Source organism: Hoplias malabaricus, chromosome 6 (assembly GCF_029633855.1).
Source record: "Hoplias malabaricus isolate fHopMal1 chromosome 6, fHopMal1.hap1, whole genome shotgun sequence".
Lineage (NCBI taxonomy): Eukaryota > Metazoa > Chordata > Actinopteri > Characiformes > Erythrinidae > Hoplias > Hoplias malabaricus.
Genome location: NC_089805.1, coordinates 6,037,151 through 6,180,895, shown reverse-complemented (window position 1 = coordinate 6,180,895; position 143,745 = coordinate 6,037,151). Strand labels below are relative to the sequence as shown.

The window sequence follows — 143,745 nt, the reverse complement described above, 5'->3', positions numbered from 1 at the left end:
CTTTTAATCATCTGTTTGAATTTCAGTTTGAAAATTTTAAATGTAATGTATAAAACTGTGTTAAATCGTTTGGCCTACAACATGTTGCATGTACCTTTGACCAAGAATGAACATTAAAAGTTAGTACTAGCTTCGTGTCATCATGAACGTTTCTATCACTTGCACTATAAGTTTACATACGTTTATATGATGTTTTCTACTTTTTTTATTTTGTTTTAAACTCTTTTACTTCATCTTACATGTATCTCTTCAGAAATGGATATCTTTTATGAGAAATCTCACTGGAAATCAAATCATAAAACCTCATCCCTGAGTACTGCACAGTGCTATGGGTGCAGTGTACGAAATACACACTAACAATCAGAGGGCCCCTCTAATCTACTATATATAGGTTAAACACGTAAGTCTTATTTCTGTACTCTGAAATTCAAATACAAATAATGATTCATACAGCATACTCTGAGCATAATATATAGATAAAGAGCATATACCTATAAGCTACTCAAACTTCAAACAAACCACAACACTCTCTAAGGATCACACACAGGAACCACGGTCCATGAGGCATGTGCTATACTTGTGTTAACAGTAAAAGATTTGTGACATCATTTTTGAGAAGGTCTAGTGCAGCACAGAGTGAGAAATATCCTTGCTGTTTTCTCCAGCAGAGCAGTCCAATATTAGGAGCAAGATAGATGACCAATTCACTACAACACCAACCTACGACACAAAAAATAAAAGCAGAACTTTTCCATTTAAAGGGCAAACTTAGGATAAATATATATTTTTTCTGAATTCAAATTTAGGCATTTATTTTCTTTAAGGGGGTCCTGGAACCACAGGGTACCTTGCTAAATCATGGACAAACAACTGGTTAATAGTTTAGTTACAGAGAAGCACTGCAAAGATATATTCATAAGGAGCATAGGCTTGCTTGGATGAACAGGATCATTATATTCTGCATTTGATCAAGTTAATATTTAACCACAAATGGAGGGCTGTACCTACCACACACTGAGCAGAGAAACAGATGTTGAACTACAGTAGGATGGATCTGCAGTAGATAATAGATTAGCTGTGGGGTAACTGACAAAATGAGAAGCTGTAATACAAACTGTATAGAAAAGCCCCTCTCTCTGGGCTTTCACAAGCTTGGCTACATTGTGGGAAGACATCCTTGGTGTTTTTTAGTCTTCCCACTTGTGATAGCGGGCAGTATGGGTGGAGGCTTTTATTTTCTCAGCGATCGAGAGGCCAACGACATCGAGGACCAGTTCACACCAAAAAATGGCCCTGCCAAAACAGAGAGGATGTTTGTAAAAGAACATTTCCCAACGACGGAGGACTTTTCTCAGCTTCGAATGTACACAGACGGCACTTATGCATCACTGATCATCACAAGTCCAGCTACTAATATACTAACAGTGGACAACTTCCAGGAAATCATTGATCTGGATAGGAAAGTTAAAAATATCACTGCAGGGAATCATCTGTTGACCTATCAGAGACTTTGTGCCAAAACTGGCAAAACATGTGCTACCAATGCCATTTTAGACGTTATAAACTACAATGCCAGTGAAATTCAAGGCATTGCAATTACTTTCCCTTTCTACCATGGGGTCTTCTTAGGAGTCGAGGTTGGTGGAGTGACGCTGAAGTCTGGAAGCCAGGTCATTGAAAGTGCTGAAGCGATCAGGCTTTTTTATTTCCTTCAAGACAACATCCAAGACAAAACAGATGAATGGCTGCATGCATTTCTCCACAGTTTCTCAGATCAACCACATTCTAAAACAGTAAGTGTTATTTGTTCATAACATTTAATCTGAGAACTACTCTCAAAGGGATTGTATAACAAATACATAATCCATGAATAATTCGCCAATGAAATCTAGCTACTGCAACTACCTTTAGTGTTTCTGAAACATGTTTAGTGACATTATTCCTAATGGTCATCAGGGCCATTAGTTCAATATTATAATCCATCCATTCATTATCTGTAAGCGCTTATCCAATTCAGGGTCACGGAGGGTCCAGAGCCTACCTGGAATCATTGGGCGCAAGGCGGGAATACACCCTGGAGGGGGCGCCAGTCCTTCACAGGGCAACACACACATTCACTCACTCACACCTACAGACACATTTGAGTCGCCAATTCACCTACCAACATGTGTTTTTGGACCTTGGGAGGAAACCAGAGCACCCAGAGGAAACCCGCGCAGACACAGGGAGAACACACCACACTCCTCACAGACAGTCACCCGGAGGAAACCCACGCAGACACAGGGAGAGCACACCACACTCCTCACCGACAGTCACCCGGAGTGTGAATCGTACCCACAACCTCCAGGCCCCTGGAGCTGTGTGATTGCGACACCTACCTGCTGCAGCACCGTGCCGCCCCAAATATTATAATATTAACTGTAATTCACAAAGTATCTCATGCCAATATCTTGCCATTATTCAAAGATTTCATCTGAATGATGTCATTCTACAAAAAAGTTTCATTCAACAGAAACTTTTCATTCAACAGAAACAGTTGTTGGAATTTCCCTTTACACAGACCATTTCCTGATACTATACAGCACACAGCAATGCTAATTTTTGTTCCAGGTAAAAGGTTGTTTGTTTAGTAGAGATGGTTTATTTAGTAAGTCTGATTGATTGATCTGTCCTGTAAAGTCAAAGCAGGAAGTAAATGATTGGCCCTTATCTGGACATTTTTTTTCGGTTTACGACGCGACATAGGAACGGATCAACGTCGTACGTCGAGGACCCCCTGTATAGGATTTAGATTTAATATAGGATTTTGGTTACTTCCATGCCAGTTGGTATCAGTATAATAGTGGTTTTACAAGCCCCAAAAGTTTGGACACTTTCTAAAAATGTACTAAATGTACAAAAAATTCCTCTGTCCCCGTTTTTTTTTTAAGTATGTTGCTGGCATCAGCTCCTACATTTATTTATCTTTAACTAAATTAATTAAGTACGTCCTTGGAAGCATTGTTATTTGTTAAATAACGGTTCAAGCAACTTAACAAATTACACATTTCAGTTTTTATTTACTACATTTCAGTAAGTGTCCTAATGGTTCCAGAGATGGGGTTTGTATAAGGAGAAGACATTTTATTTTTGAGAAAATGACTAATTTCTAAAGAGAATTCCCTCACTATTGTTTGAGATATTCAGTAAAGTGGTTCAGTGTGAAATGGTTCAGTGTAGAGAAACCAACAGACTCCCAATTTGAACTAAGGTGGATGGACCATCAGGACGTTCCAGAAGTGTGCAGGACAGGCAAATGCATGCTTATGAAACCCCTTACATGAACCACTGAGAATCCCATGGTCTTAAGTGATGATGTCGGAAAGTGTAGGGAAACCTACACTCTCCCTTTTTTAGAGTACTGGTGATAGGAACAGGAACCAGAGATCTAAAGTGTTAAATATGGCCCCTTATTTACTATTCAAAACCACCAGTGAGCAGATTTTTGTCCTCTGTATTTTTATATATTATGTTAATAAGCTGTAAATCTGGTAAATTTCATTTAAACTGTCTGTCTGCACCTCAACACTCTTCATAGATAAAAGATATTTTTCCACAGTGTCACAGCTATCAGACAGCATAGTCATAAACATTGTGTAAGATCCTTCGTTTGTTTGTTCAGTTTCCAGTTTGCTCTTTTAATTATTTTCTCTCCCTTTTCTTGTGACAGTTGTCCGTCTCATATTTTACTTCAATATCCAGACAAGAGGAATTTAAGAAGAGCCCAAAAACAGTGCTCCCATTTTTCTCTGTGACTTATTTTCTGTCCATTGCCATCTCAATTTTATCATGCCTGAGGTAAGCATGAATGAATCGTATATGATTCTGTCACTAATGACACATACTCATTCATTCATTCATTATCTGTAAGCCTTATCCAGTTCAGGGTCGCGGTGGGTCCAGAGCCTACGCGGAATCATTGGGCGCAAAGCGGGAATACACCCTGGAGGGGGCGCCAGTCTTTCACAGGGCAACACACACATTCACTCACACACTCACACCTACGGACACTTTTGAGTCGCCAATCCACCTACCAACGTATGTTTTTGGACTGTGTGAGGAAACCGGAGCACCCGGAGGAAACCCATGCAGACACAGAGAGAACACACCACACTCCTTACAGACAGTCACCCGGAGGAAACCCACGCAGACACAGGGAGAACACACCACACTCCTCACAGACAGTCACCCGCAGGAAACCCACGCAGACACAGGGAGAACACACCACACTCCTCACAGACAGTCACCCGCAGGAAACCCACGCAGACACTGGGAGAACACAACAAACTCCTTACAGACAGTCACCCGGAGGAAAACCACGCAGACACAGGGAGAACACACCACACTCCTCACAGACAGTCACCCGGAGGAAACCCACGCAGACACAGGGAGAACACACCACACTCCTCACAGACAGTCACCCGGAGGAAACCCACGCAGACACAGGGAGAACACACCGCACTCCTCACAGACAGTCACCCAGAGCGGGAACCGAACCCACAACCTCCAGGTCCCTGGAGCTGTGTGACTGCGACACCCACCTGCTGCACCACCGTGCCGCCCAATGACACAAATATCCTATGTCATTTTTATTTGTATAAACAGTATTTGCATATAGTCTGGTGCACCACTTTTTTGTATGAAACTATAACTACATATCGCAGGTAAATATCACTCAGCAGGAATAATTTCTTGGAATCCAGTCATGCACAGCACGATGCTCAGTATGGAAATTTAAAAAAAATGTTGAAATTAAAATTTGAATAAAATTATAATCCCTCCTAACAGGCAAAAAGTTATTTAATTCACTTAACCTCTTTAGTGGTTATAACGTCCCAGAAACCCAGGCCAACATTCCTCATTACTGCTGCTAAATAATAACCCTGTCTTGTTATAGGCTTACTATAAAGTTTTATGTTTTCTCTTCTCCCTACACTGTGTAATCATAAACTGATGAGCTGAATCAGGTGCATTGTATAAGAGAGAAGGAAGTTTAAATGTAAATGTTAGGAACAGAGGGGAATCTACACTCTTTCAATATCAAAATATGTAAATATCATCATAGAACAACTTAAGTGAATTATTAACTTTGCATTATAAATATTATTAAATTATTCAGCCAAATAATCTGAATTGTTTAGCATTTGGGAAGGCTTTAGACTAGATACTGGATCATTAGTGAGGTCTGAAAATGATGTTACGTGATAAGTTCTCAATCACAGACACCACTCCAGTTCATTCAAAAGGTACTGGACAGAGATATATCTATCCAGAAAACACAGTTCCACTAGAGGGGTTTATAGCCCATTAGTTTTGCCATTGGGCATTGGGACCCTAGGCTCACATACAGCTGCCCACTTAGTTTCATGACTTCCTATAGAGCTTATGTAACATATATATTTATACATATAAATACATCTTAAAGTAATAGAATTGACTAATTATGGAGTTTTTGTACACCATTAGACATACAGGGTATTTAAAGATATTTGGATAAAGTGATATTATTAAAAGATATGAACACTCCTAGAGATAACACTGGGAGTGTGAGGTTTACCGTGGTGTAATAATCTAATAAATCTTGTGTGTTTAATTTTCTAGATTGGACTGTGTGAGAAACAAGGTGTGGGTGGCTACCTTTGGTGTACTGTCGGCTGGTCTGGCCGTGCTGTGCAGCTTTGGTTTAATTCTGCTCTGTGGGATGCCTTTTGCGATGACAGTTGCCACATCTCCTTTCCTGATTCTGGGTAAATAAATAAATATATATATATATTATAAATGATATACAAATACAGAAAGAGCTAATTCAGGTGATACAAACAATGCCAATAATGACCACAATGAATAAATAAACACAGCAACATTAATTCTTATTTTTAATTAAAAACATTTATCAACATTAATTAATGATTCTTTTTCATATATGAAATGGTACAATTGGTGGTCTGGAGATATTAAGGACTCTGTACTAAACCTATGTTAAACATGGCCATGTTACATGAGGACCCAATCTTTGGAGCCTAAACTTAATATTCATTCATTCATTCATTATCTGTAAGCGCTTATCCAGTTCAGGGTCGCGGTGGGTCCAGAGCCTTCCTGGAATCATTGGGCGCAAGGCGGGAATACACCCTGGAGGGGGCGCCAGTCCTTCACAGGGCAACACAGACACATACACACATTCACTCACACACTCACACCTACGGACACTTTGAGTCGCCAATTCACCTACCAACGTGTGTTTTTGGACTGTGGGAGGAAACCAGAGCACCTGAAGGAAACACACCAAACTCCTCACAGACAGTCACCCGGAGGAAACCCACGCAGACACGGGGAAAACACACCACACTCCTCACAGACAGTCACCCGGAGGAAACTCACGCGGACACGGGAAGAACACACCACACTCCTCACAGACAGTCACCCGGAGCGGGAATCGAACCCACAACCTCTAGGACCCTGGAGCTGTGTGACTGCGACACTACCTGCTGTGCCTAAACTTAATATTAAAAATGTAATAATAAATTATCACTGTAATAAATGATGTTTGCTCATTTTTGTGGTAAATTAGAATATTTATTAATTAATTTCTATAGTTCTCTAGCACCATCTGTAGATATAAATTTTGTATTTCTTTTCATCAGGAATTGGTGTTGACGACATGTTCATTATGATCTCCTGCTGGCAGAAAACTAGAGTTCATGATGAAGTTGAAGAACGTCTAGCAAAAACATATGAAGAGGCAGCAGTTTCCATTACCATCACCACATTGACGGATGTTCTTGCGTTCTACATTGGCCTCATGTCAACTTTCCCATCAGTCCAGTCCTTCTGTGTATATACAGGCACTGCCATTCTCTTCTGTTTCATATATAACATCACTTTCTTTGGTGCATTTCTGGCACTCAATGGGAGGAGAGAGAGGAGCAACAGACACTGGCTGACCTGCATGACGGTGGAACATCCAAAACCCAACACAGAAAAAAACATCTGCACTGTAGGGGGAGCTTACGATCCCATCACAGAAGCTGAAGAAGAAATGCCAATTAACTCCTTCTTCAAAACGCATTACGGTCCATTTTTGACCAAGAGTTGGACCAAAGTATTTGTGCTACTGATGTATGCTGCTTATCTAGCTGCTAGCATCTACGGTTGTATACAAATGAAAGAAGGCATTGACCTAAAAAACTTAGCCCCTGATAACTCATATGTGGGCAAATATTATGATGAGGAAGACAAGTACTTCTCCGAATTTGGTCCAAATGCTATGGTGATTATTACTGATGACACATTTCAGTACTGGAGTCAAAGTGCTCGTCAAGAGCTCAACAGCTGTATTGAAAACTTTCAGAAGCTAGAAATGGTTGCTAAAAACATGACAATATTTTGGCTTGACTACTATTTGGAGAACGTCCATCTAAATCTTTCAAACAAGGCAACATTCATGAGATCTTTGAAGCCGTTCCTCGTGGCTTCAGGGTTCAGTGAGGATGTCAATGTTAATTATACGGTAGAAAAGATCTATGCCTCTCGACTGTTTGTTCAGACAGTACACATCAGAACAGCAGTAGATGAAAAGAAAATGTTGAATGCGTTCAGACTGACTGCTGAAGAGTGTTCAGTTCCTTTACTGGTGTACCACCCAGCATTCATTTACTTTGATCAGTACACTGTCATTATCAACAATACCATCCAAAATGTGTTAGTAGCTACTCTGGTCATGCTGTGTATTTCTCTTCTTCTAATCCCAAATCCCCTGTGCTCTTTGTGGGTGACCTTTGCCATTGTCTCTGTAATTGTCGGTGTGGCTGGCTTCATGGCCATGTGGGGTGTTAATCTAGACTCCATTTCAATGATCAACCTAGTGATCTGCATTGGTTTCTCTGTAGACTTCTCAGCTCACGTTTCTTATGCCTGTGTTTCAAGTGATGCTCCAACCCCCAATGGTAAGGTTATAGATGCACTCTGTAATCTTGGATATCCAATAATACAAGGAGCTGTCTCCACAGTTGCTGGCGTGATTGTACTTGCTGCTGCCCAAAGCTACATCTTTCGAACGTTCTTTAAGATCATGTTCTTAGTCATCTTGTTTGGGGCACTGCATGGTCTTGTTTTCATTCCAGTGTTTCTCTCATTTTTTGGAATTTGCAGTAAACATTCTGATATCAGGAATGACAATGAACAAAGTGACGGACCATCAGGAAGTTCCAGAAGTGTTCAGGACAGACAAATGCAGGCTTATGAAAACTCTTACACGAATCACTGAGAACCCCGGGGTCTTGATGTTGGAAAAATTTTCAAGTGTCTTTCCACAGTGCACTGCCATTCTGCCTAGTTACCTCACTCAAACTGTTCAATTAGCCTAACCATTAGACTGTTTTCACTACTCCCTCCTGATGGCCTTGAATATGAAGTCTTTACCACAGAGATACATATTCATGTGACGTTGTAGTTGTATATTGGCCAAGCTAACATTTGTATATACAGTTATATGCTTAGTGTGTAAACTTTCTTTGTTAGTCAAATTACTTTTGGCAGTCAGTTTAAGTTAAGCTTCTAATATTTTATAACATGGGATGGTAAATGTCTTTGAAGCATTGTTTTGTTCATGGCTTCTTTTTGCCATAAATATAATAATGGAGAAATAAACACAATACTTCCTTTTATTTGAGCTTAATCATCTCTGAATACGTTAATTATATTAATCGCGTGTTTCGAACTATTCATACAATATACCTTCATATAAAAACTGCATAGGTTGAGGTTAATAACTACTACTGTATTTGTTGTAGATGCTAACTTCATTCGTTGCCTTGTACAGCGCTTGAACTGAGCACTGAAAAAGTGGGGGGGAAATAAATAAATAAATAATATAAAATATTTATATATATGTGTGTGTAAAGAACTAGTCACAAACTGCTCGAACACCGTCTTATCGAACAGTTATATTGAATTCAGCTGGATTCAGCTAATTTAGTGTTGATATTTATTTTAACTAGTACAACACCGCCATCTAGTGGTGATATTTATTTTAAATGGTACTGCACCGCCCCCTTGTGGACGCTGATGGTAAAACGTATTAAAACACGTTCCACAGAGCCCTCTAGTGGCGAAAGTTCGCTATTGGAAAAACAAATTTAAGTTTCGTTTCGTCGTTTCTTCGTCACTGTAATTTCCGCTGTGTTTGTGGTACGGAAGAACTGTCTCTAAGATACAGGCGGGAGATTTGTACGAATTTTAGGTTCAGTCACTTTCGCGCCTCAGACAACTCTGAGAAACTAAACAGAGCATAACGGAACACCTCGACGACTCTGACTGTAAACAAGGAACCAGAACAAGGCATAAAGTGGGTTTAAGTGTGCTACTACAGTGGTTTAAATGAACAGCTGTGGCCTATGAAGGGATTCTCTGAAATGTGCTCATTAGAGTAGTTATGTTGTCTTTTTAGGGTGTTCTGCACATTCCATTTTCATTGTACAGACTGGATGTATGACGTCAGTTTTGCTGCGTTGTTGGATATTCAGGTAAATGAATGGGAGAGAGACTCCAAATGGATCCGTTAGACTTTCTAACGAACGAAGAGCTGCTCCGTTTCTTTCACTGTAAGAAGACGGAGATGTCCTGCATGGTGGAGCCGCCGAATATTTTCCTGCACCAGCTCCGAGACAACAACATGGTCCCAGAGGAGCTCTATAAGGCAAGGAAAAAAAACAGGGAAATGTTATTACATATAAATGTTATATTGAAATCCAGTTGTGCACCTTGAAGGTACATTAGACAACACTAAAAAAATATGTAAATAAATAAATATAAAATAAGTTGGAATGCTAAATGCGAATTAATACAAAATGCAAGGATGTACAGATCATTTAAACCTTTTATTTTATGGAAAATATTAGAAACATTAAACTTAGAAATTGTTTACTGAATTATATTTGCCCGTAAATTCCAGAAACATTGTTTGGCTGCGAGAAAAGATTTGCCATTTTTTCATGGGTGCAACCCCCATACTCAGCTCCACTGCTCATCCCAGAAATCCATGTTCCTTACAAATGCCACACCATTGAAAAGGGAAATAAACAGGCTTTCCAGCGGTGTATGATTTATTGCCAAGAAGCATTGTTACAACAATGAAATAATCCACGAAACACAAATATCCTGACTTTTTGTGCTGTGTTTGTTTGTGTAGACCCCTCACATACTTCTCTACAGTAACACTGAAGCTTCCTTTGGGATCAATAAAGACGTGTATTATCTATTCTGGTCTTATCTAACTTTTGCTATTAGTGTCTTATCTTATGTTATCTTACATTATCTTGTCTCAAATACGAAATCAATGCAAATTTAAAAACATTAAATAAAGCTGAATATTAATAAAGGTACTGAAAAGTATTACTGAAGATCTGTGGTACGTTTCAGTGGCAGCAACAGGTACTAACTCAGTGGGGTGTACCCTGTAAACGTCAGACGCCATAAAAAAAAGAGGTGTCAGCAAGTTTCAGCTGACAAAAGGAAGTAGAGAGTGAGAAAAAAAATTTGCACTTCAAAGCTGATTGTGTTCTCAGAACTGTGAACTAGCTGCTTGCTCCTTAGTCCAGTTTTCAACAATTACTGAAATAAGCAGAATATTATTTTAGAATTGATCTAAGGTTGAAGTCTGCAGTTTTCTGAAATAAATGGCCACTGTATTTAAGTTTGAGGGTGGACACAAACACTTAAAGATTTTTATTTAAGAATTTGGTACCAGATTTCCAGCCATATTGGGAAAAAAAAACGTCCACTTGTTTTGTCCTTGTCAGTCATGTGTGCGTTTTGCCTGTGACATCACAAACCCAGCAGTCTGATGTTATTGTCACACTGAGCACAGGGTAGGACATTCGTTAATTTTATATTAAAGCTGCAGTGACAGCACAGAAGCTGGAGAAGCGATTTCACACAGAGACAAATTCTGCAAATACACCAGGGACTGATATTAGTTGTGAGGAGTGTGGTGTGTTCTCTCTGTGTCTGCGTGTGTTTCCTCTGGGTGACTGTCTGTGAGGAGTGTGGTGTGTTCTCTCTGTGTCTGTGTGGGTTTCCTCCGGGTGACTGTCTGTGAGGAGTGTGGTGTGTTCTCCCTGTGTCTGCGTGGGTTTCCTCTGGGTGACTGTCTGTGAGGAGTGTGGTGTGTTCTCTCTGTGTCTGTGTGGGTTTCCTCCGGGTGACTGTCTGTGAGGAGTGTGGTGTGTTCTCCCTGTGTCTGCGTGGGATTCCTCCGGGTGACTGTCTGTGAGGAGTGTGGTGTGTTCTCCCTGTGTCTGCGTGGGTTTCCTCCGGGTGACTGTCTGTGAGGAGTGTGGTGTGTTCTCCCTGTGTCTGCGTGGGTTTCCTCCGGGTGACTGTCTGTAAGGAGTGTGGTGTGTTCTCCCTGTGTCTGCGTGGGTTTCCTCCGGGTGACTGTCTGTGAGGAGTGTGGTGTGTTCTCCCTGTGTCTGCGTGGGTTTCCTCCGGGTGACTGTCTGTGAGGAGTGTGGTGTGTTCTCCCTGTGTCTGCGTGGGTTTCCTCTGGGTGACTGTCTGTGAGGAGTTTGGTGTGTTCTCCCTGTGTCTGCGTGGGTTTCCTCTGGGTGACTGTCTGTGAGGAGTGTGGTGTGTTCTCTATGTGTCCGCATGGATTTCCTCCGGGTGGGTGACTGTGAGTGTGTGTTGCCCTGTGAAGGACTGCCACCCCTTCCAGGGTGTATTCCTGCCTTGCGCCCAGTGATTCCAGGTAGGCTTTTGACCCACCGCGACCCTGAACTGGATAAGCAGTTACAGATAATGAATGAATGAATAAAATATTCCTCAGCAGTTATAAAGGAACTTACTCCAGCATTTCACACAATACAATCGTACCATTCCAGCAGCGAAAGGAAGTGAACCACAGAATACCTCAAAAATGGCAGCACCAGTGTTTTACATCATGTCTAAATGATCAGTTGCCAGTTTTCCTGAAAGTAACATGTCTATGTGGTGTTTTCTCTGCAGAAGGTGTTGAGAATGAAGAGTAAGGAGAAGAAAAAAGATGGTGTGTATCAGATTTTGGAATGGATTGAGAAGGAGAGGAGAAACTCCATAAAAATTTTTTGGAGGTGTATGTTCCAAGACCACATCCTGAAGCAGTACCCAGCAATCAGCCCGCTCCGAAACAGCCTCATGGATGGTCAGTTTTTACATTACATCAGGGTAAAGCTAGATCATATGACCACAATATGATGATGAATTACATCACAATATGTTTTATGTTCATAATTACATAACTAGTAAATTCAGCTACTTTAGGGCTAAGTGCGAGCAGAATATAAAGCTCACTAATATTGGGTTTTCTTTGGGAATGATTGAGTTTCATCCAATACCTTTGGGATTCGTAGTGTTTCCGAGCCTTTTTTTTTTTATTTCTGCCGAATTTAACCATCACCAATTCTTGTTTTTTTACTAGAACTTCAACAGTCAGAAAGTGCTAATAAGCTGGGAATGCAACCTGTTCTTTTCAAACTGCTGATAGCACATTACCACTAGCCTCAAGATGCTTGAAGTGCATACTTGCTTTATTAGACTCCTGGCTTTAGATGACTGAAGCACCACAAGCATCAAACTCACAGTCTTATCTAATGTGCTTCATACAGAGATGTACCTTGTAGCTCCAATTGGCTCCTCATTTTTTAAGTAGATTATTTTCCTATTGCCCGGATAAGCGGTGGATAATGGATGGATGGATGGATTTTCCTATTGTTCCAGGCTCCTTCAAGTTCTATGAGAATATCCCTATCTCTGATGATCGACCTGAAAGAGAGAATGAACCAGTTCAGAGCAAAGAAACCCTACCAAAGAAGAAAAAAGGAAAGAAGAGAACAAAAAATACTGCTGAGGCAGAGGATGATGCGGAGCCCGGTCCTTCCTCTCTCTCCACCCCCAGCCATAAAACAACACCCAAGAAACCCAAGTTTTGTGAGTGTTGTCAAATATATTTAAATATTTTATGTTAGCTAAATCTTTCATTTTTATTTCTCAAAAAGTCTGAGAAACTATAATCTATGTTTTCTCCAAGTACAGAAGTGTGAAGCTTTCATTCATTTCTGGCAACATTCGCCTTATAGCTCCAGTGCAAAACTAAAGGAACAAATTTCAGGCTCCAAACATCACTAATTTGACTTTGTGTTTTTTTTTTTTTGCATTTTACTTAGCATTTTTATATATGTTTTCCCACTTTCTGTGTTTCTTTCATTTTTTTCTGTCTTTGTGAATCTTTTACTCTCTCAGCTTCTCCAAAAAAGAGAGGAGAAATTCCGGACATATGGGATTGGCCCCTGTATAAAACTACACTGCCTGTCACCTGTGGACAAAAAAAAGGCACACTCCATCGAGACAAGCTGGCCAGAGGTACACTTCCAGTTACCAATAATTCATGGTTATGCTTCAGTAAATTTAGCACTCAATGGAAGATGTAAAAAGGTAGTTTCACTTCTCTTTTTCTCTATATTAGGGCTGTATTCTCTATATTAGCCCTTATTCAGTTATATTGCGATATTAGCTATTGCATACTTAAAGGCTAAGCACCAGCTCTATGAAAGTGTCAAACAAATAAATACAGTGGAATTTGAGTTCCTAACTTGTGTTTATTTATAGTAAGAAAACATGTTATTTCTTACTAATTCAAAGAAACCCCCCCCCCCCCCCAACGGGGTTCGGAAACTCTAATAGGCGTCTTGCCTGTGACGTAGATGGTGGACAACAACTCTAGAAATTGCACTTAATTTAATGCAAAGTGACGAAAAGGTGTGTTGTTTTTGGCTGCAATCATTCAATGTACAGTGGGACATCTGTGAACAAATGGCCCAAAGATCCCAAAATATCCAGAAAATGGACTAAATTTGTCAACTTTAAACGGGCACTTTGGAAAGGACCATCCGCTCACTCCGTTATCTGTAGCTCATTTCACTGGCGCTTTTCCAACAATATGGGCATGTAAGGACACCAACGAAAGGTGTTCAAGAGCCTCTGTAACATGGAGGTAAACAGGGTAAGGACACTCACTTCGCCTGTTTTAGTTGGTGTTAGTTAACGTTAGCTTGACTCGCTAAACTCGGTGGCTCAGATTATACTCGGCTACGTAGCTGCATTACGGAGGTTTATAGTGTCGGATGAATTCGAGTTCGACTTCGATCACATTTACAAGAATAACGGTACCTCTACATTTGAGTTTAGCTTATTGCTAGGCTATTGTCATGAATAATGTTGGTTATTTAGCTAGATACTGTCATAACAGTCAGTCATAACGGTGTTTTACCGCGGCGTTGTTCAGCTGTTGTCCACCAGTGACGTCACGGCTGCGTTCAAGAATTTCCGTAGCGAGCTCTGGTTTTTCCGTCAATTTAATAAAACTGTCAGTTTTAAAGCAAATTAAGCTGCTATTTTCATTTTAATTCATACTTATATATGTCAGTAACTAAAATAATGTGAAATGGAGGTCCATTAAGTGGTGCTTAGCCTTTAAAAGTCAAGACTGTAATTTGCAATGTAATTGTAATACTTCATGTTTAAATGGAATTTGTTGATTGATTTTGAAGGCCAGATCCAAGAATGCAGTATATTGTATTTTATAAACATATAGATAGAAATCCCTCCAGGAAAATACATGAAATGTACATGTTTGTATACAGATGTGTATGTACATGTTGTTGGTCTATGCACTGTGTAGGGGGTGCGTGTATTTTTTCCGAGGGACGTTGGTTCACCCCAGCAGGCTTTGAGAGGTGTGCAGGAAAGAGCAGAAACAAGAACTGGAAAAGTTCTATCCGCTGCCAAAACATTACACTGCAGAAAATAATAGAGGTAAACATTGTACTGAAGAGTCTACAAGTAAATGTAGTGCATAAAACCACTGAGGTTACTTTTTCTACCAACAAGTTTACAATCAGATGTCAGAAGCAGACACTCCTCTGTTGTGATAATTATGTGATGAAATACATCATGATTCATTGAAGTATATTGTGGGTATCAGAATTTCTAAAACACAGTGACTATGATACACTCTAAACAGTAAGGAGGGTATGGCAACTCTAATATGAAAAGTAACAGGAGCTGATTAGATATGTTTATCTCATTTTAATCATTGATTAACCAGACTGTACACCCTCTGAAAAGGTGCAGTACAATGTTCTTTTTTTGTAAAACAAAATAACATAATAAAAGTCCTGAGGATGAAATGGGGAGTATGAAATCAACAAAATGTAAAAATCTGCGGTTATTACTGAATATGGTATGAATGTGTCCCCTAATTAATGGCACTGATTTTAGATGGATCACAACTTCTAGATCTGGATCAAAAAAGCCACTTATCATAAAGTTACAGAAGGGTGCACCATTACTCTACAGCCAAATGGAAGCTTTATATCTCTGTAACTCATGCTTGGCTGATGGAGTGTGGTGATTTTAGGGCTTATGTGCAGAGCTGCTTCAGAGTGTCCCATTTCATTTTATTTGTATATATGTTTTTGTACATACTGCATGTTGAAATACACTCACTGGCCAGTGCCTCTAAGTACTGTGATGGTATATTTTTTTTACCATGTTATCCACTTTGCACTCAGTGTACTTGAAGTACTGATACAGAACATCAGTGTATTACACAGATGTGTATTAAACTCTTATTAACTATGACTTGTATAAAATGGGTAAACTCCCCTCAATTTTTCTTCATTTTTTAGGAAGGTCATCTGCAGTCTCCACGCGAAAAGAGACGCAGTGTTAAGCAGGTGCTGTTCCCTTTGTGATGATTTAACACTCAAATGATGTTGATTTGTGCAGATGAATAATGAAATGTTTTTGTCATTGCAGACGCAGAAAGGGCTGTTCCATGTCTCTTCCTCTGAAAGCTCCAGTCCTCGTCAGTAAACAGACACATGTCAAATATATATTGCCCTCTTTAATCCCTTCAAGTATAATTAGTTATTAATTGTAAACCCCTTTTGTGACTAACCAATTTAAAAAAATTTAATCAATACTGTGAGATTAAGGCGTTAAAGGGTTAAAGTTTTTTTTTACCTTCTGCTATTCCTCACGCACCAGGGGGGAAAGAGCGTTTTTTAACTCAAGCGAAAATATTCATTCATTCATTATCTGTATCCCTTATCCAGTTCAGGGTCGCGGTGGGTCCAGAGCCTACCTGGAATCATTGGGCGCAAGGCCGGAATACACCCAGTCCTTCACAGGGCAACACAGACACACACACACATTCACTCACGTCGCCAATCCACCTACCAACGTGTGTTTTTGGACTGTGGGAGGAAACTGGAGCACCCGGAGGAAACCCACGCGGACACGGGGGAACACACCAACTCCTCACAGACAGTCACCCGGAGCGGGAATCGAACCCACAACCTCCAGGCCCCTGGAGCTGTGTGACTGCAACACTACCTGCTGCGCATTTTTTTTACATTTTTTATTTGTGAACAGGATGAAATGGTTACAGAAAATGAAGGAATGAAGAACAAACCCAATCTGAAAATATTCCCGAATTGGCCATATTTTAAATAGTTTTATAGCAGGTAGTGTCGCAGTCACACATCTCCAGGGACCTGGAGGTGGTGGGTTTGATTCCCGCTCCGGGTGACTGTCTGTGAGGAGTGTGGTGTGTTCTCCCTGTGTCCGCGTGGGTTTCCTCCGGGTGCTCCGGTTTCCTCCCACAGTCCAAAAACACACGTTGGTAGGTGGATTGGCGACTCAAAAGTGTCCATAGGTGTGAGTGAATGTGTGTGTTGCTCTGTGAAGGACTGGCGCCTCCTCCAGGGTGTATTCCCGCCTTGCGCCCAATGATTCCAGGTAGGCTCTGGACCCCCCCATACTCAAATAGGGGCCTCCGGGCCTTTTTAGGCCCATTGGGCATCTATTTCTTGCCCGCGAGCTGTTTTGAAAAAAATATATTTTTTTTTATTATGATTTATTTTTTCAATCGCGCTGTCCGCTCTTATTTTGAAATCGCGCACCTAGATCTCAAGATGAGGCTGGGGATTGCCTCCATGGCAACAATAAACAGATAGCAGTAAAGCCTTCGGAAACGAGACAGTCACTCTCTCACTCAGCAGCAGCAACACGTTTACCGACCGGAGCAATAATGACATGCCCGAAATTTGCCCCAAAAAGAAAACTGGACAGCGAAAACTGCTAGTTCCAGCCAGAATGGACAGAAAGATTTGCATTCTTTCTACCACCGTCAAGTACTCACCCTATGTGCTTAATATGTTATATATAAATGTTATACGTTATATTGTTATGATACGTTATCATACACGGTCCCAATAAATGGCCCCTTGAGTCATTGAAAAAAAAAATTGTGGCCCCTCATCATTTCTATTTGAGTACCCCTGCTCTAGACCCACCGCGACCCTGAACTGGATAAGGCTTACAGATAATGAATGAATGAATGAATGATTGAGCGCAAGGCACCAATGTCTAATGTGTGTTAGTTTCAGAGTCCAGTGCAGAAATGGATGGGTCACGGGATAAAGACCTGGATGAGCAGAGCATAATGGAAGTGGAGGAGAGCAGTGAAGAGGAAGAAAATGAAGATGAAACAGAAGAAGATACAGTGCCACTGGATCCATCTGTGTTTATGTCTTCTACTTTACCAGTCAAGTGTGGTTGTATTAATGGAGTTTTATATAGAGGCAGATTCGCCACAGGTAAGTGTTTACTCTGCTTCTTCAGTATTTTTAATCTCTTTCATTTTTGACAGTTATATTTAGACATGAATTCTTTGTCAGTTTGTTTAAGATCATTCTGCAGGGTTAATGCTAACTGTATTATGAAACAAACTAATAAAAAGAAGAATATTAGAGCTGTACAACATTTTGGTCCTATGCCAATAGATGCTGGATGTATATGTCTCACTGTACTTGTAGTGTAGTTCTATGTACTCAGCGCTTAAGTATTTTTTTAACTGCAACATTCCTATTCAGTCAAGATACATTTATAAGAGTAATTTTAATCTACATTATCCACTATTGATTAACATCCAACCATCCATTATCTGTAACCGCTTATCCAATTTAGGGTCGCGGGGGGTCCAGAGCCTACCTGGAATCATCGGGTGCAAGGCGGGAATACACCCTGGAGGGGACGCCAGTCCTTCACAGGGCAACACAGACACACACACATTCACTCACACACTCACACCTACGGACACTTTTGAGTCGCCAATCCACCTACCAACGTGTGTTTTTGGACTGTGGGAGGAAACCGGAGCACCCAGAGGAAACCCACGCAGACACAGGGAGAACACATCGCACTCCTCACAGACAGTCACCCGGAGCGGGAACCGAACCCACAACCTCCAGGCCCCTGGAGCTGTGTGACTGCGACACCTACCTGCTGCGCCACCGTGCCGCCCATTGATTAACATTCTACAATTAATTAAAAGTGAACTACAAACGTAAACATTGTGCAAAGCATTTGCACATCAGCTTTTCTTTACATTCTGAAAATCTCAGCAGCAGAGTTGCCATTTTAGAGCTACATGGTTTGTATATTCACAAATGGGACACAATCTAGACACCTGAAGATCTGTGTTGGTTTCCTGCAGGGCTACGAGGTAAATGTATCCGCACAGAAGAGTGCTGGTACACTCCAGAGGAGTTTGTGAATAAGGCATTGAATATGACGGATAGCCACTGGAAAAAAGATATAATGTGTCATGACAAAACATTCCACTACCTGCTGAAGGTAAGAGAGAGATGGTAGAAAGCTAATATGCATCTATTCTTACTTATTAAAGACATTTATGAGACCTACCAGCATTAAAGTGCTAATAGGTTGTCGGTAAGGGTCCTGGTCCTGTATTTCAATTTGCCTTGTTTCTGTTCTGTGTCCTGTAGAAGAAGGTACTGACGCATCATTCTCTACTGTGTAAATGTAGACTGTGCAGTAATAAGGACCAAGATAAAGTGAGTGAACCCAACATTACATGTTAATATTTACCTAAAGAAACAAACATCCTCAGCAGAACATTGCTGCTAGGTTTCCAAATAATACATTTAATTTTTAAGGCCATTTAATATATGTATAATAGGATACACTTTATTCAGATTTGATTTTGATCATCTTTGTATTTCCCTGTAACCAGCGGGACCAGGACAATGATGACCTGTGCTTCATTTGTAACACTGAGGGTGATCTGGTGTGTTGTGATGAATGTCCAAGAGCTTTCCATCATCAGTGCCATTTACCACCTATAAAGGCTGAAATACTGGGGTGAGATTTTAAAACACTGCTCAGGAGAGGCTTTAGCAATACTGAATAAGTACAGTATGTAGCCTGTTCTGTAAGTAATCTCAGTACTAGTTTAGATGTGTTTCCATTGTGAAAATATACTACTATATTAAGTAAATATATTTTTAAATATTCTCTATCAAATTAGGAAATGATAAGATATCATATGGGGCGGCACGGTGGCGCAGCAGGTAGTGTCGCAGTCCCACAGCTCCAGGGACCTGGAGGTTGTGGGTTTGATTCCCGCTCCAGGTGACTGTGAGGAGTGTGGTGTGTTCTCTCTGTGTCTGCGTGGGTTTCCTCCGGGTGACTGTCTGTGAGGAGTGTGGTGTGTTCTCCCTGTGTCTGCATGGGTTTCCTCCGGGTGCTCCGGTTTCCTCCCACAGTCCAAAAACACACATTGGTAGGTGGATTGGCGACTCAAAAGTGTCCGTAGGTGTGAGTGAATGTGTTTGTGTTTGTCTGTGTTGCCCTGTGAAGGACTGGCGCCCCCTCCAGGGTGTATTCCCGCCTTGCGCCCAATGATTCCAGGAAGGCTCTGGACCCACCGCGACCCTGAACTGGATAAGCGGTTACAGATAATGAATGAACGAATGAATGAAATTCTGAATCAACAGGTTTATGTCTACGGTTGGACTTACAAAATCACAACAGAAAATAATGCACATACGTTCTTTCTTTTGTTGGGACAAGATTTTCCAAAGAATGGTCAAATTTTGAAAAATATGTGGAATTACACTTAAATGGTTAGTTATAATCTTTTATTAGACTCTTCTAATAACTAAATTAATTTTGCCATGTATTTCCTGTAGTTACTGGATAATGAATTTTAGGGTGTCATAAGCCTTGGATTAGATTAATTCATTCATTCATTCATTATCTGTAAGCGCTTATCCAGTTCAGGGTCGTGGTGGGTCCAGAGCCTACCTGGAATCATTGGGCGCAAGGTGGGAAAACACCCTGGAGGGGGCGCCAGTCCTTCACAGGGCAACACACACACTCACACATTCACTCACACCCACGGACACTTTTGAGTCGCCAATCCACCTACCAACGTGTGTTTTTGGACTGTGGGAGGAAACCGGAGCACTCGGAGGAAACCAACGCAAACACAGGGAGAACACTCCAAACTCCTCACAGACAGTCACCCGGAGGAAACCCACACAGACACAGAGAGAACACACCACACTCCTCACAGACAGTCACCCGGAGGAAACCCACGCGGACACAGGGAGAACACACCACACTCCTCACAGACAGTCATACGGAGCGGGAATCGAACCCACATCCTCCAGGTCCCTGGAGCGGTGTGACTGCAACTTGGATTAGATTAATTACACTAATTATGTCTTTTTAATCTGTGTGTGTGTGTGTGTGTGTAGAGAAACGTGGGTGTGCGGATTCTGTTTGCTGAAGAAATACCAGAGCTGGAGGCACACTGACCTCATGAGAGAAGAAGTTCTGACCAGCCCCATTTCTCAGTTTACTCTGGTACTACTTCAAAAAAAAAAAAACACACATATTAATGTACATGTTAAACACATTTATGCACTGTGTTGTTGATGCGGATTTGTGTGTTTCTTTGTCAGCATTGCGAGTATTTGCTGATGTGTTTGTATAAAGAGGACGAAGAGCATGTGTTTAAAGAAGACCCCAGAAAAACTGTAAGAATATCAACATTATGTATTTTTTTAATATCTCTAATATTCTATACTGTACCTATGCTATATATACACAGATTAATAACAAGGTTAAAACCACTGACTGGTGAAGTAAATAACATTGCTTATCTAAATACAATGGCACATGTCAGGCAGTGGCAGCAATAAGGGCCAAACTGTGTTTTCCAATGTTGAGAGTTAAGCTGTGCTTAGTGCTAACAAAAGGAGCGACAACAAGTGAACAGAAGACAGAATCATGGGCACCCAAAGCGATATATTCAAGGATTGAGGGCTAGCCTGTCTGCTCTGATCTCACCAAAGAGTTACAGATTACAGAAAATGTACAAGCAGATGAAGAAGCAATTTTAAAAAATGGCTTTGAGAATGGACTTGGTGGAAATTTGTTTGAAGTTTGGCTAAAATGTTTTGTCTTTTGTGGAACTTTTGCCAGACTGTTTCTATCTCTCCTTTTTCCAGGTGTCTGGCTACAACCGTGTTATTTCAAAACCCATGTGGCTGGACATTGTGAAGGAGAACCTTCTGAAACAAAAGTACAGGACACTGGACGAATTTGTGTCTGACGTCAGGCTCATATTTCAAAACTGCCTTAGCTTTAATAGGGTGAGCATATTTAACTACTTTTACATGTATCTATTTTTAAAAGCAGTTACAAAATGTATTGTTACCATTCAATGCATACTGTGTTAATTATAATAATAAGAATCAAATTCATTTGACGTTTTTGTTTTGTTTTTCTGTTTGTCTTTTTCTCTCTCTGTCTTTCTCCATAGGATAATCAAGTGTTTTACAGTCTGGGATCCAGACTGAGTGAGATGTTTGAGAGTGAGTTCCAAACCATCTTTAACATCTAGTAACATCTCCATTAAATCAGAATCTTCATTTGTTTGGACACATTTTAATTATAAAACACAAAAGACTGTCACGCCCTTGTCCTGTCGTATCTGTTTTCCCTGCCATGTGCTCTTTCAGCACATGGCTCTGTTTGTTATTGTCCATGTCTCCGCCCATGTCCCACCTTTGTTCCGCCTCCTTGTTATCTGTCTCAAGTGTGTTTTGTCTTTGTCATGTATTTAAGTTCCCTTGTCTCACTTCTTGTTTGTCGGTCATTCGTTTCATTCCTCTAGTCATGTTTCTCTTCCAATGTTGCTGTGTCATGTTACCCAGTCTGGTCTGTCTGTCTCAGTCGTTTCCTGTGTTATGTTATTAAGTCTGTCTGTCTGTCTTGTTTGCTCTAGCCCTCTGTGTTCAGTTTCTGATTTAGCACTGTGTTTATGTTTAGCGTTAGCTATCTGTGTTTATTTAGCTTTCTAGGGCTTAGTAAAGTATCTCTGTCTAGGTCTTTAGTCTGTCTGTCTTTCCTGTTTGCTATAGTTCTCCATTTTAGGTTTAGTCTGTCCAGCTCTTTGTATTTTAGTTTAGTCTGCTTAGCTCCCTTTGTCTGTCTTTGTTAGCCCCCTGTGTGTTGCCTTTCTGTTAGTCTCTTTGTTTTGTTATAGTCTTTTGTTAATAAAGTATGTGTTTTAGCGTGTGCGTCTGCCTCTGTCAGTCCACCCTCCGTGATTCCTGACAAAGACAAAACATCAGTGTGATTACATGCCCACGTTTTAAGTCATGTTTTCTTATGTACATTGGGTACACTTACTGAGCTACTGAGCTATTAATGAATCAAGGTCTCTACAGGTACATTTGTATGATCAGAAAATCATTGTGATGCTTCACTGAATACCAAAAAAATACCAAATCCTTTAACCCTTTAATGCCTATCATCGAATAACAGAATACATTGCATGAACATGTTTAAGTATGTTATTAGTGAACTGATATAAATCACTCTTACTCTTTAACCATTTAATAACTACTGTGTTTAGGAGTTATATTACATGCTGCTGTATTAATAAAAATTAATATGGCCTGTTTGTCCAAACTTTACATAAGACCAAAAACACACTGACAATACCTTGTTTACATAATTCTTTATTTAAAACCTGTTTAGTCAAATGTTTTGTGATAAGTAAATACACACTGTATGTTTTTGCTATGTTTTCACACATTCGAACAATAGCGTTGTTTTTAGTACCAAATCATTTATAGTTATTTTATTATTTTTGTGAATTATGCTTCACAGTGAAACCACATACAGGGGTTGGACAATGAAACACCTGGTTTTAGACCACAATAATTTATTAGTGTGGTGTAGGGCCTCCTTTTGTGGCCAATACAGCGTCAGTTTGTCTTGGGAATGACATACACAAGTCCTGCACAGTGGTCAGAGGGATTTGAAGCCATTCTTCTTGCAGGATAGTGGCCAGGTCTCTACGTGATGCTGGTGGAGGAAAACGTTTCCTGACTCGCTCCTCCAAAACACCCCAAAGTGTCTCAATAATATTTAGATCTGGTGACTGTGCAGGCCATGGGAGATGTTCAACTTCACTTTCATGTTCATCAAACCAATCTTTCACCAGTCTTGCTGTGTGTATTGGCGCATTGTCGTTCTGATACACGGCACCGCCTTCAGGACACAATGTTTGAACCATTGGATGCACATGGTCTTACTGGTGCAATGTGCAGTTAATGAAGATTGGCCACCAGGCTGCTCCAGTTTAGCCATGAAACCTCCCACACTACAGTGACAGGTGTTTCAGTTTCATTGTCTAACCCTTGTACATCCAGAGGTGTATATATCTGTTTCTAAATCTGATTCTAATTCTAAGGAGAGAGTGTGAAAGAGAATACTAAGTGTTATTAAGAATACTAGTGTTAAAAAGACAGAAATCACCCTTTCAGGATCACCATTATTCAGTTTAGTAATTTTTTAATTTTAGTTTTTCCTTTCAGTAATAGGGGGAAAAAACTGAAACACACACATACATGTGTGTTTGTGTGAACATATGCACTTTGTAGTTCTAAAGTTACAGACTGTAGTCCATCTATTGCTCTGCATATGTTGTTAGCTCCCTGTCGCATTGTTATTCATTGGTCCAGACCTCCACAGGACCAGCACAGAGCAGATATGATTTGGGTGGTGAATCATTCTCAGTACTGTAGTGACATTGACATGGGTGATGGGATGTTAGTGTGTGTTGAGCTGGTATGAGTGGATATTACATAACAGTGCTGCTAGAGTTTTTAAAGCCTTCAGTGTTACTCCTGGACTGAGAATAGTCCACCAACCAAAAGTATGCAGCCGACAGTGTCCTGTGGGTGGCATCCGGGGTCCACTGATTACAAACTGTGCAGTAACAGATGAGCTACTGTCTCTGACTTTACATCTACAACGTAGGTGTGTCTAATAGAGCGGACCGTGACTGTGGACACTGTTTACATGACCCTAGGAATCCAAAACACATTCAGTGATGGTGATGTCTGGGATCTGGGGTATTCAGTCTGTTGTTCTGAGTGCACCCTTCTTTGTTTTGTTTGTACATTTTCTTTTTTGTTTTTCAAGAATATGGGGAAAAAAGGGGGGGTTAAACTTGTTACTTGTAAGTAACTGTTGGTTACTTTTTAACTGTTTATTGTTTGATGTGAGATTTCGTCATCAAATGCCCAAGAAGAAGCCAAAGAAAAGCTGTTATTTCACTGACATTCACCTTTGAAAGATCCTTTACTTTCATTTCATTTCATTTCACATGAATTTGACTTGTAATTTTTCTGTGACTTTATATTAATTCTTGCTTTACTACTATATCTAATCACATATTTATGGAATGTGTAAACGATCTGCATTAATTGAATTGTACTCAAGTTTTAACCGACATTGATTGTATTAACGTAACGCCTTGACATATTTGCATCTGCCCTTCCAACTTTCTTCTATTTGTATCAAATGTTTCCACAAAACAAAACGGTAAACAATAACTTTGCATCAGATCCAAAACATAATAAATATGTCTTCTGTTTACAAAGCCAAATAAAGTTTTGTCTCATGTTTTGACGTATTAAACAGAGCTAAAAAAGAGCTACAGGTGATTAACCGTTATATTACTTTAGAGATTTAATGTAGAGATTGGTCTAATCATTGGGAGATTGCCAGTTCAATCTGTGAAAAAGCCTCAGCATCTGAGGCTGAGAGTCCAAGGCAGTACAACCGAGCTCATTCTCTGGGTAGGATGGTTGGCTCTCCCTTCTTCAAGTGTGTGGCGCTGCTCAAATAAACTCTTATTGGCACTCCACCAACAAGTGGTTGCTTGCTTCACGTGACAATTCTTCATATAAATTCTTACTGAGCTGAGCTTTACATAAACAGGGAATTGAACTCCTGTCATCAGTTCTTAATGCATTATGACTCTTTTCTTCGTAACATACAGAAAGAAAGCTGATGTCTCAGGAGGTAGATAGTTAATTTCCAGTTCTACATTAGTTCTAGTGCCTGCCGTTCCAGCAATATTTAATGTGGAACTAGAAGGTTAAAAATAAAGCTTTTATCAAAAGAAGTTCCATATCACATAGTAGTGTGTGTGTGTGTATATACTCTGTATTTATGTAAGTGATATTCTGTGTGTGAATGTGTTGGTTTAAATGTTTCCAAATCTCTCTTTGTGGCAGTTCATATTATTTGAGGTTATCATCAAATACCTAGTTTTACTGGTTAATAAAGAATGATAAATAAAGTGTGCTGTTGATTTAACAAAGTCATGCAATCAAGGAGAATCTGAACAAAGTTTTGTTCTTCAAACTCACTCACACCTACTTTATAGAGGAAAAAAAGCTTATATTTCTTATTTGTTTCATATACTTTTTTTTGCATTTACTATGATGTAAATGTATGACTAATCTATGATATTATAGAAATGAATAATTATGCAGTGATAACTAAGAAACTGATATTGTTTATGGTTAAATACAACTCCTTACCCTGCTATTACAATATTATTACCCACTTTTACTTTTATTTAAAAATGGTCTGTGTTCAAATATTTTGAAAAAGAAAATCAACAAAACATAACCTGGAGAGTCATAATTTTTGCTGATGATTGTATTCACATGTATGGCAAAAAACGACAGAAAATTCTCTGTTTATTCTCTGTTCTAGCATTAGCACATCACATCCTAAATAGCTTGAGGCAAACATTAAACCACTCAATCAACACAGACTTATACACTTGTGTAATATGCTAATATACTTCAACAAAACACACACACACACACACACTTAAAGATCTGTGACTCAAGCTGAAACTGCATGGGTTTTGTTCATTCCTGCTTTAGGCTTGTTTTTGATATTTATGATAGTTAATGAAACCTACTGCTGACAACAGAAATGAATATGATGCCCCTCCCTGCTTTTTTCCCCTGAATTGCCTCTGATGGTGTGTTAATCAGAACTCAGGACTGTTTACGTCTTAGGCATAAAGAAAATCAGAAAATTATCACTAAAAATAATTATGACGTATCATATACCAGTGAAAAATAACTTATTAAAATTTTATTTAAAAATATATATATTTTAATTAAAAAATATGAAATAGTACAGCAGTATAAAACAGAAAATGAGTCAGTACACAGCAAACTTGCTGCCTGTCTCAGAGTCTTTTTTGAAAGCCCCAGTAGATGAATTGTTTTCAGGTATCTAGCTTTTGGTTACTCAGAAAGGTTACTTTAGGTTACTCAGCTGAAACCAATTCAAAGAAAAACAAAGAGAAATGTTGCCGGATGTTGTCATCTGAGTGTACAGTTTGGACAAAAGAGGATCAGAGAAGGGGAGGAGTGTCAGACTGACAAATGTCTTTAGATAAGATGAGCGTAGCTGAGAGAGAGACTGGATCGTGGTTTACAAGGTGAGCAAATGTTTTTACTTACAATAGTTCCATGTTGCGGCCTAAATCTCTTTGTTTGCTCTCAGTTCTTGGTTTGTTTGTTTTATCTTCAGCCACAGATAAGGTTTAGAACCCAAAAAATGTAAGTTTCACTTCTCAGTCCGTGCAGGAAAGATTACACCATAGCTTTAAAGTGAAAGAATGCAACAGTTCTAAACAGCATTTACCTACGGTTTATGGTCAAAAATGTTAATGTAAGTTGGTAAGTTACAATGCTACAGTAGCGTAATCCAGTGAGTGGAATGAGATCAAACACATCCAGAGTGGGGGTGAAATGATTCAATTTAGAGGAATGAATTTACAGACTAGCTATATCCTGCAGCAACAGTGGTGATAGGAACAATGTTTCATAAATGAAAAGTTAGGTGTGCAACAACATAGTTATTTAGCTGTAATATCAGGTAACGTATTAATGACCATTCTTAAAAATAACTTTAACGTAACTTTTAGAGGCATAGCTCTTTCCAGATGTCTACTTTGTAACTCAGTCTCAAAGAGCAAGATGGCGCTTGAAAACAATGGTAGGTGTGAAAATACGAAATGGGATCGTTCACTGTCACCATCTGATAAACGGTACTTAAAACTCTCCTGTTGCATGCAGTCTAAATTGATCATTTTTAAAAAATTAGAAAAACTTTGAAGGTGTGGAAAATGTTATTTTTGGAAAGTGAGGGCTTTACAAAACGAATAAATCCAGTGTAGCACTTGGTGCTTTGCATAAGTTATTTAAATATTTTTCCCGGTGTAAATAAATGGTATTAAATACTCATTTTTACTAGAAATTCACATTAAATTGTAATTTCTGCTACTATTTTTGCACATTAATAATATAAATTATATATTATAAATGGAGGGGACGCCAGTCCTTCACAGGGCAACACAGACACACACACATTCACTCACACACTCACACCTACGGACTAAATATATTATGATAATCATAATAAGAAAACATTAACATATTATTATTAACTTTAAAGTTCAGGTTGAAACAGTTGAATGATTTTAGATTTACCTTTCAGGATTTTGCTTATTACCATCACAAAATGTAAGACTCAGCACTACAGACAATGACTGGGACATATTCTGACCGGCTGAGTGAAGAGGAGGAAATGAACATGAGTAATGGTGGGAGTAGCAGGACTAATAATCATCTGAGTTTGTCGCCTGTCCACACTTCAGATGAGGAGACATCAATCACGAGGCCTGCAAGCAGTAAGTCAGCATTCACCAGAAAATACAGGACAAATTTGTTTCATTTGCCAAGACCAGAGGTGGCCTGAGGCACATGTACTAAAGTCTTTTTGATTTTGTTGTGTCAAGTCAGACTGAACTTTAAATGATTAGAACCCACACCACTTATTAAGTGAATATATAAAGATATAGTGCTTCGAAAACTTAGAAAAGCATTTTTACCATGGCATGGAGTCATTATTTAGCACAATATCTTTACTTCAAGACTCATAACTGAAGTAAATAACAGTTCATACAAGTTGATATTTGTTGACTAAAGGATTAAGAGTAAAACACTAACACAAATACTATAAATCCATTGCAATTCCAAATTAATTTGTTCATTCATTCACTGTTTGGAACTGCTTATCCTGTTCAGGGTGGTGCTGGGTCAGAAGCCTGCAGGGAATCAAGGCCGGGGTGCACTTTTTTGTTTTTAAAGTAAATGCTACTGATGCATAACTCAAGAACTTGGATGCTTTAGCCATCCAAGGGCAGGTGTCTTAGAGACACCATGCATTCCTTTTCTGAAGTCCTACATGACATATAATTACTCAGTATGATGCTAGCCAACAGGGGCCCCTGTTGGCTAGTAATCCGTCCAATACGGCATAATGTTAGTAGCAGTTAGTTAGGGGTTTTTTAGGGGTCCAAGCAACATAAAGCCTACAGACTTGATTTTGGGCAACTGGTAGAAAATCTTCCTGCTACTCAGCCGTAAACAACCCGATTGGCCTGATGGTGGCTCTATAGTGAAGCAGAACACTTTGAAATCTGTATCTCCTCCCCCGTGTGATGTAGAGATGAAATTCTTTTTTTCCCTGGTTCCTCAGGTCAGACTCTACAAAAAAGCCTCAAGAACCCATAAGCTCCCCCCACTTAGATTTTGAGCTAATTTGCATGATATGCAAAATTACAAACATTTGAGCACGAACTACACCCTGGAATTGTACACAATTTAGACATATGTGGTATCAGCAGAATCCTAAGAACCTAAATAAAAAAAAAAAACATGGCCGCCATTAGCCAATCAGATTTCAGCAGCTATTTGACAATCTTCACAAAGTCCAATCATCATGACACTTGAATGGTATGTCCATGGCAGCACTTCCTAAGCACATAAAAAAATTCATAGTGATAGACACTCGGGTGCAATTTAAATTTTTAATTTGGAAATATGGAATATCTCAGCAAACATTAAGCATATCGACAATAAATGTTTTTTGCAGAATACTCTGCAGTGTCTGACAACTTTGTAATTACAACTATTTTCAAAAAATGCATAGTTTATCCACAATGGTCAGGTACGTGAAAATGGAGCTTTTCGAACTAGTCCCTGAAATTTTGTCTTGTCAATTAACAACTGGTATTTTTGGAATCTGTATATCCAGAAGGTAAATAATTATCAAGAAAAATTGAATTTTGGACACGCTCCATTTATTCAACAAATATGCATGGGTGAAACTCTGTGCTCTCTTTGAACTATAACTCAAACAAAATTAGCCCAAATCAAACAAAACATGGTACACATGTGTGTCATTACTCTGAAGTAGTGTGCCAAATGTGATCAAAATGCCCAGAAATGGGGTGCTACAATTGGACAGCAAATGGTTGCACAGATTTTTTGATTACACTGCCATGTAATGGAGTATGATTTCTGTGCTGGAATTTTAAACACCTCAGCATCACTGGACTAAGAATAGTCCTCCAGCTGACACTGTCTGATGTCTACTAATGAAGGACAAGAGGACAATCAGCACAATTTTTAATGCAGCAGATGAGGTACTGTCTCTGCCTTTATATCTATATGTTGGACCAACAAGGTAGGTGTGTCTAACAGTGTGGACAGTGAGTTGATATCATCACATTGTCAGTGTCACTGCAGTGCTGAGAATGATCAACCACTTAATTCATATCTGCTTTGTGGGGGTCAGAACACCAAGTGTTTCTATCTCAAGAAAGGTCATATGATGCATATGTCCATCTTCCAGCGAATACTTGCTTTGACCCCGTAAATTGCCGCTTGCAGCTATATTTAATTAATTCATTGGTTGATTTATTGATTAATTGATAATAAATAAATAAGAAGTGGCTGTTTCCAAATGTTTTATTGGAGGTAGCACTGTAATTGAAGGAGAGCTACTGAGTCCAGCCGGCAATAACTAAATATTGGGCTAAATATATGGTAAAAATAGAAGAATGCCACTAATCCAGTGTTTTGTTTCAGACTCCCGAGTGAGCCAGTGGCTGAGTGAAAAGCTCAACAAACCTGTGATTTCAGTCACATGTGGAAATAAAAAAGGCAAGCTGTACAAAGAGAAGTTCAATAACAGTAAGTATTTTTGATTTTACATATTTAAATGATTTTATTTATATTTGGGTTTGAGTTTATTAAATGAGAGGTTATTTGAAAAAAAAACAAGATTGCAGAACAGTTGGAACTGCTAAAAGTAAACAGCAGTGGCACTCATTTTTATATTAAAACGGAATTCACAGAAGATGAAGTTGCAATGTGTTAGCCAAAAATTCTGTATGAAATATAATGTTTTCATAATGAGTACATATCATGTCTGCTTGGTATTAGTAACATAGAAAACAATGAACAGATAAGATTTACACATACACAGAATCATATCTGAGTACAGCTGGGTGATTGCAGTCTAGCACTGAATGTTCTGGAGTTTGGAGAGTGGAAGTCCAGAGGTTTCTTCACGTGCACATGCACAGAGCTTGGTCATCAGTTTGTCACCAGTTGAGTCTATAACCATTATGCACCCAGTCCAGTCCAGTCTCTGGCTGCTGCCACTCTGTCCTCAGTCCAGCCTTTTCCCAATCCAGTCTAACACCAAATATTTTAGGAGGGCTTTATATACATATTTGGGGAGAACTGGGGGGAAGAGTAGGAGGAATGGTTAGAGGTGGAGAGGTAAAGGTGATGAAGAAAGAGGAGATAAAGATAGAGGGGAAAGGGAGAAGAAGGAGAGGAGGGGTAGGTGTGATGATCAAAGAAAGAGGGACATAAAGATTGAGTGGGAAGATAGGGGAAGAGACAGGATGGAGAGGGAAGGTAGAAGAGAGGGGAAACAAAGAGGAAAGAGGGTTATATGTGACAACCAAAGATTGAGGGGGAAGAAGTAAAGATTAAGGGTGAAAGACACCACAAATTACAATTATATTTTATACAAAAACTTTTTTGTACATCAAAAAAAAAGTCCCACTATGGGACTTAGGGACCAAATAAAGGGAAGAAACTTGGTGCATTTAGACCAACCTAGGCCTACCTCCTGAGCTACACGTGGCTCATAGTGTTGTGTCACCTTCTAGTGGACAAAACCCCTTCTGGACTTTCACATTCAAGCTTTTCAATAATCCTGTTTGTTACTCTACACAGTGATGTTTGCTGCAACCATGGATACATTTGAATTGACTACAATAACTTCTCTACTTTCTCTACAGGTGAACCCTGCATCCTCTCAGAAAAACAGTGGTTCACCCCCTCAGAGTTTGAGAAGTTTGGGGGGAAAGAGAGAAGCAAAAAATGGAAAATTAGCATCTTTAGCTACCAGAAGAGTTTAGAAGCACTCATACAAGTAAGAGCTTAGACTGCATTTCATATATTTACATCAATGACCAAAATTTTAACAGCTTTCATATTTTCCCCCCAAAATTTGTAATGTTCATTACATAAAAAGAAAATGTGCACTAAAATTGAAAAGCATTTTTAGTAGCATTGCTCACTTAAAGACTTATTTGTTAATTTATTGGTTCATAAATGTCTTGGTTTATTGGAAAAACTAAAGAGTTAACTCTCCCTTCTAACATCTTCTATGTAGGATGGCATTCTTTCATCTCCATCATTTAAAAAAAGGAGGAGGCAGGATAAACAGGTACTTGGTTTTTCAGTTATTTATATGATGATATTGACAGTATAAGACAAGGGTTCGGCTTGTTGCCGTTTTATGCTTATTTTTAGGTCCTTCACACCTTTATTTGCTACACAAAACATGGGAAACTCTTTTTTAATTCATCCGAGAACTTACATTTACATTTCGGCATAGCTGCTCGAGATGAGGGGGGGTACATGAGCTTTGCCTGACGTAAACAAGGACTACTGACGTGCCGACTGACCAATTAAATGTTTACAGAGAAGGTTATCGACCAATAACGGTAGCTCTACAGTCAGACCGTCCAATCAGAAGATTTTAGGCTACTTCACCACGCCCCCTTCTCACTCAAGCGAACCAAACGGAGTAGGGGAGGGCGGGACTAGTTTTTGAAAAGAAACGCTTCTCGAAGTTCTATGTAAGCTCCAGAAAAACAAAATCCTGGACGTTTGTGAAATTCCATTTTTTTTAAGTCTAAAAAAGAGGACATGTCCGGGTAAAAGAGGGCATCTGGTCACCCCATAGTACATTAAACAATTATTATGAAAAAAGTGTAATACATTTACTAGATCTAATAAAATAAATCAAATTCTTTGTTTTGACCATTTGACCATCTTTGTTCCTAATTCTCTGATTGTTCTGTGTATATAACTGTATTGGTCAAAACAAAGAATTAGATTTATTTTATTAGATCTAATAAATGAATTACACTTATTATATAAGATTAGTATAGATTTAACTGCCTGTAAAAATCACTGTGAGGTCACCATCACTAAACATTCCTTTGTTTTAAGTCTGAAATATCTATTAAGCTGTGCATCATTTCTGCCACAGAACCAAAGAGCACAGCGTCCATCTGCCGGTAAAACCAGACATGTTACAAGTGAGTATTAGTATTTATATTTTTTAAATAATTCAATCACCAACGAGTACTCATTATACAAATTTGAAATATAATCAAATTTAGAATTTGATGTCTGCATCTCATTCCAAAAAAAGCTGGGACAGAGTGAAAAGAAAACAGGAAAGAAAAGTTATAAGGAAAAGAATATTCAAGGATTGTTACGAATTGAGGGAATTATCACTGGGTTAAAAGGCGCTTCCAATGGTTTTAGCTCCCCACTATGGGCCAAACGGTTAAAAACAACACTTGAAATGTTCAGTGTAAAATTTCAGTATACAGGGGGTCCTCGACTTACGACGTTGATCCGTTCCTACGACTCGTTGTAAACCGATTTTCGGTGTAAGTCGGAACCAGTGGCGATTGCTCTAAGACTGCAAGGAGAGCACAGCTTCCCCTAAAATGTCAAAAATAAGTGATCAAATATATACTGTTGTGTGTACATGTCATTGAATAAATATGCACTACAACGCGCTTAACTTTTGTTCAGAATCAGCTTCTTATCACTGGTAAAGACGTGGCTTTCCTCTCAATCATTCGCGCAGCTTCACAGTGCTTTAAACAGTGAGGACACTGAGCGTACACAGAGTTCAATGGAGAAGCAGCGAAGTGCCGCGAAACGAGACGAGTCATTGGATAAATGCTGCGCTTTGTCCCGCCCATCGGACGCTCAGCGTCTCTGGGGGTCTATGGGGCAGTGGGCTGGCCTCGGCTGGCCCGGACGCTCAGCTTCTGCATGATGATTGGATGATCTGTCTGAGGCTGAATCCCTTTTTGATTGACAGCGAAATGAGCGAATCAGCGATCCTTTGGTGTAAAGATCCGAGGGAGCATTACATTTTCATTCTGTTCTGAGTTGAACCAGAGACTTTCTTAATCCTCTTAGCGGAATTTTCTTTGTTAAAAACGACTAGCAACAAATCGAGCTTCTATTTCTGGTGGGTTTTTTGTAGCTGCTTGTGTTTGGAGACTGACTTCTATCACTCTTTCTGACTTCTATCGCAGTTTCTGCCCAGTGAGTGCTGCTGAGCCCCTCCACCGTCACAAAGCACTCACAGGCGGACACACTTCACATGGGCCAAGGCCGTTTATGCAGCCTAGCTCTGCTGGCCATTGAGAGGACACTAGTCAAGTCACTGGAAAAGACGCCTTGTTGGTACGACAGGGTCACAGAGCATTTTGTTGAAAAGGAACGGAGGGTAGAATTTACGTATAAATAAACCGACACATTTTATGATGTAGGGCGAAATTGAGCTTCCCCTCCTTAAAAGACCAGCATCCGCCACTGGTCGGAACATATGTACATACTGTACGTAAAGTTCAGTTCACGTTACGACGTTTATGACGCAAAACCACTTAAGTCGAAAACAAGGCTTTAAACAGTAAATGGGAGATGTGTCGTAACCACGAAACATCGTAACTCGGGACTGACGTAACCCGAGGACCTCCTGTATTCAGCATCCATTGTATATGATATTGTAAAAAGATCTAGAGAATCTAGAAAAATCTCTGTCTGTGTAGAGCAACACTGTTGAGGTGCATGACCTTTGAGACCTCAGACAGTGTGACATGAGAAACTGTCAAGCTGCAGTAATAAAAACAGTCAAATGCGCTTGGGAAAACACTTGTCACATAACAGAGTCCACCACTGCATCAAAAAATGCAACCTTATCTTATGGCATGGAGTTTGCATCAGTGACCACGGCATGGATATGGGGCAGGATTTGCAAATGCATTTGTAATTTGTATGATTTGTATAAATGTGATTGTAAATCAGTAAAATGTAATTACCTAGGAGCACCCAAATGTTTGCATTTGACTAATTATTTAACAGAAGAGAGGGAGAAAATATTTTCTTGTAGTCACTGTTTGCTTGTGCAGATGGGTCCAGCCTGCACTATGAGACCAGCAGTGAGGATGAAGATGATGATGATGATAATGCTAAAGATGTAGAAGATGCATCAGTGATACAGTTCCAAGGCGACTCATTTCCAGTCACCTGTGGTGAAGGGAGAGGGAATCTAAAAATAAGTCGCTTTGCTACAGGTACACGCTGGTCTTACAGCATCAATTTTAAACACTTCCTTTAATACAACATAAAATGTGGCCAGTTTTAATTTCATTATTTGAATCCATACAGATACAGACCTACATTTTTAATATTGGTTGGAGAGTGCCTTTAACTAAGATCTGACTGGATGGTGCATAGAAAGTAAACTACTGAACTGTGCAGTGCTCAGTTTTTTACTTTTAATTCTTCTGTCTCAGGTAACCGTGGTATGTGCATCAGAACAGAAGATTCCTGGCTGACCCCGGAGAAGTTCCTCTGTCAGAACATGAGGCAAGGAAGCTGGAGAAGAGACATCAAAACCAACGAGACACCTCTAGGGTTTCTCATAATGGTAGAGATAAGTTTGAGTGTTTTGTTATTTAACCAGGACAGCAACTAAAGACCTTTTTTATTTTAAAGTAGTTGTCAAACCACTTCACATTTGATTATATATTATTCATAAGTTGTTGTTTTTTTAAAGTACAGCTGAAGAATCAAAATTGCTTTTCAGACCTTGTGGTTTCAGACCTATGCTTGCTTTGTAGTCCCCAACATGGCAGCAGCCTTAGTACATGGTCTCTGATACAGCAAGGCCAGTAGGTGTCGCTGTAATTAATTTCTCATAACATGAAGAAGAGCTTTTGAGGAAACCACTAATTGCCCCTTTAGATGTACACAAACATGTCCAGGTTAATGACAAGTTAAATGCTTATTATAAACGTAAATGTTTGGATAAGCAATATATTTTTAGTTAATTCATTTGGATGGGTATGTCTAATTAATTTGCTTTCTTTCTAGAAAAGGGTGTTAGATCTTCATATGGTCAACTGTCCATGTCCCAGTTGCAGAAAGGAGAATCTGGTAGGTCCCAACCAGCCTCATCGTCATGACACCAGGCTTGGCTTTTAGCTGCTCTGTGCATGTATCCTTGTATACACTGTTAGAAATGAGAGCCACACACACTTCTTCTGTACTGTGACGTGTTACAGAGTGAAATGTAGTGTCTGGGTCAGGGTCTCTGGGTTAGCTAGGGGAGTGTTTTAGAGAGAGTTACGATTTCAAAAAATATATATGACATCACTACACTTCAAGGTCAAAAGTAATACTGTCTTTTAAACCAGCGGTTCTCAGACTGGTGTATGTACATCTGGTGGTACGTGAAGCATCCTGAGGTGGTATGCCAGATAACATCTAAATATGACTACATTCAGTGAAAAAGTTTTGCATGGGCGGCACGGTGGCACAGCAGGTAGTGTCACAGTCACACAGCTTCAGGGTTTGATTCCCACTCCGGGTGTCTGTGAGGAGTTGGTGTGTTCTCCCTGTGTCCGCGTGGGTTTCCTCTGGGTGACTGTCTGTGAGGAGTTGGTGTGTTCTCCCTGTGTCCGCGTGGGTTTTCTCCGGGTGACTGTCTGTGAGGAGTTGGTGTGTTCTCCCTGTGTCCGCGTGGGTTTTCTCCGGGTGACTGTCTGTGAGGAGTTGGTGTGTTCTCCCTGTGTCCGCGTGGGTTTTCTCCGGGTGACTGTCTGTGAGGAGTTGGTGTGTTCTCCCCGTGTCTGCATGGGTTTCCTCCAGGTGCTTCGGTTTCCTCCCACAGTCCAAAAACACACGTTGGTAGGTGGATTGGTGACTCAAAAGTGTCCGTAGGTGTGAATGTGTGAGTGTGTGTGTTGCCCTGTGAAGGACTGAAGGACTTTTTCACATTTACCATTAATGTATTCACTAAAGTTTCCTCCACAGTAATAAAAACACTTAATGAAAATGTTTTTTAATGCATCTCTGTGTTTGTGTGTGTTTTCATAACCTCAGCTGGATGAGAAAAACGATGACATGTGCTTCATTTGTAAATCTGATGGTGATCTGGTGTGTTGCGATGGATGTCCTAAATCTTTCCATAATTCATGTCATGATCCACCCCTACAGGACAACATTCAGGGGTAAGAGAGAGAGGAACACTTTAAAAGGGCTGTGTCTTAAAAACTTTATTTACTAATTACTTTTTTCAACTGTAATGATTTTATAAATTATTGCCTGTAACATGTACTTTCGGTAAGTTGATATACACTGAATTAATCACTTTCTCCAATTATTGTTTTATGAACCCTATTTACTTGGATGTATCAGTGATTTAAACACTGTGCTTTATGAAGTATAATCTTGTTCTTTCACATTATAACATTCATATCACATTTAAACATCCATCCATTATCTGTAACCGCTTATCCAATTTAGGGTCGCGGGGGGTCCAGAGCCTACCTGGAATCATCGGGCGCAAGGCGGGAATACACCCTGGAGGGGACGCCAGTCCTTCACAGGGCAACACAGACACACACACATTCACACCTACGGACACTTTCAAGTCGCCAATCCACCTGCAACGTGTGTTTTTGGACTGTGGGAGGAAACCGGAGCACCCGGAGGAAACCCATGCGGACACGGGGAGAACACACCAACTCCTCACAGACAGTCACCCAGAGCGGGAATCGAACCCACAACCTCCAGGCCCCTGGAGCTGTGTGACTGCGACACCTACCTGCTGCGCCACCGTGCCGCCCACATTTAAACATATAAAAATAAATAAAATAGCAATTTCACAATCTACATCAAAATTAACTATTATTTGAAGTCACACAATCACTAGAAATCATAGGGGTTGGTTCAGGAAGTTGGCTGCTTTGTTAGAGAAAAAATGTGGACTTGCAGGGGATGACAGTACAGGTTTAAAAGTAGGTGTACAGGGTTGTGATAATCATCTGTGGTTCATATGTGTTTTAAGTAGTGTAACAGTGAATTAATGTTGTCCACGTAAAATTTACTCTATTCAGCTACCTGTAGCTTTTAACCCAGTCACTGCCAAGCACTGTCATTTTATTCATCCTTATGCTTTCTTATTCATTCATGTTTTCTGTGTGTGTGTACAGTGATCAATGGATCTGCTCCTTTTGCTTGGCAGCAAGGAATCAAAACACATAAACCATCAGAAATGTCTTGTGCTGATATTCACATCTGTTCTACTGTATATCATTGCTGTCACAACAAAACCTTTTATATATAACACAATAAAACTCATAAAACCTCAAATGACCATTTATTACCTTGTTAAAGTGTGTTTATATAAAAAATGACATGCTGATTTGAGCTATTTTTGTTGGTTTTATTGTTGTTATTACAATTATTATTATGTTATTTTTGAACTTGTCCACTGCTTCATTCCTCTGTACATTTTACAGCAATATAAAGGTGAACTGGTATTATAAAATACTTTTTAATAAAAAACGGAATGGAATTATGTAGTGGCGGAACGGTGGTGCAGCAGGTAGTGTTGCAGTAACACAGCTCCAGGGGCTTGGAGGTTGTGGGTTCGAGTCCCGCTCCGGGTGACTGTCTATGAGGAATGTGGTGTGTTCTCTCTGTGTCTGCGTGGGTTTCCTCCAGGTTACTGTCTGTGAGGAGTGTTGTGTGTTCTCCCTGTGTCTGTGTGGGTTTCCTCCAGGTGACTGTATGTGAGGAGTGTGGTGTGTTCTCCATGTGTCTGTGTGGGTTTCCTACGGGTGACTGTGTGAGGAGTGTGGCGTGTTCTCTCTGTGTCTGCGTGGGTTTCCTCCTGTCTGTGAGGAGTGTGGTGTGTTCTCCCTGTGTCTGCGTGGGTTTCCTACGGGTGACTGTGTGAGGAGTGTGGCGTGTTCTCTCTGTGTCTGCGTGGGTTTCCTCCGGGTGTACAGATAATAAATGAATGGAATTATGTACCCTTATTTTAAAGTGTTAACCTATAATTAATTACAGCTCCATTCACAATCAAAATACAACTGAAAGGCAATTTTTTCTTTAAACCTCTAGAATAACATCATATTAGTTACATTTGGAACAAATCCAACCATATGAAGATGGAGTTAAATGGAAGATGGAAGATAAATTTCTACAGTACACATATCTACCCATCAGCCCATAGCTGTTTGGCAAGCACTCCCAGTTTAAGTTATGTGTAACTCAAAGACAAAAGGAAAGTGAAACGTACCAGTATGTTGCAGGTGAAGCTAGAGTTTCGACAGCTGAGAGAATTAGTGGGAGTCCACTCAGCTGGGACTTGTATAAGGTACAAATCTGTTTAGGTGAGTGACTAAGAAAAGAACTGGACATTTTGCAAGGTGAGCAAATCTTTCACATAATATCATAATCCTCTCATTTGAAAACCTTATTTTTTTGCTCGGTTTTCAAATAAAACTCCTGCTGTAATACTGTTGGCTTTTACATTTATCACATTTCTTTACTCAGACTGCTTCCACCGTGACCCGGACCCGGATAAGCGGTGGACAATAGACGGATAGATTTATGACAGTAGTTTATGTGATATTTCTGTATTCAATGCGAAAAGGATGAGCCAAAGTAATTTAAAAAAGGGTTTAAAGCCACTGAAATTCATATTTGCTTTTCTGAAATATATTTCACTTCCATTTCAGTGTTGTGTAAAAGATAGATAAAACATATTGAAAGATGACGTGTCACTTTAGGATGTGTAAAATAATTTTGACAAAGAAAATCAACCACATTTGACATGGAATGTCGAAAAATATCCCAATGTGTTCACATATATAGCAAAAACACTTCCAGCCCAAAAAAATCAGTCAGGAAAATAAATCCCTTAAAACATGTATGTTTTTAAAGATGACATAACCTGCAGAGACTGTATATAAATCCTGCCAGTTTTGATTTATTAGCAGAAAGCACTCCCTGTAATGGAATGTGAAATGTACCAGGATGTTGTTTGGCAAGTGTAGAGGTTGGACAATGCGAGGATTAGTGAGTGTCACTGTCAACGGCTCGAGGCAAGTGGGCGGGGAACGGCTCGCTGATAGCAGTAACTAACTACAGTGTAGTTTACAGTGTAGTTAGTTTAGTTCATTAAGCCAGAAACGCAGCCGATTATCGCTGGTTTCACCCCTGCGCCCAGCTCCAGCGTTAGGGACCGTCGCACAATTACTAGAATAACGGTATAGTGTTTAATGTTAATATACAAATATTAATCCCTTTCCAGCCCTGTGAAGGACTGGCGCCCCCTCCAGGGTGTGTTCCCGCCTTGCGCCCAATGATTCCAGGTAGGCTCTGGACCCACCATGACCCTGAATTGGATAAGGGTTACAGATAATGAATGAATAATCCCTTTCCAAATATTAATCTCTTTCCTCTTTACTTTTGTTTCTGGCTTAATCTCAGCAAGGACAGTTTAGTAAATAAAGGTTATGGATGTCATATTTGGTTTTCTTTGTTACATTAGGAATCTGCAACTGTACCGATGAATATACGTTTGGTAACTGGCGAAAAAAAGCGTGAAACCAAATTTACCGCAGTCTCTCTCTGTAGCTCCACTCCTAACATTTATTGAAGCTAATTTCGTGTTCTCTCTCTCTCTCTCTCTCTCTCTCTCTCTCTCCTCCACTCATACTATGGAATCAGATTTGTGGCAAAAAGAATCGCACAAAATTTTTTTTCTCAAACGTAAAATGTATATCTTGCAAACAAAATATCCAGCTCTGACCTTTGTGCTCCATGACTTTTGTGCGTGACGTCTGAGTTCTGCGCGTGCTCTCTGAGTTTTGTGCACCAGCTGCACGAGCTCTGTGCGTGTGCTCTGAGTTCTGTGCGCCTGATCCCTAAGTTTTGCAGCAGTTTTGGCACAAAGCTCTCGCGTGGGCGGGACTTCTCAGGGGTGCTTTCCAATTGGCTAATGAGTGTAACGTTGTTCACGACTCTGAGTGCAGCAAGCGTGTGTATTCAGCTTTGGGACTCCGCGTTTGCAGAATAAAACGCATATGAACATTTACGTTGCTGAATAGCTCTGATATTTAATTAATTTCCTCTTTCATAATGTTTAAACAGATAGTTCTTTTTGCTTGAACTGTATAGTGTTAGAACATTTTGACTTCTTGATTATCAATATTAGTATTAATAATCATCGTTATTATTAATAATTCATTCATTATCTGTAACCGCTTATCCAATTCAGGGTCGCGGTGGGTCCAGAGCCTACCTGGAATCATTGGGCGCAAGGCGGGGATACACCCTGGAGGGGGCGCCATTCCTTCACAGGGCAACAGAGACACACACACACACACACATTCACTTACACACTCACACCTACGGACACTTTGGAGTCACCAATCCACCTACCAACGTGTGTTTTTGGACTGTGGGAGGACCCGGAGGAAACCCACGTGGACACAGGGAGAACACACTGGAGCTGTGTGACTGCGACACTACCTGCTGTGCCACCTGCCCTATTAATAATTCATTATTGTTAATAATGATTAATGATTTATTAATCATTCACATTTCCTCTCAAAATCCAAAAATGACTTTGCAGAAGTTTGATACTACTTTATTAAATTTGTATTCATTAAAGAACTCAGAGCTCACTCACAAAAGTCATGGAGCACAAAGGTCAGAGCTGGATATTTAGTTTGCAAGTTATAAGCTTTACGTTTGAGATAAATTTTTTTGTGCGATTCTTTTTGGCACAAATCTGATTCCATACACTCCTAACATTTATTGAAGCTAAATTTGTGTTCATTTTAGCCAGGTCTGCACCGCCAACGACTCCCAAGTTCACAACAAAACAATTCATCAACGGATTTGCGTACAGGAGGGTCAAAAGACTTTTTGAGGCAAAGGGTGTACGTGGAGAAATTAAAAAACACAAAGCGCTTACATTTTTTCTGAAGTTGATAGAGGACCTGTGGACTGCGCATGCGTAGAACTAATTTATCAGTGGGCCTTGCGCCCAATGATTCCAGGTAGGCTCTGGACCCACCGCGACCTTGAACTGGATAAGGGTTACAGATAATGAATGAATGAATGAAAGGAAATGCATTATATTGAAAAACATTGACCATTCAAAATAAAAAAATAAGTGAATAATAACATTTTAAATATGGTTTGGAAATGTTAATGGGAAACAATGAAAATCTTGTTTTTACACTATTAAACAAAACAATTGTGGCAAGCTATGAGTAACAAAATGGGAAATAAAACTAAAATGTACCAGCACGTTGACAAGTCAGGGTGAAGGCTGGAGACAAAGGGAGGAGAAACAGAACAAAACTCTGTCTCTGCTGAATGTCAATGGGACTCTACAGAAGGCATCCTATAATCTGCCATTCACCTCTCCCTTACCCACCTGGGTAGAAAGGACAAATATATGAGACAGGCTGTAATTCAGCATTCAACCCATCTGTCTTACTGCAGTGTATTGGGAAGCTGAGCATACTAGGCCTGAAAATCTCTCCCTCTCTCTCTCGCTCTAAGATGGCAAAAAAAGACAGATGTTGGCTGATTCAGACTCTGATTTAACCGATGTGTATGACCTTTATTTAGTGTGACCAGACGTCCCCTTTTACCCGGACATGTCCTCTTATTTAGACTTAAAAAATGTCCGGGCGGAATTTCACAACCGTCCGGGATTTTGTTTTTCTAGAGCTTACATAGAACTTCGAGAAGTTTCGTTCACAAACTAGTCCCGCCCTCCCCTACTCCGATTGGTTCGCTTGAGTGAGAAGGGGGCGTGGTGAAGTAGCCTAAAATCTTCTGATTGGACGGTCTGACTGTAGAGCTACCGTTATTGGTCGATAACCTTCTCTGTAAACATTTAATTGGTCAGTCTGCACATTAGTAGTCCTTGTTTACGTCAGGCAATGCTCATGTACCCCCCCTCATCTCGAGCGGCTATGCCGAAACGTAAATGTAAGCTCTCGGATGAATTAAAAAAGAAATTCCCATATTTTGTGTAGCAAATAAAGGTTTAAAGGACATAAAGGCATAAACCGGCAACGAGGGGCGAGAGCTCATCACACCGGAGGCGTGGCCACTTTTTCACCATCTCAGATCTGGTCACCCTACCTTTATTACATGTTTACCTAAAACTTTATTCATATCATTATTACTTAATATTATTCGGGTGGAAATGCAACATATCTACACTGAAGATCTAATCTAATTTTTCAGGGAACTGATTATGATGGATTCAGAATCAGACACAGATGAAAACAGTGATTCTGACTGGGTGCCTGAACAGAATCAAATGAAGTCAAGAAAAAGAAGGAGGATGATGAAGATGGTTGAGACAGATACAGATTCTGACTCACTGAGTGAAAAGGATCAAAGGATTACGAGAAGTCATGCTAAGAGAAAGGAAGTAAAGAGGAGCACAATAAAGAATAATGAGCTTAGCCCTTCCCAAATTCCCATTGAGGAGACAGCCACAATGTTATCTTCAAGCAGTAAGTCAGATTTCACCTGGAATACAGGCCAATCACAATTCAATACCTTCAGTACAATTCATACTTCTCTGAGAGAAAAAAAATCATAATATATAAATAAATTATGGAAGATACACTGACAACATGCAATTTGGCATAAGCTTGTCCACCACTAATGGAAGCTTTCATTTCAGATTCCTCAGAGAGACAGAGTCTGGGGGAAAATTCCAAAAGGAAATCTATGATTTCAGTCACATGTGGACATAAAAAAGGCATGCTGTGCAAGGAGAAGTTTGATAAAAGTAAGTTTTAACTTAAGCAGGTAGCATCGCTTTCACACAGCTCCAGGGTCCTGGGGTTGTGGGTTCGAGTCCTGCTCCGGGTGACTGGCTGTGAGGAGTTTAGTGTGTTCTCCCCATGTTCACCCCGATTTCCTCCCACAGTCCTAAAACACACATTGGTAGATTGGTGGATTGGTGACTCAAAAGTGTCCATATGTGTGAGTGTGTGTCATCTTGCGAAGGACTGGTGCCCCCTCCAGGGTGTGTTCCTGCCTTGCACCAAGTGATTCCTTGTAGGCTCCAGACCCACCATGACCCTGAATTGGATGTGCTCCACTATGGCACAATATGACCACATTTATCTGCTAAAGTGAAGGATTTGGGATGGCCCATTTTGTTGTGTTGTGCTCTGCTGGTCATTTAAAAACTACACTTTTATACATTCACAATTATTAAACTTTATTTAATAGGTGTAAAGAATGCACATTTTTCATTGTGAATCACAAGCACATCTGCATTAACTACAATAACTGACCCCTTCTATGCAGGTGAACCATGTATCCTCTCAGGTGAAGAATGGTTCACTCCCCCAGAGTTTGAGAAGCTGGGGGGAAGAGAGAGATGCAAAAAATGGAAAACAAGCATTCTTGGCAAAATTAATTTACAAACACTCATAAAGGTAAAAGTTTTATACTCAGTCAATAAACACACACACACACAGTCCCCATTTCTTGAAACAAAAAAAAAACAAGAATCTGTGATTTGTCCATGCTTTTTAAAATATTTTGTAAATATTAAAACCTTTTAAGTTTGATGCCTGAATTTTTACTGTCCCTTCTAACTTCTTTGTGTAGGTGGGCTTACTTCCTTCATCATCATTTAAACAAAGAAAGACAACGGATGGAGAGGTACTTGTGTGATTTTTTTCTTTAAATTTTTGAAAGGAGGATACAACCAATATATACATTGGTGTTTCTGGTTAAATACATTTTTTGCGGCTTTTCAAAGTGAAAATAAGTATAGTGTATGTGCAATATATTATATTATATTAAAAATGAAATTCAATCTAAATGTCTGAAAAAATAATCACGATATGATCACCATCCCTATGCATTCATTTATATTAAGTCTGATACAACATTTAAATTTTTCTTGGTTTAGCCAGAGTGCAGGAGCGCACTGCTTCCATCCAGCTGTGTTCCAAGTGAGTATCTTAATAATATACTTCAGCAAAGAGTCAACAAGACAATCACTAACTAGTTCTCTTTACACAGGGAACTGTTGACACTGTTTGAGCAACGAGCCTTCAAGGCTAAGCACCACTTAATGGACCTCCATGAATATTTCACATTATTGTAGTTACTGACATATATAAGTGTGAATTAAAATGAAAATAGCAGCTTAATTTGCTTTAAAACGGACAATTTTATTAAATTGACGGAAAAACCCGAGCTCGCTACGGAAATTCTTGAACGCAACCGTGACGTCACTGGTGGACAACAGCTGAACAACGCCGCGGAAAAACACCATTATGACTGACTGTTATGACAGTATCTAGCTAAATAACCAACATTATTCATGACAATAGCCTAGCAATAAGCTAAACTCAAATGTAGAGGTACCGTTATTCTTGTAAATGTGATCGAAGTCGAACTCGAATTCATCCGACACTATAAACCTCCGTAATGCAGCTACGTAGCCGAGTACTGGGGGGGGGGGACGACCAACGGTCGTTTAAACCTTATTCCTTGAATTAGTAAGAAATAACGTTTTCTGACTATCAATAAACACAAGTTAGGAACTCAAATTCCACTGTATTTATTTGGTTGACACTTTTATAGAGCTGGTGCTTAGCCTTTAATATTTTTCATAAAAATATGTTTTTTTATGGTACTCTACTAATTTGCTAACATTTTGCCTCTCCTCACTATTTTACTGTACAGTTTAATACAGTTTAATATTATGAGGAAAAACATAACAAAAATCTTTGCACAAGCCTCATTTTGTTTTCTTTGTGTGTGTGTTTTTTTTGTGTGGTTTTTTCCAAATATAGACTTAACAAATAAGCAATGAATGATCAATGCGTTTAAAAATGAACAGAAATGTTATTACTTTAGAGCTTTAGAGAATGTGTTTGTTTTACTGTGAAAATCTATTAAATATCATTTGAGCAAGGCACCCACAATAGAGCACATTTATTTATTAGAAAAGTGGAAAAACATCAGTGTCTTCCTTCATGTGCAGTTGGTTCCAGCTCGCACAGTGTGACCAGAATTAAAGTTGAGGAAGATCGTAATGATGAAGATGGCTCTTTTCCAGTCACTTGTTGTAAAGGGCAAGGAACTCTATACAAACATCTCTTTGCAACAGGTATATGCTGGTGTTTTTGTGTCTAATGTTAAACGCCTGCTTTAATATCAATCCAATATCAAACATAGTATAGCATTTTTAAAATTTTACTTTTTTAATTATCTATTGTTTAAATTATATATTTTGACATTCATCTTGTATCATCCTGCTGTCCTGTACAGGGTATAGTTTTATGCTAAACATTTTGTTTTATTGTTATTGGGAATAATTAAAACATAAAATATGGCATGTGCAAACAGTATTACTACATTTTTTTTATTTTAGACCTAATATTTTAAATAAACAGAAACTGTAAACCCACAGTGAACAGATGAGGTCTGTCTGAGCCATGCAAAGGATGGAAATTATTGTGCAGTGCAGCGTTGTGGGTCTTTTAACTAATGCTTGCATCACAGGCAGTTGGGGTCACTGCATCAGAACAGAAGATTCCTGGTTGACCCCTCAGCAGTTCCTCAGTCAGAACAAAGAGCATGGAAACTGGAAACAAGACATTTACAGCCATGGAAAACCACTACAAGCTCTCATGGAGGTGAAGAGCAGTTATAGTGTTCTGTGATTTCGCTTGGGTTGCAGCTATGCTTGTTAAAATTGTTGAACTAATTATGCCTTTAGGGTGGCCCGGTGGCTCAGCAGGTAGTGTCACAGTCACACAGCTCCAGGGACCTGGAGGTTGTGGGTTCGATTCCCACTCCGGGTGACTGTGAGAAGTGTGGTGTGTTTTCCCTGTGTCTGCGTGGGTTTCCTCCGGGTGACTGTCTGTGAGGAGTGTGGTGTGTTCTCCCTGTATCTTTGTGGGTTTCCTCCGGGTGACTGTCTGTGAGGAGTGTGGTGGGTTCTCCTTGTATCTTTGTGGGTTTCCTCCGGGTGACCGTCTGTGAGGAGTGTGGTGGGTTCTCCTTGTATCTTTGTGGGTTTCCTCCGGGTGACCGTCTGTGAGGAGTGTGGTGGGTTCTCCCTGTATCTTTGTGGGTTTCCTCCGGGTGACTGTCTGTGAGGAGTGTGGTGTGTTCTCCCTGTATCTTTGTGGGTTTCCTCCGGGTGACTGTCTGTGAGGAGTGTGGTGGGTTCTCCTTGTATCTTTGTTGGTTTCCTCCGGGTGACTGTCTGTGAGGAGTGTGGTGGGTTCTCCCTGTATCTTTGTGGGTTTCCTCCGGGTGACCGTCTGTGAGGAGTGTGGTGTGTTCACCCTGTATCTTTGTGGGTTTCCTCCGGGTGACTGTCTGTGAGGAGTGTGGTGGGTTCTCCTTGTATCTTTGTGGGTTTCCTCCGGGTGACCGTCTGTGAGAAGTGTGGTGTGTTCACCCTGTGTCCGCGTGGGTTTCCTCCAGGTGACTGTCTGTGAGGAGTGTGGTGTGTTCTCCCTGTATCTTTGTGGGTTTCCTCCGGGTGACCGTCTGTGAGGAGTGTGGTGGGTTCTCCCTGTATCTTTGTGGGTTTCCTCCGGGTGACCGTCTGTGAGAAGTGTGGTGTGTTCACCCTGTGTCCGCGTGGGTTTCCTCCGGGTGACTGTCTGTGAGGAGTGTGGTGTGTTCTCCCTGTATCTTTGTGGGTTTCCTCCGGGTGACTGTCTGTGAGGAGTGTGGTGTGTTCTCCTTGTATCTTTGTTGGTTTCCTCCGGGTGACTGTCTGTGAGGAGTGTGGTGGGTTCTCCCTGTATCTTTGTGGGTTTCCTCCGGGTGACCGTCTGTGAGGAGTGTGGTGTGTTCACCCTGTATCTTTGTGGGTTTCCTCCGGGTGACTGTCTGTGAGGAGTGTGGTGGGTTCTCCTTGTATCTTTGTGGGTTTCCTCCGGGTGACCGTCTGTGAGAAGTGTGGTGTGTTCACCCTGTGTCCGCGTGGGTTTCCTCCAGGTGACTGTCTGTGAGGAGTGTGGTGTGTTCTCCCTGTATCTTTGTGGGTTTCCTCCGGGTGACTGTCTGTGAGGAGTGTGGTGGGTTCTCCTTGTATCTTTGTTGGTTTCCTCCGGGTGACTGTCTGTGAGGAGTGTGGTGGGTTCTCCCTGTATCTTTGTGGGTTTCCTCCGGGTGACTGTTTGTGAGGAGTGTGGTGGGTTCTCCCTGTATCTTTGTGGGTTTCCTCCGGGTGACCGTCTGTGAGGAGTGTGGTGTGTTCACCCTGTGTCCGCGTGGGTTTCCTCCGGGTGCTTCGGTTTGGACCGTGCTCCCACGGTCCAAAAACACACGTTGGTAGGTGGATTGGTGACTCAAAAGTGTCCGTAGGTGTGAGTGAATGTGTGTGTGTGTCTGTGTTGCCCTGTGAAGGACTGGCGCCCACTCCAGGGTGTATTCCCGCCCTGCGCCCAATGATTCCAGGTAGGCTCTGGACCCACCGCGACCCTGAATTGGATAAGCGCTTACAGAGAATGAATGAATGAATGAATAATTATGCCATTACACGTTTATTATGCCCTCATTGTACCACCAAGAAATAGTAAACATTATTAGCATTATTATTATTATTATTATTATAACAATTTATTTAAACATTTTTCTAAAAATGTAACTCACATGTGGAAGTTTTATACAGTCTAATTGATTTGTACTCCCTGAATCAACCAGTTTATTTTCCAAATACTGGGTTCCCAACATGGGAATGGCCATATTCAAAATGGGTTTGGCACAAATTTCACTGTTACTCCTTTAAGTGGAAACTAACGTGACTTATTTCCAAATATATCTTTAATGCATAACTAATCATAACAAACCCAAATGTGTGGATATTTATTGTATTTTTCTGGAACTGTAGATTCAGATGATTAATTTGGATCAGATATGTGTCATTACATGTTTTCTTTCTTTCCAGGAGGGGGTCTTAATAAATCAAAAAGATAAATATTCAGACTACAGAGAAGAAAACCTGGTATGTCCAGCATATGTCTGTTCATCAGAGCAAGTACACTGTCACACAAAGTTCTAAATAAGAAATTTAATGATTTTATTTTTTGTACTGCAACCTGTAAGTGTAACCACTTTCTGTAAGTGTAAAATATGTCACAAATAATTGGATTTCAATTTCCCATTATTGGAAACTTTTATGTTTACATATATCTGTGTGTGTGTGTGTGTGTGTGTGTGCATGTGTGTCTGTGTTTCTTCTTAACCTCAGCAGAACGAGAATAATGATGATGTGTGCTTCAAGTCTCACTCCGGTGATAAACTGCTGGGTTGTGATGAATTTCCTCAAGTTTTCCGTTTTCTCTGCCATAATCCTCCCTTGCAGGAAAACACTCTGGGGTGTGAGAGAGAGAGAGAAGACAAGACAGCTTTATGTTGAACATACAGAAAAACAGCAATTGCCATCCTAAGTGCTTCACAATATAAAGAAAATAAAAGCAATAAGAAGAATCCGATTGAGTGAGTGAGCAGTGAGAGAGATTCTCAAATGTTTCCTACTCAAAAAGTGTAATTAATAAATACAATTATAATGAGTTGGGAGCAAGGTAATAGAAGGGTAATAGAAAAAAGATGGTTTTTATTATTTTTTAGTGTAACAGCAATGCATCATCATTCTAACATATATACTCTCACTCCAGCCAGCTGACAATCTCATTTCAGTCACTTCATTATATTTGGCATATTATATTTGGCAACCTTCTCAGTACAGTTTCTGTGTATTTATTCAGTCATGTGTTTTTTGCTATTTTTTAATTCATTAATGTCTTCTTTGGGTTTATACAGTGATCAGCAGTGGTTCTGCTCATTTTGCCTAGCAGCAAGAAATCTGAGCACATGTGACACAAGTGCCTCTGCTTCATTTGGGGATAAGAACTACAACTCCCAGAAACTTTTGAGAAGTCATAAGACTCAGAGAGACTCTCCGAAGTATTGATTTGTTTCACCTGTTTCACTTATTTCTCAAGCAGTTTAATTTTTATGTTTCATCTCCATTTTCAGGTTTATCCCTTTCACTTTTTTACTGTTTTTTGAGGTTTGTTCAGCACTCGTCTGCCTTGTGTTCTTGTGTCAACATGTACCATCAAAAAATGTCTTGAATTGATGTTCTTTTCTGTATCTGTTGAATATCATTGTTGTCACAACAAAACACACAAGAATCTCATAAAATCAAAAGAAAAACATTCCCACTTTTAAGAAAATGAATATATGTATTATACAACTTGTACAAATGTGTTCTCCCTGTGTCTGCGTGGGTTTCCTCCCACAGTCCAAAAACACACGTTGGTAGGTGGATTGGCGACTCAAAAGTGTTCGTAGGTGTGAGTGTGTGAGTGAATGTGTGAGTGTGTGTTGCCCTGTGAAGGACTCGCGCCCCCTCCAGGGTGTATTCCTGCCTTGCGCCCAATGATTCCAGGTAGGCTCTGGACCCACCGCGACCCTGAACTGGATAAGGGTTACAGATAATGGATGGATGGAACTTGTACAAATAACTTGTACATTAATATCAAAATGAGAATATATATATATAAAACAATTGTTTTTTGGATATTGTGTATTTCAGTTTTACCTTTTAGTTTTTTTATTTAACCATAAATTTGGTGAAATGTTTACTGTGAATAGGTTTACCATGAATTGAACATTTACTGTTTGTTCCTATTGATCTAAATCACAAGACTATTAATAAATCCTGTGTGAACAAAAACATCAACAGATTTCAGTTACTGACTCTGATTTTACAAGCTTCAAAAAGATTTATAATTTCATTTTTTTATTAGTGAAATGACAATTTCTCAGACTTCACCATTTAATATGATTTTGTGTTTAGTTTAAACATTTTTCAAATGCATTCATCTTCAACTTCAATTATTGTCAAGGGTTTAGGACACAAAACAGAATATCGCTTCATCTACACGGTGGTGTGGTGTCTAGGAGTTAGTGTTCTTAGTGATGACACATGTTTTATCAAGATTGGTTGATATAGTCTTCCCTGACCACCCAAAAAATGCTCAGAATAAGATTCAATAAACACAGAAATCAGAGTCATCTGTTCATAAAGCAACTTTTGTCTTACAAAAGGGCAATCCAACTATGCCTGGACTATATCTGCACACCTGGAAGGTGAGAATATGGATCTCAAACGACAAGGATTTGGAAGAAGGGTACAGGCACCAAAAAGCGTAAAGTGGGAAGAACATTATCGCTTCAAACTGATTAATGAAATATCACTAACCTCGCATTGCCAGACTATTCTGAGAGTCTGGTGTCTTTCACCATTCAGTGTGGACAAGATCTACCTACTACTGCAGGATAAGGAAATTGACTAACAATAGGACCAATCACGTCTGCCATTTTGGTATGAAATGTGAAGGTGGCAGAATGCAACTGGCATAATCCTGACAGTCAGACTTTGGCTGAGACTAACCTATCTTAGGCACAAAGTAAGACAACTGAAGTTATGTCATATGGGTTCTACAGCCAGTCAGGCTTTCAAATCCCCTATTCAATATGTGTGATATATATACACCTGGATTTGGGTGTATAGCCATGGCATATAGCACAAATATTACTCTAGCATGTTTGAGTGCCACTCACAAGTACACTTTTGTGCTCTGCCAGGAGAACAACAAAAGATGACACACCCATTTCAGTTTCAATAGCCAAGAAAACGGTTCCGTCTTGTTCTGATCGTAATGGAAATTAATGATGGGAACAAGGCGAGAGAATGGTTTGGGAAGTCAACCTTCAGAAAATTGAAAACATTGTGTTAAACACTGGAAGACATAAATAGTCAAGACCTTAGGTTGACTATCCAAGCTTTAGAAGAACATGAAAACATTCCTAAAGCCATGCAGTCACTCACCCCACAAATCCAGGCAAGTCTTGCAAAGATAGCAAAGTTTTAGTAGTGTAATGAATTAAGGAAATCAATGGTGCATTTTGTGCCAAAATACAATTTATTTTTGTATAGGACAATTGGCAGTGTTGAAATTGTTAAAATCTTGGCTTAGGTTCCTACAGGCTACTAAAAATAAATAACATTGAATCTTTCGACAATTGAACTTTTCACCACTTCGGAATATTTATAAAATATATATTTAAAATAAGTAACAAAGACAAGGAATTTAAAGCTTTCCTTTTTCAACAATTTAGATTACAATACATTAATCATTTGTTTAGATCCCATGTCACTTTTCATTCTATTTTCCCAGATAAACCATAAAATATATATGGAAACAATGAACTAAAAGCAGAACTGACTCTCTGACATCGAATCAGAAAATATTAACATTGAACTAATTGTAAATGCAGCTGTGAATCTTACCCATTAAAGCATGTGCAACTACATCGACTGGGTTTGGCATTTTCCCTGGTTTAAACCCAGTTGAAGTTCCATTCCATTCGTTAAAAGGCATACAAAATAAAATTGCAACTGCTATGTATATTCAGCTAGAATATAGACATTTCCAAAGCTGAATCATATATGAGAGCATTGCTGTGAGCTGCAGCTGTCTCTATAGTTGCCTATTATTGTTGCAATAGGTCAGATAATGTATGTGAGCATGTATGTGAGTCGGTGTGTGCTAAAAGTAAGTGCTGGGGTCAGCCAAGTGCAGATACTCTGGAAGACCATCACTACTGTGCCTTTGGCTCCTGCGGAGACGTGTGGAGAGTGTCTTTCTCTTCTCATTTCCTCGTTTAACCAATGTGGACACTATCATATCAGCCAGGTCCTGCTGCAGCCGCTGGAAATTCTCACTGAAGAACAGGGCACATTAATACGATGAAAAGGCAGAAAATGCAGTGAAATGTATGCAACAGGCCTCATTAATTATTTATCATAATGTTCCATTACATTCCAAAGGTTGCCTATGTGTGTATTCTATTAATTGCTCCTTATGATTGTAATTATCATTATGCTTGAACATCAGCTCAACAAGGATAGGAGTATTGCATAAATAGATAAGTTAATGACGTTCATAGTACACGCAGTCTAGCATAGTAGATAACGTTTAATATAAATAGACATGTTTAAGAATGAGTGAATGATTCAATAAAAAAGTAAGTCAATAAAAAACTGTGCTTTTCTTACGCTGTTGGTGGAGTCGGCAGGTTGTATTTCCTTCCTGTTACGCCTTTTAGCCAGTATGTCACCTCTTTCCCTTTACCCTTAAAAAAGATACACACATAACCATTTAGACATAAAAATATACACTTCAAGTACTTTGTAATTCAATTGTAGCATTGCAGTATTTAAATAAGAATATTTTATGCTAAAATATTAATATAATAATTCATAGATAGACCCATTTTAACATTTGCCCACTGTTTTGACCATTTTGCAACAACAAAAAAGTAAACACTAAACATGGGCAATTGAGGACTGAGAGAAAACAGTTCTATTACATGTTATTCATTGCTTGTTTTGCATTTAAAGTGATATATTCTCACCTTCAGATAGGTCTCTCCTCTTCTTTCAAACTCAAACTGGCATTCAGTTCTCTCTAGGATGCTAATGGTGGACTGGCTCACATGGATCCTCAGAGCTATGTGGACAAAATGTGATGGAGAAACTGAGCAAACATCAAGATTATGCTGAGCAGTTAACCAGTTAACATGTTAACATTTCAAGTCTCATTGTGTTCCTCAGGGTTCGCTCCTCTGCCTGCTATTTTTTTCATAATTTACATGGTTATGCTTTGTGTGTGTGTTCAACTCTCTTACGCAGTCCTGTAGACTCCATTCGTGAGGCAGTGTTGACTGTGTCCCCAAACAGGCAGTACCGAGGCATTTTATTTCCCACCACACCTGCAGCGCAAGGTCCTATAGACACATTTTAATGAAACATGCAAATGCAGTTTTCACAACGCTGTTGCATAAACCTGCATTAAATGTGTGTGGCTGTGTCATAATACCTGAGTGTACACCCATGCGAATCCAGAGTGGTATTCCTGGTAGGTGTCTGAGCTGAAAGGTACCCATAAATTCCAGAATATCAAGAGCCATCAGAGAAATATCCACGGCATGCCTGTTCCCATTCCGCCTGGGCAAACCAGATGCAACCATATATGCATCACCTATAGTCTCCACCTTGAGAGAGAGAGAGAGAGAGAGAGAGAGAGAGAGAGAGAGAGAGAGAGAGAGAGAGAGAGAGAGAGAGAGAGAGAGAGAGAGAGAGAGAGAGACAGTAATGGCCGTGTCATTTCAATTCAGGCCCTAACTTATATTTTAAATTGGTGTTTTACAAATTTAACGAGTTTAGACATTATAAAAATAACATTCCTAATATCATTATCTTATTAAAATAGAATAATCTTTTGTTATTACTTGGTTACCTGGAGGATAAAGGGACTGTGTGTTTACCTTATAGACGTCATGATTGTCAAGGATGCTGTCAAAGTTTTTGTACATATCATTCAGCATGTCCACCACTTCCATGGGTGTGCTGTGATGGCATATTGTAGTGAAACCCACAATGTCACTGAAGTAGATGGTGACTTCATCAAACAATTCGGGCTCCACGCAACCAGTCTCTTTCAGTGAACGTACCACTGGACTGTGTAAAATGTTTTGAAAAGAAATTGTACATAACTACAACTAAAAATAAAGCAGTTTAAAATGTATCAATGCTCAAGCACTGGTATCGCATAATGTAATGTTACTAAAATAAAAGAGTTTATAAGTGCTTCTAAAAAACAACAACATTTTGCAATATAAACAAATAATGTCAGTCATTATTTTATAAAACTAAACTGATTAATACTGTCACCCTACTGTAAATATATTCTTACAAGAGACTATACCAGCCTATGTTATTTCCAGTCTAACCTAACAAAGCAACGAAAATAAATGAGTAACCCTCAAGGGTCTGTGAAAGCACCCGTGCATAAAATTTGATGTTTTAATATATTTCTTTGTTGACACGGCAAAGAAATTTAGTTCAAATTTCCCAGAATCTGTAGTGATTATACTTCCATTGCATCATGAGACTGTATGTGGTTCCTCACGCTATGAAAAACAGTTTAGATACACAAAATAAAGCTTGTCTGCTTCTCACTGTATCTAAATTGTGGATTTGTGTGTCTGGCTACATTTTATGTGAAACTGACCAATGGAGTAACAGTCTCTTTTTTTTTTTTCAAAAGATATATGAACAGTTGTAATAAACAACATGACATTACTATTTTCGTAAGTGTGTTAACTCACCCTGGCAGCAGCATAAAATTGAGCTGGTCTGCTCTGTCTCTTTCTGCCTTGTACAGAGCAGTTCTCTCTTCCACCAGATGCTCCAGGTTACGAGAGTACATCTGCAACCGGCGTATCAGGTTATCCATGTAGCTAGCATTTGCCTGGTTATTCAGGTTACTAAACAAACCAACAAAGAAGGCATTCAACATTCAGTAGCACTAAGCTGAAACATACAGTATTACAGACAAATACATTAAAAAAAGAAACTTTGATAAGACCTGTCAGCACTCAATTATTCATTCATTCATTATCTGTAAGCGCTTATCCAGTTCAGGGTCACAGTGGGTCCAGAGCCTACCTGGAATCATTGGGCGCAAGGTGGGAATACACCCTGGGGGGGGCGCCAGTCCTTCACAGGGCAACACACACACACTCACACATTCACTCACACACATTATGGACACTTTTGAGTCGCCAATCCACCTACCAATGTGTGTTTTTGGACTGTGGGAGGAAACTGGAGCACCCGGAGGAAACCCACGCAGACACAGGGAGAACACACCACACTCCTCACAGTCAGTCACCCGGAGGAAACCCACACAGACACAGGGAGAACACACCAAACTCCTCACAGACAGTCACCCGGAGAAAACCCACGCGGACACAGGGAGAACACACCACACTCCTCACAGACAGTCACCCGGAGCGGGAATCGAACCCATAACCTCCAGGCCCCTGGAGCTGTGTGACTGCGACACTACCTGCTGCACCACTAAATTATATTTATATAATTAATAATAAATATAAATGTATTATATATAATATATAATATATTATATTAATAAAAGCAGAGGTATCATTTCTTGCATTTCAGTGTGCAGGCATGTCCTCCTAACTGAAAAAAACAAAAAACAAACAAACCTGAAGATCTTCCCCAATGTGTTTTCAACCTTTTTAAAGTCTGGCCTTTTCTCTGGATCCTCGTCCCAACAGTTCTTGATCAGCACATAAAGCTTTGTATGAACAAACAAGCAATTAATTTCAAGTCCCATGAAACCAAATTAGGATTTTATGAACTACTAAATAGTCATTCAAATGTTATTTTAAAGTATAAAAATGGAACTTTCATTTTAAAGGAGGCATATTATGAAAAACAAATTTTCAATGCATTAACACATTAATTTCCAGCAACAAAAAGAGTGCTGTATTTTCTCATTCTTGTTATGTTTTGACCCAAGCATTTCAGAGACATTTTATTAAGCCCCTGGGTGTCACAGCTGGGCAGGACAGACAAGGGAGGTGGATGTACACCCAAGGAATTTTATTAACAATGACAGAATCAAAATAAACACGGGTAATACACAAAGAATGAAGAAAAGACTAAACTAAACCAAATTAAACAAGGACAGACAGGAAACAACCGTGAACTGGGGTAGATACATGTAAACAGGAAGACAGAAAAAACACATCTACGCACACAACACCAGACAAAGGAGCACTTAAACTACAGGGGTATATAAGGACAAGACAAACGAGGAACACCTGGGGACAATTTGACAGAGGCAGGACTAGGGCGGAGACAGGGACAACAACAAACAGAGCCATGTGCTATTTGAGCACATGGTGAGGAAAACAGACAGAACAGGGCCAGGGTGTGACACGGGGGAACTGTGTCAACTTGTGAAATTGGGAATAACATGATACAAATATCAAACACCTTCCATCTTTATGCATGTGTACCATATTGTATATACATTTTTGTGCAGGCACTAGGTGAGTAGACATAAATATAATAAAAAAATAAAAATAAAACGTAGCATTAAGAAAAGTTTGGCAGCTAGCTGTGTTAGATATCTTACCTCTACTTCTCTCTCTCCGGCAGTCTCAAAGTTAAGATCAGGTCTGAAGATGTTAGGGCCAGTTGGATACTGAACCCTGTACAACTTTTCTAGAGGAAAAAAATAGAATTTACAATTTGTACATACTGTTTCTTGTGAAACTTGTGCACGAGTGTTTTAGTCTGTAACACAAGGTGTCCTAAAAGTAAGGAAAGATAAATGTAAGTAAATAAAAAACAACGATGGCAATGTTTCCCACTCCCCCCTCCCTTAGAGCTTGTGTCTAAAATTGGATCACCATCTTTCATATGGGTGTTTCCTTACTTTAATCTTTCCCTACTTTTGAGACACTTTGCATACAGTTCTACTAAAAATGTAAAGCCAGACTGAATAAATATCCATCCTGATTTCTCATTATAAATATTAAATTAACTGTTATGAATGCTGCAAAGCAACCTGACAAACAAACATAAAAACTGTTTAATTACTTATCAATGAATGCATTGGTTTAAATCAGTATGTTGGGCTTTACCAGCTACATCAGAGCAGCTCTCAGAGTAAAAAGGACACTTTCTTAATATGATCTCCTGAGCGATGATGGCAAAACTGTAAATATCACCCTTCTGAGAGAAGCCCTCAACACGCAAGTGTTCTGGAGCTGTCCACAAATCTGAGATAGACAGAGAGACAGAGCGAGATAGAGTGATTGAGAGAGAGAGAGAGAGAGAGAGAGAGAGAGAGAGAGAGAGAGAAAATAACCTCTAAAGTCAAGTAAATTGTTTATTCTTTCCAGTGCATGTATGTTACCTGCACAGATAAATGGTTATTTTTAAAATGTAGAAAAGACGAACCTTTTCCTGGTGTGAGGATTGTGTTGCAGCCAAAGTCTGTGATTTTCACCACCATGCGGTTGTCCACCACACAGTTAGTGGACTTGAGCCTCCCATGTGTCTCTAGGTTACTGGAGTGCAGGTAAGACATACCCTGATATCACCATAAGGAGGAGACAAAAAAGCCCATATTCAATTTTTTTCTCTGGTTTAAACATGGTATAAGATACTGTACTATCAATGATGTCACACCAAGACCGCTACCAAAAATATTTGAAATAATCTGATTGAATTGGTGTAAATTAGAAAATAATATTTTGTTCTTTTTATAATGTTACTGTTATATTTTTGATATTTTGATTATGCCTCTTGGGCGGCACGGTGGCGCAGCAGGTAGTGTCGCAGTCACACAGCTCCAGGGACCTGGAGGTTGTGGGTTCGATTCCCGCTCCGGGTGACTGTCTGTGAGGAGTTGGTGTGTTCTCCCCGCGTGGGTTTCCTCCGGGTGCTCCGGTTTCCTCCCACAGTCAAAAAAAAACACACGTTGCAGGTGGATTGGCGACTCAAAAGTGTCCGTGGGTGTGAGTGTGTGAGTGAATGTGTGTGTGTCTGTGTTGCCCTGTGAAGGACTGGCGTCCCCTCCAGGGTGTATTCCCGCCTTGCGCCCGATGATTCCAGGTGGGCTCTGGACCCCCCGCGACCCTAAATTGGATAAGCGGTTACAGATAATGGATGGATGGATGGATTATGCCTCTTGTGAATGAAACCTCTTTTCTAGACTAGTATACCTACCTTTGCTATGTCATACATGACAGAGATTTTAAACTCCAGGTCCATAAAGCTCTCCTCTGGATATGAGACTTTATCATTGAGGACATACTGACATAAAAAGCAACACAGAAACACACTGTTAATATATTCCAGTAATTAAGGGCTCAATTCTAGTAAATGTGTACAGCAGCTGTTACGCTTGAATGTCAAACTCATTCTGTGCAATGTTACAGATTTCCTAGAAGTCTACTCTAAGAGGCCCCAAGCCATTTACGTTTAAGCATAAGATTTAAAATGGTAAAGAGACATTTAACCATTTTCATACACTGGTGTGAGGATTGTCTGTGGTTTGTTAAAACGTTTCAAGCAAATGAGTAGGAAAGAGTAAATGAGTACATCTTTCTGAGTGTATGTATATATGTATTCGTGCGTGTGTGTGTTTTACCCTAAGAGAACCTCTCTCGCAAAATTCAAACACTCCAAACACTCCATATTCATATTTCACTGTGCCATAAAACTTCGTCAGGTTATAGTAGTCAATTCGAAGAAGCTGGAAGAGAGAGAGAGACAGAAACACCTTTAAGACAAGAATTTCCCTCTTTACTTCATTAAAATATTTACATAATGGACAATTGTTACATTTTTCAGCTTTGTGCAACCACATAGATAGTGCTTCCTGTCTTGTGTTTGTGTAGTCAGGCTTCTTAATGGCATGTTTCTGATTTCTCTGTCTCCATCCAAAGCTAGTCCATCTGTCCCTTGTTTACTTTCAACTGTTCTAAGTATACTTGCCTTTTCCAATGAACTGATTGTTTTTATATGTATTTGTTCATATGGGCTATACTTTTTTATTTCTTATGGTAGTCTTTCTTTTATATATTCTTACGGTATTCCATTTATGTTTCGATATTTTGTTTGCCATATTTTTAAAACACTTTGAATTACCCTCATGTATAAAAGGGGCTATATACAAAATATTATAGTTTATATTATTTACACCGCTAATATAATTATAATTGTATTGTGTTCATCTTACGATAATACATTTATTTATTTATTTTATTTTTAAAGACAGAACGTAAGAAGGAGAGGGTTTTTTTTTACTTACTGAATTGAGTTCAATGCGCTGCTCTTCTGAGAAATTTCCATCTGTGTACCTCAGCTCTTTAAGGATCACTGGCTAAAGAGCGAGAAAGAGTGGTGATGCAAAATGAGGAAGAGAAAGAAAGAAATAGTCTATTAAGGGGTATTGAGAATTGAGCTAAGTGTTTCTACACATAAAAATGTATAAATATATTTGTTTAAACTCTTTTCCAAATATTTTATTTGCTTCAAATTTCACCACAAACTATTTAGATTATTTTGATACAAATAAGAATTTCCAAGCTGCAAGCTGTTTACACAGAAGAGACACAGATACAGTAAAAACAATAATCAAAACTTATTTAAGTTTATTTTATATTTATTTTGTATGAATGAGTAAATATAGCACCGTGTAGTACTATAGTACTCTCATACAGGATCTGAACTCAAAAACCGAGGCCACACATGAATGTCTATTCCGCATAGGTTATGTATACAAATATTCGTTTTCAAGATTCAGCTCACTCATTTTCCTTTTAAACAACCAAAAACGTTATACAGATATTAAAACAAAATGTTGAACCTTTTTGTCATAGCGAGCCCTCTGAAATTGATAGGTGCTGTCTCTTCTCTGATCTTCTTCTATCTGATAAACACAGGTAAAAATATAAATGACCAATTATTCACAGCTGAGAGTACTAGAGGAAATCTAGCTCTGTATGTGTTGCTTACAGTTATAATTGTACAATTATTCCAATTATAAATCATACAAATGTGATACGTGTGACTCAGCCACAACCAGAAAATATGAAGAAAATAATTTCATAATGAAATCTGCTTTAGGCTCAAAATTCTGTAAAGAAATCCAGGAAGAAAACCAGGAAGAGCAGGTACTGTGAGTTAATTTGCCTTTAAATATTTATTCTTATCTAAATTCCACACACATTTTGTTTCAGATGAAAATCAGTGCAGTCACTTTATTGTGGGTTATAATGAAAACTGCTCTGTTATATGAAAAAAAACTCATATTTACATTGATTCATATTCCACTGCTTGACAGTTTTGTGACTGATCATGATCATGTTCTGCCCTGCATGAGTTTTCTCCTCACTCAATCACACCCACTTCAACTTTGGAAGGTTTTGTTAATTAGCTCATTATTAGCAACAGGTGTGCTTTGAGAAGAAGAATCTCTAAAATGGGCAGGGCAGTGGCCCACCAGGACCAGGATTGGGAACAACCATTCTAAAGATTGTATCACGTGAACCAGTATAATTGTAAAAGTGAAGTTACTTTGAGAGAGATGATATTAGTCTCTCTGTAGTCTATTGACTTGATGAGGTCTGGGTCTATATGAGACCATTTCTTCTGATTGTAGCGCTGCTTCCTGTTCTGTCTGTATACACACACACACACACACACACACACACACAATCCCTGTTTATTTTTTATAAATTAAGAAAATGATTATAATGTATATTTTATTATGTAATATATTGATTAAAAATATTTCAAGTCTACAAGAGAGACTTGAAATAGAGATTTAATGACGTTATGCTACATACATGTATTTATGTAAATACACAATGTTACAGATGTGTTATATAACATTACTTAGCATTCCTCTATGTGAAAATATATTCCAATACATTAATAACTTAATATATTTATAACGCCCCATTATATGTTCTTACCTATAGAAGAGTAAAGCAAGTCCAGTTACAATTACAACACTGATGGCAAGCACAATCACAATAATATCATGTGTCTGAAGGCCTGCAATATACATCACAAAGACACACGAGAAAGAAATAAGGCACACATCAAAAATTCACCAGATGGAAACAACATTGTGTTACCCAAGTATATGGAATTCATTCATTCATTATCTGTAAGCGCTTATCCAGTTCAGGGTCGCGGTGGGTCCAGAGCCTACCTGGAATCATTGGGCCCAAGGCGGGAATACACCCTTTGGGGGGGCGCCAGGGCACAGGGCAACACACACAGTCACACATTCATTCACACACTCACACCTACGGACACTTTGGAGTCGCCAATCCACCTACCAACGTGTGTTTTTGGACCGTGGGAGGAAACCGGAGCACCCGGAGGAAACCCATGCGGACACAGGGAGAACACACCACACTCCTTACAGACAGTCACCCATAGGAAAGCCATGCGGACACAGGGAGAACACACCAAACTCCTCACAGTCACCCGGAGCGGGAATTGAACCCACAACCTCCAGGTACCTGGAGCTGTGTGACTGCGACACTACCTGCTGCACCACCGTGCCACCCTAGTATATGGAATATTTATATATATATTTTACAACAGTAAATGAAAATATTATTATAAAAAATGAATATTACCATATGCCGGTCTATCATCAGGCAGACGAGAGCCAAGCCAAGGCAGGTCAGGCTTACTGTGATTTAGAGTGGTTTTGTTGTTGGATGTGTCAAAGACAAACAAGGTCTTATACTAGAAAAAAAAAATTGAGACTTCTATTTCATTGGACTGATCTGGCATGTTATTGTTTCTTTTTAATTTACATAAGGTCAAGTTAACACATATGTTTCCACATATATTTTTCACCCTTAATATAGTGTCAACTGTTTAATTTCATAAGGATGACTCACACAGTTTGGGTCCTCTTGTCAAAAACTCAACAACTATTAACAGTATCTAATCTAAGTCTGCTTTTATTCAAAAAGCAGTGAGTTGTCCTGTGAGCCACAGTGACTGCCTGCCCCACTGTTTACTGCATACACAAGCATTTTCAATTCTACCAGTAAACTTAATTATTAGTTATTATGGGGGCTTTTAAGTGTCTTATTCATGGTTGAAAAAAGGATGCAGTTTACTTTATAAATGTGGGATATAATTAATCCATAGAGAAGTAACAGGTACCAGGTTTATTACTGTTTAAACCTAACTGAGAGAATACTGAATACTGTTTTAGCTTAACTCTGTAACATCATCTTGTTCCTGAGACTGACCTGAAGTTTGCTTGTTGTGTACATCAATGAGAAGTTCAAATCTCTGTCTCCATATTCATCCAAATTGTAACGACCTCCAATTCCTGTTTACAAACCCATATACACATGTATTAGACAAACATACACAATCATGCACATACAAATGCGCTGAGTAATGCCTAAGTAATAATTTACAGGAGCTAATAACACCTCATGTGAATGTATAAATACAAAGCTGTTACAATTCGCTGAAGTGATTTTGTAGGAATAGCATTCCAGTGTATTTGACCTGAATTACTGAAACAACCCAGTGTGATAAACAAATTCAAATGTAGCCCATAAAAAAACAATAGAGTTAGATTTGACACATATAAATCTGGCCTTGTATGTGAACTATAAATCTGGCCTAGTATATAAACCACAATCTTGGCAGGTAATTACAAATTTTTTATTGTATTGTCAAAGTTCAAGATTATTATTATAAACATTGTGACCCATTAGAGGTGGTGAACTCTACTGAATATAAATTTATCAGGACATACCTAATATTTTTTTCAAACAGCAGTGTTTATAAATTTTGAAAAACAGTAGTTGTTAACTTCTATTTCTCACAGATACTGCATAGATCCTGCTCTTTGCCTTTATGTCAGTACATTAAAACATGCCAATATTGGAACACGAAAAAAACAATGTGTATCCGTCAAGAGGAACAGAAAATGGAAAAAATGGGAGTACAGTACCCTGAAAGCTCACACTCCTGAAGGGATTGGCGCCTGTGTAGTTAAATACATTTCCTGAATCTTCTCTTTGATCATAACCTAACATTTTCCTCATTACAAGACTAAAGAGAAGCACGGCATCATGGTAACCAGCCACATAATCATTTAGACCCTGGGGGGTGGGGGTGGAGAGAGAGAAAAAGAGATGACAGATACAGAAACTTCAATTTTTTGAAAACAGATTTCTCTTAATACTTTTTCTAATTACAGCATCTTCAACTGTTTTCAGACTTGATTTCAATTTTTGTAAAAGAAAGGAAAATCCATGTTTCCAAAGTACAGTGTTAGAAGTTGGTCAGTGCTAGATTCCTCACTAGTTTGGAGGAAAATACTGGCAAACATCCAAAAGTTGATGTTTGCTGCAGTCATGTAGAGATTACTAAGGTTACTAAGGTTCAATACTGAGTTCCATCTGAGCTCCTGATAGACACTGATCATTTACAGGAGCTCCTGATCATTTACCAGTATTGGGAGAGACACACCTACTGTCTTATCAATACTACGTGCAGTAATTTATTCTCCAATATCCAGCTGGTTCCATCTATTGGATTATGTTCCTTGTTTATCCTTTTTAATAACTCTCTATGTGGTTATTTATAAACAAACATTTTTGAAAACAATCTTGGAGATATAGTACTGAACAAAAATGAAGAGTGAAATGGTCAAATGTACAATAAAGGTATGTGTGTGTGTGTGTGTGCGTTCTTACTGTGGAATTATAAGTTGAGTTGCCAGTCATTGTGTAGTTCCTCATGTCATGCATGGTTAACACAAGTACATCTCTCATGTAGTCAAATGATGATTCATTGACATGATAGCCATTACTAAACAGTAGAAAAAAAAACAATCACATAAAATTCACTCTGTGCCTGTGAGCCACACAAAACACTGAAATATACAGAGGTTGGACAATGAAACTGAAACCTGGTTTTAGACAACAATAATTTATTAGTATGGTGTAGGGCCTCCTTTTGCGCCCAATACAGCGTCAATTCGTCCTGGGAATGACATACACAAGTCCTGCACAGTGCTCAGAGGGATTTGAAGCCATTCTTCTTGCAGGATAGTGGCCAGGTCTCTACGTGATGCTGGTGGAGGAAAACGTTTCCTGACTCGCTCCTCCAAAACACCCCAAAGTGTCTCAATAATATTTAGATCTGGTGACTGTGCAGGTCATGGGAGATGTTCAACTTCACTTTCATGTTCATCAAACCAATCTTTCACCAGTCTTGCTGTGTGTATTGGTGCATTGTCGTCCTGATACACGGCACCGCCTTCAGGACATAATGTTTGAACCACTGGATTCACATGGTCTTACTGGTGCAGTGTGCAATTAATGAAGATTGGCCCACACAAAAATGACAGGTGTTTCAGTTTCATTGTCTAACCCCTGTATATAAGTAAGACAGGGAGAGGGGGAAAAAAAAAAAAAAGAGAGAGAGAGAGAGAGAGATGACAATAAAGGCAGGGAGTGAAATTTAAAAAATTCAAGAGAGACATGACCAGAAAAATATTTCTCATCATATTAAATGAATATGTTTTATTACAGAATGGAATAACTTACTTGAAAATGTCTATGAGGATGATGACTGTGTCTTTGTCAACATTAGTTCCATTCTTAATATAGAAAATGTCATCTGGGTTTCCACATGTGATGAAAACTAAATAGAAATTACATGAACCTATAAGCCTTTGAATGATCACCTTACAGAAAGAGACTCTATTCAGATTTATGTCTTATACTGAAGCAGATTCTCCACAGTTGAAAAAGGAATGAATGAAATACAAATTATAAAGATCACACAAATGTACATATTAGGAAATATAAACATAACTATGGCACTATGTGGGACACTTTCAAAGCCTGTACAAGATTACTGTCCATGAATAACAGGATGTTTCAAATCTCACCCACACTGTTTCACAATTAATACTCACTGTTGCTGTCCCTTTTGGGATTAGAGAGATAAGGAGCAACTTCCTCTTTGCTCCGGAACACCCTTCTTTTGACCTGATTGGAAAATTGAGCCGTTCCTGCTTCCAGTGCATTTATGTACCTGCAGTAGGACACAGAATCAGATATAAACCTTCCACTGTACTTAACAGGTATGGGGACTAAATAAAGAAAATTCTTTGAAGCCCCAGGGTATACCTCTCTGCCATAAGTGGATGTTAGAACTACAGTTTAAACTTAATTTGTCATGAAACACTGTCTCAGGATTCAACCTGAAAATGAAAAACCATTACATGTAACAAGTTTATGTGGTATAGCATTTAGAGGCCTTAAACTCTATAGATATCTGGTTCTTATCACCACAGCTGCAAACATTCTGATCTAAAAATGACTTAATAAAGTTCCTAGATTGGAACATTTCATATCAAACCACTCTGAAATACTCAGTGTACATCTTAATAATTAAGAAACGGTTTAACATTTGTGCAGTTTGCTGAAAACATTTGTTGTATGTGTTTGAAGGGGCATGATAGTGTGAACAAGAGGAAGAGAGAGATTCTGTACCAAAAGCACTCTTCTGAGCTGTCAGGTTTCTTGTAGATGTAAGCTGTGTTCCAGAAAGTTTTAATGCCGGTCTGTGTCACATTCCAAAAATTGATGAAGAAGTCGGCAATTTTGCGTGCTGGAGGCAGCAGGCGAGTAAGCTTCTCCTTATAGTCACACGACAGCCCGAAACTTCCCGCTGATATAACTGGGATGGTCAGGGTCAAGCCCACCTCCTGACTAAAAGACACAGACACACTCAAACGTATACCTGACATGTGCAAGAACCTTTAATACTATGCTAAAGCCGGAGTAGGTAATTGTTGTAAAAAAAATTGTATCTACTTGCTACTGTTATCAGGATGCATTTAATATTTAAAAACAGAAACTGTGTTTAAGATAAATCACCTACTCCAGCAACACAAGGCTACACAATATAACTTTTAGTAACTTTTAGGTTCATCATAATACTATTTTATACAAAACTGATGACATGGAAGGCTACAAAACACAAATAGAAATAAACCTGAATGATTTGTAAACATGTGCTTTGAGAATCTGCACCACAGATCCAGACCATTCAAAGATAAATGGGGTGATCTCCTTCCCTATTTAGCTGTTTGAATATTTGTCAAATTTGTATATTATTAGCTAAATCACATATACTTAAATGCATTACTTGAAAACATATAGGTCAAAAAATGTTATACACTTGAATACATTGATTGCTTTATTGCAGAAAGCCACTGTAGTTTGACATACATCACAGACATGATAAAGATGATCAAAGGGCAGCACATTTTTGATGCATTAACAACCCTGAAAAAAAGTTAGATTTAGCTCACAATATATTTTCAGTATTTTTGATAATCTTTCCCTGTTTCCCTATTATATAAACTCTTTTCCTATTAAATGTATTATTTAACTACATGTTAACATTTGCATGGGATACATTTTTGATGAAAGGTGTAGTAGGTTTTGTAGTATGCAAATTGCTCATTTAAAAAAATACCATTAAAACACAGAATTTTTTGTTTCTTGCTTTAAATAGGAATTTCCAAATCCATCCGGAACAAACACTCTCATACGCACGTCTGTAAGTGAATGACGCTTACTCGATCTTTACTCTCTGATTTATTGAGTGAGTGAATATGGGAGGGTGCATTTTATGTGTTTATACTTGAGAGGAGTCAGAGGTGTTTCTGTTCTAAATTAACAAAATTAAATTTTATGTCGACACATTTGTCCCTAAAACATACATAAAAAATAGAGGATAGTTTTGCTGTAATATTTTTTAATTAATAAGGTACTTATTATACTTATTTATACATGAAGTAAAAGTGAGCAATCTGAAATTTATTAGTTCACAATTGCAAACAAAAAAACTCTTCTTTTTCTTCACAATTTGCCAGCTCTCCAGTCAGTTTGCATGCTCAATACAGGTGTAATGTTTTAGGAAGCCCTAGTGACTTGAGTCTCTCTCTGTGCTCATGGCAAAGAGAACTCCAAATGTTGAAAATCATGGAAAGAGATGCTTTTCACAATTTGCTAGTTATCATCTCTACAATCAGAATGAAAACCCAAAGACATTTTCTAACCAAAATTTCAAAGAACTGGGCTCTGTCTTCAGGCATTACGGTTAACTTCATAGGTTATTAGTACAGTTACTTGCACAATCAGGTGTTAGAGGCATTATACAGAATGAGGAGTCATTACACTGGTTTAAAGATCTAACTTGCAATGCTTAACATCATGTCTGTGTATGGTGAAGTCTGTTAGTACTTAGTTTGAGGTCCTTAGAGGATCATGAGATCCTAAGTGGAAAAATCCATATTTAAGATTGAACATAGGACATATGCCTGACTGACTCAAGTGAATTCTGTATTTAATCTGACAAGTTATTAATGATTAATACAATCCTTGACCATGATGTCACTTAGCAACCAGAGCCTACTTTTAACAAAATATGCTGTAGGAAAAATAGTTGTTTTTGCAATTATTAATGACAAGGCATTTCATTGTCTATTGAATCTGCGTGTTTTATGATAGTTTGTTCATAAAAAAACTTATGTATAAAAACCCTTTATAAAAAATCCTTGGCAAAATCAAAGCTATAGAAATGTGACCTTTTTACCATCTGTCATTAAAATGTGTTTGAGGGATCCAATAACAAGGGACCTTCAAAACACATAGTGGTTAACATATGGCATTTTGAATGTGTCTACAGCTATCGTTTGTTACCATACATCTACATACCTTCCACTGAAAGGATTGCCGCTTACAAACACACTTCAGCTGCATTAGCTGTTAGACAGAGCCATCCCATGAAACCTTACTCATGTTCCAGAGCAGGCTGTTACAAACATTTCAGTTGCACTGTCTGCTATTTTAACTTATTCATTTGTGAAAGTGAGAAGACACCGAATTGGGTGCTTCCAGGATGCACCAGGATGCATTACCACTCACACTACAGGTGTAATGTGGTCTAGTGCATCCCACACCACATCCAACAGTGATTTGAGTGATCAGATTACAATACATCTCTGATACGCATTGAAAACCTTTCACACTTGAACTTATTGCTGGCCAATTATGGTGGAGTCACCCAGGACACATGTTAATACCAGGAGTAAACAGGGTCTGTTCCACCTCAGGGTCAATATTGTGTTTTGTTACTTAGAAAACATAGAATACAGAGTAAAGAACATAGAGAACAGTGTAAGAAAATTGTGAGAGAGTAAGTAAGAGAGAACAGCCAAAATAATACTCACTCAACAAGCTGAAATGTTGCATACGTGCAAGATGGCCCAAGCATGGCACAGCCAACTTCACTAGTGTTCTGAAATAAAATGCAATTATCTCTGAGACATGCAAACTTAATGTAAATTGAAGGACAAATTCATTTAAGCATTGTGCACTCCTGTTATGCTGAGTATTCCACACTAAAATTGTACAAACACAGAAATCAATTAACCCAGAGTTTCTACTGTTCTGCTTTCACACAAAACACAGTTAATTTCACAGTTACATTACTTGTGTTTTACATACTGTACCAAGAGGTTGCATACTGCACTTTTAACCATCTTCTTGTGTGACCACAATTATGTTCTTTCACTCCCAAACTCATGGATGTATGTACAAAAATAAATTTTAGCACTGGCAGGACTCACATGCAAGGATTTAAGGATCTCCACTCCCTCACAGGTGCTGCTCCCACAGCCTCTGCGTCTGTAATATGTTGTGTTAAACCCATTGAACTTTTCAGTGATTGTGAAGTTCAAACCTGTGGAGTAATATTTTATAAAATTAACGTACACTGTTTTATATGCAACACAGTGCAAATGGAAATTAATTGCATTTTGCTTTTAAAAACGCATTAATGCTTGTTTTCTAAAAATAGCTGCTATCTTGGCAGCACATTAGAAGAACAAGTATTGGCTCCAGACTTCTTAATAAACAGCATGCATTTAATAAATTCTACCACCAGTACTATAAATTTAATGAATCACTGACTGAACTAGGTGCTGGATGAAGGTATGTTGAATTTTACATTTGACATTGCTGTATATATATATATATATATATATATATATTCAAAAGTGTAAAAAAAACATAATTTAATTTAGCTTAATTAGCAGAGGAGTGTGTTGTATATTCTTTAAAAATTAAAACAATACCAACCTTTTTCCTGATTATAGCGATTTTCATCATTTACTGCCTTTTCAACAACACCTTGCACAATTTTAAGACTCCAAAGTGATTCCTCATCCTCCAGCAGGACAATGTTTAAAGAGACAGGCAGATTTTTGCACCTTTTTGCATCAAAACCAGCAGCAAGGGCCACCAGCGCAAAGCAGCAGACCAACCACAGCAACCTCAACATGGCTAGAGCATAAAAGAAGCAAGAAGGCAACACAAAGTACAGGTTAAACCATGAGGCAGAAGTCTTCGGTTGAATTCCAGCCAATAGCTTGTTATTGTGCAAAAAAAAACCTGGACTAGGTGAAATGTTTCCAATCACATGATCTACAAGAAAGTAATTCATCAAATAACACAGTTAGAACCATAGTCATATGCAAAAGTTTGTACATCTATGTAAAGAAAGTTAATACGCCCTCTACAGGTATCACAACTTAAAATTTCTGAAAATTTTAATTTATTAGCAGTGGGACTTTAAAAAAATAATAAAATGTCATACATATGGAATGACCAATACCTTTCACACAGACTATAGATTATGATTTATTTTTTGTAATATGTTCATTTCAGAAAATAAGCACTAAATGAACACTAAAACTGTACATTTTTGTATTTTGAATGTACTTGATCCATTGAAATAGCTTGTAAATGATTCCTGTTTCTTTACTTTTTGAAGGAATTTTATTAATGCAGTATGTTTTACTCAAATGGAACCAGCGTATACATTTAAATCATGTAAATTCATGGGTAATGACCATTTACTCTTAATGGAGGGCACTGACTCTCGCCAGCCACCCACCACCAATTCAAACCCTGCTCCTAAGGTCAAAGAAATAGATAATGATCCTTGTACTTTAACAGAGGCCAGTTCTTCATGTTCCCATATAGTACATCTTTTCTGGGGGAAAAAGGCAGCTGCTGTAAAAGAAAGCCACCGAGATTTTTTTTTAAGCAATCAAGGTCAAACGTACAATAACATTTGGAAAAATAATATGAGGAAGAAGTATAAAAAGTGGACAAATGAGACTTGGCCAATCCTAAAATAAAAATGCTAATGTTACAGGAATATTAGGGTCAAACTAACAGAGATTAAACTGAAATATGAAATATGTAAATGAGCTGAAATATGTTCCCCACAGAACTGCAGAGAAATTTCTAGAAAGAACCTTTAAGGAAAGGTGAGCATAAACCAACGTTTTTAAGCTGTATACTCCTCAGTTTGGGTGGTTTTGCCCTAAAAAAAAGCTCCAAACCGAGATGTGTTAGCAACAATAAACCAGGACAGGGCTGAACTAGCAGAAGAAAATGAAATAATCCAAAAATCAAAAGAAGGCACCTAAAATGGAGCGGAGTAAAACAGTACACTCATCCGGAAACATTTAGAAAACACAAATCCCGCAGACATTTAATGAAGCATTATGCAAATGTATAAAATGGGAGTCCTTACCTCTTCAAACTCCAACATAGTAGCATATATAAGACAGAATTATCTCTTTGGAAAACAAAAAATGTATATATGGTCTCTGGTTCTTTATAATAAAAACGAAAAAAATGTTTGAAAATGTATTTCCTTCGACGCTTCCCCTGAGGAGACACAAACGGACAGAATCAGACCAGCGCTCCTCGGTTAATCAACAACCTCACACTCAAACGTCACGAGGAGGGAAGCTAATTTACATAATACTTTAACGTTAGGTCCCAAGCTTTTGGGTTTCCCTTTTCTATTAATTTTTATTCTTTCTTTATTTTTTCAGCAATTTTGTCATATATGTTTTGATATATACTTTTAAATATTATTCACAAATAAGTTTTTCAGTGTGTTGCTGTTGCGTTAAAATAAACAATAAAATATTACAATACTTTTAAAAATCCAATGAGTAATATCAATTAATATTGATATTTGCAGTGGTACTGTTTTGCAAAATGGAAAATGATTAATCAATAGAGAGGTAGGCATTGTAAATATTTTGCTGTCATGAACTGTAAATTTAAAAAATCTAATTATTTGGATGTTGCTGTTATATTGCTGTTGATATACAGCTAAAACTAAAGAATAATGTGATTAAATTCAAATTATATTTTTAAAACAAATTATAAAATGTCTGTAAGGTATATCAGTGCAAAATAAGCTGTTGGTTACCAAACAGTTAGTAATCAAATATAAACACATTGCAATTTGTATTCTGGCCCACAGAAAGTGCCAGAAAAATATGAGAGTGTGAATCTCAGAGACACAGAGGGGGCAAAGGTCTGAGAGGGTTGTAAATGTAGGGATAGTGGTGTTACTGATGAGTAAGAGTGTTATAAAGTGAACAGACTGTGACTATAAAACTGTTTGCCAGATGCTCATAAACTCTTTTGATCCTCTTTTTCTCAAATACAAAGGAACACATTGGGCAGCTTCAGTAACTAACAAACCAAACCCATATTTATGGACAGAAACAAGTCTCGAGAAAAAATATTTCTCAGTTTGTATTAACTGATTCATATCACAGAACCTCCTCCTTACAATCCTGTTTTTTCAACTGCCATAAGGGACCAGGTAAGAAATCACTAGAAGGGAAAAAAACTATCAGACACTATAGAGAAAAGGGCCCACCCCAGCTTTGAAACAGACTCCCTCCAAGATTGACTCTGGCTCTAACTCATTCTCTTTTAGAAAGTGAGACGTGTTCTTCTCATCACTGGACACTGTTATCTTAATTAAAGCTGGTCTGAATGTGTTCCACCCATTTTATGGACTTTATGATGGTAATGGGGATCTGTAGAGAGACTTATAAAGTGTGTTATTGTTCTATGGAAACCGGATTTCCCATAACAGCAGAAGATTCAATAAAGCACTATATAAAGGAACTGTTTCGAATATTCAGTGTAAAACATGGATGCACACACACACACACACACACACACACAAGGTGTATAGTAGCATGCTAATATTCATTCAGACTGATCAATTCATTCATTCATTATCTGTAAGCGCTTATCCAGTTCAGGGTCGCGGTGGGTCCAGAGCCTACCTGGAATCATTGGGCGGAAGGTGAGAATACACCCTGGAGGGGGCGCCAGTCCTTCACAGGGCAACACACACACTCACACATTCACACCTATGATCACTTTTGAGTCGCCAATCCACCTACCAATGTGTGTTTTTTTGGACCATGGGAGGAAACCGGAGCACCCGGAGGAAACCCTCGCGGACACAGGGAGAACACACCACACTCCTCACAGACAGTCAGCCGGAGGAAACCCACGCGGACACAGGGACAACACACCAAACTCCTCACAGACAGTGACCCGGAGGAAACCCACGCGGACACAGGGTGAACACACCAAACTCCTCACAGACAGTCACCCGGAGAAAACCCACGTGGACACAGGGAGAACACACCAAACTCCTCACAGACAGTGACCCGGAGGAAACCCATGCAGACACAGGGAGAACACATCAAACTCCTAACAGACAGTCACCCGGAGCGGGAATCGAACCCAAAACCTGCAGGTCCCTGGAGCTGTGTGACTGTGCCACCCCCAAACCGATCAAGTTAAATATAATTTTGATGCTTCTAAAGCACATAGATAAAAGAATTCTACAATACCACAGTACATTAACCTTCCTATGTGTTCCCATTGTTCTTGTTTATATATATTGTGTATATATTCTTATTGATTGATTATCACATTCATAGGTGTTTCTGTCCATCCTTCCAAAAGAATATACACTGTTTCTTTAGGTCTACATTATCAAACAAGTAGTGGCAATTATATTACTGAATTAGTCTGTGGTTACTTGGATTGTGAGAAGCAAAAAAAAACACAAGACCATGAACAGCATCTCTGAAGACTTCTTTGAAACAAAGCTTTATTAAAAGCAAAGAGCTGACAGTTTTTTTTTTGTTTTTGTTTTTTTTTGTTTGTTTTTTTTTTTTGCATTGTGCTAAGCATTTTGGATTTTAATGAATGTCTTTTGCTTGATTGATAGCAGTTCAAATACACTCTGCATACGCTGAGTATCATCTCTCCTTAGAAAGACAGTGAAGGAGCAGACACAAGTGAGAAAACACACCCATTTATAAACCACATGCATGCACAGATGAGTGAATGATTAATACGCCTCATTTTTTTCTACGTTATCTTGTTCCTCATTCATTGTTACTCTTTATCTATTAGCCAGGCTGTTATTAACAGTAATATTGAACTTCTGCTTTAGTAGATCAAGTAGAGCTCAAAGTGCCACATGACCCTGGAATCCTTTTAAAGTAACAGTTCAGAGAAAATATGCTGGTAGCATATAAAATGGACAACAGTACAGAAACATCCTATATTTTTATTCAAGCTTTTACTGTAGTCATTTAATATTCTTTGGCCACTATTTGTATGACGTACTCTGGCTGTATGTAGAAAAGAATTCCCAGTTAAAGTCAGGAATTGTAGGTAAATATGTTACTTATTAACATAGATACAATTAGCTTAACTAGATATAAACGATATTAGCCCCATAGTTCCTGTGCATAAATGAAACTAACCATGCGTGAAGGTTGATTAAAGCAACTTTAAGAAATTATTCTGTATTCAGTAACTGATCTGAGATCATAACACAAAGTGGCTGCAAATGGTTTTACACTTTAAAAATCTAAATATATTCTGAAAATACAGTGATAAAGCAAGTGGCAGACAGACAAACTGTCAATATTTTTTTTCTTATTACAGAAACAATGAAAATATGATCAAGCTGAACAATATAAACAAAATCAGGAGTTTCTCACCTTTGTTTCCCATAAGAATTGTGTCATTTTGTTTATTTGAACAGTGACAGTGTGATATAATACAGTATGTGAACACATCGTGATTCACAGGTTGTAAATTCATAAAAATGGTACATTTAATATTTATGGAAGTTGTAAAAGGCATTTGTAGATTTGCATATAACAACAAATTAGGCCTTGTAGGTTTATCCTAAATGTTGTCCAGCTGCCAATACATCTTTGCTGTGTGAATACTCCTTCTTTAGCTTAATGTAGTTATGAAGTTAGAATTATGCTATCACTCCCTGGATTATATTAACTTTCCTCAAACTACATTCAATTAAATTTTCAGGATTACTGCCACAGATCGGATATGGTTCGGATCTCAATCCCACACATGAAAGTGGCCCAAAGTAAGATTAACTGTGATTTTTGTTGTTTTCACAGCTATACAAACGACACATCTTACATGTAAATTACTGCTGTGTAATCGCAATCTAAAATAATCACATCTTCTGCTCTGTGCTTTTGTTTGTATTTTGTGCTGTAATATTGATATCATACAATGTTTACTTGGCAGCTATTTGCCACAGAGCTCCATTTCCAAATAAATATAACAAAATTAATAGAAGCAGATAATTCTGTATATTTACTTGGGTTAAAGCCACTGACATTTTACTGGTTACTGAATGACATTTATATTTGTTAAATCAAAAGCTGCTTTGTTAATGGGTTAATCTTTTCCTCACACAGTATACATTTGAATAAATCTCATAAACATTAATTTATTGAAAGAGCAGTGCAAATAATAAATGCAAATTTAGAAAAAATAGTAAATAAAAAAATACAACTTGATCAGGTATAAGTTGTAAGGTTTTTTTTGGACTTTTTTTAAGATTAGAAAATTTACTACTAATTTAATTCCCAGGAAATGTGTGATATTTTGTAGTAATAAATAAATAAATAAATATATAATCTGAATGTCTTATGCAGAACGAGTTCTCGGGGACCAAGTTCATCTCAGATGGTTTTAATGACAATAGAAGTGTGCTGTAATCAGAGGAGTCCATGTTTCAGCTTGTTTTCTTGAAGCATGGACTTTGTGCAGGCATGGGGATGGCTGCTTTGGGTGTGTCATTGTCCATAATGCACTAGTGTGTGTGTGTGTGTGTGTACTGTCACAGATGAGTTAAATGTGCAAGGCACATTTCTTTGTACACTGTGACAAATAATTGCACATTAAGTTACATCAAATTCTAAATGTCTTTATATTTACAAACTACCATTCGGTTTTTAATTTATTTACTAAAAAAAAGTATTATTTGCAGTTAAGACATTTTAAAAAACAAAATTAACTTCTGAGTATAACATAGAAATATAGAATGTATATGCTTCAATATATCTATAACTTAAAATAAACACACCAGTCACAAAGAGGCCTCAGAAACACTGAGCATCGTGTTATTACGGTAGTTGACATGGTGTGGGATATATATTGCAGTCATCATTCAGTTTTTGAAGTATGCTTTTTTTAAAGCAGGAAAAATATCCAACTATAAATATCTGAGTGCCATATTGTGATAATGAAACACTCACAGCATCTCTAAAAGAGTAGGTCTTGTGTGGTGTAAGCAGAAGTTAGTATCTACCCAAAAGTGGTTGGGATGTAAGGCTTTGTGTATTTACCTCTGTTTTTTCTTTAGATAATTGAGCTGTACTTAAGCAAGAGGGCCACTGGAGGGCAACAAACACCTTCAAAGTGTGTTTAAAAGTTAATACAACCTTATACATTATTAGTATCTAAAAAATAATTATATTACATATTGTGTGTGGATTGTGTAATGTTTTTTGCCTGAATTTGTAATTGTTTGAGTGAATTTAACCACCGATTTCCAGTAAATATATTAAACTTGATCATTCTCTCTGACAAAAGTGAAATAATAATAATATGAATTTTCTCAAGGTAAATTATTTTAATTCTTTGTTACCGATTTTTTTTTTTACAAAATAATAATGCCAATAAAACGCTCGTAATTGAGCTCAATTAACATAATTTATATCTGCCCCCTGGTGGACACACGAGGCCCTGCAGCAGTGTCGTGCGTTACTGCACGTACTCTCCACACCATGGTTCAGCAATTGCTGCAGTTTCACATATGGGGCTGCAAAAGTACGAACACATGCTTTAAATTCTCTTTTACTTAAAGAATATCCGTCTCAAAATTTAAATAAAAAATAATATTATAATGGCAATGAAATTCAATATTAATGTACGTTTCCCACTTGCATGAGCCACCATTTGTCTCATATGGAAAATTAAAATGCAATAATCCAATGTGTATTTGATTGTTCAAATATAAACAAAAAGTAGTGCCACCACTCTTTACTCATCACTGCAATTTCTCTGCTTCGAATTGTAACTGGAACTTAATCACATTTTCATTTTCTTATGCTGCCTTCAGGTCTTTCCAGAAATATCATAAGTTTGAGATGAGTGCAGGGCAAGGATGTTGCTGGCACACAGATCCAGGGTCCTGGGGTTTGTGGGTTCAAGTCCCTCCTCAGGTGACTGAGAGGAGTTAAGTGTGTTCTCCACAGGTCTCTCTGGGTCCCCTCCAGGTGCTCTGGTTTCCTCTCATAGTCCCAAAATATGTCGGTAAGTGGACTGTTTATTCAAACGTGTCCATAGGTATGAGTGTGTTAGAGAATTTGTGAGTTATGCTGTGTGATGGACTGGATCCCCATCCTCTGTGTGTTTGGGATCCCCCTGCAACTCTAATAGATGAATTGTTACAGACGATAAATAAATGAATGAGTGCAAATGAACACCATCAATACGAATACTTATAGGCTCTGACTTTCCATTTAGAGGGTGTGTCAACCATAAACAATCATGGCACCCAAACGACAGTAAAAATGTGACAGATTTCAGTTCTTTTTTCAAGTGATTGAAAAAAGGCGGGAATACACCCTGGAGGGGGCGCCAGTCCTTCACAGGGCAACATCCCAGTAAACATTTAGCCGTTGATTCAACGTTGAAATAACGTAAGGACTGCCGTCTAATCAACGTTCTCTTAAGGTTGAAAATGAAAGTTGAAAAGACGTCCAAACATAGACATTGAAAAGACGACTATTAGACGTATTTTGGACGTCCATTGACGTTATTAATTGGTCCCGAAATAAATTACTTGTATAAAACGCATTTTGGACGTCCACTGACGTTATCTATTGGTCACCACTTGATAACTAACTTATTAAGCGTCCATTGACGTTTAAAATATGTCCTTGACGGACAGACTACTTTTAGACCAATTTTGAACGTCCAGAGACGTTCCTTGTTTACTGGGATACACACACACACACATTCACTCACACCTACGGACACTTTTGAGTCACCAATCCACCTACCCATGTATGTTTTTGAACTGTGGGAGGAAACCGGAGGAAACCCACGCGGACACAGGGAGAACACACCAAATTCCTCGCAGACAGTCACCAGGAGCGGGAATCGAACACTGCGACACTACCTGCTGCGCCACCGTGCTGCCCATTATAGTATTGTAAAATATGAACATGTATTTTTATAAGACATTAACATGTCACTCAATTGCTCAACATGAGCACACACACCTTTGAATCACCAATCCACCGTGTGTTTCTGGACCGCGTAGGAAACCCACGCAGACACGACCAGAACACACCACACCCAGAGCGAGAATCGAACCCACAACCTCCAGACCCCTAAAGCTGTGTCACTGCGACTCTACCTGCTGCGCCACTTGTCAACACTCGCAGTACAAATACATTTTTGTGGAGTAAGAATTTTGTACTTTATGATTAAATGAAAACATAATATCATACAAATGACCTGAACTACACCTGTAAATGGAATTACTTCGAAAAAAGCAAGTACATCCAAATTCTAGCAGTAAAATTTAGCGGTGCTCAATTAAAATGCCTGCAGATTTCTTTCTGGGCCTGGTTCAGTTCCGTCAGACTGTCAGAGTGTAGTTGATTGTTATTGGGTGAATGACTGATTAATGAGAGATAATATACTCCCAGTTGAACCAGACTGTAGTTGATGTAGGTGAAAGTTCAGCCCCACTCTTTCTTTCTCTGAAGGTTATGGAAATTTAGACACCCGTTTGTCCACGTGACCCGGAACGTGGCGTTCTCATTGGCTGGCGGGTGTACACACAAACACACACAAACACACGTAGACCGTATGCTGCAATAAGAGCTCCCCGTGTTCTCCAGCAGAGAGTCTGCTGCAGACATGTAGCCTCCAAATCAATCGAAATAACTTGAACAAATTTTACATTTTTAAATTTACCTGCATCTTTCTGTTTTATAGGAAGAACTGGAAGGCAGTCGTTTCGTTTTATTCGAAGTCTGACTGGACAGTAAGCTCGAGTCTTTGATTCAGCCTCATTCGGTAGAGTAGTGTCATTTTTATTTTAGGGTGTTTTTATTGCTGCACAGGAAGAGCATGGACAAGAAAGCCAGAAATATTCTGTGTTTGTTCGATGTGGACGGAACACTGACTCCACCGAGAGAGGTAAGACGACGTGGGGATGAACATATTTCGCATATTTCACTTGTAAACACTGTTGGTATCTCTTGAATGGGGATGCTGTTCATTCATACAGAGGACAGTTAGATATCGTTCGATGTCTTATCAAAGTAACCCTTCTTTCTACGCTCTTATGTAACGTTAATTACCCTCGTTTACGATCATACAGCCCTGAATTATCTCCACAGCTTATGGGTTAATGCAACAGCCTGTATCTGTTATGAGGTGGTGTCAAGCACAGGCAAAGTTTCCTGCCATATCTGTTTTAAAACAGAAGTAGAACAGCTCGACATTTTCTACAACAGACATTTTACTAAACATAGACCCCAATTAAAGAGAGAACCACCAGTTCTGTCAGCAACTCTCTTCACTTTCTAATACACTGTCCTGCAGTCTTCGCAGCTCATCTTAGTAGTGCATCTCTTACATTTCATACATAAAGGAGAATTCAAATATAGAGGTGCAGTGGGAACTTGAGGTGTGAACTAATATATGGTCCTCTAAATATTTACAGGAGAGATCTTTAAAGGCTAAGCACCACTTAATGGACCTCCATGAATATTTCACATTTTTTAGTTACTGACAGATATAAGTATGAATTAAAATGAAAATAACATGCTTAATTTGCTTTAAAACTGACAATTTTATTAAATTGACGGAAAAACCCGAGCTCGCTACGGAAAATCTTGAACGCAACCGTGACGTCACTGGTGGACAACAGCTGAACAACGCCGCGGTAAAACACCGTTATGACAGTTATGACGGTCGTTTAAACTTTATTCCTTGAATTAGTAAGAAATAACATGTTTTCTGACTATCAATAAACACAAGTTAGGAACTCAAATTCCACTGTATTTATTTGTTTGACACTTTGATATAGCTGGTGCGTAGCCTTTAAAATATGTATTTATCATAACTGTGGTAAATATCAGGCAACGTATTTGCTCCTAATTCAAAGAAGTAGCACACTACTATGTTTTTCTGGTTAATAACACTATTATATAAAGATTTGGCTTGACAAATTCCTCTGAAACGGTTCATTTTACAGCAAAACTATAAATATTATTAATATCTTATGATGTTAAAATAGTGGAATTTCCCATTATATTCATAACGTGGCTCCAAGAGATTAGCACAAAAAAAATACACTAAAATCCTCTTTCACTGTGTTCATTTGTTTAATATAAACACTAGAGGTGTTAATCCAATAGTTTTAGAATCCATGCAATGGTGTGAAAAACATTTAACAGTAAAGGGGTGTTCATTCATCACTTTTAACAATGAAAATGTGTCAGTGATCCTGTTTTGAATTGTATTAATGTTGTAAGCAGTCTGAGATCTGATGGTTTTATTGCTGTCTGGTACCTTTTGAACTTATTGCCACTTGTGAAATACACAAACAAGGATGGAGTCGGGTAGTTTTACCAAAATGTTTCCAAATTCACCGTAGTGCATGACCAGGCTGTGAGTCAGTGAACAAGGTTAGCTGTGTTTTCTGTATAATGCTTTGTAGACAATAACATGAGACTGTGACTCTGCCGTGTCTTCAATGACACACCCATTTTCTGCAACCCACTGATTCATGGAAAGCTGCTACTTCTTCCTAATTTCCACATGAAATTGCTCAGTGAATTATGTATTTTATAACATCTCATAGGCATATGTCCATGCCTTTTCAGATTGTCCTTCTGGCATACAAGCCTCTGATTGAGTCATAATAGCATCACATGCTATTGGACATCACATGTCCAAATTGTTACAAATTAAATATACCCTCTATTTAATGTGCCAGTATGCGCAGTGTCAGTTATGAGATGCACCATTAGCTATTTGAGTACTAATAGTGCTATCTATTGGAAAATCTTCAACCTGCTACATGTGAATGTGTTAGTTAGTAAGTTACTTGATTATTTAGACAGGTGTTTGAAATCAATACCAGCCACTTTTGCTGTGTAGCTCTGACCTACATGTTTGTATATGGTAAATATCCAGTGTTAGTGCTGTAAAATCTGAAGCACTATGTACAGTCTTTCCTCAGTTTTGCATAGAATCAGTTCTATAATAAATACCATACCCATTCTCCTGACTTCAGTCTCTTTCTCTCAACGCATTCTCTCTCATTTCTGAAACATCTTCAATACTTGCTGTACTGGTCCAGTGCCCCTAACCTCCACAAACTGGAAGAACCACAGATATCCACCCAAACATTTTGCTCTACAGGGACAAACAATGTGGCATTCCCAAAGACAGTGTTTATAGTCTGCAGTTCTGATTTTTTTTTAAATTTATATAATACATTTCTTTATATATTTCTGGTCATAAATTGTAAAATAATGTACATTGTGCACGTATAGATTACAACACTTTTTTCTGTGCAATTTCTAGTCTAATCGTTTAAGAAAAGAGAACTCATTGTTTTTAGACATCTTCATTATAATCATATTATTCATTCATTCATTGATTCATTCATTATCTGTAAGCGTTTATCCAGTTCAGGGTCGGAGCCGGTGGGTCCGGAGCCTACCCGGAATCATTGGGCACATGACAGGAACACACCCTGGAGGGGGCAGAACATATTATATTATGTTCATGTCATTTTTGTCAGGGTTTAAATGGGGTTCAAACTGAGTGGCTTGAATGGGTGTGGTATTTATTATATAACTGATTCTGAACGGAATTAACTGAATACACATACACACACTCACGTGTTTTGTGGTTGTGTTTATTTGGGTTTACTTTAGAAAACGTATCTCCTGAATTTGTAGGTAAACCCAGAGAAATCTAATTAAACCAAATTGGTACCTTCTAAGGTATACCATTTTTTAAAACAGAAAAATTAAATTATTTTGACACTTAGCTGGAGTTAGTATTGTTTTGATAATTTAGAAAAAATGTAATGCTATAATGCTTTTTTTTTGTGAAGCCAGAGTACTAAATATTGAAAGAAAACAAAGAAATTCAAGCCTTGCCTCTCACCTTAAGCCCAGATTTTAAGCTATTTTATTTTGACATATTATGAGAAGAAACAGTTCCCTGGAAAACACAGTGGTTCCTGGAATAGTTTACAGGAAAATAGGTATAGGACAAACATCAACAAGAAGAGTGCAGATATTTCTAAATCAAACAGGCTTAAACAGTCCTGAAGACCCAAAAACAGATAACAGTACATTCTGGAGAAACAATAACTACAACCGACGAAAATTCTAAATCAGCTTGACCTCTTCATTATACCACTTAAATATATAATGTACATTTGAAATATAATTATTACAAATTTATAACATTATTTATGGGGATCTATATCACCCTATGTTCTGGCATTGTTTGAAAACAAATCTGCGTGTGCTTGTACTTGCAGAAAATCGACCCTCAGCTGGATGTGTTTTTCCAGTCTCTTCGCTCCAAAGTGAAGATTGGAGTGGTGGGGGGGTCAGATTATTCCAAGATTGCAGAACAACTCGGAGATGGGGATGAAGGTGAGCACCAAGTTGCCCTTCCTCTCATTTGGGTTAAAGGGAGAAATGTACATTAGAATGTTTGCCACTTAATCTTTAACCTTTAACACCTTTAACCATTGCTGTAACTCATCCTGATACACAGTAAGGCAAACAAGGACTAATGACTGAATAAATTACTAGCCAGTGTTTGTATGACCATACTGATTTGATCATTTAAAAGAAAGGGCTGAGCACACCTTGGGGTACATGATGGGGTAAAGACATCCAAATCAACACATCAGCTTTTATTAAATGTTTGTTAATGTGTATCACTTTTAAAACTAACCTACATTAATCACGTATGTTGTAGACTGTTGAAATTACAACCAATGCTCAGTACTGCAAAAGGATGCGAGTCAGGGCAGAATGGGTACAATGCAGTTTAGTCACTGGTTTTGCGTAAAAACCCAAGTTTTCCGAACTGAGAGTCCCCTCTGACGTCAATAAGCACCTTGATCATACACTCCCAGCTCTTTCAAAAACAAACGTAATGGTTTTGGCTCACAACCGAAGCCCTTGACATAGTGACCCTAAAAATACCACACACACGTGCTCTCTGCTCTGAGTTTACAAACAGCAAAGGAATGAGGAGAAGCCAGTTATCTATTATGGCAAAAGAAGTAGAGAAGCCTGGTTGAATGCTTTAGGACAGGGGTTTCTCTAATTCAAAGAACCATTGTTTGTAACTGGGGAATCCAAAAAATGCAAAAAATAAAAAATGTATGCAGTTTTCCCATTACACTAAAATGTAGCCATTCAATCAAGATGTTTGGTGTCTGAAGGTTGACTCTTTAGATTTCCACTGGATTCAGAAGGCTGATTTTGCTAATATTGTATGTCAGCAATTAGCATTAGCACACTGCATGCCTGTATCATAAACCTTGTCAGATTGTATGTGAGTTGTAGAGATTAGTTGTTATCTAAAATGCTCTTGTTTATGTGATTGCTGGTACTGTTAAACAGACTGTTCCCAAGACACATGGGCTCATACTTAACAGATAAACAGTGGTAGCACATATTTTGAAACAGAAAATTGTCAGAAATGGCGTCCATTTTTGTAGATAACACAAAAGTTTAATTATTATTAATATAACGTTTATAGTGTTAATGTTAGTTTGCTACCACTTTCTACTGTTGTGTGCCTTGCCTCCCCCATTTCAGAGGGTGAAATGTCACTTGCCAAGTCACTGGGACAACTTACTTGTTTGTGTACAAGTCCATTTTTAGAACTGTTCTCACCAACAGACATTGATTAGATGTTTTTAAATATCTTGTTCCTTTAAGCTGGGACACTTGGCCACTGAGTGTGTGTCTGTTGTGAGTATTTAAGGTGAAGACATGGTGTTCAGTATATCGCATTAACTTGAGGACAGAAAGATTAGTTTGTTATGGGTCAAGTTACGTGAGATAATCTGGTAGAAGCCACACTCCTAAAGAAGTTAGTTTGAGTTTAAGTAGCTTCCATTCACGAGATGTCAGTTCAGTTAAACCTACAGTGCTGCGCAGAAGTCAGATGCCATCCTTGACTCATTGTTCCAGTAATAATATTTTTAAAATATTTTTTTAGTAACCGCTTATCCAGTTCAGGGGGGTCCAGAGCCTATCTGGAATCATTGGGCGCAAGGCGGGAATACACCCTGGAGGGGGCGCCAGTCCTTCACAGGGCAACACACACACACACACACACACATTCACTCACACACTCACACCTACGGACACTTTTGACTCGCCAATCCACCTACCAACTTGTGTTTTTTGGACTGTGGGAGGAAACCGGAGCACCCGGAGGAAACCCACGCGGACACGGGGAGAACACACCACACTCCTCACAGACAGCCACCAGAAGGAAACCCACACAGACACGGGGAGAACACACCACACTCCTCACAGACAGTCACCCGAAGGAAACCCACACAGACACGGGGAGAACACACCACACTCCTCACAGACAGTCACTCGGAGGAAACCCATGCAGACACAGGGAGAACACACCACACTCCTCACAGACAGTCACCTGGAGGAAACCGACGCAGACACAGGGAGAACACACCACACTCCTCACAGACAGTCACCTGGAGGAAACCCACACGGACACAGGGAGAACACACCACACTCCTCACAGACAGTCACCCGGAGGAAACCCACGCAGACACAGGGAGAACACACCACACTCCTCACAGACAGTCACTCGGAGGAAACCCACGCGGACACAGGGAGAACACACCACACTCCTCACAGACAGACACCCGGAGGAAACCCACGCAGACACAGGGAGAACACACCACACTCCTCACAGACAGTCTCCTGGAGCAGGAAGTGAAAAAATTGAAATCCTATAAAATATGTCCCTCTAACAAACAGTGTAAAACTACGTGATTGAGTTTGGTATCATAGGGTTAATAATTAGTGGACCTTTCTGAGGTTTATTCTTCTGTGTTTATTAATGGCAAATAAGTGATTAATTCTAAATGCATTCATAGCGACGAGAATAGATTTACATTCAGTTGCTTGACACACTCTCTCTTTCCATAGTTATACAGAAGTTTGACTATGTGTTTGCTGAAAACGGCACGGTGCAATATAAGGATGGCAAACTGTTGTCCAAACAGGTGAGCTGAACTTTCTGTGAGTGTGTGTGTGTACATGAGTTGGGTATGGGGGTGTAAAATATGAGAAAACCATTTGGTCCTCTACAGGTAAACAAATACACACTCTCTAATCAACTGGTTTTGAATCATCTGTATCACACATAATCCAGACCCTGCAGTCAGATTCTTGCATCATTCTTTTTTGGATTGCGTAAGCGTGAATTTTTATCTTTATGAAGCACTGAGCAATGTGTTATTATTCCACCATTAATGATCATTCCTTATCAAAGATAATGTTGTTAGTTTGCAACCAGTCTTATTCTTCAGTGCCAGACAGCTAGCTAACAGCTTAATATGTTGGCAGCATATGGAAGTATGCTGCTGTGAATCTTCACAGACACTGCTGTGACTTTTAATTATTTAATTTCCATTCAATTATTAACATATTTCTTTTTCAGCATTAGGGAAAATGAAAAACCATGCATGTAACCTAAAAGTAAACAGTAAAAAGTACTATTTTACGTGTTTTCATCATGAAAGCATAAGAATATTTCTTAGGAACATTCCAAATGGTGGTCATACCTCTGCATGCTGCTACAATGGTGTAAAGGTTTTTTTTTTTTTTAATTCACAATGTTTTACCATGTTAAACAATGGATTAACCCTGGCATTTTCTCTTCTCTGCTGTTTTAAAGGCAATCCAGAACCAGTTGGGTGAAGAACTGCTGCAAGATCTTATTAACTTCTGTCTTAGATACATGGGTCTGATTAAACTGCCCAAGAAACGGTGAGACACCTGCTTTCATTCAGCTTTGCTGTCAAGTGAGAACACAGAATACAAACTCTTATCGTCATGGACTAAAGTGATATGAATTTTGGTCCTCGCTTCTCTTCATATTTTACGGGCCATTAAGACAGTCACACTCACGTTACCGCTTATCTTGTGGATAACGCTAATGACCAGATGAGCTTAATTCTTTATATTTTAGATCAAATAGTGTTTTACAGCAATATTTATTTCTACCAACAGGGGCACATTTATTGAGTTTCGTAATGGAATGCTCAACATCTCCCCTATTGGAAGGAGCTGCACACTTGAAGAGCGAATTGAATTTGCAGAAATTGATAAGGTATGCACAATATAAAAACACATCAGTCAGACAAGCGGAAATATTTTTAATCATAAACCTCTGTTATTGAATTCATGGAATCTCCCAAGTGTACAACTAAACGTTTGGGTTGAGACAATAATGTGCAGTGATGTTCATATATTCTTAATGTGACAGGCTCCTCTGTGGCAGAAGCCAACTTTGGGAGCAGTTTGGAATGATTGTAATTGGCAGTATGTCGTAATTGTCTTGCCCTGTGGGTCATCAGAACATCTTTACTGTACAGTCTGACTTCAGCACACACAAGACAATACAGTTTGCCTCACAGGAATTCGGCTGCAGAGTGTGATATGCAGCACAGTATAATTTTCATTGTAAATTAAGCATGTAGTGTATAGAATTGATGACAGAAACAAGGAGATTGTAGGTTTGATCAGCTATCTATGGCTGGAGTCCCAGGGACCTCTCTCTCTCTCTCTCTCTGGGTAAAAATTTTAACACAAATCAGTCCTCCTAATATTTTCTGTTCAATAAAATTCAGAAAAAGTAAACTGTCAACTCAGTTTAGCCACTGAGCCTCAAGAGATTTTTAAAATACTATATATGTTTAGAATTTGATCTGATTTAGCTTCTAATTGACCTTGATGAAACACAGGCACAGGCTCCATAGAGAGAGGGAGAGGGCACCAACAGTTCTCTCCTGTCCAGATGGCCTATTTAAAACATACAAGTCACTGACGTTAATAGAACCACAGACAGCGAAATATAAGTTTAATCATTTATGTTTTCTGCTAAAAGCTGGACTTTAGAATCATGTTGAACGTTGTAACATACAACAAACATATTCCTAAATTTATATCTGTGTATTTTTATATGTTTTTAAAAGTTTATGATTATAATAAACTGACCATTATTGATCTAGAAGTAGTGTGAGATGTTGAATAATCATTGCTAAACAAATTTGTTCATTTGCATAACTTAACTGCAATACTAGTTGGTGTGTTTTTCCTGTGTCCGCGTGGGTTTCCTCCGGGTGCTCTGGTTTCCTCCCACAGTCCAAAAACACACATTGGTAGGTGGATTGGCGACTCAAAAGTGTCCGTAGGTGTGAGTGTGTGAGTGAATGTGTGAGTGTGTGTATTGCCCTGTGAAGGACTGGCGCCCCCTCCAGGGTGTGTTCCCGACTTGCGCCCAATGGTTCCAGGCTCTGGACCCACCACAACCCTGAACTGGATAAGCAGTTACAGATAATGAATGAATGAATGAATGAATGAATGAACTATGTAATCCTATGCTCTCTCTCTCTCTCTCTCTCTCTCCTCCACACAGAAAGAGAAGATCAGAGAGAAGTTTGTAGCTGCCCTACAGAAGGAGTTTGCAGGAAAGGGGCTGAGGTTCACTCGAGGTAAGTCACCAGCCTTCTTCAAAAGCAAAAATTCCTCCAAACCACTTGGTGTAATGTTTTTATTGTCTACATTCCTCTGCTGTGTAATTAGCTCCTTGTGTTGGGTATGTGGATTTAGTGTAAGTATGAATAAAGAGCCCCTTTAAGACTTAAGCCCAGTATCCATTGTGCCCATGGGTGAATCAGGTAGTGGTCCAGAGAATTCATAGTAGGTTCATGCTGTGCCTCCTGCACATGCTACACATACCTCCCAATGCCTAAACAACACAGAAAATATCCTATAGTGAGAATGCATCTGACATGGGAAATCTCCTCTACATGTGTGAAAGGGCAACTCCAAACATGACGCTCCAGACATATTCCGGAGGTCATATGGGAAACCGTCTAAGCACTGTCCCCATCAGGTCAATTCAAGGAAATTCTTAGCCACTTTTAGCCAGGGTTCAAAGACAGCACAATTGGACTTGCTCTTATCTGAGTGGGTAAGATGCCCCCCACCACCCCGGCATAATTACTTATGGCTGTTGGCTGACTTGAAAAAATTGGCAGTTAGTGTTCTCCTCCAAGCATGTCAGTCTGTCCAGTGATGTTGCTTTAATTGCAGTTCAAGGTGGTCTGACTAGGCCTACCTATGTGCTGCAGCTAGTCATATAGTGTGCCTGTTAGTCGGCATAAACGGATAGGTCTGTCCCAAAACCTAGTGAGCTGCCTAATAATAGGCACTGACTACGTAGACAGCTGTTTAAGTAGGCAGCATTCTAACGGGTGTCTGTCGTAATGAGGCGAATTATTGGGACGCACTAGTTGGAGGGCGTGCACACTGTGATGTAAAATGCTCTAGGTTTGAGCATGTTGAGCAATTCAGTGACATGTTAGTGTCTTAATAAAATAAAATAATAAAAATTAATTTTCATATTATACAATACTATAATGGGCTCGGTGGCGCAGCAGGTAGTGTTGCAGTCACACAGCTTCAGGGACCTGAAGGTTGAGGGTTCGATTCCCGCTCCTAGTGACTGTCTGTGAGGAGTTTGGTGTTCTCCCTCTGTCCACATGGGTTTCCTCCGGGAGCTCCTGTTTCCTCCCACAGTCCAAAAATACATGTTGGTAGGTGGATTGGCGACTCAATAGTGTCCGTAGGTGTGAGTGAATGTGTGTGTGTTGCCCTGTGAAGGATTGGCGCCCCCTCCAGGGTGTATTCCCACCTTGCGCCCAATGATTCCACGTAGGCTCTGGACCCACCGTGACCCTGAACTGGATAAGCGCTTACAGATAATGAATGAATGAATGAACAATACTATAATAGTATTTGCTATTGCATCAGGTCCTGGCTGAAATAAGCAGCTGCATTTTAAAACATAAAAATCTAGGTAAACTGTCTTAACCCTGCTCTCTTTTGAGATGTAAATATTTGTTACTCTGGGTATAGGGTGTTATTGAGGCTCAGGTCAAAGTTCTCCCTGTGTGTCCTGAGTCAGGATGTTTGTCTTCACACAGCTGTCTCGTCTCACTCTTGCCACTGCTTTTTAAGGCGGTTAATGATCTGCAAAGCACTTTTCTATGCAGTCAAGCTCACGTACTGTTGTTTTTCGCAGAGTCCCATCAGGAGCTCAATGAGATAGCACAGCGCACGCACGCGCACACACAAGCAATTACACATGCACACACACACAAATTACCCAGGCACACAGCTTACATAACTGATTATGAAATGTTTCAGGATTTATGTTGAATTGCTTTCAGTTTTTCAAAAACGTTTGCAAGATTATATTTTTATACACTTCCAGAATTCGGTCTCAGATCAGTCCATTTTTTTTTTAAATTAGTAGCTTACTTCTAAGTCAAACTTCTAAGACTGAACTTTAGAGAATATGCTTGCAGATATTCAAAGCAAACTTCAAAAATTTTGAAAAATAATGAAAGCTGTAATAAAGACAATCCACCTACCAACGTGTGTTTTTGGACTGTGGGAGGAAACCGGAGCACCCAGAGGAAACCCACACAGACACTGGGAGAACACACCACACTCCTCACAGACAGTCACCCGGAGGAAACCCACGCGGACACAGGGAGAACACACCACACTCCTCACAGACAGTCACCCGGAGGAAACCCACGCAGACACAGGGAGAACACACCACACTCCTCACAGAGAGTCACCCTGAGGAAACCCACGCAGACACAGGGAGAACACACCACACTCCTCACAGAGAGTCACCCTGAGGAAACCCACGCAGACACAGAGAGAACACACCACACTCCTCCCAGACAGTCACCCGGAGGAAACCCACGCGGACACAGGGAGAACACACCACACTCCTCACAGACAGTCACCCGGAGGAAACCCACGCAGACACAGGGAGAACACACCACACTCCTCACAGACAGTCACCCGGAGGAAACCCACGCAGACACAGGGAGAACACACCACACTCCTCACAGACAGTCACCCGGAGGAAACCCACGCGGACACAGGGAGAACACACCACACTCCTCACAGACAGTCACCCGGAGGAAACTGAATTTAAATAAATTAATAAAAGTAGTGTGTCTTAGTCTTGCACATTACCTGCACATACACACACACACACACACACACACACACACACACAAGTCATTAAACTGTTAAAGATGATAAAAGACAGCTTTAAAATGTTGGACAGGATGTAAACATCAGTGCAATGACCCGGCAGAGAGAGAGAGTGTGTGTACAGGGCAAAGGTACACAATTAATGCAAGCCTCATTAAACACAGACACAGAAATGATGAATGAGCAGTGTGACAATCACCGATCAAAGTTAGAACACTGAGTTATGGAAAAGCAACAGTAATTGTGCACTCAGATGCACAGTGCAAAGAAGGCTGCATGATAATTGCTGTATAATTACAGGTTTAGAAACATCCTTCCTACGTTCCTTCAGGAATACAATACATGTGTGTACAAATGAAAACAGAGCTGTTTTTTTGGGCATTACCCTTAACTATCACTCTTCTTTTTAGCATTTCTGTAAAAATGGCATGGCATTAATATGGGACTCTCCTATTTGGTTTATTGCACATTTTCTACTTATGTTTTATAATTTATTAATAACAGTAAATTAAGCAAATACGTAGAAATTCCCCATTAAGATGTTAACATTAAGCTGAGACCTCAAAGTGTTAAAAATGTTCTTTCCTAACAGCATGAAACTACCTTCATACAAACAAATACACACACACACACACACACACACACACAGAGCCTCCCACAGACACACACCACTAACGCCATCAATAATCTGAGCGGGTGAGAGGGAGGGAGACAGAGACACACACCCTGGCTTTGTTTTGTTTTTTCCCTGCATTTGTGTGGTTCAGTGCGAAACTATAGGGGCAGTGTCTGGGAGGTGTGTGTTGAAACCCAGCCTTCTGATTGGTGAAGGTTTCTCCAGCTGCTGTTTCATCGCTAAGGCACTGATGCAATAAGGTCATTTAGAAGGATGTAATTCCAAGAGAATGTGTGTGTGTGTGGGTGTATGTGTGTGCTGGGCTGCGGGATATGGACACAATGCAGTATAATGGTTAACAATGATAACAATGTGACTCTACCATGATTTTTTTAGCATATTTAAAGAGAATTTCTTTATAATTGTGTCACTGAGATCTAAAACAAATTGGTTTAAAGATTTTATTGACTTTGTTGTCTGTGTATTATTAGAAATCGTCAAACTGTAATACGTATGATACTTTGCGTATACATTGAAAGGATGGAGCGGTTACAGAAAATGAATGAGCGAATTTCAACTCAGAACACTTTGTTTACCAATTAAATTGTGAATATTTAAAATATAGGTAATTCCCATTTAACAGTGCATTGTTTTGACTAAAGAGGTTTTATGCTGTTGTTGGAGGAAGTGAATTGTTTGTGGTTTCTGAGAATGTTCAAAAGGACGTTCAGTCTTCTGCTGCATCTGGATCAGAATTACGATAATGATTAACAAACCAGGCATTGTGAGCCCTAGGAGTTGAACATGTGTGTGTTTGTCTGGTGTTCAAATAAAGAGAGTTAGAAAGGCTCTTTAGATGCAGTTTTTCTTTAACTGAGGAAGGATGGTAACCATACAGACCCAAGAGTGTGGCACGTAGCACACGGAGAAGAACGAGGGAGGAAGTGAGAGAAAGAGATAGAGAGAGTAGTAAAAAAAGACTCCTGGCACCTCCCTATGTTTCTCCCTCTATTAGTGCAACAATGCATGTGATCAGAAAGCAAACTGGTCAGTGGACCCCCCCCCCCCCCCCCCCCCACCGCCCCGTCCAAAAGTTAGGGTGTCATTTCTCACTGAGCTTCATCAAATGTTTTATGGTGCCACTATATGCATGGTTTATTTGTTTTTTTTGTTTGTTTTTGTTTGTTTGTGGTATTTTGTTTATTTTGGTTTTGTTTGTTTGTTTTTGGTATTTTGTTTGTTTGGGTTTTTGTTTGTTTTTTGTTTGTTTGGTTTTTTTTGTTTGTTTGCAAACAACATATTTTTCACAATTTATTTGATAGCGTTCTTATAAATACTTGTATTATTTATTGGACAACAGGCAAAAAAGGGTGGGTGTGTGCATGCCCTTGTGAATGTGAATTTAGAAATTTGGAAAAAAATAAGCCTTAAACATGGCTTAGATATAACTCTAAATTATAATCTTATTCTTCATTTAGTATGTGTAAATATATGAATATGCAATTAGTCCGCACTTCTATGTTCACATCCTCCTCCACCTTTCTGACTTCATCTTATGAGCCCTGCGCCTATTATTTACTGCTTATTTCTTGCAAAATACTTCTGTAATAGTGAATAAGCAGCACACTAACAAGGCAATGATTTTTACTGCCACTTTCACAGGCGTTTGTAAGACATCCAAACTTTTGAAGGATGTTAGAGTAAAAATGTTTGTCATCTAACATAAATACAGTTATGAGAAATCTTTCTGTAATATTCTTTATAATGTGGACAGAAAATGAGCAAATAATGGCTACAAAATGTAGGTTTTGTAGAAGCTGGGATATTTATTTCTAAATGTAGAGGTTTATAAACAGGTTCCCAGTAAACAATTAGCCGTTGATTCAACGTTGAAATAACGTAATGACTGCCGTCTAATCAACGTTCTCTTAAGGTTGAAAATGAAAGTTGAAAAGACGTCCAAACACAGACATTGAAAAGATGACTATTAGACGTATTTTGGACGTCCATTGACGTTATTAATTGGTCCCGAAATAAATTACTTGTATAAAACGCGTTTTGGACGTCCACTGACGTTATCGATTGGTCACCACTTAACTAACTTATTAAGATGGATTTTGGACGTCCATTGACGTTTAAAATATGTCCTTGACGGACAGACTACTTTTAGACGTATTTTAAACGTCCAGGGACGTTCCTTGTTTACTGGGTTTGCATCACTCAGAGATCTCAGAGGCTGTTCTAGGCATGTACCACTTTTGTATGTAGGAGCTCTAGATCAAAATGTTAATAAGCTAATGCACTCACAGTGATTTTAAATAATGTCCCATTTAGCGTTTTTTCTGGTGTGTAGATTTATAGGTGTTAAAGACATGATGCAAACCTCTGAAAAAAAAATTGATTGAACCAAAGTCATCATTACCTGTAGCTGTTTTAGGATTGAAAATATTTTACAGGTATTTTTTTGCATAAAAAATTCAAAAGCAAGGTGTACTCAAATATCTGTGAGTAGTGTATGTGTTTTAAGAAAGAACTGCAATCCTCAAACAGATAAGAGAACAAAGCTGCTGTCCCATTTGAAGCATGGAAACCTGCCAAGATGTGTACACACACACACACACCCTATCTGTATGTTTGCAGGGGACATTACATAAACGTCCATTCATTTCTTGGAGACGTGAATTTTAATATTTTTACTTGTACCCTAAGGCGAACACTAATCTTACACTAACTTTAATGGCACCATAATATAAATCATAACAGTTGAAGAAGTGTTATTTTGTCATCTAGTTAAGAAAAGTCACACACACACTGTACTGGTGTTGTCCATGCAATCAGAGTACACGCTGAGAGCTGGATATCAGTGAATGGTGAAAGGGTAAATAGTAGCCATAGAGTCAGTAGTCATCTAGCTACACAAACGCACACACACACACAGCAAACGCAGCACTGTTTATTTTTAATACCTGCAAGTCCTGAACAGAATCTTTAAATCGTAATAAATGTGTGCGCACACAAAAATATATTTACAAATCTAGATATTGGAATGCATTTGTTGCTAATAAAACATTGCAAACAATTAGTTTAATAATCTGTCACACACACACACACACTTCTTTTTTATGTGAATTTGTCCCCACATATTCTTAAACTGCTGCTTACACAGTGTCAATGCACAGCTCAGCACATTTGGAGAACACACACTTTTTAGTCGTGTGATACCATGCTAAACAATCAGAAAGAGCGAGAACGGTTCTGCTCTATTGGACTGGTGTGGCATCACCAGGAGTCAAACCTGCAATCTTATTTGTTAATAAAAAGCACTTTATAAATAATCAATTTGATTATATTAGCATTCAGGGGTTTAGTGTTCATTAAGTGTTGACCATGGTGACATTGAAGATGCGATACTTAGTGTTTTTTCAGTGCTAACTATTTTAGCATCTCAATGAAATTTCAAACTATAGTTAAAGCTTCCCAGTAAACATTTAGCCATTGATTCAACGTTGAAACAACGTAATGACTGCCGTCTAAACAACGTTCTCTTAAGGTTGAAAATGAAAGTTGAAACACAGACATTGAAAAGACGACTATTACACGTATTTTGGACGTCCATTGACGTTATTAATTGGTCCCGAAATAAATTACTTGTATAAAACGCATTTTGGACGTCCACTGACGTTATCGATTGGTCACCACTTAACTAACTTATTAAGATGGAATTTGGACGTCCATTATATGTCCTTGACGGACAGACTACTTTTAGACCTATTTTGAACGTCCAGGGACGTTCCTTGTTTACTGGGTTGTGTTGAAACGTTTTGTTTCTAAAGATAGGATAAAGCAAACGAGCTTTAATGGTGAGTCTTTGTGCTAAAAGAATGTCATTTTCCCAGCATTCCTGAAGTCTCCCCTCTGTCCTGACAGCCCTCCCCCGGCTGTTGTCCCCTTTTAATTGAGCAACACTTTTGGGATTTTAATGGTGTGGTCAAGTCATAAATTGTTGAGCTGTTTTGAGGAGGCAGTGGTGCCGCTTTCAGTGATAAATCTAAAGGTGCTTGTTTGTATGTTGTAGTGTTTTTAAGAGGGTCAGGGTCATGGACAGGTCTGGGACTGGTGTGTACAGGGAGATGTTTGTGAATGATATGCTTAGTCAAGAATACATTTTGTTATGTACAGTAGCTCAAATGTGATTTAAGGTTGTTTTGAAGTGTAAAACTATAACTATAACATGCTGGGAAACCTGATATGCTTCCTTTAAGGCATGAATTCAGCCACTGCACCTTTTCCAACAACAACATTGGGCAGTTCAAGACACTTGAAAGAGAATGCTAAATTGCTCAGTTCTTTTGTGTTAAGTGACAGACACCTTTGTTGGCTAGTGCCAGACTAATGGGCGAGAAAAGTAGCCATTCTGCCCATAGAGAGAGCTATAATTATTTTAATTATTTGACTATTTTCTCTCTGCCTTTCTTTTTTCTTTTTCTCTCTCTCTCTCTCTCTCTCTCTCTCTCTCTCTCTCTCTCTCTCTCTCTCTCTCTTTGTGTGTATGTAGGGGGATTGATCAGTTTTGATATATTTCCTGAAGGCTGGGATAAGCGATTATGTCTGGAGGTACTGGAGGGGGAGGGATTGGATACCATCTATTTCTTTGGAAATGAGACTTCTTTGGTGAGTTCTGCTCTGAAACAGCTTTTTGGTTGTGTGTGTGTGTGTGTGTGTGTGAACCGGGGGAGGGGGCAGACATTTGAATTGTGATGTACTGCTGATAATAGAATTTTAAGAAGGTTAAAATTCAGGTGACTCTCCGCCTTTTCTTTGTTAACACCCACCACCCCCACCCCAAATTGATGTTAGAGACGAAGTTCAGAGTACAGTTGCATTGTTTAACTTGACAGATTGATGGATATTTTAAACACATACTGAATACATTGATCTTAAAGTCTTTTAACCCATTTTTAGAATGTCAGACCAAAAATGTCAGGCTAATTTCCCACAGGAAAATATTTTACATTTATTATTACACTGAAATCAATTTGCGCTGCTGCTCATTTTTTTTTTTTTTACATTGTTTGTTCTTCAGCATGTAAAACACTACATTTATAAAGGTTTGTAGAACCCTCTCCTAATTAGTGTATTTATAGCTACTTTTAGTTTGCTACATACACTGCTGACACTGGCATTCAGCAGTACTCACGTATCTTGTATGCTAGGGTGACTAGACGTCCTCTTTTACCCGGACATGTCCTCTTTTTTAGGCTTAAAAAATGTCCGGGCGGAATTTCATAAACGTTCGGGATTTTGTTTTTCTAGAGCTTACACAGAATTTCTAGAAGCCTTCGTTCACAAACTAGTCCCGCCCTCTCCTACTCCGATTGGTTCGCTTGAGTGAGAAGGGGCGTGGTGAAGTATTCTAAAATCTTCTGATTGGACGGTCTGACTGTAGAGCTACCGTTATTGGTCGATAACCTTCTCTGTAAACATTTAATTGGTCAGTCTGCACGTCAGTAGTCCTTGTTTACGTCAGGCAAAGTTCATGTACCCACCCTCATCTCGAGCAGCTATGCCGAAACGTAAATGTAAGCTCTCGGATGAATTAAAAGAGAAACCCCACCCCACCCCCCCTCCGACATATACCCGGACGCTCTGGAGTAACCTCACAGGAGTTTATGTTCATCATACTTGATAACAAACATGGGTTACTGCAGTTTTAAACCTTCCTAACAATCTGCATTGAGGGAAACATAGTTCTGTGTTATGATAAAGCTCAATCCAATACCTTTGGGGTGAGTTGGAATTGAATTTGTGACTCATAATAAATCAACCGTCCTCGGTTCCTCACCACACACAAATATGTAACATATACTCCTTTTTGATTGAAAACAGGGTGGAAATGATTACGAGATTTTTGAGGACCCCCGAACCATCGGATTCACTGTTTATTCCCCAGAGGACACAGCACGTCTCTGCAGAGAACTGTTCTTCAAAACACCACCTAATGAAGCTTGACAACAAGCACACACACGCACAAACACCTATCAGCAGCAGATCCTGTCTGCATGTGACTGGCGTCCCCTGCTGTCCAATGCCAGTACTACACCAAGTGCAGTGCTATGGAACATGGACAACATTCCTAATGAAAAAAGTATTTTAACTAGCTTGAATGAACCTTGTTGACTACTGATATCTAAATGAACGTATCTAAGGTACTGTTTTTAAAACGTGTGGAATCTAATAGACTAACAGAAACCCTCCAGGAACACCCCAGTCTACAGCTTTCACTATCTTATGATAGTTTAACCCTCACATTGCCCTATTCAAACTGACCTAATGGACTGTTTTAACTGTAAAAAAAAAAAGATATTACATATGTTTTTTACAGCATGATCAGCAATATGTCATTGATCTGTTTTGTCTTATTGTGTGAACTTATGCATTTTATGAAATTCACGCTGATTGTATTTTCATTTGCACACTCCCAATAACAGCCACTTGATGGTCAGTAGTTGGCCAGTGGTATAGACAGTACTGTCAGGGATTGAGAAGCAACTGGAAGTTCTGGTCTTGTCCCAAACCAAGGCTATTGATACATCTGAAGACTCAGAGAGCCAACATATCTGTGCCTGCAGTTTCAGGGCATTGTGGTTCAGAGTTGAACCAGCGATATCTTGTGTATTATATGTGATAAACTCATGGCATTCCTTAATACAGTATGGTCATTTTGTATGTGGAAGAAATGATGGTGTATATCAGAGATTTTATTATTATGTCTAACATGCCTGAAACTGTAGGTCAACTGCAGTTACAACAAGTGACAAGTGTTTAATGACAGACAATGGCTGACTGATTTTCGCCAAAGTGCTTGGATCAATGTCATCTGAAAGGCTGCAGGGCTTTAATCATATAACAGTCTACTAATCAACTGATGTTTCAAAGTAAGTGCAAATTTACGGGAGTTGAGTTTTTTAGATTTGTGTAATACAGTGTTTCCCATAAATGAGCTATACCTGGACCTACTTCGCCACTGAATGGACCACTACGGTGCAGCAAGTCAGCAAGCCTCTAAACACACTACTGTGGTTAAATCAAGTTGCTACAAGCCATTTTTTTTCAATCAGGACCTTTATTTACCTCACATATTGGTGTGCTATCCTGTCACTTGTATGTTTTTTTTCTTCTTCATTTTAAGCAAATGATCAGCTGTATATGTGAACATATCTGAGCGGATATACAGTCTGGGGTACTGTTCATGACTACAGAAATATTTTGAAGAGCCACTTTCTGGAGTCAATTTAATTTTGTCAACTGGTAAATATATATAGTTTGTAAATGCCAGCAATATAACTGGTACCTAATTTTGTACAGACAGCAAGAGGTACATTTGACTTGCATAAACTTAATCAGTCAACACTATTGACATGCAAAAGCCCACCAAAATGGCTGTTCAAACGTATGATTTTAGTCTAATCTCAAACTGACAGAATGTGTGACAGGATTAATTTTGAATGTAGCCTAATAGTCATCCTGAAACTACAGCCGTTTGTAATTCATTTACATTCATGTTTGGAAAAAAGTTGCCTGTGAATCTATTTCACTATGTATGTATGTATGACCGGGTCATTTTTGTCACAAAATATTCTCTCTACTCGATTGCAGCTTTGATAGGAATGATTTGTTCTGCCTTATGTTATTCTGAAATCTGTGTATAGATACATTCTGGTCTACAGCCACTGTACACCAGCTTGTGAAAATGGTGGGACTATGTAAAAATGGCTGTAATTTTTAAATGGTTAATGATATACTTTTTAAAAGCTTAAAGTCTACACGTCAACCACATCCTAAGTTCTTTGTGTCAAATCCACTGTAGTGGTGCAGTCTAAATTAGAAGAAATTGTGTCACAGGCCAGACTCTTGTTATCATCACAAACAGATACAAACTTATATGGAGCAGAGAAATTACAGTATTTTTCTCTTACTTGGATATATTTTCTACATTTTAACATAAAAACATCAGTGAAACACTCCTCTATTGGTTTTCAGGAAAAAATAATGTTATAGGTAAATATCTTGGTATTATCTTATGTAACAAATCAGAAAAAGTTGCTAAAAGTCATTCAATGTTACATTTGTCATTCAGTGTTCATCTGTTGTAATAAAACTTTTTCATAAATTAATGTTTATGGATGCAGTTGTTAGAAGTTTTAACAGGGACAAGGACAACACCAAAACGTGCCGAAATTTCTGAAACAAGGAAAGATAACGAAGGGTCTGGTTAGCATTATGCTAACAGTAATTCAGTAGCATGTAGCCTAAGTAACAGAGAAATGTTTTTATGTCCAGATATATTGTCACACAGGCATAGGGTTCTCTTTAAATGTTCACAGCACATTCACAGACTTTGACTGAACCTGACTAGCTTTTTATTTTTATTGCTGCTCTTTAATATAATCACAGAAGTGAGCAGCATTGTTTTCAAGTAACCACCTCATATGCAGCTAGCCATGCTAAAAGTATAGCATTTACCATGTAGGTAAATCATAATAAATTAAGAGTTCACCTTGGTAACTATTAAACAGCTTTATCTTAAGGACATTATAAAGTTTATATAGATGGCAATTTATTTTTTTATATGCTCTTGTTTATGCTTATTGTTATTTTGCCAAAAAATTAAATGACACATATTTGTAAATGTAGTACCCATTTGATAAAGATGCCACATAAAACACTGTTTATACACTGGGCGTAGTTGTACTTACGCTAAAATTATTTATTAGCAGGCTAAAGCATTATTGACTATTTTATTTTAAGGAATATCAAATAAATAGCACATTGACACATACCCAGTAACTCTAAGGAAGTGCGTATAAATCATAATTTAGTGTTTTTTTTCTGAATTCATTTCCACTGAAGACTTGAACTACAGCACAAAAATAGACTGCAACGGGTGGGTGGCTAGTAAAGCTTTTATTATTATTATTATTATTATTATCACATGGGAATGATGCTTACACCAGCCACAGTGGTCTGACCGGAGAAAAAGTGCTCTAAAACATGAGGGGAAAAAAATACTTGTTGTACCCAACAATAACCAAATAATTACCAAACTGAAGCATAGAAAAAATGCATAGAAACATTGTTTCATAAAATTACTTGATGAATCTTGACTACATGCAATGGCACTTAACCATACACTGAACAGAAAATGCCCCAAAACAAATTTTAATACATAAACTACTCCCAACACTTTGAGTTTCTACCACATTATGTGTAAGCCAGAATACCGTAAATACAACAGAAATAAAAAAAAAGTACAAGACATTTTAAGGACTTCAACATAAGTAGAATGTTCAGTAGAAGTATTTTGCTAGGCCAACTGCTTTTTCTAAATTGGACTACAAAATGCTGCTTGCTTTACCCTGAATCTCTCCCACTGGAGTTCTGGGAGTTGTAGTCAGTTTGGCAGTATGTTTTTTTGGGGGGTTTCAAGTTTTAAGTGCAATGTTAATCTGCGTTGCTTGAATCCCAGCATAATTTTCAGAATTCATAAATGAACCCCACTTCCTAAAACTACAAACTGACAAATAAATAAATAAAGAACTATATAAATAAATAAAGGCCAACAACTTAGAAAAGGGGGTTTGATCATACGTGTGTAGCTCAAGAAAAAGAAAGAGCCATTGCATTTTTTTCCCTTTCACAGTTCAGTCTACTTAGTACGGCCATGCTTCTCTTCGTGTTTTCCTTATCTCTTCTCATTCTGTTCCCACTCATCAGACAGGAACTAATCTGCACCTTCAGCAATGTCTCAAAATAATCAAATGGCCTGACTTAATTTTCTTGTTTTCTTTCTCATTCTCTTACTCTTTCTTTCTTTAATCCATACACAATATATTTTAATTTTTTTTCTTAGACATGGTTTCCCCCTTTAACATAAAAAACCAACATTCTTCCTCCGCAACCGAATACATTCACAATCTCACTGTTTTCCTCTCTTCACCTGCACTGTCTCCTGTATGAAAAACTCCCCTCATCCCACCCAGCCCCACCCCCCAGTCCTCCCTGTGTATGAGCAGTAGGAGTGATCCTGAAGTCTAGGAGCTGATGATCTGTCCTGACCAGGTCTCATGCTTCGTTCCTGGATTGAGGTGAGTGATGATCACCTCCACAGCCTGAAACTTCTGGTTCTTAGGTGGGATTGGGCAAACTTTGTATGTCACCTCATCACCCTCCACAGGAACATATTCCCCCTCAATACTGGAGGAAAGAGTGCAGTAATACATTAAAGCAAACTGATTATGATTCTCTTTTTGAAGTTCAGTTTGATTTTTAATTAGTTACTAATTAATTAGCTTCACTGCAGCCTACACATATGCTCCAGTTAATGTATGTATTAACTCTTTGTTTTTATTATTATTAACAGGAATATGTTATTAACAGAAATATATTAATGGCAGCAGATTTTAATTACCATGAGCATCAAACATATGAACAATTTAGCCATCAACCGTTTTTGTTTACTCTCTTAATAAACAGTAGCCCAGAAAAAAAAGAATGACAATCTGGTTGTTGCACCAAGGTACATCAACTCACTCAGAGATGTGAACAAAGATGTCTTCTCCACCATTGGCCGGTCTGATGTGGCCATGACCCTGTGACCTTGAGAAGTTCTTACACACTCCTTTAAACACAGGACCTGAGTTCGCCCTCACAGTGCTAGAGAGAGAAAAAGATGTTATAAAATATGCCTCCCACTGATAAAATGAAAAGTGAATCATCTTTTAAACAAAAACAAAAGTTTAAAAAACACTGCTATCATTTAATATTTTTCCAAAAATAATAGAGGGAGACTCTTACGCAGAGTATGTGCGGGTGCGTTTGGTGGGCAGTGGACTGGGCAGTTCTCCTGCTTTCTCCCAAATGCGACTGCCCTCTCTCAGAAAAGGGAAAGACAGAGGGTGGGAGGTGGACCGGGGTGATCGAAGTGAGGGATCAGACGGTGATGACAGGTCTGGTTCAGCCATGGCTCAGCCAAGTGTTTATCTCTGTCTACTGAACCAGGCTGTTTAAACCTCTGAGAAACTGAAAGTTTCCTGAGCTGGTCGTGGTGATGTAACTCCCCCAAGATGAGCACAACTGGCTGTTGCTGGTTATGTAGGGAATGTTTTGCTGAGCATTCAAGTTAAAACCTGAGTATACTATGGGTGTAGTCCTACACAAGAAAAAGCCACCTAACAGATACGAGAGAGAGAGAGAGAGAGAGAGAGAGAGAGAGAGAAGAGAGAGAGAGTTAAACAGATTTGAGTCAATAAATATGCTCATTTATAGATCAATATGACACAATATAAAACAAATGAATCACAGCACAATGCTTTTACAAGCTTCAAATATCCAACAAATGAAGAGGTGCTGTAGATGATCCTGGAAAAAAGATGGACCGATAATCATATTTTCATATATATATATATTCATTCATCCTTTATCTGTAAGCGCTTATCCAATTCAGGGTCGCCGTGGGTCCAGAGCCTACCTGGAATAATTTGGCTCAAGGCAGGAATACACCCTGGAGGGGGCGCCAGTCCTTCACAGGGCAAAACACACACTCACACTCACACCTACGGACATTTTGAGTCGCCAATCCACCTACCAATGTGTGTTTTACCACGTTCCTCACAGACAGTCACCCAGAGGAAACCCATGCAGACACAGGGAGAACACACCACACTCCTCACAGACCCGGAGCGGGAATCGAACCCACAACCTCCAGGCCCTGAAGCTGTGTGACTGCGACACTACCTATATATACCTGTGTTTGATCCTCTAGTACCAACACAACACAAACTAACACCACCACGTCAGTGTCACTGGAGCGCTGAGAATGATCCACCACACAAATCATACCTGTTCTGTGGTGGTCCTTACTACTGAAGAACAGGGTGAAAGGGGGAGAACGATGTATGAAGAGCTACAGACGGACTACAGTCTGTAATTGTAGAACTACAAAGTGCTCCTTTATGGTCAGTGCAATACAAAATGTATAAACAATAAGGTAGTCATAATGTTATGGCTGACTGGTATGTTTATTCATATATTTATTCATTCATTAGCTGTAACCAATTATTCAGTTCCAGGTTGTGATGTGTCCGGAGCCTACCTTGAATCACTCATCACCAGTCCTTCACAGGGCGACACACATTGACTCACACATAAGGACACTTTTGAGTCGCCAATCCACCTACCAACATAGGTTTTTGACTGTGGGAGGAAACCAGGCACCTGGAGGAATCTCACAAACACAGTAGAACACACCAAACTCCTCACAGACACTAACACAGAGTAGGGCTTTAACTCACAACCCCAGGAACCCAGAACAGTGTGACATTGGCACTACCTGCTTCGTCACGGTGCCGCCTTGGTGTGTTTATGTATTATATTGTACAGCATGTCTGTAACAACATTCCTAACACATAAGCTATGTTGTTCTAGCTCAATGTTTATTCCACAGTGAAGTTGTGATTCTGGCAGACTCTTCTGATACTCACATCTGTTTTTCCAGCTACAGCACACAGGTTTCAACATGTGTATGTAATCTGCTGATGTGTTATGCAACTAACAGCAAAGAAAGCACTTTTCCATCTTCTAAGTGCCTCAGGAATATTAAAGGTACAAACTGGCCAAAAGACATAAAACTGTAAATAATTTTCCCTTAATCCTAATATCTTTAATCAACTTATTTATAGTTGAATTACAGCTATAAGGCTAATTTAAAACAATGTGGTCCTTTTTTGTTTACTTAAATTCCAGCAAAATCCATCAAAAATATGTTTACTCCTCATTTCTGTGAGGAGTGTGGTGTGTTCTCCCTGTGTCCGCGTGAGTTTCCTCCGGGTGACTGTCTGTGAGGAGTGTGGTGTGTTCTCCCTGTGTCTGCGTGGGTTTCCTCTGGGTGACTGTCTGTGAGGAGTGTGGTGTGTTCTCCCTGTGTCTGCGTGGGTTTCCTCCGGGTGCTCCAGTTTCCTCCCACAGTCCAAAAACACACATTGGTAGGTGGATTGGCGAGTCAAAAGTGTCCGTAGGTGTGAGTGAATGTGTGAGTGTGTGTGTTGCCCTGTGAAGGACTGGCACCCCCTCCAGGGTGTATTCCCGCCTTGCGTCCAATGATTCCACGTAGGCTCTGGACCCACCGCGACCCTGAACTGGATAAGCGCTTACAGATAATGAATGAAAGAATGTATTTAATTAAAAATGACAGACTATTTAAATATAATACCATTTTTTGTATAGAATGTGTACACTCTTTTCCTTTAATACAGAATAAGTTTATTTTAGAACCTGTTTTCTGTGTTTGAATAAGAATATTTTTCCACACCCCAAATGATTTTCTTCTTTCCATAATCCAAGTGATCCCAGTTCCAAATGTATACTAGTTGGTGGGGAAAAAAATCATTACACGCTCGAAAGACTATTCGTTGTGGTTTACGTCTTTTTATAATTAAGGATTCTTGATGTCTACACATCCTTAAGATTCATTCAAAGTAGTAAAGAATGCAGTGCTGTGGACCTCTGGGGCTTCTCCATTAATCTGTCCAGGAGGGAAAAAAACGTATCCACTGAAACAGCGCTTTTCTTGATGGCTGGCATAAACAAAGCTGTGCTGCAGTTTGTTTACATCCCTGCTCCAGGGCGCAGGAGGAGTGACCACAAAAGCATCCATTGTGTGCAGACAGGGAGGCACAAACTGGGCAGAGTGGCACTAAAGAGCACAGCAGCACTGAGGGACTTTATACGCCTCACTTTCCTTCACTTTTCTCACTGAAGTAATGCACTGCTTTAATCCTGTCCTTAAGGAACCCTCTGTTGATATCAGACGTCAGACTGTGACGCATTTCTGCCATCATCAAACAAAAATAACATAAATTCTGGCCCAAGTTTGTGATATTTATAATAAAGCAGCAAATCTTGATCTTAGACATTCTAACTCGGGGTAGATTATAAAATTATCTACAGCAAATTGTGGTTTGAAAACAACACAGATTTCAAGCAGGATCTAGGAGACATAATGGATCTGAATAATTTATTATATGTATTATTTAGATATTCCAAAAATCATATTGCACTATACCAGAAAATACACATTGACTTTTTTCATCGCATATAGGTAATAACACCTGCTACAGCCAAATCCACTACGTTCCCCACTGATTTTTTTTTTACATTCACTGTAGGAGTATCATACAGAATAATCATATAAAGTACACGTGTTGGCAATGATATCATGTCTTTCATCTTTCTAAATAACTACACATTTCTAAAAAAAATTGGACTGAAGTGACAGAATCTTGAAATATTGTCAGCATAAGATATTTATAAGTATTTTTAAAAGAAATACAATCTGAGACATTAAATTCCAAAGAGCACATCTTAGAAGGGCACAAATGGGTTGAACATGAGTTTGCTTATTTCAATATGGGCATGGGCTCAAGTTGGGTTGGTCCAAAAACTATTAGACGGATGCAACTGGGCTGTCAATATGGGCAGCCTTTTAACTCTCTCTCTCTATATATGGGGTCCAAATGGACCCATATGTTTTAATGTTGGGAGATTTTGTAAGCCTGCCATATTGCCCAGATCTTTAACACTGTTTAACCTATCCTGATACATTATCTATATCACTGACAATGGAGGGCATCCATGTGATAGGCCAACCTTTAACTCACGCACAAAATTAGTTTCCAATTGCCTATAACGACTCGTCTAGTTGGATATATTTGTGTTGGCTTGTGTTTTTTTTTTTTAAAGAATATTACTCATATGTCGATAGAAACGTCTAGAAAGTAGCGACCACATTCAGGATAGTAGTGATAACTAACGCCATTATTTACAGAGACTAAGTCTTCATTTGATACCGAGTCCTTTTCGAGAAACTGAGTTATAATATTGGAGAAACACCCATTTGTCCTGTCTGTAAATCGGTTTCTATAACAGCAAAACGAAGATGGTGCAGCTGTGATTCTGCTCTAAACCAAAACAAAGCTGCTCTCGCTGCATCCCACTTTCTCAAACTATGGGCATTAAAAAGGAATATTATCGCAATAATGAAGGATTAACTGAGCCGGTTGTTTTAACAAGGCTCATTACTGACCAATAAAGTATTGTCCTTGACCCAAAACTGCACGAAAATACGCAAATCAACCGTCGATATAAAAAAAACCCCTCACACATCGCTGTCTTTTTCCAGAAGGTTCTGCGACGATGTCAAGGAGACAAAACAAAAGAGAGAGGGCTGGGAAATGGGAGAGCACAAAATAACCTGACACAAAACAGCAAATTCTGAGTTTAATTGCCTTATTTAGCGTATTTTGGACACATTTAGCTAAACACCGCCCAAAGAGACCATCCATGTCCTTAAATATGAGGCAGAGATTGGTTCCTTTTTCGAATTTTCCATTCCACGTTAAAGGATGCAGTAGAATATATAGCTACTGCACGATTTAAGATGGAAATAGAAAAAAAATGTGTTCACTTATTTATTCTGCTTTGTGGAGGAATGTAAGCAGCAGCAGAGGTTAAAAAACTACAAGTAGCTTTAGAAGCAGTGCTATTGCAATTGTGTTTACTACTCACCCTTCACTTCGGTTAAAACGTGTGCCAATCTGGAGACACACGGGTTTCTTTCGCGCTTTAAATTAAGAAAAGATGAAATGAGATGAATTCCCTGAATCCTCGTACATCACCGGAACAGTCCGGGAGTTGCTCGGGACCCCAGTGACAGAAAGAGAGAACGAGAGAAATGGAGGGAGTGTGATGCAGCTCCCCCTCAGGCCTGTGCTCTGCTCACACTTGAACAAGGGCAGTGCCTCAGACCCAAGGATACATTGCTAATCAGAATCAAACTCTAAAGACAGTAGTCTTTATATTAGCTTGATCGAAAAATTTACTGGTACCCATATTTAATACGTGAACAGCTTTTTTAAAAATAAGTACATTTCAGTGTTGACTATCATCTGTTAAACATTCCAATGGTGACTTTATTTTATAAATTTCATCGTGTTATAAACTACATCACCCTGCTGGTAATTTACTCTCTTAATGCACTGTAATGCAATGCAATAAGCTGTAGACATGTTAAGGTGAACCCATTTTGGACACAGGTTTTTCAATCCTGCAGTTTGCATACTCTCCATAGAAATGCATTGGCAAAAGAAGGTGAGGTTCTGAGAGTCCCACAATTGCTCAATGCTGTCAGCTAGAAGAGTATTATGTGTATGTCAGTATATCAGTGTTTAACATGGCTAAAGGCTGTTAGTGTCTGGAAAAATAAAATCACTCACAAAATGTTTTATTTTGTATGGAGTCTGGAGTGAATGGGACAGTTCTTTTAAAGTGATTAACTGTTAAGCAATACATTAAAGAATCCGCAGAACAGTTTCCCATTATATTATGCCTTTTAATACACACCGTGTAAACTGTTTTATTTGCAGAGGAAAATATTAATAAACAAATCATTTTTTGCACTTACTCCAAGTTCTGTGTTATACCTCCAAGGCCTGTTTCACACGCTTGCTCAGTGGTGATTTGATGTATGCGAGATCTTGCAGATATCAAAAACACTCAGATGAAGCTTGCACACCACTGCACTATGTTGTTTATCTCTTCTGCAACTGTGATTCATGTGATTCTGACTCAGAATAATGTGTCAGCTGACATTTTCAGATACTGTTCCCCTGCACCTGCTGAAATGACCAAACAACAGAATCATTTCCCTTTACTGGCCTACTCCACTAGCAACTGTTTCACTACTAGGGATACATTTACCGACCAAAAACAAATGCATTATTTAAGGAAAAAAAAACAAAAAACAAAAAACAAAAAAAACCATTTATTTACAGAACAGGGGTTATCACACGCACATGACATTTTTTATATTCATTCATTATCTGTAAGCGCTTATCCAGATTAGGGTTGCAGTGGGTCCAGAGCCTACCTGGAATCATTGGGCGCAAGGCGGGAATACACCCTGGAGGGGGCGCCAGTCCTTCACAGGGCAACACAGACACACACACACATTCACACCTATGGACACTTTTGAGTCGCCAATCCACCTACCAACGTGTGTTTTTGGAGTGTGGGACGAAACCGGAGCACCCGGATGAAAACCCACGCGGACACAGGGAGAACACACCACACTCCTCACAGACAGTCACCCGGACGAAAACCCACGCAGACACAGGGAGAACACACCACACTCCTCACAGACAGTCACCCGGACGAAAACCCACGCAGACACAGGGAGAACACACCACACTCCTCACAGACAGTCACCCGGAGGAAAACCACACGGACACAGGGGAGAACACACCACACTCCTCACAGACAGTCACCCGGAGGAAAACCACACGGACACAGGGGAGAACACACCACACTCCTCACAGACAGTCACCCGGAGGAAACCCACGCGAACACAGGGAGAACACACCACACTCCTCACAGACAGTCACCCGGAGGAAACCCACGCAGACACAGGGAGAACACACCACACTCCTCAGACAGTCACCCGGACGAAAACCCACGCGGACACAGGGAGAACACACCACACTCCTCACAGACAGTCACCCGGAGGAAACACACACGGACACAGGGAGAACACACCACACTCCTCACAGACAGTCACCCGGAGGAAACACACACGGACACAGGGAGAACACACAACACTCCTCACAGACAGTCACCCGGAGGAAACCCACGCGGACACAGGGAGAACACACCACACTCCTCACAGACAGTCACCCGAGGAAACACACACGGACACAGGGAGAACACACCACACTCCTCACAGACAGTTACCCGGAGGAAACCCACGCGGACACAGGGAGAACACACCACACTCCTCACAGACAGTCACCCGGACGAATACCCACGCGGACACAGGGAGAACACACCACACTCCTCACAGACAGTCACCCGGAGGAAACACACACGGACACAGGGAGAACACACCACACTCCTCACAGACAGTCACCCGGAGGGTGAAACACACGCGGACACAGGGAGAACACACAACACTCCTCACAGACAGTCACCCGGAGGAAACCCACGCGGACACAGGGAGAACACACCACACTCCTCACAGACAGTCACCCGGAGGAAACACACACGGACACAGGGAGAACACACAACACTCCTCACAGACAGTCACCCGGAGGAAACCCACGCGGACACAGGGAGAACACACCACACTCCTCACAGACAGTCACCTGGAGGAAACACACACGGACACAGGGAGAACACACCACACTCCTCACAGACAGTTACCCGGAGGAAACCCACGCGGACACAGGGAGAACACACCACACTCCTCACAGACAGTCACCCAGAGCAGGAATCGAACCCACAACCTCCAGGCCCCTAGAGCTGTGTGAGTGCAACACTACCTGCTGCACCACTGTGCCGCCCACATTTTTTATATGTATAACATAAATGTATGAAAAATGTTGTTCTCTTATCCAATAAATGCTTTGAATGTCTGCAAACACGGCATAAAAGGCATTACACACAGCACACAATTTGGGATGCATTTACACTGACATTATTCACTTGCAGGTATGCCCCTTATGCACCTTACCATAAATAAACTTATCACTCATTAAACCTACAGCAACCACAATGTCGGTTGGTCATATTTAATAACCATACTTTAAGTGAGCTATGGTTTCAACATCCATACAAGCAAATCCTTTCATTCACACAAAATGGGGTGAATTTCAATTTGTATTTAGTTTGAATTTCAGTTCAGTGCTCAGTAGAGGTCTGTATTCTGTAAAAAAAAAACAAAAAAACAAAAAAACAACATCCTTGGACTCACAGATTGTGGGTAACAGTAAAAGCAACATAATCAGATTATCTGAAATACATTACTTAATACATTCCCCAAAAATGACTCTTTTATTATTTCTAAATAAATAAATCTACACCAGAATTATTTAAATGTGAAATCCCTCCTCCTATACATTATAAACTGTTCACAACTTTGGCAACAGAAACTACATGTCTGATGTGTTGAATGCCCCTAATAATGTTTGCCAGAAAACCATTACACCATATGGTTATGAATATTGTCTGATGCAAGAAAGCATTTTAACACAACCATAACGCACTCTGAAGATCCCAAGCCTCTATTCAGATGAAAACCAAGCACATTAACAGATGTCCATGCAACACTCTAGATCTTCAAAAAAGGTGTAAACATCTGAGCAATAGCTCCTGCAGTGATGACGATTTGACAAGCTACAGACAAACACAGAAGGCATTTTACCCCTGCAAGCTGACAACATTTGAAAAGTTGCACAGATTGAGACATGAATAAGGCCAGAAGTCCTCCTATGGCTAGCTGCTCCACCAAGATAGCAACCCTAATCCTGGCTCACTGATGGAAGCCTGTAGAAGGACAGAGCACAGTGAATACTACAGCACACAATATTACAAATTAAAATAAATAATTCTTCTAGAGCTAACCTCGTTAATTATGATTGGATGCTACTTCACACTTACATCACTAGAACACCATTCACTCATTACTAAGCCTGGTAGCTAACAGCAGACTATGTTTTCTTACAAGTACATTACATAAATTAATAGCTGTGAAGTGTATGTGGGTTTTGTCTCACCATCAGTGTGTACGGAGCCTCTTTTTTCTGTGTGCTATCGTCTGTAGGTTCTGTAGTTGCAGTAGGTGCAGTGCTGGTGTTGCTGCGGCTCGCTGGAGCATCTGGGTCAGTGCTGGGCCCGGTGGGAGATGTGTCCAAGAACAGTTCATCCACAACTCTAAAGCGGATCTCCTCACCCTGGTCCATGTAGAGGTCATGAGCACCTTCATCAGTCTCATATTCCCACACCCACACCTGCTCTGCCTCGTCGCTAAGACAGCCAGTCAAGGACCAGTACACACTGAATATGAGCTGTTATTTGGCATGAATAAAGCAACACGTTTTTTACTGCAAGATTATGAATGAAAATATTTAGACCTGAAAAATACATGTCAGCACATAATACAATGTTTCATGGTTATCATTTACAGATAATCAGAGCAGCACTTGTAGGATACAATTTTGTAGGCTGTTGCAGGGACTCTGGTGGGATTAATATGTCATCGAAGAATCCAAGACTGACTGAGAGAGAGAGAGAGAGAGAGAGAGAGAGAGAGGGAGAGAGAGAGGGAGAGAGATCAATAGATATTTGTTCACATTGGTACTAACATATAACTGCTCTCATTTTCAAAACTAAAATACTACCTTAGAGTGGGAACAGGGACTTAAAATTCAGATTGTTTTTAAACTAGTCGATTGGTTATAACTTGTTCACACATTGAAGTGCAGCTAAGGAAAGAAATAACTTCACTACAGCATGCTTCTGTTTTATATGTCCACATCTAGAATAGTCTTGTCAAATTAGCATGAAACATATGAGTGTAGCAATCTAAAATGAATGACATACTAAGCGATGGGCATATAAACCAAGTTAATGACAATGCGCAATGAAGGATGACATGGATCAAGATTGTACATAGAGATAGAAAACAACAGGGCATTGTTTAGAAGAAATGTCGGAATTGAATAATGTCTTACCATGCACTCCTTCTTGACTGCAGTATTTAATCTTCCCTACAAGAATCTCATCCAAAAATGGGTGGAACACCACATATCTAAAATGTACTATGTGAAAAGAAAGGTAATTGTGTAAAAGCACATGAAGTAAAAACAATAACCAAATTAGCTATTACTGGTACAAGTAAAGACTCTGAAGTCAGGAACAGCTGCAACAACAGAGGCTTTCAAAGAAGCAATAAAATGCATACAGTGTACAAAAGATTCACAAAAAATATAACTGCTTGAAATACCTTTAGTGTGTGATGCTCCATCTCCAGGAAATATGTAGGAATCTTCGAGTTTAGTTATGTCATACAAGCAGATACACAATCCAACGTTATACACAACCTGGGGAAAGGCAGACTGGTTATTGTCAACAAAGATAATAGGACCATTCATTCATTCATTATCTGTAAGCGCTTATCCATTTCAGGGTCGCGGAATCATTGGGCGCAAGGTGGAAATACATCCTGGAGGGGGCGCCAGTCCTTCACAGGGCAACACAGACACACACACACACACACATTCACTTACACCTACGGACACTTTTTGAGTCGCCAATCCACCTACCAACGTGTGTTTTTGGACTGTGGGAGGAAACCGGAGCACCCGGAGGAAACCCACGCAGACACAGGGAGAACACACCAACTCCTCACAGACAGTCACCCGGACGAAACCCACGCAGACACAGGGAGAATACGCCACACTCCTCACAGACAGTCCCCCGGAGGAAACCCACGCAGACACAGGGAGAATACACCACACTCCTCACAGACAGTCACCCGGAAGAAACCCACGTGGACACAGGGAGAACACACCACACTCCTTACAGACAGTCAAGAAATTGTTTGATACAGCCCAGGTCCAAAAGTTTGTCCAGCTAACTTTTTTCAGCAGAATGAACAGGTGTCAGACACACGGAAGATACATCACAGTGGGGCAGTGCTGTAGGTGGGGAACACTTAATTACACCAGAGTAATAACAGTCTTACCTTGTTGGCCAGCTTTTTGTTAAGTTCTTCAGCAATGGCATCATTCAGCTGCCGATGGAAATTCCATGGAGGAATTCGCACAGTGTCCACCATCTCAACCACCACAAACATCCTGAAAGGGCAAAACTGAAACATGATTCATCAGCTACGTTCATCAGATTATGTCCCAAAGTTTGCAAATACAATTAATAAAATTCTAATTGTATCATCTCACAAGAAAAGTTTTAAAATGAAATGGATACAATGAATTCACCCAGAACCAGACAGTGGAGCAGTGGAACCATCCCCAAGGGTGAATTCAGAGGAACAGTATTTACAAGTTTGCAGCCAAATGAAATACTCCAGCTTCTCTGTTGACAGATGCTGAATGAAACTTGATGAGTGAAAGTTTTTAACCTTGTTACAATGTCTGTGTAGTTTTTGTTTTCTTAGAACAGAAGTGAAATAAGCAGTCAACACCTTGGCCGAGCATTTCTACTTTGAAACTGCAGTGTCTCAAATGGGCAGATTCATGCAGCCAGGGTTTCTTATGAAATAAACCTATGGAAACACTCCTGTGAACTTGTTGGGTGGGAGTCCATCTTTCAGTAAGAACATTTACTAACACTTTATGGGGTATCATGTGTGAGACTAAATGAGATTTACAAAAATACTTATAAAACCTTTTCCCAACAAGGGCCAGTAGTCAATTTTCTAACACTTTCTAAGATGAGACTGACTAAATCAGCCTTTATTACAGCTGATCCTTGTGGAATAAACCTTATATTTTAACCCAGGTATAAACTGTAATGGAAAGCTTATGTACTTGTTCTGAAGCCTTATAAAGAATGGCCTACAGTGACGTGTTTCTTAGCTTTTTTATTTACTGTTTTCCCGAGCTGAAGAGAAGCTATTTAATAAAAACAAATGAACCCACAGTACACCAACCATTTTAAAGCTACACATCGAGCCCCCGGCTCTTAATCTCACCTCCTCCGTTTCTCACACAACACGGTGTCCAGTAAAATACTTATTTCCTGGTTAAACGTAGCTTTTATCCATATTTCTCTAAGTTATGGTCCTATTCTCCACACGACGCGCCGTCCTCTCTGTCCAAGCTTCCGCACGTGCCCTGTCACTGTTTTACGACAGTGCTCGGCGTTTTACGGCACAGCGACTAAAACAGGACCTTATTTCTAGAAAACTTGGGATTTTTGTTCAAATGCAATATCCACAAGAATCTGTGGTTCATTTGAAGTTTAATTTAACTTACAAAAGTACAAATAAAATATATTTAGTGTGTTCACATACCAAATTAAGTTATATTTAAAAAAGCATCCCTAATAAGTTGGGACAGGGCCAAAATGAGAGGGACACTTTATAGTATATTAAAGTTACACAATTTTCAAACATGCTACAATAAGCAGGTGAAATTCAAACTATATTAGGAAAAGAATGGCTCAGCAGTTTTGGATCAATTTTATGAAAAAAAAAAAGTCAAATTGTTTCCAACGGAGCATTCTAAATGAAATATTTTAAAATATTAAAAATACTAAATTTGTTCATATTTGCACAGCATAACTTGGTCCATGAAATCATATTATATTTATTCATTCATTATCTGTAACCCTTATCCAGTTCAGGGTCGCGGTGGGTCCAGAGCCTACCTGGAATCATTGGGCGCAAGGTGGGAATACACCCTGGAGGGGGCGCCAGTCCTTCACAGGGCAACACAGACACACACACACACACATTCACTCACACACTCACACCTACGGACACTTTTGAGTCACCAATCTACCTACCAACGTGTGTTTTTGTATTGTGGGAGGAAACCGGAGCACCCAGAGGAAACCCACACAGACACGGGGAGAACACACCAACTCCTCACAGACAGTCACTTGGAGGAAACCCACGCAGACACGGGGAGAACACGCCACACTCCTCACAGACAGTCACCTGGAGCAGGAATCGAACCCACAACCTCCAGGTCCCTGAAGCTGTGAGACTGCAACACTACCTGCTGCACCACCGTGCTGCCCCATTATATTTAAATTCTATAAATAACAAATCATGATTTCTTTATTGCATTTTACACAGAATTTGTAAACAGTGAATATGGAATATCCTAATATTGCATTCTGTTACTGTGTGCATTTCTTTCTTTGTTTTAAAAGGAAACAACCAAATATAACTGATAAATAAAACACATATATCAGTTTTTACATTATGTAATAACTCTGTGATCTGCAGCCCTAGAGTTAACACAAGATAAACCATATATGAAATCAAAACTTATAACAAATTAAAAATTAATATCATGCTCATCTTACAAAACACGTTTGCTTAAGGTGGAACAACATTACCATGTCTTTCACTTGAACTGAATGTGCTGTTTATGTTGCTGTCTATATTGAATACTGTATAATGTTTATATTGCTTTAATGCTGATTGTGCTCCCTCAAGCTAAGAAGAGTTCTTCTCATACCTATTCTAATTACATATAGTAATCAACACATAAATCATGATAGCATGTGTGTCATAGAGCATGTAGAGTTTAGTGATATAATATGATTATGTAACATGTCCTCTGTACATGTCACGAGTCTGAACAAGCACAACATACATCATCATAATGTCATGGGCCAAACATTTGCAGTTCAGAATGCTTTAAACCTTAAAAATAATTAAAAAATAATAAAAAATATTGCATTCCAGCCAAAATGGTCATTAAGGACAAGTTACTCATTTTTAGTATCAGGAGAGAAGAGCAGAAAACAATTAACAAAAGAAATTACACAAAATCTTAACAACTATATATATATATATTTTTTTTTTTAGGGATTGCATTCATTCATCATCTGTAAGCACTTATCCAGTTCAGGGTCGCGGTGGGTCCAGAGCCTACCTGGAATCATTGGGCGCAATGTAGGGAAACACCCTGCAGGGGGCGGTTGTATGTGCTTCTGACAATTCAAGTAACATTTAACAAATTCAATGTTAATGTCTGTGTCTTTGGAACGACCAGTTGTCATTGTGCTCTGAACACCAGCACCTTCTTTGTTTGATAAGTACAACTAAATCTTCTGAGCCATTAGTTTAGGATGATAATATTTCTATGCAAACACTGTGCCCTGTCAAATGTTTGTCCAGATTATATTGCATGACATATATACTGTTTTTTTTGGCTGAAATTAGTGACAGATCACCAGTTTCAGATTTTAATCATCCCCCAATTTGCATTGATACTACACTATGCTTGACTGATGTTCGCTGACATGGTTCAAAGAGTCCTCCATTACTGTAGCTCTGGCGTACCTATTGCCTTCTACTGTTTCTAAAGATCTCAAGTAAACCAAAATATATATACAGTATGTAAGTCCATACATTTCTTTCCCATTCATTTCCATTTCCGAGCAACAAGTTTAATTATTCAGGCGGCACGGTGGCTCAGCAGGTAGTGTCACAGTCACACAGCTCCAGGGGCCTGTTGGTTGTGAGTTTGAGTCCCGCTTCAGGTGACTCTCTGTGAGGAAATGGTGTGTTCTCCCTGTGTCTGCGTGGGATTCCTCCGGGTGACTGTCTGTGAGGATTTGGTGTGTTCTCCCTGTGTCCGCGTGGGTTTCCTCCGGGGGCTCTGGTTTCCTCCCACAGTCCAAAAACACACGTTGGTAGGTGTGTGAGTGTGTGTGTAATGCCCTGTGAAGGACTGGCGCCCCCTCCAGGGTGTATTCCCGCCTTGCGCCCAATGATTCCAGGTAGGCTCTGGACCCACCGCGACCCTGAACTGGATAAGGGTTACAGATAATGGATGAATGAATGAAGTTTTATAATGAGTTTTAATAATGAGTAATTATTCACATCCACCTTTTTCAGATCCTGTAAAGTGTTTACATCTTACAGACAAACAGCAATATATTTATTTAGAATTAAAACCACAGTGGACATTATCTTTCAAAGTTATGTCAATAAGACTGAATTTTAGCAGTCCTCCAGATTCTTGCTTGATCATTTCAACTCTTTTTTTTCTATATCTTTAAACTTTTCGAGTACCTTGGTTTGTGAATGTCTATACAAATCAAGCCAACACAATCATGTTAATGTAATTTGAAATATTTTTATTGTCATCATTTAACTGAAATTCTTAATATTCTGTCAATGTCTCTGCCAGCAATAAAACTGCGAGCATTCCAATCATAACTTTCTACAAAGAATTAATACTAAAATCAGAACAGATAGAGACCAAGGTTGATCTCAACAGATTTTTGGATGCACGTTATATATTAGATGTCAGGAAAAAGATGTATAAATAACAGGTCCGTTGATTCTATAGTGTGTATGTGTGAGCTTACAGTAACACGTCAGCAGGTCTACAGCACGTTACATCACGCATACAGGTGTAGGTTATAAAGAACACTCACAGAACTTGCAAGCTGTTTTCACAGGTCCTGACTACAACCTTGGTCTAGATAGAGCAGTGTGGCTCAGTGAGGCAGAAGCAACTGCACATGCCCACTGAACTCTTCAAAAGCAAACCTGTTATTACCTGTAGAACAAGTCTACATCTGAACCAGACGAAGAGGCAGATTATTAAAAGAAAACTGAGGAAATCCCAAGAGGCTTACAGATCATACGTGGTCAGTATACACTGACTTTACCGCAAGAACCCCATCGAAATTTATCCCAATCTCATGAATGAAAAGGTTCAAATTTGTCAATGACAGGAAATCAAAGAAGCATGTCCATTCTAGACAGCTAGCTGTTGTTCCTTCTTATTCCAATCCAAAAGCACTTCCGACAACAATCTATTTACAACTTTTTATTTTGCATTTGAGTCTGGTTTTGCAGAACACTAAGCTTAATCCAAGACTTAAAAAAACATCCACACGGATATCTCCAAAGAAAAACCCAATATGTACTGAAAAACACCGAACTGCAAAGTTGATATCGATATCTTCAGACTCTGTAAAGTCAAATCTTAAATAACGCATAAGCCAATTCACAGACATCTTTCCCAACTCACACTAAGTAGGCTTTTAAAATCTGATAACATCAGTCCATGTTCTCTAAGAGTATTTATACATGTACATGCTTGTTTTAAAACGTTGAGCCAAGTTATTTTTGAATAACAACAGTGGAAATTACATTACACTGAGATTTCAACTCACCACAAAGCTTTATTAAATGGTAGAGAAATCACCGTAGTCTTCTGGAGACAATGCTACACACTTCAAAAGTCTGTTTGACAGTTTCAAAATGTCTGCATAATTTGATTGAGATGTAATCAAAGTTTCTCATTGCGGTTTCATTTTGAATGCTTCTTTTTAGAGAAAATGGCATGTCCTAAATATGTTACAGTAGCGATGATCTTAATGTATCTACAATGTTTATTAAAGTTATTACAGTAAATGGTTATGAATACAATGCTTGAGACATTGTTTTATGGGAGAGATACATACAAGGAACATACACTAAAGCCAGAAAAATAAAAATCCTGAAAAAAAAAAGATTTTTTTCCAATTTACCACTCTTTTTCCCAACATGAGAAATCATGTATGTTTTGGGTACATAAATAAAGAAATAATTAGCTAGGGCAGCACGGGGCGCAGAGGGTAGTGTCACAGTCACACATCTCCATGGTGGGTTTCCTCCCACGGTCCAAAAACACACGTTGGTAGGTGGATTGGTGACTCAAAAGTGTCCATAGGTGAAAGTGAATGTGTGTGTTGCCCTGTGAAGGACTGGCGCCCCCTCCAGGGTGTATTCCCGCCTTGCGCCCAATGATTGCAGGTAGGCTCTGGACCCACCGTGACCCTGAACTGGATAAGCGCTTATAGATAACAAATGAATGAATGAAATAAATAAATAGCCATATCTGAATTCATCACAACCCAAGGCTCCTATCACCACCAATGGAAATAAATCCAATTCTGTTTGTTTTCCTCTAGAATTCACCATTTCAATGACTGTGTTTACATCTCAATAACTGAATTAAACAGACATTTTGAAATTCCCCCTTTAATATAACATTCAGATGAAGTTAATTTTAGTATAACTTCTCTTCAGCAACTATTCAAAAACATTCACCCCTACACTGATGACGTACTGAATAAGGATCACATTCAGGAGAAACACTACACCATCTTTAGTTTTAAGATGTACTCATTTTAGCTAGCAAACACTGTTAATGCAGGCGTAGATAGTTCAAAATGAGCCTACAATAGGAGTGAATAATTTAAAAGTGTGTGTTTGTGGTAGGGGCTGCGAGTGTTAAGACACTGACTTCTAAACACTATTGTGCGTTTAGTTTCTCAAAACAGGACGAGATGTTCACCACTGAAAAAAGGAAGTGAGTCAGCACAGAGAGAGAGGGTCATCAACATGAGGCAAGATGGAGAATGACAAGGCTGCACACAAACTGAAAAATGTTCCTGGAACTCATGGAGTGATCAAACTGACAGTAATGTAGGAATGGAAGGGTAATGGGGTTGGTGCTGCCAAGGAAAAATATATAGCTGCTGTTCCCAAAGCAAGAGTCATTAGCCTAAGCACTGACAATGGAGTAGCCCTCACTCAAAATATTTCTGCCACACTAGCGGTAGATGCAGCTGAAACAAATCTGAACCACGCCCTCTCTTTGTGGAAGGCTAAGTGGATTGATTTTGATTGACTGAAGTCAATTTGAAGTAGAAGTCTGTGGTTTCACACTCCAGATTTGTCTTATTTTAGAAGTCTTTGGTGTCTACTATCTGTAAACGTAACATTCAAATCAGTAACCAGTTCAATAGTCTCACTAATCGCATCTTAATATAACATCTGGGGACAACAGTGTGAAACTTTGAATATAGAAATAAGTTAAGAACAAGCTTCCAGCAGCATTTTTTTTTTCATTTTCCTAACAGGACGGCTAAGTGAGTGAAGAGCGAGGAGAGTGGGAACAGATTACAGTGAGGTGTCTACACTCTTGCTACAGTAAGATAATGACACTGGAGTCACTATAAAACATGGAGTGAACACACTGGGTGTATATGAGGTACAGTTAATGCAATATTAATAACATATAGTTCCAAACGCTTTAATTTATGCATGTGTGTGTGTCCTTGTCTGCCTTTCAGGGGGGTGCTTGGATCAACACAATACAATAATCCTGAGTGAGAGTGTGGTGTGTCTGGTGTGCGCGTTCAAACTGTACAGCGACCTGTTATATGTGTGTGTGTGTGTGTGTGTGTGCTGCACTCTCTAATGAGCATATGAGGAATCAACTAGCATAGATGAATACAAACTATATGTTGAATGTGTTTTCTCCCCATCATATTCATGACCACATGCATCTCTTGCTCTGCTCTTGGCTTTGCCTCCTGATCAGTGCTGGATCTCCTTCATCCTGTTGAGGGCAGAGCCAGCCTGGAACCACTCAATTTGTGTCTCGTTGAAGGTGTGGTTCAGCACTATGCTTTCAGAACTGCCATCAGCATGTTTCAGCACTGCAGTCAGAGGCTGGGGACAGAGAGAGAAACCATAAAGACAGAATTGAGCCCCTTTCACATCTGCATTTTTTTACCTAGGATTGTAATAGCAATTAAACAGAAAGGAGTCAAAAAGACTAAATATGTCTTCCACATTTAACCCATCTGTGGCAGTGAACACACACACACTTGCTTAAGTGCACATTAGCCGTAGACGTTCCCACCGGTCTTGGGGACTGAACCGGCAACTTTCCAGTAAGAAGCCTGGTCCTCTAATCATTAGGCGACAGATGCCCCATCACCTATGGTCTATGTTTTAATACAGCGGGTGACTAGATGCTGCTGATGTTGAGGAGGACAGAGATGGACGTAGAGTGGACTGACCTTGCCTGGGGCAAAAGACTTGAGACCAGTGATGGAAATCTTGTCGTCGGGGCGGATCTTGTCATAGTCTCGAGGGTCTGAAAAGGTCAGTGGCAGCAAACCTTGCTTCTTGAGGTTTGTCTCTGCATAAGGAGAGAAAAACATAACATCTGAAATATTAGTTAAATAAAAGAAATATATAAAAAGTATGTTAAAGGGGTGTTAAATCTGTAGAGGACATTTTTCCTGCTCTGATTTTGGTATGTTAGATGTTACAACAATACAAGAAATATAAATATTACATTGTGCATACATTTATTTTATTATTAGGTATTATATTTATACACTCTAAATATAATTCTTTTTTCAAATGCGAAAACGTGCAACAAGGCTCTCTAGCCATTTTCAAAACTACAAATACTTTTTCCACTACTCTGTGTGTGTATATTTATATAAAATCTGAAATTTCATAATGTGGTTAATTGTCTTTAATGCTTTTAAAGTGAAATTATATATAAATTGCTCATCTGTTAGCTTCCAAGTTTTTGTCCAGCAATTGATCACATAATACTTAAGTGTACAGAAATCATTTAAGTACACTTGTAAAATGAAAAGGAATTAAAACCACTCAAAGAAACTGCATGCACACTTTTTGTATTCTGTACACACATTTATTTTTGAATTCTGTACACACTCATACCATGGATCCTGGCGAAGCTCTTAACGATGATGGCTCTTCCTCCAAGGTGTCGAGGCTCCAAAGCAGCGTGCTCTCTGCTGGAGCCCTCACCATAATTCTCATCTCCCACAACCACCCACTGCAAATTGTTAGCCTGCAAATACACACAAGGTACATATGTTGTTGATGATGATGATGAGTGTGGCTTTATTTGGTCCAGGATCCTGGTTACTCTCAAAAGCCATCGCTAGCACAGAAGTTCTAGCTTTCATGTCCATAAAAGACCCAGTAAACAAACAATAGTCTGGACAATTCAGATCTTTTTTGATTGTGAAGCTGTGTCTCTAGAAACAATCTTTTTCAGTTCCTTAATTTCTTTTAACCGTACACTGAACTCAGCACAGGCTCCAAATAAAACATTAGTTACATATATACAATGTGTGAAATGTGTTTCTCTGAGCTGCACTTCTCTTGAGAGCTCATTAAGGGCACAGAGCTGACAATATGAATTGTGGTGTTGTATTATATATGTATACTGTTTTAGACTTATTCGTACAACATTTGTGGTAAAGAGCCTGACTATGGGTGGATTGGTGGGTTTTCAGGTGTATTTTTTAGTGCTGGAAAGTGTAGAGTGGAGCATTGCTTTTATCGATTGCCTAAGTTTAGTAGAAATTTTTAAAGAAATTTTAAACCAAACAAATACCTACCCAACATTTTAAGATGAACCTATTGAACAAGTGATGAATATTATATGACTGATTAACTAATAAACATTTTTTACTGCATTACATCCAATAGATTTCTGCTTTAATGCAATGTAATTACTATGACTGAACTCAGTTATAACCTCAAGCATTTATTTTTTAAAACAGAAGCAATTTGTTGAAACTGTGTGAGTTTGTGTACCTTATAGAAGCGAGCAACATCTGGCACACCTCCAAACTCCCCAGTCAACTGGTTCTTAACCTTGTTTACAGCATCATTATCTATGTTTACCGCACCAATCAGCAGATTGTTGGATATATTATCCAGGTGACCGCGGAACTTCAGCCATGGGCCAGCAGCACTGATGTGATCTGTAGTACACTTCCCCTTCACCTGAAACAGAAAAATATTTTATTTCACAGGGTCAAAACCAGGTAAAAGAAAGGAAAAAAATAGTATTCTCTTAAAATAGTGTCAGTGTGCTTCAGTAATCAGCTAATTTATACTTCTACATTTGACTCACCTTAATCAACACTTGCATGTCCTCCAGGTCTTTGCCGTCCCATTTCTGGAAGGGCTCAAGCAGCTGCAGCCTGTTGCTCTGAGGGTTCACATCCACTCTGACTGAGCCCCCCTCAGGTGGGTGCTGGTAGGTGTCCTCTCCAGGGTCAAAGTCTCGTGATGGCAGCTCATCACCTGTAGGGGGGACCAGCTTAAACTTTTCTCCTGTGCCATCAGTCAGGTAATCAGTCTCCGGGTTAAAGTTCAGAGTTCCGGCTATGGCCAGAGCTGTGACAATCTGAGGACAGCGGGGAGAGGAGATGTGTTTGTGTATAGGTAGAGAGAGAAAGAAACAGCAAGTGAGCAAGCAGGAATGTTAAGAGGTAGATGGGAGAGAGATAGAGAGACATTGAGAGAGAAATTAGTAATTTAGTAGAAGAATCTTAATGAAATGCAGAGAAATCCCACCTTAAATTTCGCATATTGTGCATTGTAATGAGCATTGCATTTGAATGGAAGAAGTCATATTGTCCTATTTGTAAACAGTAAGCTGAATTTGCATATTATTACATAGTGCTTTTTAAAGTGAACATCAGCAATTTTTTATTGTAATTACTGTCAAATTTGTCAAATAAGTATTGCATTTCCAAACTTTCAAGTCTGCCTCACACAGAAAGATAAATATGGATGTGTCTCTCTGTGTGGGTGTCTGCATGTGTAATGGCAGCTGAACTGAGAAACATCACACCCATTATAACTGACATTGAAAACGCAGTTAAAGTCATTATAGCAGCTGTTTGTCTATACCTCAGGTGAAGTAACAAAAGCATGAGTAGCTGGATTTGCATCATTTCTGGCTGTGAAGTTTCTGTTGAAGGAGGTAACGATAGTGTTCTTTTCACCTTTCTTCACATCACGTCTGCAACAAAGACACATTCAACTCTTTAGCAGATCACATCTGATGCATACAAAACGTAGGGCTAAACATTACAAGGAAGCAACAATAATATACACTTACTGCTTTAAAGAAATCATTTCAGTTTAATCAAAGAAATGAGTAAGATTATAAGAATAGTTTCAGTTTATTTTGGTTCATTTACCTGTCCCACTGCCCAATGCATGGTCCACACGCATTAGCCAGAACCACACCGCCAACATCCCTCAGAACCTTAGCCTACAGAGTTTAGACACACATTAATACAAAGGTTGGACATGTTGCTATTTAAAGATATTATATAAAATCAGTTTGGTTCCAGAAACACACATTGCTTTATATATATATTTTTATATATAAAAATGACTAAAAACTTTTTAAAAATGTATTTTGTGAGAAACAGCACTTAGAAAGCCTCACATTTTAAAAGTGGTGATACAATCCCAAAGCAGAAAACTAACTACAAGTTAAAAAATAAATAAATAAAACATTAAATGTATTATTGAACTTTTTTCTTTTTATGCATTTGGCAGACGCTTTTATCCAAATTGTCTCTATAAATGTAAATCCGTTACAATGTTTATGCATTTTGGATGTATTTTAAGATATACAAATCTACATTTGGCTACCTACGAAATCTATTATGTAATCCATACCTACAAAATGTATTATTGTATATGCAAAAATACTCAATATAAATCCACACATGCATAATATAGGAGATATTCTGTGTATGTTTTTGGGAGTGCGTACATATCCATCTCTCTCAATGGTAGCTCTAATCTGTTCTGATCCAGGAGTGACTGTAAACTGGGCTTTGCACTTCAGGCCACGATCCAGAGCCTGTTTGGCCAGAGAAGCAGCACGACCCATGTCCTCATAGCTAGAGTTAGTACAGCTACCAATCAGACCTATAACACAAAATTACAGCCATTAAGGCAAATAAACATGCCAGTCCTCAAATTATAGAAGGGAGAGAAAAAAAAGTTGCACAGAAGATAAAGTTCCTGTAGATAAGTAATGGAAACATGATGTGGTTTGAGGGTAGTATATGATGATTAAACCACATCTGCATGGTGCTAATTGGCAGGTCCACTGCCTGTTTAGGCTTCTAGTTTAGACACCAATCATTTCTTGGCTGACCGATTTCTTTTGAATTCAGTTGTGTACACTTTCAACTGTTTAAACTATCAATACCTTTAAATATAGCATGCAATTAACAACAACAAAAAAAGAACCACTTGGTTAAATTACATGTCTTGTGTCAAATTATTTATTAAAATTTTCTAGCTTATTTCCCTTAAGTTTTAGTGCACAAGTAGTACTTATTTTCTGAGCCTGACATTGCAGTTTGTGCACTATAATACACAAACGTTATTTTCTGTAGAGGATGTGTACTTCCCTATTTCTACTTTATCATCATTCAAAAAGCCAACAAAACATAACTTGTAGTTATGACCATCCAAACCTTCATGTACAAATCTATTTTTAATTTTAGAAAATGTGTAGGCTGTGTGCGTTAACTCACCCACTTTGACCTCGAGGGGCCAGCCATTCTTCTGAGCTGCAGCTCCAATTTCAGACACTGGATGAGCCAGGTCAGGGGTGAATGGCCCATTGATATGAGGTTTTAGCTAAAAAGCAAAAACAAACAGAATGTTTTGGATTATTAATCATGTTATGATCCATGCAAGCAGGTTTGATTAATTTAATGCCTGTGATATTGTGTATAAAGTAAAGACGGATCAGTTCATGTTTTGATTGTTTACCCTGGTCTTAAAATGTAATAATTTTACTGTATTAAACTTCAACAATTCTGACAACCATGCATAATTAACATGTATTTACAAACTCTACCCATACAGCATATTAGGACAACACGTCTATAGTGTTACAAGCTGATCAGTGAATAGTAGTGGTGCTGGTAACCATTTTATAATTATTTCAAAACTTGTTAACTTTTTGAGCTATTATTTGGAAAGATAACAGCTTCAAACAATCAAATTTCTATTTAATATCTTTTATAGAATAATTTAACAGAACCCTGTGAATATTAATTATTTCAGTTCATCCTGTGCATGTCCCACCTCACTCAGGTTAATCTCAATGAGCTGGTCATACTGGCAACCAGGGTCAGGAATCAAACACTCTTTATACTCATCAGCCAGCTGAGCAATCTCTGAAAGAGAATGAAAATCCAAGTTTATATACAGATATTGAGAAAAACAATAAAAGTTATTTGATATAATACAACTACGTGCTCCTATACACAGAACATACCTAGATTTAGTATAGTATAGTACAGTGTAGTACGTAGTAATTGCAAGTGTGTGTATGCATGCGTCTGTTTACCTTTTCGTTCAGTTTTTTCAAGGTAGGTCTTCATGCGGTGGTTGTAAGGGAACACAGATGTAGTTGCCCCAATCTCAGCACCCATATTACAGATAGTGGCCATGCCTGACACCAGTAAAAACACAAAGAGAAAAATGTATTTGTTAACAGCCTTCAAAAACCTTCCAGAACTGCAAACTGCATTTCAGGCAATTAAATGTGTCTACAATTACACAACACTGAAGTTAATGCTAAATGACAAGACTTGACTGATTAACTTAAGGCTTCTTTTTTCATGGAATATTTTTAAATAACAATAATGAATTTTATTTAACAGTAATGTTTTTAATGAACACAGAAAATTAAATTTGGGTCACGATGTAAAATGTAACAGAAAGAGTGTCTCTCTGTACCGGTGCAGGAGATGGAGTCAACTCCAGGGCCATGGTACTCCACTATAGCACCAGTGCCTCCTTTCACAGTTAGTATTCCTGCAACTTTTAGAATGACATCTTTAGGAGACGTCCAACCAGAAAGAGTGCCTGTCAGCTTCACCCCAATTACCTAAGAGAAGGAAAGAGAGAATATATGAGATGGGGATTAATAATCAACATCTGCCTAAATGGACTAACATGACAACATCTGTTCTTCAACAAAAAAGTGAAGACATGAAAATATGGAAAAAAGAGGTCTGTAAGGACTGAAAGTAGATAAGTAGTTAAGTTTTGACAAGCTCACATTTGGGCATTTCAGCTCCCATGGAATTCCTGCCATGACATCCACAGCATCAGCTCCTCCCACTCCAATGCAGATGCCTCCTAGACCTCCACCATTAGGTGTGTGAGAGTCTGTGCCAATCAGCATGACACCAGGATACGCATAATTTTCAAGAATGATCTGCAAACCAATCAAAAACAGGTGATCACATCATTTACGGGACAGATTTTTCAGTGTGAGATTAAATTGTGTGCTGTTGAATCTGAAGTCATTTATATTTATTATTGGAGCAGTGTCCACATCTAATTAACAGGTGCATCTCAATAAATTAGAATATCAAAATGATAATTTCAGTAATTCAATGCAAAACGTGAAACTCATTTTATAGATTAACTACAAACAGAGTGATCCATTTCAAGAGTTTATTTCTTTTCATGTTGATGATTATGGCTTACAGCCAATGAAAACCCAAAAGTCATTATCTCAGGAAATTTTGAATATATGACCAATTTGAGCTTGCTGGCCAATCAAGCACATTAATACTATGGTTATTAAACTAGGTACTGGTACTTCTGGCAGTGTGGACAAATGCCAAGTCCTGCTGGAAAATTAAATCTGTATCTTCATAAAGCTTGTCAGCAGAAGGAAGCATGACGTGCTCTAAAATTTCCTGGTAGATAGCTGCACTGACTTTGGACGTGATATAACACAGTGGACCAACACCAGCAGATGGCATGACTCCCCAAACCATCACTGATTGTGGAAACATCACACTAGATCTCAAGCAGCTTGGATTGTGTGCCACTCCACTCTTCCTCCAGACCTTGATTTCCAAATGAAATGCAAAATATAGTTTAATCTAAAAACAAGATTTTGGACATTGTGCAATAGTCCAGTCTTTTTCTTCTTGGCCCAAGTAAGACCCTTCTGGCATTGTCTCTGGGTCATGAGCGGCTTGACACAAGGAATGTGACAGTTGTAGCCTACGTCCTGGATATGTCTGTGTGTGGTGGCTCTTGAAGCACTGACTCCAGCAGCAGTCCACTGCTTGTGAATCTCTCCCAAATTTTTGAATCACCTTTTCTTCACAATCCTCTCAAGGCTGTGGTTATCCTTGTTGCTTGTGCACCTTTTTCTACCACACTTTTTCCTTCAAACTCAACTTTCCATTAATACACTTGGATATAGCAGGAGGGTGCCAATGACTGCCTTCTGGACATCTGTCAAGTCAGCAGTCTCCCCATGATTGTGTAGGCCACTGAACCAGAGTAAGGGACCATTTTAAAGGCATGTGTTGCAGGTATTTTTTGTTGATTATTAAGACCTAACCATTGACATTAAAAGAAATAAAACCTTGAAATAGATCACTATGTTTGTAGTGACTCTATATGGAGTTTAAATTTAACTACATTTTTGAAATAAATTTATTGAGGTGCACCTGCAGTTATTGTGTTTCAAGTTACCATAGGTGTTTCTTTCTACCTTATGCTAGCAATATTCTCTTTGAGTAAGTAGCCTTTATTCTCAAATTAGCAAAAGAACAGGAAGGTTAGAGGCAAGCGAACATTTTCAATTTTCATAACAAAATCCTTCCAAATTTCCTTTGGACTCAATAAAGTGTTATTCATATTTTGTTTAGAAATAAACCTGTGTGATTTTATTTCTTAATCCTTAGACTTATTTATTATATATACTAATGTTTTCATACTGTTGAGAAGAACTATGTAAGTTTAATAAATGTAAACACTGTTTACCTGGTGAATAATTCCTGATCCTGGTTTCCAGAATCCGACACCATATTTGGCTGCAGCAGTAGCCAGGAAATTGTAGACTTCCTGATTTACTTCCTAGCACCAAGAAAGGAAAAAGGAAACATAGGTTCCCAGCCGATGATTTAAATGATGAGCCAGTAAATCCAATCAGTGTCTCAAAGTCACATATTCAAACACAATAGTCACTAAATAGCTAATTAGATTTTTCTCAACATTTGTTTCCACTAAAGTTTATCTTTGACCTCACTGCAGTGTTAGACTTAACCATGTGACTAAATCTCATGACTTAATCCCAGATATTTCATCTAATTTTAAATTAGAGACTGAGGACAACACACAAGGACTATAATCTTAATGCCAATTTAATAACAGCATAAATTACACCCACGATACATAGCAGTGCCATAAGTAACTAAAATGCATTTAGGTATAGGTATCTGTGTATTGAATTAATATGATAATTTAATTGGTTTACAGGAGGAAACAGCTTTTTTGTGTGGTTCTGTCTCTTTTTTCACACTGCGTTTACATTTTAAGTCAGTGGAGACATGTGAAGGAGGCATGTGTTTTTTTTTTATCTTGGTTTGTCTTTCCTCTTTTCTCATGGTTCTGCTGTTCTATTGTCTCCTGTAATCTTGTACCTTTGGCCTCCCTCCTCTGCTCTTTTTGTGTTTAGACAGTAGGCTGTTCACAGGTGTTATATTTCATTGCATCATTAGAGTCCAAGGTCTACTTCGCCTTGTATTTAAAACTGGATATGCCCTTTGAGACTTCAAGGCAGCTTCAGACTCAAACAAAGCACATACAGTACTGTGCAAAATGCCTCCATTCCTTATTTATTTTGAGTCATATTGTGAATTATATCCAACATTTGTTATCTGCAATTTAACTCTTTATTTTTTTTTAGTTTGCAACAGTTTGCTACATACTGTTTAATCCCTGTATACTATATTCAGGTGTGTAAATGCAGCAAACAAGAAATGTAAGATTACAGATTTCTTGACTACTTAACTACATTTGGAGTAAAAAGAATACCGTATCTAGGATTATCAAATTCTGACTTTAAAATATATATTTGAATGTTAAATATGAGCTAAATTAATTGTGGTAAAAAAAATTAAAATGCAGAAATATTATTCAACTAATTGCTAAAATTATACTGAGCATGCTCTTAGGATCTATGTGAGCTAATTAATTTCTGTGTCCCTCTATTCTCTCCCACCTTGGCTCTCTGAAGGTCCTCAGCTCCACCAATCTGGGCCTCAATCAGGTGGTCACAGTGGATGGTGGAAGGCACAGCTACTTTGGGAAGTCCACTGCTGATGAATTGCAGCATAGCCATCTGTGCTGTGGCGTCCTGCATGGCCACTCTGTCTGGCCTTAAACGTAGATAGGTACGGCCTCGGACAATCTCCTGACCCACTGGGTCATCCAGGTGACCATACACAATCTTCTCGGACAGAGTGAGAGGGCGGTTCAGTCTGACCAGAGTAAAAAAACCCAGAAAAAGCAGGAAATTAAAATGTGAGCGGGATGAGAATGGCTCATGTCTGAAAGAAGCAACTGCTCATTTGATTTCAATGAACGTTTGTGCTTTTAGCACTGAACCCATAATGGCCAGGGGTCTATGAAGCATTAGTTACTAGATGATAAATCAGCTGCAGAGACTGGATTTTATGCTAAATGTAATAGTTAATACTTAATAATTTATGTGTGTGTGTGTGTGTGTGTGTTCACTTTGTAAGGCAAAATTAAATATTTGAGCTATTTTTACCATCTGAGCAAAATAAAAAATAAAAAAATATATAAACAAATTATATTTTTGCATTATTTTTGTTGTCTGTATTAGCTTACATGATCTTCTGGTTACAATTGTATTTTCAAACATAAAAACTACATCCAAAGCCTTTCAACGTAGTAACACGTGTGGCAACTAATGACATATATGAATGTTAAGTGTAGAATACCCTCTGGACTGTATCACTGTTAAACTCCACTCTTAAATTAAGATTCACTGTGACAGTTATGATTTGTTTCACTGTCAACAGTGGGTTGACAAGAATAAACTGACCCACTAATTGGACTGAGTTATTTAGGGGAGCACAATTTTAGTCCTTGAGCCCTAAAGTTCACCTTAGATTTACTCCTGTAAAGCATTTAATAAATCTAGTCATTAAAAACTAGAAACAAGTCCAGCAAAGCTTCAGTAATCCTAGTATCTTGTCCTCCAGGCAACAAACCTTCTTAACACAGTACAGTTCACAGGCTAAATAAAAAACCTAATGTTTACTACTTCATTGCGTCATCATTTGATGTGACGGTTTTAAAAGGCAGCCTTCCCTCAAAAACATAAAATATCCCCAATAATAAACGAAAAACACATTGCATAATTCCCAGTACTTTTCCGTTGCTCATGTTAGCCAGTTCAAGTGAAATACTGCTACATGAAACAGGTGCAATATGGTGCAATTCCCAGAATTCCCAAGGAAACCGGACAGACCTTTTGCGTACAATGCTGATGTTGTTGAGTAGTTTCTCATAGCCAACGGCAGAGTTGGCCTCAAATCGACTCATAGCCACTTTAGATTTTGCACTGAGGGCAGCAGAGATATGAAGCCGTCTGGCCCCATCGCCCAGGACAAGCTGGAAAAAAAGAGAGATTTGGCAAGCTATTTATTCTAATTTATTCTTGAGCATTTAGACCATTGCCAGGAAGTGTGTAAGCATGTATTATTATTTTATATATATATAAGAAAATATTATTATACTTATTGCACATAATTTTCAACACATTTTGAAAAATTACCACCATAATAATGACAATAGGAATAACCCTGGGAGCCATCAACGTCTATCCTTGCAATTCGAGTGGAAAAAAGCCAACATGAAGGCTGATAACAGGTGTTGTACTGCGATTATCATTTTAGAAGCACATGCTGTTTTTTATCACAAGACTCAAAACAATTTCAGTGTAATTAATGTCAAGATGTAATTTGAGACTACAATTTCCACTTTAAAACTGCAGTCTCTCAAATAAGTGGATCCAGAAAGCCTGGCTCCTTACACATAAACATAAAGAACCAATCCTGTCACCTAATAGAGTTTGACTTTCAAGATTTGGGCATGCGGAAAAAATGGAAATAGAGGTGGGGACAAATTGCATATTCATAGACCCACACGCACTGAACAAAAGGAAAGATGTAGTCTTGCAATTACATAATTTTTATTAACAGAAAATAGTTTTTAGGGGTTAGGAATAGATGGAATTGGAATTCTAATTAAATCTACATTTGACCTGTACACTTCGTTTATAAATTGATCTGTTTCCAGTATTACGTTATAATTCATAATATGCCTACATAATATAAATAGACATGTTTTTTTCTATTTTATTTCACATTATTTCAATATTCCATATTGCATAAGTTGTAACATGACCTTGGGTCAAGATTATTGCAACAGAAATAAAAAACTGCAAGGGTCCTTGTAATATATTTATGTGGATTTTTAGAAAACACATTTTTGCCTACTATCTGTAAAAACTGTAAAAGAGATATCTCAAAGAGAGGAATATTTTAATCACATTGTAAGCAAGCGAAATCTAAAACTATATATTTTCCCTGATACAAAGTAGTACGTAAGGTCACAGCCTGAGAGCAGAGATTTTTTTTTTCCAACTGCAGATGTGGCCACATCATTTTCAATATTCATGTGAAAATAAAACGAATTTCACATATTTTGTCCTAATATCCTACCAGACAATTCGCAATGGCTTAGACAGTTTAACCTGAGAGTGTAATAGCAGATAAACAAGTCCTGTGTTCAGTTTTAAAGTTGTTCTCCGCTGTGTATGAAAAGCACTGTGAGAAACTGTGGGTCACGGTGACCTGAGCAGCACAGGGACTCACACAGGGAGCGGAAAAAACCAAAAACGCAAACAGAAACGTCACCATTTTAATGACATAAACACAAAAAACTAAGGCTACAACAAACACCCCAATTAACATGCGGTAGACGAAACGTTTAAACTGGATTTAAACCCGTTAACTTACCCTTAATCTACTGACAGTCATACAGTAGGACGCCATTTTGCTCGCTGACAAAGATGTCGCTGACCGGTGACGTCACAGTCCCGTTATAAGCGCTCCGATTCCAAGGTCCTGAAAGATAAAAGCAAAATAATACAAACGTTAAAATGTTTATGTACTTTCTTATTACGTTCACATTGCCATAATGCTATACAGGTATTTACTTAAGTCTAATGGTTTACTGAGATTTGTTTTAAAGGCTAGGTCATTTAAACAAAACCCCACACTTCACTAAGCTTTACTTTCCTCAGAGCCTGAAAATTTAGAAAATAAATTTAGTATTTACCTTGAAAATATTTACCATATTTACAAGAAATATGAATGAATGAATTAATTAATTCATACTGACATACAAGAAATGTCAACAACAATGCCCAGTATTCCACGAGTCAAACCTGCCACATTTCTGATTTTCTACTATATCTCAGTGCAAAATTTTTTTACGTGGAAACAAATTGAGGATTACCACAGAAATCCACAATCAAGCACCAGTCCTAGCTATTGTCTTTTATTGATTTCCACAACAACAACAAAAAATACATCTCTACCTAGAAAGTTCAATATTCATCCATGTTTCAAGAAGCTACTTCTCTGAGAATGTAGGAGTAGTATAAAGCTCTAAAAGTTTTGCTGAATAAGGGAATGAATTGTGATGATTATACATCAGTGATTGAAATATTATTGTCGGTAACAATATTTTAAAACAATACATGTTTATTTTTATCTAAAGTTTCTGGGTTATAATTATATAACACTTAGAACTGTAAGATGTTGAACCTTAAATATTAACAACACAGTGAAAGATTATCACAAGTTGTCAGATCACATGTTCGTCAGCAGCAGTGATAAGGGAAACAATTCTGAGCAAAATCAAACTACATTCCCCATGATGCTTTTCAAGTTGGCCACTGCTCGGCTTTTTGACTGGACACTGTGGAAGCTCTACTGACTATGGTTCCTCCCCCTTCTCAACCAATAGTAGTTCTGTTGCTATCACTTCTTATATTTTTAGCATTGCACAGTACAGCCATTCACATAGGTATATTCTTGCGCCAAAAAAAGTAGTGAACGCATTATTGGCCATTTAGGCATGGTAAACACTGGCTTCCATGTCTATATTTGATTGGGAAATTGAAAAAAGTATATATATATATATATATATATATATATATATATATATATATTAGGTTTATGTGTTTATAAATAAGATATATATCCTTATTTTTACGCATATATTTTTTTTATCATACATTTAGTTGCTCCGTACATTTAGTAGCATTTTGTAGTTCTAGAATTTCAAACTGTAGTCCATCTGTTAATTGTTTGTATTATCCATTTTAATCGTATTCTTTTATGCTCATGCCCACAGACCAGTTATTATTTAGGTGATAGGTCATTCTCATGACTGCACTGAAGTTGACATGGTGCTATGTGCATTGCACTGATAAAAATGGATCAGACACAGCAGTGCTGCATGGATTTATAAACACTGTGCCCACACAATTCCCACTCTTTTTGACGCAGTCATAGTCAGTTGCTGCCCACAGAATACACTGAATATTCCAACAACCAAACGATACTTGCTCTGTGGTAGGCCTTATAGAGTCCCTGACCATTGAATAACAGGATGCAAGGGGGCAAACAAAGTGTTCAGACCAAGACTGTGATTGTAGACCTGTAAAGCGCAAATATATTAAAAGTGGAACTGATAAAATAAACAATGAGCGTAGAAACATCGAGGTTATTTTAATGTTTTGGCTGATCGGTGCATATTTTGCTTGTTTTGTGATATGTCCATTAGTTTTTTACTATAATTTGTGGAAAGTAGTTCCAGCTTGTTTCTCGTCATCAAAAGTGGGCGTCACCGAACGTGCTCCATATAAATGCGCGCGGTTGTCAAACAGTAAAGTTTCCTCAGGCTGCTTCATAGAGTGGAGAGAATGAAAAGCAGTCCGTGCATTAACACATATAAGTTAACGCGTTTTTCTTTCCGTGCATTCAGTTTTGTGTTTAAAGCCGTGTTTTCCCAACGCCAGAAAGTCTGTCCTCTCTCTATACGAGTTAAACTGCAGGGATTGTAACAAACGCCTGCTGTGAGTATGCTCCGTTTTCGTCTTTTATGTTTCTGTACATATCCAAATATATATTTATGTATTGCTTCTGTTCTTTATTTTGAAGGTCTCGCCTCAGATAAGCCACGTTACAGCCTTCCGTGTGCTGTTATTGCTCGGTTTAATATTGAATGAGCGAAGAGCTCTAGCTGTCGTCCATTTTAGAGGTTGCTGTGCCACCTCAACTTGCTTTAATAAAATGAGATGTGGCCACTGCCTTCAAATATCAGTCTTCAGAGAAGTCATAAATAGCTATGTTTGAAGCCTTGACTTCGCTGTCAATAAGTGTTGAAACCTTTAAACGTCATTTTTATTTGTATTCAGTTTAGTCTTTTCTCTTTCCACAAAAAAAAAAAAACATGAACTGACTTTAAAAACCTAATTTAAATGAAATGTGAAAAAGCTGATGCCTAAATTAATGTAAGATCTTTTAGTGATTACTGCTCATGTTGAAATCTAGATTTGGCTAGTTTTTAAAAATCTGGCTCTCATTTTGATTTGCTTGTGCGACTGTTCTCAGCGCACTTCGATCAGAAACAATGCATTAAATATTAAATATTGACTTATTTTTTTCATCTCTTGACCTGTGGTAATGTCAAAGTTACTGCTGTACTGTTGACTAAAATTGTGTGGTTATGGTGGCGTCACTTTCACAGTTCTGAAAAGTCTATCTCATGCCAACTTATGTAAGTTACCATTTATTGAGCATATTGTAAATTTGAGAAACGACTGTGTGATTGATGCATATTTTTGTAATTAAAAAAATATTCCATTCCCTGTTATCCCCTTTTGATATAGTCATCATGGAGACGAATACACCTCACCACAACCAGTACCAACAGTGACTAGTTTTTGGGGATCCTAAGTCTTTGTAACTTTTACTTACATTGTCTCTGCTCTTTTTTTTGATCTTGCTAGATATAGATTACACCCATGCCTTTGTCCTTTCCAAACAATGCTTCTGTAAACAAACAACAAACTCCCTTCATGGGGGACCAAGGACTATTCGGCAAAAGCAGGATCTCTCTCGACCTGATAGCATTTATCCTAAAATATCAGGATTGTCCAACAATTATTCATCACCTCCATTCTTTGGGATATGCCTGGATTTTGTTTTACCTTATCTGGCTATACTGTCATATTTTGATGGTTATTGCTCAAAACAGGATTTTTCAGTTTAGCTGGATAGTTTCAGCCTAAACTCAACCCTGTCCAATGGAAAGAAAGTGGAGAGACACCCCTAATGGATAATCCTCAACTGTCAAGCCCTGCTTTGTGGAATACTCCCAGTGCTTTGTCAAATATCCCAAGGGAGGTAAGCCAGATAACTTGAGCCCAGTGTTGACCTCGGCTCGTTTTCTATTGGACACATTTGACTTGAGGTTTAATTATCTGATTAAACAGAGAAATCCTGCTTTAGGATTAAATATACCTCGTGCAAAAAGTAAGGATGGAGTATGTTTAGCCTAAAAGCTCTTAAGCCAGAGATTAAGGGGACAGTACAAACCACGTCACTGAAGAATAGCTTGTTTGTTGTCATTGATTCACTTCTGCAGATTGATAAACCAAGAGGTCGTGGTTATAGGCCCCTCTTTAAAAACGTAGGCTAACTTCGTGTCTGTGCATTAACACTGCAGTTTTGCATGGTGTGACATTGAGTGACATTGAATGCATGGATGGAATGTTTTCAGGAAGGCTCTGGATCTGGCCGTGTAAATGCATCTGAACAGACGGTCTGTCTAAAATTACAATCGCCCTTTTCGTCGTCTTTTTTTTTTTCTTTCGTTCGTTTTTTAATGTAATGTCTATTGTTTTATAGTAGAGTTTAAACGTGGACAACAGTAAGCTGTTTATCCTTTTATACAAATCTGGTTATAGCTCGGTCATCCGGGGACCATTTGCCTAACTATGGCCACATCTACACAAATAATAATAAATGACGATGCGCTTGTCCACACCGAGCTGCCGATAAAACCATTTAAGACTGGCTAGTTAGTCGCTATAATACCCTGCCGTGTTAACGTTACCCTTAGCCTGCTAGCTGGAAAAGGCCAGCACTTTCTCGACTTTGGATGAATAACTTCTGCGTTTAGTTACGTATCAAAACGTGGCAACCACTAACATTGCTGCTGACGGTGTAACTGAGCATTAAAACACCGACAATGGATATATATCTGTGAATTAACACCGAGGTAGAGGTCGCGTTAACCGTACTTTTCGTCTATGTTTTGAATGAACGAAGGAGGCGGATAGACGCGATAGTGACGTCAAAGTGCGGTGCTTCATGGGAATTGGAGTTGTAACTAGTTGTATGCGCAACGGCCATTTTAACCTCACCAAGTTCTAATTTGAACAGTTAGGTTTACTTAGACAAACCTTTTACGTTTTACACAAAAATGCGATATATTTTCATGACTTATAGGATTCTAAACCAATTTATAAAAATTATACAATAAATCATTTGCCCTTTTTACTATATTGCTGGAATTATTTTATAGAAAAAGGCCTGTATGTACATTTATGCCAGTAATTATAAAACCAGTGTCCTGGGCATTAGACATTTCATTCTTAGCAATTTCTGTGAGCAAGCTTGAGGCATTAATATGCCCAGGACATCTGGTTCATATCACCAACACCAAACAAATCTGATGCCAAGTTTCTTTTTAAAAGAGCATTATATAACATCAGTTCAATAGATTACATGGATCCTGAGGATGCTCCAAGAACTTAATGCTTTTACTTTTTTGCTGTGTTTTCATTGTTGTTTGGAGTTGAACTCCCCCACCCGACAATTGCCAGTGTAATCCTGAGTGCTTTAGCTGCTGTCAGCAGGGCAGGATGAGGGATTTCGAGATCATGAATTGCTTCCTCAGCCACAGCATCTGCTAGGAGTCATGCTCCTTTCTCTGTATATCTCCAGTGTTTGACCTCTGAAGTTAATTTCTTTTCTTACATTATTTCCAGAGTGATTAGAGGGTCATCCTGCCTCACTACATCCTGTGTGGAGTAACAGGTCAGGGCCATTTGGAGGAGGCACCCTGTGGATCGCATTCAGTCTTCCACTCAAGAGCTGAGAAGCTGCCAAAATTGCCACACATCCACTTAAACCAGTCATTTCACCCCACTGGCTAACTGCAGTGAGACATGTGGAGGCATTCATAGACCTTGTACAGGACATTAACATTGCTCTTAACTCTGAGCCTCTCTTCAGCCATGCATCTGGAGGTAAAGGTTGCGCTGAACTTCATAGTGTCCTACTTGTACAACAAGCTCCCACGACGACGGGCAGACTTGTTTGGGGAAGAGCTGGAACGCATTTTGATGTCTCGTTTTGAAGGGCACTGGTACCCCGAGGCACCACTCCGTGGTTCTGCTTTCCGCTGCCTGCACCTAGGAGCCCCTAGGGACCCTATTGTGGATCTGGCAGCTAGGAGGAGTGGGTTGGACACAGAGGAAGTCCGTGCCAATGTCCCTCCAGAGCTCAGCATCTGGATTGACCCTTATGAAGTGTCCTATCAGATTGGTGAGAAAGGAGCAGTGAAGGTGCTCTACATGGAAGATCCTCCAGGTTTAGGGGGTGAGGGTGAAACATCAGAAGTAGTTGGTACCAGTGTTAAAGGAGATATGGAGCTAGAGGAGGGAAAGAGTTTGGGTTTTAACCCTGATGCTCAGGTGTTTGTGCCCATTGGTGGCCAGGTCTCTCCGGTCATGCTACCTTCTCTCTCCAATTCACCCACTCCTCTCTGCCAGGGTCTGTTCAGCTATGCTGGTCCTAGTACTCCTACTAATCCCAATGCACACTCCAATGCTTCCTCCCCTTCACCCCCCATCACAGGACTGCCATACCCTCATCAAGCTGCCCCCCCAAGCTCCCGCCCACCTCCACAGCAAATCACCTTTACCACAGCTAGCTTCGCTGCCACAAAGTTCGGCTCCACCAAAATGAAGAAGTGTGGGGCATCCGGGGTGGTAGGTGGACCCAACAATATCATTGGCACACCACAGCAAAGAATGCTGAGCCGTTCTCCCACTACCATATCTCCCCCAGGGCTAGTGAAGCACAAGCCCATTTCACTCTCCTTGCACTCCCTGGCAGGTCAGGTTTCCAGCCAGCTTTCTCCAAATGCCAAAGAGTTTGTCTATCCCGCTACACAGGGCCCTCTCTACTTTGACACTGAAGCTCCACCCTTGGCCCATACCGGCCCCTTCCAGGCTCCACCCCCACATCCTGCCCACCCACATGCTTCGTTTGACCCTTTCTCCAGCCCACCTCCAGGCCAAGGTGTGGGTGTCATTGGCAGCAGCAATGGGATTTCCTTCATGGAGAAGCCCCCTTTCGTGGAGGGCCTTGGTGGATACAACCTGCAGTATTCCAGCCAAGCCTTCCAGCCTGTAGTGTTGGCCAACTGAGTTCATGAAGCTGTGGCGTGTTAGAGATACTAACAGACACTTTTGAGAAATGTATTTTTCACCAGTTGTTACTAATACAAAATATAGGTGTTCTGACTACTAAAACCACAATTACCAGTGATTGTGCCCCTCCCCCCATTGCTGTTTGTTTTCAAGATTTATTTCTTTTTTTTCCCCTTTCTTATCGAAATTTTCCCCAAGCCTGGGGAGAAACCAGCCTCCTATTGCACAGATCTTTTGATATTTTTTACTGAATGTTATCTTGAGGAAAAAGGTCACTTTGGTCAGGTGTTCTTCACCTGGGTAGAATTCTCTCGGGTTTGATGGAGCAGTGTAGACCCACTCTGGTGTAGTCCCTTAATGCCATGCAAAGTTTTGACTCTGGAATGGCACATGCTGTTAATTATTCTGGTTTGTTGAGAGATTCTATACATCAGAGGCTAAGACCTGACCATGAGGTCTAGTAATGCCTCAAATGGTAGAATTGGTTTGCTTTTGTTTGTGCCAACACAAGTGTCTTACACTCTTCCTAACCCTTTCCCTCCACGCCCTGTGGCTTATGAGAAGTTGTTCAGGGCTGTGAACCCACACCTACAATGTCTGAAAGTTGGATATTGAGCTGGATTCTCTCATGGGACTTTATGCTTTTAAGCTGAGATTCATTGTAGATGAGTCAAGTGGTGGTAATGCTTTAAAGACTGAAGCTGTTCAGAGAGACTGTTTTCATACTCTGAAGCCATAATTGTGGTTTAAAGCAGGAGGAAGGCTGTGATCTAGACTGTTAATTGGGCCAATCTTTGTCTCTTGCACTCACATAAGAGTTGGTCAGCAGTGCGTGAAGGTGAGAGGGAGGTACTGGGGAGGGTAGAATGCTCTATAGCAGAAGGGTTTGTGATAAATGGCTTAACGTGGCTTTGGGAAGGAGGGAGGACAAAAGGGATGAGGGAATGAGTGTTTGAGAGAATACAGGCAGCTATAACCTTGCCATTATCGAACTGGCAGTAGCTCAAGTGGGCGCTGCAAAACGTGACACTTGCATCGGCTGAGCTGGGCGTCATCATGCTGTTTTCTACAGTTCCATTAGCAGCTGCTAGTCACTCATAAGATGTCCACAGAGGTAAACCTCATTGGCTTGCAATTGGAAAAAATGATTGTGAATGTTAGCAGTTACATTATTTTCTGGGGAATAAAAAGAAGAAAAACAGAATAGCCATAAATAGTTCAGGAGCATTTCCAAGCATGCTACATCTTACAGGTTTTTATTCCAGTGATCCAACGCATTCCTCTGGGCAATGTTCTGGTATTCTGTTTACGACCTTCTTTATTCATTCAGCACTTTACCTGTTGGACAAATTCTCGCACCAATGTCTGACTCAAAAAATTACATTTCTCTCCCTTTTGACCTTTTTAGTTGTCAGAATTTACCAAGCGCCGTAATTCAAAAAAAAAAAAAAAAAAAAACACTTGGAGTTGAGATTGCAAGGTTTTTGAGTGAAATCTCCCCCACCCCCAAACTGAATGTGTCAAATGCAGTCTCAGAATCCTTTTGTGTAATGTGTAATTAATGAATACCCTTACAGAAATATTTGGACATTGCAGCATAAGTCAATTTCTTTTGGTTTGGTGATCCAATTTTGTTTTGGTGGGATGGGTCCCAATTTGTTATCATTATGGCTGGGGTGAAAGTATTTTTACATTTGTTTGTAATTTATTTACAATTTTTCTATATTTTTCCCTGATTTTCAAGAGGTCTCAGACATTTGTAAAAGAGATGCTATGACATGTATATATTCTTATGTTAAGATCCTTTATTTAGTTTCTTATGTGCTGAGGTTATTTTTTCAGGAATAACTATAAATTAATATATATGCAAGTTGAAACAAAATAAAATGTGTTTAACAAAGTACTGAATGTGTATTGTACCTTGTACAGAAAATGTTGAACTGAAGACGGGTAAATGTGGTACAACGTTCATGGTTTTCTTTTGAGCAGGATTTTAATGTTGACAGTTGGTTGGATTAAGAGGGAGTTATTGACCACTTGTCTGTGAACCGTGAGGGCTGTATCAAGTCTTGAACAGCCAAAATGTGCTTAAACATCAAAGCAATCCTAATAACGATCCACATTTATTAATTATAATTTGGGCATCTTCGTCTGTGGTTAGTATTCTGCATAGTGGAAAAGTTCTCTTGGACTAAAAAATAAAGCCTGGGCTCCTGCCTGGTCACTTTCTATTTCTCTTATTGTTCCCAGATGGTTGTATAAGACTGCCAAACACCATCAGCTACTGCAGTAAAGCCTTCTGAATATTTGTGAGCAGATTTGAAGCCTCATTCTGTTTGGCTTGATGTTCAGATGCTGTTTGAGCATCGCTCTGGCCTGTTGTGAAAACCTTTTAAAACGTTTGGCCTTCACAGCAGCAGATCTGAAATGTCACCTAGTGCTGGGATAGTAAAAAGTAATAAATACATTTTATTAATGACTAATTAGTTCTCCCAAACTGTAGAGAGAATATGTTAATTGTGTATAGCAGAAACAGGAATTGAGAATAACCACAGTAACTTACAACTTAAACGAACTACAGGGGTAGGCCAATATTGCCTTGGAATCCAACTCCAGTCTGCAGTGTAGACTGCAGGGGTATTACCACACCACTGCACCAACCTGGCCACCAGTTGTTATGCATTAAGTGATGAAATGGAGCTTGCAAACCCTGGGAATAAACCAATACTCCAAAACTGCTGCAACAAAATGAGATGATGTTGTACATATTTTTTTGGTTAGTTGGAATCCTGTCAAAGCTAATGAACCTTTATAAGCAATGATAAACAGACTTTTTTTTTTCCTTGATAGAAATGATAAAAGCAGGAAAAAATGTTCCAGTCAAAATGTAGACATTTCAGCTGCCTGTTTAAAACATAAGCTAAAAGCAGATTTTGGAGCAGTTCAGAATGTCACCTGCTTTATATCAGTATAGATAATGTTTAAGATCATTTCTGATTGAAAGAAGCGCTCAGGTCCTGAAGGTGGGGTCAGTGTTTATTGAATCACTTTGAGTACATTATGGATGCCCAAATGTATTTTCTTTCTTTTTTTTTTTCCAAACACTTTGAAAACAAGTGCTGCTCTTTACACAGCTGCTCGTTGAATAAACATTTCTTAGAAAATAGCTGAGCCTAAATTACTCAGAATAAAACTGCTACTTTAAAGTTAAAAACGAGTTAATATTTCTGAAAAGGTGTGGGGTTTTGTTTGTTTGTTTTTTTAAATAAACAAACAGCAGCAAAATATTTACTTAGCTGCTGGTGTTAAACCTGACAGCTGTTGCCACCTGTGGACCAGGTGTGTGTCTTCTGCAGTGGAAAAAAGACATTTGCATGCATTTTAATTGAGTAAATCTGACTTTACATTTCTATATAATTAGGTTGAAAGTGGTGTTATTGATGCTGGATTGATGTGTGGAGGAGTCCTGAGAAGAGATTTACTAAACATGCTGTGAATGTTATGATCAGTGTCTCAGTCATGGTCTGTGGATGTTTTTTTGTTTAAAGATTTTATTTTTTTAAACAAAAGTAATTAAAGCAATTATTTAGGCCTAAAAATTAGGCTGTGATAAATTACGTAATTTCTCGTAAGATAATGCCTGCTTTGTAACAAAATGGGAATTCAAGCAATAAGTGCTAGAAATCTTCAACATTCAAAGTTTTACAATTAAAAGTCTTAAATGAATAAATTAATAGTTCTGAAACTGCTTTAGCAGCATGTAGCTAATTGTACATTGACCTACTTAACATTGCTTAATTTCTTTGTACAGATTTTTTTCTACGAACCTCATTTCCAAAAAAGGTGGGAGGCTGTGCAAAAATAAATAAAAAGTGTGTACTATTTTTGCATTATTTAATTTATTTACATTAGCACAGTTTCCAATCTTTTTTTGCAATTAGTTATTAGTCATTAGTGCTTATTAAATTTAAGTAAGTACTACTAAGTGCAATGTTTCATTCCTCTGCCCCCAGTATGGTTATCTTCTAGGACGACAATGAAAATTCTTGGACTGAAGTATATTCGCTGAGATCCTCAGTGCTGATTTGTTCCTGCTGTTGAGGGGGAGAGTTCTAAAATTCAGTTGAACCACAGTCCAGTGTGCATGAGCTCATTTGCCTAATGCTAACTTGCCCCTATATACCGTGATTCATTAGTTGCAGTGTTTGTTTTTCGGGTCATGTATTCTTTTAAAGCTTAATTGGACGTGAGGCGTGCTCTGAAGCTGAATTCAGAATTAGCACTGTGCAGCTAAAGTGACAATGAACTGCATTTTACCTCCATTTTTGTTTCATAGAAAGCTATTTTTAAGATGGAGACAGCAGACAAGCCACAATTTCCTACACAGCAATGGAAAATGTTAGGAACATGGAAACTGCAATTTCTGTTACAAAATCGGCATGTGAAAAGAATTTTTGACATAGTCTACCAGGTTTTTTTTTTTTATTATTTAATTAAGAGTAAACACCATGCAAAGACCATGACTGAATAAAACACAGAGTTAAGGGTTTTGTATCAGAGACGTCTTTTGCTTATATAACCTTCTGTATCTTCTTTTGCACTTCAAAATATTTTTGTTGAAATAAAAGGAAAGAAGTTTATTTTCTATGTAAGATTTATCATTGCATAAATGGATATAAATGATGAATAAGATATACAGTATTAGTCTGGTGATTTTATTTTTGACTGTATTTTTATGTTTATTTTCCCTCTTTTGTACTGGATCTCTTTCTGACTGATAGATGTACTAATACCTTTCACTTCTGAAATGCAATGACCTTTTTTCTGTGCAGTCCCCTGGATGGGGGGCTTCTTACAGGAATTTCTTACTATATCAGATTCTTTTTTAAAACTTTGTAATAAAATAAACAATGGCAAAAGAAAGCATGAGAAATAAATGCTCTGTCATGTGACCTGTGGTTCCAAAGTTTCTGCTGTGAATATTTTTGACTAAAATATCAACAAAGGGAAAAGTGTATGAAAATGAATAGTGAATTTGGAGCATGGCGGCTAGGTGGCGCAGCAGGTAGCGTCGCAGTCACACAGCTCCAGGGACCGGGTGATTGTCTGTGAGGAGTGTGGTGTGTTCTCCCTGTGTCTGTGTGGGTTTCCTCTGGGTGACTGTCTGTGAGGAGTGTGGCGTGTTCTCCCCATGTCTGTGTGGGTTTCCTCCGAGTGACTGTCTGTGAGGAGTGTGGTGTGTTCTCACTGTGTCTGTGTGGGTTTCCTCTGGGTGACTGTCTGTGAGGAGTGTGGCGTGTTCTCCCCGTGTCTGTGTGGGTTTCCTCCGGGTGACTGTCTGTGAGGAGTGTGGTGTGTTCTCCCTGTGTCTGCGTGGGTTTCCTCCGGGTGACTGTGAGGAGTGTGGCGTGTTCTCCCTGTGTCTGCGTGGGTTTCCTCCGGGTGACTGTCTGAGGAGTGTGGTGTGTTCTCCCTGTGTCTGTGTGGGTTTCCTCTGGGTGCTCCGGTTTCCTCCCACAGTACAAAAAAACACGTTGGTACGTGGATTGGCGATTCAAGTGTCCGTAGGTGTGAGTGAATGTGTG

At 39.0% G+C, this 143,745-nt stretch overlaps 10 protein-coding genes across 15 annotated transcripts; 6 read left to right on the top strand and 4 right to left on the bottom strand.

The window, feature by feature from the left end:
* Positions 1-1,094: 1,094 nt before the first annotated feature.
* On the top strand, positions 1,095-8,305 carry LOC136699417 (patched domain-containing protein 3-like). The gene is made up of 4 exons (XM_066674120.1): positions 1,095-1,793; positions 3,710-3,837; positions 5,641-5,786; positions 6,684-8,305. The coding sequence occupies exons 1-4, from the start codon at positions 1,095-1,097 to the stop codon at positions 8,303-8,305; spliced, it is 2,595 nt and encodes an 864-aa protein (XP_066530217.1).
* Positions 8,306-9,238: 933 nt separating this feature from the next.
* Positions 9,239-22,080, top strand: sp100.1 (SP110 nuclear antigen, tandem duplicate 1). Its single transcript, XM_066675423.1, has 16 exons — positions 9,239-9,385; positions 9,564-9,736; positions 12,046-12,220; positions 12,796-13,005; positions 13,318-13,437; positions 14,756-14,889; positions 15,765-15,812; positions 15,895-15,943; positions 17,523-17,738; positions 18,638-18,777; positions 18,930-18,998; positions 19,178-19,305; positions 20,706-20,814; positions 20,913-20,987; positions 21,462-21,605; positions 21,776-22,080. Exons 2-16 carry the CDS (start codon positions 9,572-9,574, stop codon positions 21,854-21,856), a joined length of 1,863 nt encoding a protein of 620 aa, XP_066531520.1. The 5' UTR covers positions 9,239-9,385; positions 9,564-9,571; the 3' UTR covers positions 21,857-22,080.
* Positions 22,081-26,703: 4,623 nt separating this feature from the next.
* On the top strand, positions 26,704-37,969 carry LOC136700337 (autoimmune regulator-like). Its single transcript, XM_066675657.1, has 11 exons — positions 26,704-26,782; positions 27,844-28,036; positions 30,282-30,386; positions 31,511-31,644; positions 31,888-31,941; positions 32,773-32,821; positions 34,721-34,885; positions 35,108-35,241; positions 35,688-35,750; positions 36,699-36,826; positions 37,811-37,969. Exons 2-11 carry the CDS (start codon positions 27,892-27,894, stop codon positions 37,860-37,862), a joined length of 1,029 nt encoding a protein of 342 aa, XP_066531754.1. The 5' UTR covers positions 26,704-26,782; positions 27,844-27,891; the 3' UTR covers positions 37,863-37,969.
* A 931-nt stretch (positions 37,970-38,900) lies between these two features.
* Positions 38,901-50,304, top strand: LOC136700409 (nuclear autoantigen Sp-100-like). 4 transcript variants are annotated; one of them, XR_010803745.1, is made up of 11 exons: positions 38,901-39,034; positions 42,885-43,159; positions 43,333-43,440; positions 43,968-44,098; positions 44,274-44,327; positions 44,581-44,623; positions 45,664-45,789; positions 46,185-46,318; positions 48,592-48,648; positions 49,009-49,142; positions 49,467-50,304. XR_010803745.1 is itself a non-coding variant. In XM_066675753.1 (10 exons), the coding sequence occupies exons 2-10, from the start codon at positions 42,895-42,897 to the stop codon at positions 49,060-49,062; spliced, it is 1,086 nt and encodes a 361-aa protein (XP_066531850.1). In that variant the 5' UTR covers positions 38,901-39,034; positions 42,885-42,894; the 3' UTR covers positions 49,063-50,304. The 4 variants fall into 4 exon arrangements, 1 of the variants encoding a protein (XP_066531850.1); XR_010803744.1 differs by having other exon boundaries at positions 48,898-49,142; XR_010803743.1 differs by having other exon boundaries at positions 48,895-49,142.
* Positions 50,305-51,631: 1,327 nt separating this feature from the next.
* On the bottom strand, positions 51,632-70,959 carry gucy2ca (guanylate cyclase 2Ca). 2 transcript variants are annotated; one of them, XM_066674138.1, is made up of 28 exons: positions 70,795-70,959; positions 69,330-69,533; positions 68,819-68,931; positions 68,420-68,487; positions 65,670-65,888; positions 65,090-65,208; positions 64,716-64,812; positions 63,861-63,975; positions 63,113-63,263; positions 62,394-62,476; positions 61,764-61,875; positions 61,086-61,167; positions 60,685-60,787; positions 59,975-60,037; positions 59,417-59,488; positions 58,754-58,858; positions 58,330-58,416; positions 57,559-57,691; positions 57,240-57,377; positions 56,729-56,817; positions 55,791-55,882; positions 54,888-55,046; positions 54,045-54,237; positions 53,597-53,771; positions 53,406-53,504; positions 53,133-53,227; positions 52,774-52,850; positions 51,632-52,439 (listed from the first exon to the last, which is right to left on the bottom strand). In XM_066674138.1, the coding sequence occupies exons 2-28, from the start codon at positions 69,529-69,531 to the stop codon at positions 52,265-52,267; spliced, it is 3,216 nt and encodes a 1,071-aa protein (XP_066530235.1). In that variant the 5' UTR covers positions 69,532-69,533; positions 70,795-70,959; the 3' UTR covers positions 51,632-52,264. The 2 variants fall into 2 exon arrangements, with proteins under 2 accessions (XP_066530235.1, XP_066530236.1); XM_066674139.1 differs by lacking the exons at positions 65,670-65,888; positions 68,420-68,487; positions 68,819-68,931; positions 69,330-69,533; positions 70,795-70,959 and adding an exon at positions 65,304-65,329.
* A 7,368-nt stretch (positions 70,960-78,327) lies between these two features.
* On the top strand, positions 78,328-98,600 carry LOC136700476 (phosphomannomutase 1). Its single transcript, XM_066675852.1, has 9 exons — positions 78,328-78,492; positions 78,572-78,647; positions 82,021-82,138; positions 84,692-84,768; positions 85,443-85,534; positions 85,778-85,877; positions 87,186-87,261; positions 95,023-95,138; positions 96,354-98,600. The coding sequence occupies exons 2-9, from the start codon at positions 78,579-78,581 to the stop codon at positions 96,474-96,476; spliced, it is 771 nt and encodes a 256-aa protein (XP_066531949.1). The 5' UTR covers positions 78,328-78,492; positions 78,572-78,578; the 3' UTR covers positions 96,477-98,600.
* An 820-nt stretch (positions 98,601-99,420) lies between these two features.
* Positions 99,421-101,501, bottom strand: LOC136699634 (cold shock domain-containing protein C2-like). The gene is made up of 3 exons (XM_066674512.1): positions 101,322-101,501; positions 101,058-101,180; positions 99,421-100,721 (listed from the first exon to the last, which is right to left on the bottom strand). The coding sequence occupies exons 1-3, from the start codon at positions 101,486-101,488 to the stop codon at positions 100,559-100,561; spliced, it is 453 nt and encodes a 150-aa protein (XP_066530609.1). The 5' UTR covers positions 101,489-101,501; the 3' UTR covers positions 99,421-100,558.
* A 61-nt stretch (positions 101,502-101,562) lies between these two features.
* On the bottom strand, positions 101,563-113,227 carry polr3h (polymerase (RNA) III (DNA directed) polypeptide H). Its single transcript, XM_066674511.1, has 8 exons — positions 113,068-113,227; positions 112,099-112,210; positions 111,358-111,454; positions 111,086-111,172; positions 110,566-110,629; positions 110,129-110,378; positions 106,984-109,898; positions 101,563-101,695 (listed from the first exon to the last, which is right to left on the bottom strand). Exons 2-7 carry the CDS (start codon positions 112,207-112,209, stop codon positions 109,848-109,850), a joined length of 660 nt encoding a protein of 219 aa, XP_066530608.1. The 5' UTR covers position 112,210; positions 113,068-113,227; the 3' UTR covers positions 101,563-101,695; positions 106,984-109,847.
* Positions 113,228-116,030: 2,803 nt separating this feature from the next.
* aco2 (aconitase 2, mitochondrial) lies at positions 116,031-135,774 on the bottom strand. 2 transcript variants are annotated; one of them, XM_066675570.1, is made up of 18 exons: positions 135,255-135,774; positions 131,601-131,708; positions 130,049-130,191; positions 128,771-129,029; positions 127,531-127,623; positions 125,798-125,956; positions 125,473-125,623; positions 125,081-125,185; positions 124,816-124,907; positions 124,257-124,362; positions 123,482-123,639; positions 122,895-122,968; positions 122,602-122,713; positions 121,817-122,092; positions 121,495-121,686; positions 120,607-120,739; positions 119,928-120,049; positions 116,031-119,574 (listed from the first exon to the last, which is right to left on the bottom strand). In XM_066675570.1, exons 2-18 carry the CDS (start codon positions 131,634-131,636, stop codon positions 119,440-119,442), a joined length of 2,346 nt encoding a protein of 781 aa, XP_066531667.1. In that variant the 5' UTR covers positions 131,637-131,708; positions 135,255-135,774; the 3' UTR covers positions 116,031-119,439. The 2 variants fall into 2 exon arrangements, with proteins under 2 accessions (XP_066531667.1, XP_066531668.1); XM_066675571.1 differs by lacking the exon at positions 135,255-135,774 and adding an exon at positions 132,185-132,201.
* Positions 133,540-143,111, top strand: LOC136700291 (protein Tob2). Its single transcript, XM_066675572.1, has 2 exons — positions 133,540-133,729; positions 136,712-143,111. The coding sequence occupies exon 2, from the start codon at positions 136,961-136,963 to the stop codon at positions 138,155-138,157; it is 1,197 nt and encodes a 398-aa protein (XP_066531669.1). The 5' UTR covers positions 133,540-133,729; positions 136,712-136,960; the 3' UTR covers positions 138,158-143,111.
* Positions 143,112-143,745: the final 634 nt, after the last annotated feature.

Coding starts and splice junctions, on each gene's coding strand:
- aco2 (XM_066675570.1), bottom strand. CDS start 131,636: ATGGCGTCCTACTGTATGACTGTCAGTAGATTAAGG. Junction 130,192..131,600: donor TGACTGTCAGTAGATTAAGG/GTAAGTTAACGG, acceptor CTTTTTTTCCAG/CTTGTCCTGGGCGATGGGGC. Junction 127,624..128,770: donor AGGACCTTCAGAGAGCCAAG/GTGGGAGAGAAT, acceptor TCTTGGTGCTAG/GAAGTAAATCAGGAAGTCTA.
- LOC136700476 (XM_066675852.1), top strand. CDS start 78,579: ATGGACAAGAAAGCCAGAAATATTCTGTGTTTGTTCGATGTGGACGGA. Junction 84,769..85,442: donor GCAAACTGTTGTCCAAACAG/GTGAGCTGAACT, acceptor GCTGTTTTAAAG/GCAATCCAGAACCAGTTGGG. Junction 95,139..96,353: donor TTGGAAATGAGACTTCTTTG/GTGAGTTCTGCT, acceptor GATTGAAAACAG/GGTGGAAATGATTACGAGAT.
- sp100.1 (XM_066675423.1), top strand. CDS start 9,572: ATGGGAGAGAGACTCCAAATGGATCCGTTAGACTTTCTAACGAACGAA. Junction 17,739..18,637: donor TAGAGGCAGATTCGCCACAG/GTAAGTGTTTAC, acceptor GGTTTCCTGCAG/GGCTACGAGGTAAATGTATC. Junction 21,606..21,775: donor ACTGCCTTAGCTTTAATAGG/GTGAGCATATTT, acceptor CTTTCTCCATAG/GATAATCAAGTGTTTTACAG.
- LOC136700291 (XM_066675572.1), top strand. CDS start 136,961: ATGCATCTGGAGGTAAAGGTTGCGCTGAACTTCATAGTGTCCTACTTG.
- LOC136699634 (XM_066674512.1), bottom strand. CDS start 101,488: ATGGCTGAACCAGACCTGTCATCACCGTCTGATCCCTCACTTCGATCA. Junction 101,181..101,321: donor CGCACCCGCACATACTCTGC/GTAAGAGTCTCC, acceptor TTCTCTCTCTAG/CACTGTGAGGGCGAACTCAG. Junction 100,722..101,057: donor ATCTTTGTTCACATCTCTGA/GTGAGTTGATGT, acceptor TCTTTCCTCCAG/TATTGAGGGGGAATATGTTC.
- polr3h (XM_066674511.1), bottom strand. CDS start 112,209: ATGTTTGTGGTGGTTGAGATGGTGGACACTGTGCGAATTCCTCCATGG. Junction 110,379..110,565: donor CTGCAACAGCCTACAAAATT/GTATCCTACAAG, acceptor TGGCTGTCTTAG/CGACGAGGCAGAGCAGGTGT. Junction 109,899..110,128: donor AGGCTCCGTACACACTGATG/GTGAGACAAAAC, acceptor GTCCTTCTACAG/GCTTCCATCAGTGAGCCAGG.
- LOC136700409 (XM_066675753.1), top strand. CDS start 42,895: ATGATGGATTCAGAATCAGACACAGATGAAAACAGTGATTCTGACTGG. Junction 43,160..43,332: donor CACAATGTTATCTTCAAGCA/GTAAGTCAGATT, acceptor CTTTCATTTCAG/ATTCCTCAGAGAGACAGAGT. Junction 44,624..45,663: donor TCCATCCAGCTGTGTTCCAA/GTGAGTATCTTA, acceptor CTTCATGTGCAG/TTGGTTCCAGCTCGCACAGT.
- LOC136700337 (XM_066675657.1), top strand. CDS start 27,892: ATGACTGGGACATATTCTGACCGGCTGAGTGAAGAGGAGGAAATGAAC. Junction 30,387..31,510: donor CAAAGAGAAGTTCAATAACA/GTAAGTATTTTT, acceptor CTTTCTCTACAG/GTGAACCCTGCATCCTCTCA. Junction 31,942..32,772: donor GGAGGAGGCAGGATAAACAG/GTACTTGGTTTT, acceptor TTTCTGCCACAG/AACCAAAGAGCACAGCGTCC.
- gucy2ca (XM_066674138.1), bottom strand. CDS start 69,531: ATGTTGAGGTTGCTGTGGTTGGTCTGCTGCTTTGCGCTGGTGGCCCTT. Junction 61,876..62,393: donor ACACAACAAGCAAACTTCAG/GTCAGTCTCAGG, acceptor TTTTTTTTCTAG/TATAAGACCTTGTTTGTCTT. Junction 56,818..57,239: donor GAGCTGCTCTGATGTAGCTG/GTAAAGCCCAAC, acceptor TTTTTCCTCTAG/AAAAGTTGTACAGGGTTCAG.
- LOC136699417 (XM_066674120.1), top strand. CDS start 1,095: ATGAGAAGCTGTAATACAAACTGTATAGAAAAGCCCCTCTCTCTGGGC. Junction 1,794..3,709: donor ATCAACCACATTCTAAAACA/GTAAGTGTTATT, acceptor TTCTTGTGACAG/TTGTCCGTCTCATATTTTAC. Junction 3,838..5,640: donor TCAATTTTATCATGCCTGAG/GTAAGCATGAAT, acceptor TTAATTTTCTAG/ATTGGACTGTGTGAGAAACA.